Source organism: Parambassis ranga, chromosome 22 (assembly GCF_900634625.1).
Source record: "Parambassis ranga chromosome 22, fParRan2.1, whole genome shotgun sequence".
Classification (NCBI taxonomy): domain Eukaryota; kingdom Metazoa; phylum Chordata; class Actinopteri; family Ambassidae; genus Parambassis; species Parambassis ranga.
The window spans coordinates 18378967-18523145 of NC_041042.1; the positions used below are offsets into that span (position 1 = coordinate 18378967).

General features: G+C 41.4%; 8 protein-coding genes across 8 annotated transcripts; 4 read left to right on the forward strand and 4 right to left on the reverse strand.

The window, feature by feature from the left end:
- Positions 1-17440: 17440 nt before the first annotated feature.
- Positions 17441-18767, reverse strand: LOC114427566 (cystatin-B-like). The gene is made up of 3 exons (XM_028395707.1): positions 18602-18767; positions 18427-18528; positions 17441-17748 (listed from the first exon to the last, which is right to left on the reverse strand). Exons 1-3 carry the CDS (start codon positions 18668-18670, stop codon positions 17620-17622), a joined length of 300 nt encoding a protein of 99 aa, XP_028251508.1. The 5' UTR covers positions 18671-18767; the 3' UTR covers positions 17441-17619.
- A 10207-nt stretch (positions 18768-28974) lies between these two features.
- LOC114427651 (cystatin-B-like) lies at positions 28975-29994 on the reverse strand. The gene is made up of 3 exons (XM_028395824.1): positions 29839-29994; positions 29658-29759; positions 28975-29282 (listed from the first exon to the last, which is right to left on the reverse strand). Exons 1-3 carry the CDS (start codon positions 29905-29907, stop codon positions 29154-29156), a joined length of 300 nt encoding a protein of 99 aa, XP_028251625.1. The 5' UTR covers positions 29908-29994; the 3' UTR covers positions 28975-29153.
- A 9869-nt stretch (positions 29995-39863) lies between these two features.
- Positions 39864-58673, forward strand: apoba (apolipoprotein Ba). The gene is made up of 29 exons (XM_028395372.1): positions 39864-40014; positions 40837-40872; positions 41340-41452; positions 41540-41685; positions 42107-42254; positions 42393-42545; positions 42722-42846; positions 42920-42996; positions 43092-43548; positions 43681-43825; positions 43909-44055; positions 44295-44506; positions 44749-44953; positions 45031-45198; positions 45284-45487; positions 45605-45769; positions 45849-46054; positions 46151-46333; positions 46494-46624; positions 46720-46930; positions 47023-47195; positions 47278-47453; positions 47913-48022; positions 48105-48478; positions 48569-56131; positions 56232-56343; positions 56847-56876; positions 56977-57163; positions 57272-58673. The coding sequence occupies exons 1-29, from the start codon at positions 39960-39962 to the stop codon at positions 58454-58456; spliced, it is 13197 nt and encodes a 4398-aa protein (XP_028251173.1). The 5' UTR covers positions 39864-39959; the 3' UTR covers positions 58457-58673.
- Positions 58674-59737: 1064 nt separating this feature from the next.
- Positions 59738-62937, forward strand: ldah (lipid droplet associated hydrolase). Its single transcript, XM_028395646.1, has 7 exons — positions 59738-59822; positions 60306-60454; positions 60588-60722; positions 60866-61032; positions 61112-61352; positions 61607-61689; positions 61793-62937. Exons 2-7 carry the CDS (start codon positions 60316-60318, stop codon positions 61979-61981), a joined length of 954 nt encoding a protein of 317 aa, XP_028251447.1. The 5' UTR covers positions 59738-59822; positions 60306-60315; the 3' UTR covers positions 61982-62937.
- Positions 62938-63652: 715 nt separating this feature from the next.
- On the reverse strand, positions 63653-67719 carry katnal2 (katanin p60 subunit A-like 2). Its single transcript, XM_028395818.1, has 16 exons — positions 67588-67719; positions 67141-67211; positions 66291-66457; positions 66183-66213; positions 66012-66108; positions 65839-65935; positions 65716-65759; positions 65550-65627; positions 65186-65284; positions 65047-65110; positions 64856-64974; positions 64684-64775; positions 64498-64608; positions 64205-64367; positions 64007-64109; positions 63653-63920 (listed from the first exon to the last, which is right to left on the reverse strand). Exons 1-16 carry the CDS (start codon positions 67717-67719, stop codon positions 63781-63783), a joined length of 1608 nt encoding a protein of 535 aa, XP_028251619.1. The 3' UTR covers positions 63653-63780.
- Positions 67720-69469: 1750 nt separating this feature from the next.
- On the reverse strand, positions 69470-71315 carry alkbh1 (alkB homolog 1, histone H2A dioxygenase). Its single transcript, XM_028395860.1, has 6 exons — positions 71172-71315; positions 70871-70979; positions 70625-70787; positions 70446-70533; positions 70045-70238; positions 69470-69959 (listed from the first exon to the last, which is right to left on the reverse strand). Exons 1-6 carry the CDS (start codon positions 71307-71309, stop codon positions 69509-69511), a joined length of 1143 nt encoding a protein of 380 aa, XP_028251661.1. The 5' UTR covers positions 71310-71315; the 3' UTR covers positions 69470-69508.
- A 212-nt stretch (positions 71316-71527) lies between these two features.
- On the forward strand, positions 71528-73308 carry slirp (SRA stem-loop interacting RNA binding protein). The gene is made up of 4 exons (XM_028395825.1): positions 71528-71616; positions 72341-72399; positions 72640-72747; positions 72920-73308. Exons 1-4 carry the CDS (start codon positions 71550-71552, stop codon positions 72986-72988), a joined length of 303 nt encoding a protein of 100 aa, XP_028251626.1. The 5' UTR covers positions 71528-71549; the 3' UTR covers positions 72989-73308.
- Positions 73309-75161: 1853 nt separating this feature from the next.
- On the forward strand, positions 75162-120569 carry adck1 (aarF domain containing kinase 1). The gene is made up of 11 exons (XM_028395405.1): positions 75162-75269; positions 76619-76758; positions 77597-77680; positions 94085-94288; positions 101745-101903; positions 102697-102855; positions 103817-103933; positions 109279-109428; positions 110761-110958; positions 116801-116994; positions 119607-120569. The coding sequence occupies exons 2-11, from the start codon at positions 76627-76629 to the stop codon at positions 119764-119766; spliced, it is 1557 nt and encodes a 518-aa protein (XP_028251206.1). The 5' UTR covers positions 75162-75269; positions 76619-76626; the 3' UTR covers positions 119767-120569.
- Positions 120570-144179: the final 23610 nt, after the last annotated feature.

Genomic DNA, 144179 nt, shown 5'->3' on the forward strand with positions numbered 1-144179 from the left:
ATACTCCGCGAGACAAACAGCGGAGAACGCGCTCCACGGGTGGTAAGAGATACAAAAAAAAGGTCTTTTCCGCACTGAGGTACCATACTCCGCGAGCCCACTAAACTATAAGGAAAGACTTTACTGAGTTTTTTAACACACCACAAGGACTTGTGCCATGGCAAGAGGGCATTACACAGAGAGGGTGCCTGCAACAGCGTGAGATGTCCGGCGATGAGTTGTGAAAATGCGACATTAAAAGTAACAATAGCAAAGATTCAGTGTTTGTGCCTTTATGACCACATTTGCACATCTACTGTGTTCCAATGTGCCTGCGATACTTCAAACTGTCCGGTGATGAGCTGTGAAGATGCGACATTAAAAGTAACAATAGCAAAGATATACAGACATTGTTAACGAGCCTATTATGCCCGGGTATGTAGGAGTATATAGAATGGTAATAACAGTCACCATCTGGTATGTGTGAACGGCTGTCTGGAGTTATTGGTGACAAATCACCCTGACTTGCCTTTCTTTCTTTCTTTTATTGCTCATCATGCAAAACCAGTATGGTCTTATCTAAATCTGTTGAATCAGTGCTGTTTACACACCTACCTATATACCTGGAGAGGCTCTTGCGCTTCTCCACTTTCATCACGCCCACAATAAATTCCGACCAATCACAGCATGGTTGCCGCACAGCCTTGAAAGACAAAGTTCGGCCCGGACCCTGTGCACAGGAGTGCGGATCAGCGGGCGGTCAGAGACAAAAAATGACGTCATTTTGTGGGCGTAACGTCTGCAGGGGGGGAAAATGTCTTTGTCTCGCGGAGTATGGATCCAGCTTGAGGCAGGAGGGGGCCACAGAGAGGGCAGATAAATCATGCACAGTGGCGGTTCTATTTCGTATAGGCTTCGCCCTTTAAGGCTATCGCTAGTGGGTTTCATCCCTTCGCGCGCATGCGCAGCACTGAAAGATTTAATCACCGCCCACCTATTACGTGGGCCTCACCTCGGTCTCACCTCGAGTATAAATTGGACTGAGACCGGACAATCGGCTCCCATTTTTCTTCAGCGTAAGCTGCAGCACTAAGAGCAAGCTAAGAGCGAGCTAAGAGCTAGCAATGACGAGCAATAGCGAGCAAGAACGAGCAAGAGAGTCCGCTAAGTCCTCGGATGGCATCAGGATCTGCCCGGTGTGCCAGATCGGCTTCATCATGAGCTTTGATCTGCATGCCCGTTGCGAATCCTGCCTTGGCCCGGAGCACGCCGGCCTGGCGCTAACTCCACTGGCAGCGTGCCCCTATTGCAAGCTCCTTCCCGAGGACGAGAGGCGGCGGAGAGCAGATGCTTTCACCGCTGCAGCGGACGCAACTTTTCCCGTGGCAGATGACTACCCGTTAGAGGACGCTATTGCTCTTTTTGCAGAAGGGTCGGAGTCGGACGACTCTGCCCCACCTTCACCACATTCTCCTCAGGTCGATCCCCCTCTCCGGATGGAGGGGCTGGATGATGATGATAAGGAGATGCCTGGGGTTCACTCGGGAGTCCCCGAGGTCCCCGCTTTAATCCTTTCTCCCTTGCCGGCAATAGGCGCTCTCGTCAGGGATCTTCCTCAAATGATTCAGCGTGCGGCAGCGCTCAGGAACCTGACGGTGCCGTCGGCCGAGGAAGTAATTCCTCGGGACGAGATGGGAGGGCGTTATGCTTCAGTACACGCGGCTAGACGGGACCCTGTCTGGCCACGTTTTCCTGCTATTGTGCCGTATCTGTCGGGGGCAGCGGCAGAACCTGGGAAAATAAAGGCGCCGGTCTCTACCTATTCTCCCATCACCAAGGTAGATGGGCTCACCGCCTCTGGTTTTCCTCCCGTCCCTCCCCTCGACCCCAGCCTCACATCTCTGTTTGGAGTCAGGGCCAACGTGCTGAGCGGACGCCGGCCAGCCCTGCCCTCCGGCAGAGATCAGCTGATCGCACGTTTCACTGACCGTTCTCATCAGTGTGCTTTTCAGATTAAAGCGGCAGCCAACAACATTTCTCTCCTGGCGTTTGCTATCACTAAGCTGACGGAGGATTCCGATCACCTTTCTGAGCAAGCCTTGGAGCTCGGCAACCTTGCCAGCGCCATCCTGAATCTGTGTGCATCAACTGCTGTCTGCGCGGCCCGGATCGCAGTGTGGCAACAGCTGATTCAGAGGAATATGTGGCTGCACCTGTCATCCTCCATTCCCGATGCTGTGAAGAAGGAGTTATTGGAGTGTCCCATCAGCTCGGACGGGCTGTTCGGTCCTCACCTCCAAGTGTTGGTGGATCACATGCAGAAAGCTTCTGAGGACGCAGAGAAAATTAAGAAGCATGTTGCTCGAGCCCAGCGCTCCTCTGGTCACTGGCGGGACCGCCGGGACCCGCGCCCCAGGCAGAGACGCCCCCCAGTACCTATGACGGCTGCGTCTCAGCCACAGCAACCACTACCTGCTTCTTTCAGTGCTCCACCGCCGTCTCACCCGGTGCCCGCGGCGGCACCCCGAGGCAACAGACAGCGGCGGCCGGCATGCACTTGGTCTAACCCTCCTCTGCAGCCTCCCAGGAAGCAGCCCAAGAAACAGTGACGGTGCGGGGGGGATATGTGTGATATTGTTTGTAAGGATGTTGGGAGTGTTTCTCCCCGTTTTGAAATAAAACACGTACATCCTGTTGAGAGCAATCCTACAGCTCAGGCTGTCGCACACATGTCTCCCACACAGTGTGAGCCTGCAGTCTCTAACCTTTCGGTTACGATACAGCAGGAGCTCATATCACACAAGCAGCACGTCTCTCTGTCTTCACCTGTGCCTCTCTCTGATGAGCCGTCACACACACAGACGCTCTCAGCTTTGCACAGTCTCTCTCCTCCTCACTTACCAGTGAGCGGGGATGAGTCTCCCTCTCTGTGTCATAAGCCCTGTCTGTCAGCACAGCGGCACATAAATGACTTTTCTGACGCCGCTCCACATCTCTCGGGGATGGCAGCGTGCGCTGCGTCTATCCCACAGACACATGACTTGCCCTTTCGATCGGAGCCCCCCATGGGTTGCCATGGCAACGGCGGCAGGGGCTCAGACAAGGGGCGTCTCCGTAGTAGCGGCGGAGTGTCAGACAGGTGTACGCCCGCTTTCAGAGCGTTACTCAGAGTGGCGGCGCGTATGTTCCCTGGACAGATGGATGGACAGGCTGATCAGCAGAGGTTACACTCTACAGTTCGCCACAACACCTCCGCCCTTCAACGGCATTCTGGAGACAGTTCTCTCCTCCCCAGGCCAGCGTCAGGCTCTCCAGGCGGAACTGGAAGAGCTGCTGGTGAAGCGGGCGATTTCCAGGGTTCCGCGGGGACAGGAAAATCAGGGGTTTTACTCCCGTTATTTCCTGGTTCCGAAGAAGACAGGGGGAATGAGGCCCATTCTCGATCTGTCTTACTTCAACCAATCAATAATGAAAAGACCGTGCTGCTGGCTCGGTCCAGAGAGGAAGCTGCGTCACACACAGAGCGGCTAGTGAGCCACCTGTCGAACCTGGGGTTTATGATAAACTGGGAAAAGAGTTCCCCAGTCCCTGCTCAGACGGTGATTTATCTGGGGGTGGAGCTGAACACAGCCGTGATGAGAGCGCGGCTCTCACAGCAGAGAGCGGAGGCGCTGACGGCGCTTCTCCATCGTGTGTCACCTGGCAGCGTTGTGACAGCGCTCTCCATCATGCAGCTGTTGGGCATGATGTCAGCGGGTCATGCCGTAGTTCCTCTGGGACTGCTTCATATGAGACGACTGCAGAGATGGTTCATCCGTTTGCGCATCGATCCCGTACATCAACGGAGACGCATGGTGTCGGTGCCTCCCTCCGTAAGTCCCGATCTTTCTTATTGGAGGAATCGACAGGTCCTGTCGGAAGGTGTGCCTCTGGGAAGGGCAGTGTCACACATCTCAGTGTTCACAGACGCATCTCTGTCAGGATGGGGAGGAACGTGTCTGTCTCAGGTGGTGGGAGGACGGTGGCCGGCGCGCCCGTCACTCCACATAAACGCGCTGGAGCTTCTCACCGTGTGGAAAGTGATCCAGCATTTCGCCCATGTACTGCAGAATCAGCATGTTCTGATTCACACAGACAACAGAGCAGCAGCGGCATACATAAATCGACAGGGAGGAGTGCGCTCCGCCCAGTTGTTAAACATAGCCAGACGGCTGCTGCGCTGGGCGCACACACACCTTCTCTCTATCAGAGCGGTGTACGTCCCAGGTGTACTGAACAAAGGAGCGGATGTGATGTCGAGGGGAGGTCCTCGTTCCGGGGATTGGAGTCTCCATCCCGATCTGGCCGGGCAGATCTGGAGCAGGTTCGGAAGAGCGCAAGTGGATCTGTTTTCCAGACGCGAGAATGCGCTGTGCGCTCTGTGGTTTTCTCTGAGCGCACGGGACAATCCTCCACTGGGAGGTGCTTTTGCGCATCGACCGTGGCCCAGGATGCTTCTATATGCGTTTCCTCCAGTCACACTTATCCCTCAGTTTCTGGACAGAGTGAGAGTGGAGCAGCTGTCGGCCATTTTAGTGGCGCCAGTGCGCACGAATGCGTCGTGGTTTCCCTGCCTACAGCAGATGTTATCAGGCAGTCCGTGGGAACTACCCTGGCGCGGGGACGCGCTCTCACAGGCAGGAGGAGCGATCAGGAGCTATCCCATAATAGGCCAGCGGCTGTGGGTCTGGCCGCTGAACGGGAGCGCCTAGAGAGACTGGGTCTCTCCCGCGAGGTTGTGGGGACTATCCAGGGTGCTAGAGCTGAGTCTACCAGAGCCTCTTACTCTGCAAAATGGTCTGCTTTCCAGCAGTGGTGCATTGACAGGAGTGTGGATCCCACCAGCTGCCCCCTGCCTCTTGTGTTGTCTTTTCTCCAGCGGTTGCTGGACAGAGGCTTGGCTTTTAGTACAATTAAAGCCTACGCGGCTGCGGTGTCTGCCTGTCATGAGGGTTTTGGTGACAGAACAGTTTTTAGCCATCCTTTAACAAAGCGTTTTTTGAAGGGAGTGCGGAGACACAGGCCTGTGTCCCGCTCCTTTGCTCCCCAGTGGGATTTGGCGTTAGTTTTACGCGCACTAACCAGGGCGCCCTTTGAGCCCCTGGATACAGTTTCACTGAAGTTTGTGTCTCTTAAAGCTGCTTTGTTGTTGGCTTTAACATCTGCAAAGAGAGTCAGTGATTTATCTGCCCTCTCTGTGGCCCCCTCCTGCCTCAGGATTCAGGGGGATGGCAGTTCAGCTGTATTGCGTCCTAATCCGACTTTTATACCTAAGAGCATCACTAGCTCTTTCAGATCCAGGGTGATAACGTTGGATGGTTTTTTCCCTCCTCCTCACAGTTCTGATGAGGAGAGGACATCTCATCTTCTCTGTCCGGTGCGCGCGTTGTCCTGTTATGTGGCGCGCACAGCTGCTGTGCGCCGCACGCAGCGTCTGTTTGTGCATTACAGAGTTCAGTCTTTGGGTCTTCCTTTGTCTGCTCAGCGCCTGTCACACTGGCTGTGTGAGGCGATCTCACAGGCATATCTGTCATCTGATGCTGTCCCTCCAGACAGGATCAGGGCACACTCCACCAGGGGGATCTCATCCTCTGCGGCTTTGCACAGAGGGATGACAGTGGCTGATATCTGCTCTGCAGCATCCTGGTCCTCCCCCTGTTCATTTGTGCGTTTTTATCTGCGGGATGTTTCTGGGTTATCCATGACCCGCGCTGTTCTGGGTTTTTTGTCAGAATGAGCTGTGCTGTGTTCCTCCTCCCGGCCTGTTGGCGGGTGAGGCACGTCTCTCTCCCTGTGCTTCCTTCCTCTGTTTTTTCGGCACATGGTGATTGTGTGACTACACTGCTGTGTTATTGTTTCAGTGTAGTGATCTGGCAGGTGTGTGGTTATGCTTGTGGTACCGTACGGACCCAGTGAGGCATGGACTACATCCTGCTTCGCCTTTAACCCACTAGCGATAGCCTTAAAGGGCGAAGCCTATACGAAATAGAACGTTGGTTACGTATTGTAACCCCAGATTCTATGAGTATAGGCGCAGCCCTTTAAGCTGTGGGCCTCACTGGTTCCTATTTTTGGCTGAAGAAAAAGCCGTTTTTTATTTGGGAGCCGATTGTCCGGTCTCAGTCCAATTTATACTCGAGGTGAGACCGAGGTGAGGCCCACGTAATAGGTGGGCGGTGATTAAATCTTTCAGTGCTGCGCATGCGCGCGAAGGGATGAAACCCACTAGCGATAGCCTTAAAGGGCTGCGCCTATACTCATAGAATCTGGGGTTACAATACGTAACCAACGTTTTGGGCACGAACAAACCGGGCGGCTTTCTATATTACGGATCTCTGTGTGGAGAATTGGCAAATTAGCGCCCTCTGCAGCTGCAGGCGCCCCTGATGCTGAGAAGCTGTGAGAGGAGGGGAGGGGGCGCAGGGGACAGCTCACCTCTGGGTCTCCAAACGGAACGGACAGGGAGTGAAGGAGAGAGATCTCACTCTGTCCTGATAGTGTGCGTCACTGCGTGTTTGTGTATAGCAGCGTGAATGATGCGAAGGAGTGAGAGGTCTTACCATTAAGATCGTTAAACAACACGGAAGTTTTTGTTGGCCAAACCAGACAGACAGCAGAGCTGCAGGCAGAGAGACAGAGGACTGTAGCCTGATGCTGGACTGAGAGTCTGATGCTGCACGTCCATCCATGATGCAGTGCTCTGGCTCGTCGGTTAGCGAACAGGGTAGCTACAGTCTGCTAACATAAGTCCGTCCATCAATGACAGGCTGATTAACGGCAAACTAAAGTAAGAGTACTGCTCACTGTCAGCTGGTTTATCAGTTAAATACAGGGTAAAATGTGGGGAATAAATATTTTTCATCCATATTTTTCATCCATTCAGCCTCTCTTCACTTGATGCCCACAGTCTGGACCATCACACAGGTACACAATTACAACCCTTTATGCTGCTTATTAAAATCTGAAAGCACTATCATTACTAACAAAGAATTATATTTATGTATAAAATGCAGTCCTATTGTAGTACAGTGAAATATTTTTGTTTTGTCCGAATAAGCAAGGACATATGTTTGAGCCAGTACAATTGTAGTGCTCTAGTTTACATGCCTTATGTTAGTTTAATTTAACGGGGGTCTCTCAATGTAGAACCACCACTGATCACAGACTCTCTTTGCAGATGTTAAAGCCAACAACAAAGCAGTTTTAATAGACGCAAATTCCAGTGAAACTGCTCCGGTTAGTGCGCGTAAAACTAACGCCAAATCCCACTGAGGAGTAAAGGAGCGGGGCACAGGCCTGTGTCTCCTTTCAAAATCGCTTTGTTAAAGAATGGCTAAAAACTGTTCTGTCACCAAAACCCTCATGACAGGCAGACACCGCAGCCGCGTAATTGTACTAAAGGCCAAACCTCTGTCCAGCAACGGCTGGAGAAAAGACAACACAAGAGGAAGAGGGCAGCTGGTGGGATCCACACTCCTGTCAAAGCACCACTGCTGGAAAGCAGACCATTTAGCAGAGTAAGAGGCTCTGGTAGACTCAGCTCTAGCACCCTGGATAGTTCCCACAACCTCGCGGGAGAGACCCAGTCTCTCTAGGCGCTCCCGTTCAGCGGCCAGACCCACAGCCGCTGGCCTATTATGGGATAGCTCCTGATCGCTCCTCCTGCCTGTGAGAGCGCGTCCCCGCTCCACGGCAGTTCCCACGGGTTGCCTGACAACATCTTGCTGTAGGCATGGAAACCACGATGCATTCGTGCGCACTGGCGGACTGGCCGACAGCTGCTGCACTGAGAAGCTCCAAGATAAGATAAAAGATAAAACTTTATTAATCCCGAAGGAAATTCTTGCGCCAGAGGTATCAAGTTACATTAAATGCAGTTAAGTACAGAGTATAAGTGTCACTATAATCCAAATCAGAGTGATGCTTGTTTCTTCTGAAAGGTGAATGTTAATAAGTAAGATGTTTAAGCATATGAAAGTATTAATCTGCTTAAGGTCGTTGTTATTTTTCATTACCTTTTCCTTGTTCCGTTTCAAATCCTTCAAAGATGAGCATTAGTACATTATACAGTATGTGTAACAGATCAGAAATGAACCCAGGCCTTTCACACAATTTAAGAGGAATATTAAAGGATTCAATTCATTCGGAATAACACAACATTCATCACTGTGCCCGTGAGCTGTTAGTATATTAGAATGGTATGATGGTATCATCTTTTTTGTGGTCTTGTACATCTGTCACCTCACACACTCCATCAAGGTGCTGGTAGACTTTCAGGTATAGGTAACTGAATCCTCCAACGTAAACCTGTCAGGAACAGAGAGGACAGTTACACATCTACACAACTTTTCAGTCATGTAGACTGAAGACAATCTGTTTAACAACCTTACTAGATGTCATATGTAAGTCCAAATTTTGTACACTGACATGATGAACATCACACTGTAAATTACCTTGATGATGTAGTTTGCTCCTTTAAAATCATCTACAACAGGGGTTCTCAAAGTTTTCATAGCTGAGGGCCAATTTATGAACCCGACACTGGACTAAAGGCCGCCAATGAAAAAAAATGAAAAAAATAAAAAAAAAACTTACACGTGTAATCATTTTAATGACCCAGTTGCATCTCTACACTTTACATTTATTGGTCTGTATCCAGTAATGTGCAATAAAATTTTAAATTGGAAACCTTTATTAGTCCCACAATGGGGAAATTGCTCAAGGCATACATATGGTGCTGAACCTGAGAAACATTGTTATGCACAAAAAAATCCCCGGGGATTAGAGCTGGACGGTTTGACCAAAATTCTAGATCATGGTATTTTTATATTATTATAACTAGGGATGTCCCGATCAGGTTTTTTTGCCTTTGAGTCTGAGTCCGAGTCATTTGATTTTGAGTATCTGCCGATACCGAGTCCCGATCCGATACTTTCAAGATTCTCTATAAAGGCAGTAAATAGGATTTCAGACACGCAGCAGCTCATCGAGACCTCGCACCAAAAGCAACTGTCATAGGCCTGTCATGATAACAGATTTTGCTGGGTGATTAATTGCCAAGAGAAATTATTGTGATAATCGATGATATTGTCGTTTTGAGACCATGTTCAACTAATATAATGATAATGACATAATGCAAGTACACCCTTTCAAAGATTAATAAACTTTAATTTCTAAAGAATATTTAACACTGGAAAGGCCCCCAATCATCAACATTATTATTGTTATTATTAATGATATTAATTATGTTGGTATTATTATTATTATTATGAGTATGTCAAACCAACCAGCACGTCATGAGCAACAGAGAGCCAAACAACACGCACTCTCTGGGAGTGGGCTCACCTGTATGCACATGTGCTTGTGTGCGCATGCGTTTGTGTTTGCATGTGTGTATGCGCATCAGGCCGCTGCAGACAGCTGCAGTGAATTTTACAAACGCCACCATGTAGACAGAAACACATAGAAACTGATAGCAGAGATGGCACAAGAGGACTGGGCAAGAGAACTAGAAAGTGCCGCCAGTGAGAAGACAGAGAACTTCACTGGTACAACGCGGACTCTCTCTGATAGCAGGTTCTATACATGAGCATGTTTAGTGTCGTGGTGAATTGTGGCAAAGTGTTGAAACGGTGTTGAGCAGCTTCACAGCTCTCTGTGTTGCTGTAACGTCCAAGCCCTGCAGCGCTGTGACGCACCGTGGCGACACAGACAGCGAGCTGACCGTGGTCTGCTCAGAACATCACGTAAACGTTACACAATGAGTTAAAAAAACTAAGAACTACCTGTTGATTTGACACATTTTAAAAGCCGCGGGCCATATAAAGTCCGACAGCCTTTATACGCTACGACGCACCGGAGTGACGCCTTTTGTCATCCAGTCTCTTTGGCAGCGAGAGGGAGAGAGAGAGAGAGGAAAGAAGCCCATTTAATTTATCGTGCAATTAATTGATTTATTGTTTAATCGTGACAGGCCTAGTTATACCCCTACACTACAGGACACAGAGCCACCCTGCACAGAAGGCGTTAACTTTGAGAGCCCTAATAAATATACATCCGAGTCCTGATCGGGAGGTAACATCCGATTCCGATCGAGTCTGAAATCACGTAATCGGGCCCGATTTCCGATCACGTGATCGGATCGGGACATCCCTAATTATAACGGTTTCCGGTATTTGACGGGTTTTTCCCGCTCATACATGACGTGTTAACTGCATTGATTGTGTGAATTACTGCAGAGTGGTTACCCTGTTCCACAGTCATCAGAACTGTACAAAAAAAATCCACATTATTATATGTAATACAGCAGGGCTGTGGGTTATTATTTAATATCCAGTAGTATCGTGAGTACTTGAGGCTTTTTCCTCAATTACGATTAAAGAACGATCATTTTTATTGTTTAAAAAATAATTACAAATAATTTTTGTTTTTTTTTTGGGGGGGGGGGTAAATTACACTCAACAACGCAGACCAGATGAAGGAGGCGGAGTGACGTGACATTAGCTTGTTAAATACTCCACGAGGACAGAGAAATCTGTTCGTGCTCCTGAGGTGGCAGAAATAAGAGCAAGATCCGTTTGGACCGGACTTTTCATACTTCATGAGAAACAGTGTGCAGTACTGCTCATATGGAGCGCACGCAGCGCCACGCACACATACAGGTTTTGCCAGGATTTTGCTGATAATAATCGGCAGAAGCAGCAGTTCAGGTGAACTGTGAAGCGGAGATATTTGGGAAAACAGGCAAAGTCGTGAAATACCAAACAGTAGCAGCATCTCCAAAAGTCTCCAAAACCTGTGTGTGTGTGTGTGTGTGTGACCGCGAAGTGCGCTGAGAGCCGTGTGAAGAGTTTTACACACACTCACCAACAACTCTGATCCATGCGTGAGCACGGTGCGCAATGAAAATCGTCCCCCGTGAAACAATTTACTACTGCGCTGAGTTCCGGATATTTTAGGTCATTGGCCGGTGGGCCACACATTGAGAACCTATGATCTACAATCACCCCGAAATTCCTAGCATGAGTTTGTATGTATATATGTATATATGCTAGTGGGCCAAGGGAGCTGGCAAGGACCTGGACTAGGTCGGGGCGACCAAACAAGACAACCTTTTCGTTTAATTATAGAAAGTTTAGGTCCATCCATTTCTTGATATCACTCATGCAGTTTAGCAGTAATTGGAGGGAATCATTGGCAGAAACTCTAAGCAGCAAATAGACCTGCACATTGTCATCAAAACAATGGAAAGGGATGCTGTGCTTCCTGAAGATGGACCCCAGGGGTAGCATGTAGAGAGAGAACAAAAGCGAGCCCAAAACCGACCCCTGTGGCACCCCGCAGGGGCCACTGAAGAAGAAAACTGCCCCATCTGAACCGAGAAAGATCTGTCCGTAAGATACGATTCAAACCACTTTAGGGCAGTGCCTTTTATGCCAACATAGTGCTCTAAGCGAGCCAAGAGAATCCTATGGTCTTGTAAATAACCCCATTTATATTTTGCCTTCTTACGAAGATAGCCCTGTTAATTATTATTCTGTTATCTTTACAGCATGTTTGCATCTTGGTTTTCGCTTATATTGTCTTATATTTTATTTTAAATACGAGTATTAAAAACGAAATGTTTCATGTATTAGCAACCCTCCGAAGAGGCACAAGGTTCATATTTGTTGGTATTGTCTGTGTCTTAAGTTAAATTTGAACTTTATTAACTTTCTTACTGATTGTTTAGTTAAGTTAACATTCGCTAAATATGAGCTGTGGTTAAGCTATGTATATGCAGTAAGACTGTGAGGAAAGTAGCTAACATACTATATATTGTTCTTTTGTGTGTGTAACCAGCTCTTACGTTGGTTTTGGGATTTTCATTAAACCCTGATATCATCAGTTCATGTGTGAGACCATCTTTCGGTGGGATATGCTACAGTAAGAACTTCACCTTCACCTGCTATATCTCACTGCTCAAGGAATCCATTTTAAGATGACAGCACGGCACGAAGCAGCGATTGACAGCAACTAGTGTGATGGTCAAAAGACGCAAAAAGGAATACAACTACGGATAAAATGGATGGCTTAAAAGAAGCAGACAGTGAAAGCATGTCAAAGCAGAAATTAAAGGAGACAATGGAATGCAAAGAAAATCAGCTAAGTGAGTTCCAACTGCAAATAAATGACGCTGATGAGCTAACCTTACCTCGCCGCACAGAAAAGTGTAGTGTGCCTACAGAGAAAATGCTTGCTTACCAGCAAGAAGAACTGACTAAAAGAGAGAAAAGGCTGCTTAGTCTCTATGAACAATGGAAAACTCAAATCAGAGCATCCAAAGAAAACTTAAAGAAAGACATGTCAGAGATTGAACTGGCTGAAATGGCAGACATTATTGAAAAGAGAATGAATGACATAATGAAAGCTTCAGGAAGACTTCAGGAAGCACCAGACACCAGACACCAGACACTCCCAAACCCGGTCAGCATCAAGGGTACCAACGTGGACATTGTGGACAGCTACAAATACCTGGGTGTCCACATTGACCACAAACTGGACTGGTCCACAAACGCAGAGGCAATATACAGGAAGGGACAGAGTCGCCTGTATCTACTGAGGAGACTCAGGTCCTTTAATGTCTGCCAGACCATGCTGCAGATGTTTTACCACTCGGTGGTCTCCAGCGTCATCTTCTACGCTGTAGTGTGCTGGGGCAGCAGGATGAAGACGGCCGACACCAACAGACTCAACAAGCTTATTAGGAAGGCTGGCTCGGTATTGGGAGTGGAGCTGGAGTCTGTGGTGGAGGTGACAGAGAGGAGGATACTGAGGAAACTCCTCAGTATTCGTAACAACACGTCTCACCGCCTGCACGACACACTGCTGTCCTACAGGAGCACATTCAGCGGTAGACTGAGACTACCGAGGAGCAGCACAGAACGCCACAGGAGGTCCTTCCTGCCAGTGGCCATCAGACTGTATAACTCCTCCCCTTTCTGTAGGGAGAAGCGCTAGATAATCATGTCAGGCATCACTGTCATTCCCTCCACTGGTCTATGTTTATGTTTACTTAGCACCTTACATCTCCATATTTGTATCCATGTATCATATATTGTGCTCATACTGCGTACTGTACTCTTTTTTGGATTATAGTGACACTTATACTCTTATACTCTGTACTTAACTGCATTTAATGTAACTTGATACCTCTGGCACAAGAATTTCCTTCGGGATTAATAAAGTTTTATCTTATCTTATCTTATCTTATCTTACTATGAAATGAGAGAGCGAGCAACGCCATACACTGAACTGAGGCGCAAAATGGGTGCATGTGAGGCTGTAAGTAAAGACATTATGAAAGTAATATTTGAACACCTATCAGCGATAGCTGGTGAATTTGATGCAGAGTGTACAAAGATCCGTCTGCATCAGTTACAAGCCCATGATTATGCTCACTCCATATATGGCACTGCTTCTCAGTCAAGTGCAAGCCAGTGCTCTGAAGCATCTAGCATAGCGGTAAAAAGGGCTGAAGCAGCTGCAGAGCTCGCAGCAAAGGAGGCTCAATACAAAATAATGCAAGAAGAAACAAAGCAAAAGGAAAAAATAAGAAAGATTGAAGAACAGTATAAAAGTGAATTAGACATCCAAAAGTCTGAATTAGAGCGTTTACAAGCGGAAAAGAGACATGGAGGCTGCTCGTGCCAGGCTGGCAACCTATAACAGAGAACTCAAACAGGAAACTGATAGACAACTCTTACAGCAAAACGACAGCCCTCCGGTAAACCTCCAAAGCTCTCGCGTTGCTACAGTAGCACCTCCTTCCGATGTATCTCAGCTAGCCCAGGCCATCCAAGACAGCATAGCCATCAATAGGCTTCCAGTCCCAATGCCCACAGTGTTTAGCGGAGACCCAATTCTTTACATCGAATGGAAGGCTTCATTCATGTCACTTGTTGACAGAAAGGGCATTTCTTCAGCTGATAAGCTTCATTACTTAAAGAAACATGTCACTGGCCCTGCTCACAAATGTCTTGAAGGCACCTTTTATCATACTGATGATGAAGCATATAGAGACACATGGAATAAGCTTGACCAACGCTCAGCCTTTTGTGAGCCAAAGAGCTTTCAGGGACAGACTGTCAAAATGGCCAAAAATACAGAGCAAGGATAGTGAAGGGTTAAGGACATTCTCGGATTTCCTAAATGCCTGTCTGCAAGCCATGCCTCATGTGAAGGGTTTATAAATATTATGTGACTGCTAAGAAAACCAAAAACTGATTCAGAAAGTGCCTGATTGGCTAGCTTCCCGTTGGAATCGTCAAGTCACAGTAACCCTTATGGAAGGTCAAGAATTTCCCTCCTTTAAGGACTTCACTAACTTTGTGTCAATGGAAGCAGAGATAGCATGCAACCCAATCACTTCACTGAACGCTCTCTACTCATCTAACTCATCACATGAAAAAAGAAGCATGAAAGAAATAAAGGGAAGCAAGGAAAATGTCTTTAGCACTCAAACAACCATAAACAGTGATAAGTTAAGATCATTCGATAGCAAGCCAAGGCCCCTTTGCATGTGGTGCAAAGAAGACAAGCATCAGCTCCCCAAGTGTGCAGATTTCATGGGAAAATCTCTTGAGGATTGACGAGCATATGTGAAGGATAATAAACTGTGTTATGGATGCATGAAACTAGGTCACAACGCCAAGGAATGTCGCCACTGCCACATATGTGATCTATGTAAGAGAAGGCATCCTACCTGTCTACATGATGAGAACTTCAGAACACAGACAGGTAGAGAAGGGCCTGCGTGCATTGTGAACTCAGCCCCAAACACTGAAAATGAACCCACGGCAGTCACAGCACGTAACGTCGTTCAAAGAGGTCCATCATGCAGCACTTCCATGATCGTCCCTGTGTGGGTGTCCACAGTTAACAACCCATCCAAACTGCTTTTAAAAGAGCAGTTTCAGTGCTGTGGAGAGGCCTAAAACCAGATTGAAACGGTTCACAGACATTGGCTGTTTTTAAAAATTCTTGGATTTGTGTAAGAACAACTTTCTCTAAAACTTTTGAGACAAAAGGAAGCATGGAGATTGGTCTAAAATTGGTTAAAACCAAGGGGTCTAGGCACCATGGCATGTTTAAAAGAGGATGGAACAGATCCAGAGCTCAGACACAGATTTATAAATTGTAAGCTAAAAGACTCGACTGTGCAGAAGACCTCTTTAAACAGATGTGATGGGATGCTAAGTTGTCAAAGACAGCAGAGCTGGGAGAAAGAGCTGAGGGGTCCTGGGCAGACTGAGAGAGCGGGTGTCTAATTGCTAAAATCTTTCCAATAAAAAATTGCTCAAAAGCCTCGCACAGAGTAGGAGAGGGCTCAATACAGACAGCATTATCAGAATCAGAATCAGAAATACTTTATTGATCCCAGGGGGAAATTGCTTTTATTCCAGGTGCTCCATGTATACTCCAAAAAGACATGTTAGAAATATAAAATAAGGTAAAGTAGTAAGGGTAAAATAAAAATAAAACCTAATAAATTCTAAACATTAATAACATTCAAGTCAAATCCTGGCAAGTGAAGACTGAAGTCATATATAATACAACTTGTACCGTGTGCATTAAAATCTCGTCTAAATAAATACAATATGTATATGATTACAAGAGTGTGTTAGATCTGATCTCAGGGGGAGGAGTTGTACAGTTTGATGGCCACAGGAAGGAATGACCTCCTGTGGAGCTAAGTGGTGCATTTAGGAGGTTCAGTCTGGCACTGAAAGTACTCCTGCACCTCAGCAGCACGTGGTGGAGAGGATGGAAGCTGTTCTCCAGGATCCCCTGCAGCTTAGACAGCATCCTTCTGTCTGACACTGCTGTCAGGGAATCCAGCTCCACCTCCACAACATCACCGGCCCTTCTGATCAGTTTATTGAGTCTGTTTGTGTCTGCTGCTTTCAGTCTGCTGCCCCAGCACACAACAGCAAACAACAAAATGGCACTGGCAACCACAGACTCATAAAAATATAGAGGCGGCTCTGGCCCTTCTTGTAGAGGGCTTCAGTATTTTTAGTCCAGTCCAGTTTATTGTCCAACACCACTCCCAGGTACTTGTAATCCTCAACAATGTCCACACTCTGCCCACCAATGGAAACTGGAGCCGCCTGTGTCTTGGTCTTCCTCAGGTCCACAACCAGCTCCCTTGTCTTTGTCACATTGAGGAGCAGATGGTTCTGCTCCCACCATGTAACAAAGCTGTCAACCACAGTCCTGTACTCAGACTCTCCACCTTTGCTGATACATCCCACTATGGCAGAGTCATCAGAAAACTTCTGAAGATGACATGACTCTGTCTGGTAGCTGAAGTCAGAGGTGTAGAGCATGAAGAGGAAGGGAGAGGAAGGGAGAGAGGACTGTCCCTTGTGGGGCCCCGGTGCTGCTGACCACTGTATCAGACTGTCCATTACATGGATTCAACAGAGAATCAAACACATTAAAAAGAACCTGAGGCTTATGATCATTTGCAGAAACAAGTGAGGAGAAATATTCTGTCTTTGCAGCTTTAACAGCTTGCTGGTATGATGTGAGACAGTTTTGAAGGAGAGCCCACCTAATTTTAAGTTTGTCCTTTTTCCATCTCCTCTCTGCCTGCCTACATGCGCGTCTGAGCGCACGAGTGGACTTGTTGAGCTAAGGCTCTTTCTGCTCTTTCTTACAGGCTTGAGAGTCATGGGCGCGATTGAATCCAAAATGCACATTAAACTGCACATTAAAATCACAAACGATCAAAAAGTGATCATATTTAAAAGTGACACCCGACACCCGAAAGTCCGTTGTGTCCGTTTAGACTTAGTGAAAGACTCCTGCTGTATTTAAGGTGTGGTGGGCTCCACAGTTCAGTCTTCCCATGCTTAGTAAGTGCATGAACATATTTTTGTACATGTTTAAATATGGTTAAACCAAAACTGTGTGACTCACTCACATAGGGTGTCTCTTCAAACACACTGGAACTCCCTGTTCATCCATCACCATATAATGTGATGGCTTAAGGGTGAGGTGTCTTATAGGTGTGGTGTCAGTGTGGTTAGCAGCTTACAGAGGTTGTTATGCAGAACATGTTATATATATTATGCAGTTGATGTCATTGTACTTTAGTTGTTTGTTGGATGTAATATGAATACACAGCTTGGAAAATGGTGCTTTAAGTATAAAGAATGGAAGTGAGGGTGTTGGCTCACTTTCAATAAGTGTTCCAGTGTGACATCAATCTGTGACAAGTGAGAGCATGCAAAACCTGACATTGTTCAGAAATTACCAGTTTTGGATTTTGCTGAATGGTACATACACATACATTAGGTTTTGTGGGATTGGACGCAGCTTCAGGCCTTTGTAATCCTCATATCCATAAATCAATCGAGAGTCAACAAAAACAGGATCAGAACAAATCTGCTTTTATTCATACAGCCTTGTATAAAATAGTTCACTTATTGTTTTTTACATGTCAGAATGTTTTTTTTAGATCTAAGCAATGCATAATAACAACATATTACATGATGGTCCAGGACACACAGTGACTATAATGAGCTGGAGTTTATAGGCACTGGTGTGGTGGTATTAGAAGAAGTTAATGGGGTCATTGTGGGTCTTGCTGGGCTGCACACTGCTTAGTTCAAGTTCTCCTCCATTGCATGGGAGCTTTTTGCAAACACGCAGGTGAATATGGTCATCTCCTCCCACATGGACCTATGAGGAAGCACAAGACAATGTAAAAAGCTAACTAAACTAAATGATTATATTCACTAAACAGCCTCTAACTTATCTGTCTGGTGCCTGATAGAGAATAGAATGTAGGTAGATAAGAGAGAGGATGAAAGACAAAGAGGACAGGGACATGCAGCTTATGGCATACATTTCAGAGGACAAACATGACAGCTTATTATTATTATTGGACAAGCTGTAAAACTGAACATATTTCTAATAATTGACAGGTTAGATAACCATGAATGTGCAGTTCAACTGATCCTTCTTTTTTTTACGGAGTATAAAAAACTGAATGTATGAGCTGAGCTTTGGTTGTAACCAGATAAAAAGTGTGTGTGGAGACAAAAGAAATGTTGGAAATTAAGTTAACAACTTTTTCAAGGAAATATTTACAACTTGTGCAACCACAGCTAGAAAATGTAGCTTGGGACACACCTTTAAGCTGCGAGCTGGAAAACCACAAACAACCAGAACTGCTCTGGGCTCATCACTGCAAATTATTAGGAAGGCAGTTTGTTTACATAAGTTGCCAACAGTGATGTGTAGATCTGTTCTATGGAGGCCTGTAGGGCCACTAAAGATCATAAAAATCATGCGCACAACATTCAAATTGCAAATCAACAATCTGGAGGGGGTTCGCCGTCTAAAAGCAATAATTACCTTGATGAAGTAGTTGGTGCCGGCTACGACCTGTGATTTGTAACTCTTGGCAGTAAACACACTGTAGTACCGTCCCATTTTTTGCTCTGCGTAAGGCCTCACCTAATAAAAAAAACCATCACAATAAACAACAGGCCCAGACTGATGACCAGAAAGGTAGGACTGTTCTACTGACCTGATTGCAGATGAATTGGATTTCAGCATTGGCAGCCTGCGCCTCGTTCAGTCCTCCGCACATTGACATCTTATGGAACCAGTTTTTGTTTTAAACAACGAAGAAATGAATAAAACTCTGACTGTGACTGCTTAGGTTGAGTCTGTGCATTATATGATTCCGCGTTTTGGACCATACCATCAGCGTAGGGGCGGGATGTTTTTTCAACGATGCAACAAACAAATTTAAATAACAAAAACACACATTTTAATGTAAATATTTTCTGTAAAATATTACATTTCTACATAGTAAAATGGTTTACTTAAAAGAGAAGAAGACAAAAACATGCATATATTTTCTGTCATTTCTCTTTTTTTCATCCCCGTTGCAGCCATGTGGTTTGTTCCAAGGCGTGCCTGTATTACAGCTGACCGCACACTGCTGGAATGTAACTGGCAGAGGGACTGGTCAAACTAGAGAAACGAGATGTGACCATCAAGTATATAGTGATTTAAACATTAGTCATAGCGTTTCCTCTTAGCAGCAAGAGGATTTACCCAAAACAGAGAGAGGGGACAGCTGCAGGATGAACATCCTGACAGGAGTCTGGACATTCACCTCCACCTCAAAGAGAAAGGACACTCCTTTGAGGACAACAATGTTCACATTTTAGACAGATAGGAAATGGTTTGAAAGAGGAGTCAGAGGTGGTGGCCTCAGACATCATCTTTCTACCACTTAGAATGCAGTGATTCCATCCATTCCCAGGAAGTTTGCACATACTCACAGCAAGAACCAGTCCCCCAGCTGTCAACCAGTCCCCCTCCGGCAGTTTCATAGTCGTTAGCCAGTCGTTAGACACACTTGGCCCAGTCAGCCAGATCATCAAGTTTTACCCAGACCCACCCAATGAGGTCTGCAACCACAGGTCATCTACACCAAACAGAATGATGAAGAATGAAGAAGAATGATTAGAACTGATGAAGCTGCTTTGATGAGCAGCGAAACTTTTCAAGAAAACTCTACAAGTCCAGACGCCTTGCTTCAATCTGCTCTACGTCCTGACAGGTTCTTTCAAATCCTCCTCCAGTTTCACGTTCCAGGTTCTACTCAATAAATGAGAAATGGTTCATACCCTTAACTTTCACAATTTGCACTAATGAAAGATAAATAATGTACTTATTTAGGGGCTTAAGTATATACTTAATGACCACCAAAGAAACAAAAACAACACACAAAGACCACAACAGGACAGAAAGTAACACCAAAACTTAAAAAAAACGAAACAAAAGATGCACAAAATACCTGCAAAACTCCCACAAAGAGACACAGAACTGACTTAAGGATGATCAAATAGAAGAACTACTACACAGACTAAACTTTAATAACTCCAGCCGGACATATTTGGCATCTTTTAGTGTTAGCATTAAACGACACCCATTTTGTTTGGAAGACAAAAAACTAAAATGTTCAGTTGCACCAAGGAAGGTTAAGTTATGTGACCTGAGATTTTGACCTGAGAACATGTTCAACAAGTCACTATGTCAAGAGCTACCACCAACCAGTTTAAGCATTTTCTTCCCTCTGGCGGTGGTGGGTGGTCACAGGAGAGCTGTGTCCTCTAACAATTATAGAGAAGATGTCCTTATAGGTCAGATGTGTAACATTCACTACCTCATTTCTTACAAAGGCGAGCCCCTCTGCAAGCTTTGTTACAGGAAAATATGTGAAGTATGCACCCTCATGCTCTCATCACCACCTCTGCACCACTTGTTAGAAGGATCAATAGTACTTATTGATGTTGGCTATCTCGATTGGTTTTTGAACTGGAAGTGGTTTAACAATCAAGTCATTTTATAACATTAGTGTGCAATGGGCCGACATTTAGATTTCATACAGAATTCAGCTTCTTCGGCACTTCACAGCAAATCCTTCAGCATGCAGCCATCAAACACATTTTGTTTCAAAAAGGCTTTTTCTAGTTTGCCATATCATTCAGACACTAGGGATGTCCCGATCCGATCACGTGATCGGAAATCGGGCCCGATTACGTGATTTCACCTCCCGATCAGGACTCGGATATATATTTAATAGGGCTCTCAAAGTTAATGCCTTCTGTGCAGGGTGGCTCTGTGTCCTGTAGTGTAGGGGTATGACTAGGCCTGTCGCGATAGACAATAAATCAATTAATTGCACGATAAATTAAATAGGCTCGATAAGTTTTTCTTATTTTTTTTAACTCATTGTGTAACGTTTACGGGATGTTCTGAGCAGACCACGGTCAGCTCGCTGTCTGCGTCGCCATGGTGCGTCACAGCGCTGCAGGGCTTGGACGTTACAGCAACACAGAGGGCTGTGAAGCTGCTCAACACCGTTTCAACACTTTGCCACAATTCACCATGACACTAAACATGCTCATGTATAGAACCTGCTCTCAGAGAGAGTCCGCGTTGTACGAGTGAAGTTCTCTGCCTTCTCACTGGCGGCACTCGCTGCAGCGCCACCCAGTCTAGTTCTCTTGCCCAGTCCTCTGGTGCAATCTCTGCTATGTGTTTCTGTCTACATGGTGGCGTTTGTAAAATTCACTGCAGCTGTCTGCAGCGGCCTGATGCGCATACACACATGCAAACGCGTGCGCACACAAGCACATGTGCGTACAGGTGAGCCCACTCCCAGAGAGTGCGTGCTGTTTGGCTATGTTGCTCATGACGTGCTAGTTGGTTTGACTTAACTCCATTGACTATGCTCAGATAAGCTATGGTAATAGGCCTACCACTACTCATAATAACAATATCAACATGAATATTAATATCATTAATAATAACAATAATAATAATAATGATAGCGTTGATGATTGGGGGCCTTTCCAGTGTTAAATGTTCTTTAGAAATTAAAGTTTATTAAACTTTGAAAGGGTGTACTTGCATTATATGTCGTTATCATTTATTAGTTGAACATGGTCTCAAAACGACAATATTATCGATTATCGCAATAATTTCTCTTGGCAATTAATCACCCAGCAAAATCTGTTATCATGACAGGCCTAGGTATGACAGTTGCTTTTGGTGCGAGGTCTCGATGAGCTGCTGCGTGTCTGAAATCCTATTTACCGCCTTTATAGATAATCTTGAAAGTATCGGATCAGGACTCGGCAGTATCGGCAGATACTCAAAATCAAATGACTCGGACTCAAAGGCAAAAAAACCTGATCGGGACATCCCTATTTTATTCAATTGTAAGACTTGATACAGGGTCTGTTTGTAATTTTAATACTTTAAATTAAATAGCTAAATGTGTAAGAACCCTGCAAATAACCCTGAAACCACTGCTTTAATGTGTCATTAAGCATCAGGTCTGTCACTACACCAGAGAATTACTGCTGGGTGGAGGAGAGTGGGGCTCCCTGGCAGGACCAGCTGTCTGTCCTGGAGGAGGTGTACTGACCATCATCACCTTTGGAGGGTGAGGATACATATTTTATAGCTTTTCATATTTTAAGCTGCTTTGGAAACCGCTCTGTGGAAGTTATTATTTTTATTTTTGCCCTTTTTAAAAACATCTTTAGTAACATGGCAGCCGCCGATCGTCAGCTCTGCAAACCCTGATGGACGATGTGGTGGACAGAGGAGACAGACACCCCCCTCCCCCAGATGATGTCCCACTCACAGCCAGAGGACTCCAAGGTCTTCACCGTGGCATCATCCAGTCCAGCAGCACCAAGGACTCCTGCTCAGCCAAACATTTATATATATGTTCTTTGTGAATAGTATTTTCTGCTGATCTTTTATAAATAATAAACTGTACATTTTCATAATGCCCACTGGTAAATAGTTAGAAATGTTCAAACTGTGTCTTTGTAAATATTGTACATAACAGAACAATAAATGATTTACTGTTGTCACTGAGAAGTTGTTCAAAAGTTTACTTCAATTATAAATAGGTAATGAAACACATAATGTAACAAGGTTAGAAGAGTTTAAGAACACAAAGACAAGAACAATTTAATACACAATTTAATAAGTAACCATTTAAATAACACAGAACATAAAATCACTGCTGTCCAACATCCTCTCAATGAGCTGAGGTCTGTCCGTTCTTTCTCTGCTCTCCCTCCCTCTCTCTCCCTCTCTCCTCTCCCTCCCTCTCCAGCCTCACGTCCTCCGTTATCATTTGTCAGGTTTCTTCTGTTTCCCTCTGCTCCTCCTACAACAAAACGACAACAGGCAGAATGACCGTTTGATATAATAACGACAATATTGCTCCTCACGTGAACTATACTTTAACAGTCCAGAAACAACATTCAATCAAAGCGTTTAGTTTACAGCGCCTCGTATCAACAGGACGTCATGTTTGTAAATATAAAACTCATTTTTTTAATGCCGCTATCACTACTAGCATTTTAAAACTCTCGAACTACTGCTCTTTACTTACATTTAAATGTGAATTCGGCACTCCTGCCGGTGCCGCTGCCGCTCGCTTGGTCCGTCATTGTACTATTGGACAAAAAGTAGGCCCGCAAAGCATTGTGGGATATTTAAGGCCATGAAGGATGGTAGCGATGCGTCCTCCAAATTCAGGCAAATGGAGGATGCATTTGAAGGACCCTTCGACTTTTGGCGAATTGAGACAGCCTTCGCGCAGCTTTGTGACGTAAGCGGCCTTAAAATGCGCACTCCGAAGGGTGCAGACCCTGAAATGAGACACAGCTCACGCGTGAGCATGGTGCGCAATGAAAATCGTGAAAAAATTTACTACTGCGCTGAGTTCCGGATATTTTAGGTCATTGGCCGGCGGGCCACACATTGAGAACCTATGATCTACAATCACCCCGAAATTCCTAGCATGAGTTTGTATGTATATATGTATATATGCTAGTGGGCCAAGGGAGCTGGCAAGGACCTGGACTAGGTCGGGGCGACCAAACAAGACAACCTTTTCGTTTAATTATAGAAAGTTTAGGTCCATCCATTTCTTGATATCACTCATGCAGTTTAGCAGTAATTGGAGGGAATCATTGGCAGAAACTCTAAGCGGCAAATAGACCTGCACGTTGTCATCAAAACAATGGAAAGGGATGCTGTGCTTCCTGAAGATGGACCCCAGGGGTAGCATGTAGAGAGAGAACAAAAGCGAGCCCAAAACCGACCCCTGTGGCACCCCGCAGGGGCCACTGAAGAAGAAAACTGCCCCATCTGAACCGAGAAAGATCTGTCCGTAAGATACGATTCAAACCACTTTAGGGCAGTGCCTTTTATGCCAACATAGTGCTCTAAGCGAGCCAAGAGAATCCTATGGTCTTGTAAATAACCCCATTTATATTTTGCCTTCTTACGAAGATAGCCCTGTTAATTATTATTCTGTTATCTTTACAGCATGTTTGCATCTTGGTTTTCGCTTATATTGTCTTATATTTTATTTTAAATACGAGTATTAAAAACGGAATGTTTCATGTATTAGCAACTCTCCGAAGAGGCACAAGGTTCATATTTGTTGGTATTGTCTGTGTCTTAAGTTAAATTTGAACTTTATTAACTTTCTTACTGATTGTTTAATTAAGTTAACATTCGCTAAATATGAGCTGTGGTTAAGCTATGTATATGCAGTAAGACTGTGAGGAAAGTAGCTAACGTACTATATATTGTTCTTTTGTGTTTGTAACCAGCTCTTACGTTGGTTTTGGGATTTTCATTAAACCCTGATATCATCAGTTCATGTGTGAGACCATCTTTCGGTGGGATATGCTACAGTAAGAACTTCACCTTCACCTGCTACATCTCACTGCTCAAGGAATCCATTTTAAGATGACGGCACGGCACGAAGCAGCGAGTGACAGCAACTAGTGTGATGGTCAAAAGAGGCAAAAAGGAATACAACTACGGATAAAATGGATGGCTTAAAAGAAGCAGACAGTGAAAGCATGTCAAAGCAGAAATTAAAGGAGACAACGGAATGCAAAGAAAATCAGCTAAGTGAGTTCCAACTGCAAATAAATGACGCTGATGAGCTAACCTTACCTCGCCGCACAGAAAAGTGTAGTGTGCCTACAGAGAAAATGCTTGCTTACCAGCAAGAAGAACTGACTAAAAGAGAGAAAAGGCTGCTTAGTCTCTATGAACAATGGAAAACTCAAATCAGAGCATCCAAAGAAAACTTAAAGAAAGACATGTCAGAGATTGAACTGGCTGAAATGGCAGACATTATTGAAAAGAGAATGAATGACATAATGAAAGCTTACTATGAAATGAGAGAGCGAGCAACGCCATACACTGAACTGAGGCGCAAAATGGGTGCATGTGAGGCTGTAAGTAAAGACATTATGAAAGTAATATTTGAATGCCTATCAGCAATAGCTGGTGAATTTGATGCAGAGTGTACAAAGATCCGTCTGCATCAGTTACAAGCCCATGATTATGCTCACTCCATATATGGCACTGCTTCTCAGTCAAGTGCAAGCCAGTGCTCTGAAGCATCTAGCATAGCGGTAAAAAGGGCTGAAGCAGCTGCAGAGCTCGCAGCAAAGGAGGCTCAATACAAAATAATGCAAGAAGAAACAAAGCAAAAGGAAAAAATAACAGTAAACAGAAAACAGAAAAAAAAACAGTATAAAAGTGAATTAGACATCCAAAAGTCTGAATTAGAGCGTTTACAAGCGGAAAGAGACATGGAGGCTGCTCGTGCCAGGCTGGCAACCTGTAACAGAGAACTCAAACAGGAAACTGACTACTCATACAGCAAAAAGACAGCCCTCCGGTAAACCTCCAGAGCTCTCGCGTTGCTACAGTAGCACCTCCTTCCGATGTATCTCAGCTAGCCCAGGCCATCCAAGACAGCATAGCCATCAATAGGCTTCCAGTCCCAATGCCCACGGTGTTTAGCGGAGACCCAATTCTTTACATCGAATGGAAGGCTTCATTCATGTCACTTGTTGACAGAAAGGGCATTTCTTCAGCTGATAAGCTTCATTACTTAAAGAAACATGTCACTGGCCCTGCTCACAAATGTCTTGAAGGCACCTTTTATCATACTGATGATGAAGCATATAGAGACGCATGGAATAAGCTTGACCAATGCTCAGCCTTTTGTGAGCCAAAGAGCTTTCAGGGACAGACTGTCAAAATGGCCAAAAATACAGAGCAAGGATAGTGAAGGGTTAAGGACATTCTCGGATTTCCTAAATGCCTGTCTGCAAGCCATGCCTCATGTGAAGGGTTTATAAATATTATGTGACTGCTAAGAAAACCAAAAACTGATTCAGAAAGTGCCTGATTGGCTAGCTTCCCGTTGGAATCATCAAGTCACAGTAACCCTTATGGAAGGTCAAGAATTTCCCTCCTTTAAGGACTTCACTAACTTTGTGTCAATGGAAGCAGAGATAGCATGCAACCCAATCACTTCACTGAACGCTCTCTACTCATCTAACTCATCACATGAAAAAAGAAGCATGAAAGAAATAAAGGGAAGCAAGGAAAATGTCTTTAGCACTCAAACAACCATAAACAGTGATAAGTTAAGATCATTCGATAGCAAGCCAAGGCCCCTTTGCATGTGGTGCAAAGAAGACAAGCATCAGCTCCCCAAGTGTGCAGATTTCATGGGAAAATCTCTTGAGGATTGACGAGCATATGTGAAGGATAATAAACTGTGTTATGGATGCATGAAACTAGGTCACAACGCCAAGGAATGTCGCCACTGCCACATATGTGATCTATGTAAGAGAAGGCATCCTACCTGTCTACATGATGAGAACTTCAGAACACAGACAGGTAGAGAAGGGCCTGCGTGCATTGTGAACTCAGCCCCAAACACTGAAAATGAACCCACGGCAGTCACAGCACGTAACGTCGTTCAAAGAGGTCCATCATGCAGCACTTCCATGATCGTCCCTGTGTGGGTGTCCACAGTTAACAACCCATCCAAACTGCTTTTAAAAGAGCAGTTTCAGTGCTGTGGAGAGGCCTAAAACCAGATTGAAACGGTTCACAGACATTGGCTGTTTTTAAAAATTCTTGGATTTGTGTAAGAACAACTTTCTCTAAAACTTTTGAGACAAAAGGAAGCATGGAGATTGGTCTAAAATTGGTTAAAACCAAGGGGTCTAGGCACCATGGCATGTTTAAAAGAGGATGGAACAGATCCAGAGCTCAGACACAGATTTATAAATTGTAAGCTAAAAGACTCGACTGTGCAGAAGACCTCTTTAAACAGATGTGATGGGATGCTAAGTTGTCAAAGACAGCAGAGCTGGGAGAAAGAGCTGAGGGGTCCTGGGCAGACTGAGAGAGCGGGTGTCTAATTGCTAAAATCTTTCCAATAAAAAATTGCTCAAAAGCCTCGCACAGAGTAGGAGAGGGCTCAATACAGACAGCATTATCAGAATCAGAATCAGAAATACTTTATTGATCCCAGGGGGAAATTGCTTTTATTCCAGGTGCTCCATGTATACTCCAAAAAGACATGTTAGAAATATAAAATAAGGTAAAGTAGTAAGGGTAAAATAAAAATAAAACCTAATAAATTCTAAACATTAATAACATTCAAGTCAAATCCTGGCAAGTGAAGACTGAAGTCATATATAATACAACTTGTACCATGTGCATTAAAATCTCGTCTAAATAAATACAATATGTATATGATTACAAGAGTGTGTTAGATCTGATCTCAGGGGGAGGAGTTGTACAGTTTGATGGCCACAGGAAGGAAGGACCTCCTGTGGATCTAAGTGGTGCATTTAGGAGGATCAGTCTGGCACTGAAAGTACTCCTGCACCTCAGCAGCACGTGGTGGAGAGGATGGAAGCTGTTCTCCAGGATCCCCTGCAGCTTAGACAACATCCTTCTGTCTGACACTGCTGTCAGGGAATCCAGCTCCACCTCCACAACATCACCGGCCCTTCTGATCAGTTTATTGAGTCTGTTTGTGTCTGCTGCTTTCAGTCTGCTGCCCCAGCACACAACAGCAAACAACAAAATGGCACTGGCAACCACAGACTCATAAAAATATAGAGGCGGCTCTGGCCCTTCTTGTAGAGGGCTTCAGTATTTTTAGTCCAGTCCAGTTTATTGTCCAACACCACTCCCAGGTACTTGTAATCCTCAACAATGTCCACACTCTGCCCACCGATGGAAACTGGAGCCGCCTGTGTCTTGGTCTTCCTCAGGTCCACAACCAGCTCCCTTGTCTTTGTCACATTGAGGAGCAGATGGTTCTGCTCGCACCATGTAACAAAGCTGTCAACCACAGTCCTGTACTCAGACTCTCCACCTTTGCTGATACATCCCACTATGGCAGAGTCATCAGAAAACTTCTGAAGATGACATGACTCTGTCTGGTAGCTGAAGTCAGAGGTGTAGAGCGTGAAGAGGAAGGGAGAGAGGACTGTCCCTTGTGGGGCCCCGGTGCTGCTGACCACTGTATCAGACTGTCCATTACATGGATTCAACAGAGAATCAAACACATTAAAAAGAACCTGAGGCTTATGATCATTTGCAGAAACAAGTGAGGAGAAATATTCTGTCTTTGCAGCTTTAACAGCCTGCTGGTATGATGTGAGACAGTTTTGAAGGAGAGCCCACCTCATTTTAAGTTTGTCCTTTTTCCATCTCCTCTCTGCCTGCCTACATGCGCATCTGAGCGCACGAGTGGACTCGTTGAGCTAAGGCTCTTTTTGCTCTTTCTTACAGGCTTGAGAGTCATGGGCGCGATTGAATCCAAAATGCACATTAAACTGCACATTAAAATCACCAACGATCAAAAAATGATCATATTTAAAAGTGACACCCGACACAAAGTCCGTTGTGTCCGTTTAGACTTAGTGAAAGACTCCTGCTGTATTTAAGGTGTGGTGGGCTCCACAGTTCAGTCTTCCCATGCTTAGTAAGTGCATGAACATATTTTTGTACATGTTTAAATATGGTTAAACCAAAACTGTGTGACTCACTCACATAGGGTGTCTCTTCAAACACACTGGAACTCCCTGTTCATCCATCACCATATAATGTGATGGCTTAAGGGTGAGGTGTCTTATAGGTGTGGTGTCAGTGTGGTTAGCAGCTTACAGAGGTTGTTATACAGAACATGTTATATATATTATGCAGTTGATGTCATTGTACTTTAGTTGTTTGTTGGATGTAATATGAATACACAGCTTGGAAAATGGTGCTTTAAGTATAAAGAATGGAAGTGAGGGTGTTGGCTCACTTTCAATAAGTGTTCCAGTGTGACATCAATCTGTGACAAGTGAGAGCATGCAAAACCTGACATTGTTCAGAAATTACCAGTTTTGGATTTTGCTGAATGGTACATACACATACATTAGGTTTTGTGGGATTGGACGCAGCTTCAGGCCTTTGTAATCCTCATATCCATAAATCAATCGAGAGTCAACAAAAACAGGATCAGAACAAATCTGCTTTTATTCATACAGCCTTGTATAAAATAGTTCACTTATTGTTTTTTACATGTCAGAATGTTTTTTTTAGATCTAAGCAATGCATAATAACAACATATTACATGATGGTCCAGGACACACAGTGACTATAATGAGCTGGAGTTTATAGGCACTGGTGTGGTGGTATTAGAAGAAGTTAATGGGGTCATTGTGGGTCTTGCTGGGCTGCACACTGCTTAGTTCAAGTTCTCCTCCATTGCATGGGAGCTTTTTGCAAACACGCAGGTGAATATGGTCATCTCCTCCCACATGGACCTATGAGGAAGCACAAGACAATGTAAAAAGCTAACTAAACTAAATGATTATATTCACTAAAACGCCTCTAACTTATCTGTCTGGTGCCTGATTCAAGGAAATATTTACAACTTGTGCAACCACAGCTAGAAAATGTAGCTTGGGACACACCTTTAAGCTGCGAGCTGGAAAACCACAAACAACCAGAACTGCTCTGGGCTCATCACTGCAAATTATTAGGAAGGCAGTTTGTTTACATAAGTTGCCAACAGTGATGTGTAGATCTGTTCTATGGAGGCCTGTAGGGCCACTAAAGATCATAAAAATCATGCGCACAACATTCAAATTGCAAATCAACAATCTGGAGGGGGTTCGCCGTCTAAAAGCAATAATTACCTTGATGAAGTAGTTGGTGCCGGCTACGACCTGTGATTTGTAACTCTTGGCAGTAAACACACTGTAGTACCGTCCCATTTTTTGCTCTGCGTAAGGCCTCACCTAATAAAAAAAACCATCACAATAAACAACAGGCCCAGACTGATGACCAGAAAGGTAGAAACAGGACTGTTCTACTGACCTGATTGCAGATGAATTGGATTTCAGCATTGGCAGCCTGCGCCTCGTTCAGTCCTCCGCACATCGACATCTTATGGAACCAGTTTTTGTTTTAAACAACGAAGAAATGAATAAAACTCTGACTGTGACTGCTTAGGTTGAGTCTGTGCATTATATGATTCCGCGTTTTGGACCATACCATCAGCGTAGGGGCGGGATGTTTTTTCAACTATGCAACAAACAAATTGAAATAACAAAAACACACATTTTAATGTAAATATTTTCTGTAAAATATTACATTTCTACATAGTAAAATGGTTTACTTAAAAGAGAAGAAGACAAAAACATGCATATATTTTCTGTCATTTCTCTTTTTTTCATCCCCGTTGCAGCCATGTGGTTTGTTCCAAGGCGTGCCTGTATTACAGCTGACCGCACACTGCTGGAATGTAACTGGCAGAGGGACTGGTCAAACTAGAGAAACGAGATGTGACCATCAAGTATATAGTGATTTAAACATTAGTCATAGCGTTTCCTCTTAGCAGCAAGAGGATTTACCCAAAACAGAGAGAGGGGACAGCTGCAGGATGAACATCCTGACAGGAGTCTGGACATTCACCTCCACCTCAAAGAGAAAGGACACTCCTTTGAGGACAACAATGTTCACATTTTAGACAGATAGGAAATGGTTTGAAAGAGGAGTCAGAGGTGGTGGCCTCAGACATCATCTTTCTACCACTTAGAATGCAGTGATTCCATCCATTCCCAGGAAGTTTGCACATACTCACAGCAAGAACCAGTCCCCCAGCTGTCAACCAGTCCCCCTCCGGCAGTTTCATAGTCGTTAGCCAGTCGTTAGACACACTTGGCCCAGTCAGCCAGATCATCAAGTTTTACCCAGACCCACCCAATGAGGTCTGCAACCACAGGTCATCTACACCAAACAGAATGATGAAGAATGAAGAAGAATGATTAGAACTGATGAAGCTGCTTTGATGAGCAGCGAAACTTTTCAAGAAAACTCTACAAGTCCAGACGCCTTGCTTCAATCTGCTCTACGTCCTGACAGGTTCTTTCAAATCCTCCTCCAGTTTCACGTTCCAGGTTCTACTCAATAAATGAGAAATGGTTCATACCCTTTACTTTCACAATTTGCACTAATGAAAGATAAATAATGTACTTATTTAGGGGCTTAAGTATATACTTAATGACCACCAAAGAAACAAAAACAACACACAAAGACCACAACAGGACAGAAAGTAACACCAAAACTTAAAAAAAACGAAACAAAAGATGCACAAAATACCTGCAAAACTCCCACAAAGAGACACAGAACTGACTTAAGGATGATCAAATAGAAGAACTACTACACAGACTAAACTTTAATAACTCCAGCCGGACATATTTGGCATCTTTTAGTGTTAGCATTAAACGACACCCATTTTGTTTGGAAGTCAAAAAACTAAAATGTTCAGTTGCACCAAGGAAGGTTAAGTTATGTGACCTGAGATTTTGACCTGAGAACATGTTCAACAAGTCACTATGTCAAGAGCTACCACCAACCAGTTTAAGCATTTTCTTCCCTCTGGCGGTGGTGGGTGGTCACAGGAGAGCTGTGTCCTCTAACAATTATAGAGAAGATGTCCTTATAGGTCAGATGTGTAACATTCACTACCTCATTTCTTACAAAGGCGAGCCCCTCTGCAAGCTTTGTTACAGGAAAATATGTGAAGTATGCACCCTCATGCTCTCATCACCACCTCTGCACCACTTGTTAGAAGGATCAATAGTACTTATTGATGTTGGCTATCTCGATTGGTTTTTGAACTGGAAGTGGTTTAACAATCAAGTCATTTTATAACATTAGTGTGCAATGGGCCGACATTTAGATTTCATACAGAATTCAGCTTCTTCGGCACTTCACAGCAAATCCTTCAGCATGCAGCCATCAAACACATTTTGTTTCAAAAAGGCTTTTTCTAGTTTGCCATATCATTCAGACACTAGGGATGTCCCGATCCGATCACGTGATCGGAAATCGGGCCCGATTACGTGATTTCACCTCCCGATCAGGACTCGGATATATATTTAATAGGGCTCTCAAAGTTAATGCCTTCTGTGCAGGGTGGCTCTGTGTCCTGTAGTGTAGGGGTATGACTAGGCCTGTCGCGATAGACAATAAATCAATTAATTGCACGATAAATTAAATAGGCTCGATAAGTTTTTCGGCCACGATAAATTTCATTTGCATGCTGGTTTGTTTTCCTCTCTTTCTCTCTCTCTCCCTCTCGCTGCCAAAGAGACTGGATGACAAAAGGCGTCACTCCGGTGCGTCGTAGCGTATAAAGGCCGTCGGACTTTATATGGCCCGCGGCTTCTGTCTTAAAATGTGTCAAATCAACAGGTAGTTCTTATTTTTTTAACTCATTGTGTAACGTTTACGGGATGTTCTGAGCAGACCACGGTCAGCTCGCTGTCTGTGTCGCCACGGTGCGTCACAGCGCTGCAGGGCTTGGACGTTACAGCAACACAGAGGGCTGTGAAGCTGCTCAACACCGTTTCAACACTTTGCCACAATTCACCATGACACTAAACATGCTCATGTATAGAACCTGCTCTCAGAGAGAGTCCGCGTTGTACGAGTGAAGTTCTCTGCCTTCTCACTGGCGGCACTCGCTGCAGCGCCACCCAGTCTAGTTCTCTTGCCCAGTCCTCTGGTGCCATCTCTGCTATGTGTTTCTGTCTACATGGTGGCGTTTGTAAAATTCACTGCAGCTGTCTGCAGCGGCCTGATGCGCATACACACATGCAAACGCAAACGCGTGCGCACACAATCAGTGTGCGTACAGGTGAGCCCACTCCCAGAGAGTGCGTGCTGTTTGGCTCTGTTGCTCATGACGTGCTAGTTGGTTTGACTTAACTCCATTGACTATGCTCAGATAAGCTATGGTAATAGGCCTACCACTACTCATAATAACAATATCAACATGAATATTAATATCATTAATAATAACAATAATAATAATAATGATTGTGTTGATGATTGGGGCCTTTCCAGTGTTAAATGTTCTTTAGAAATTAAAGTTTATTAAACTTTGAAAAGGTGTACTTGCATTATATGTCGTTATCATTTATTAGTTGAACATGGTCTCAAAACGACAATATTATCGATTATCGCAATAATTTCTCTTGGCAATTAATCACCCAGCAAAATCTGTTATCATGACAGGCCTAGGTATGACAGTTGCTTTTGGTGCGAGGTCTCGATGAGCTGCTGCGTGTCTGAAATCCTATTTACCGCCTTTATAGATAATCTTGAAAGTATCGGATCGGGACTCGGTATTGGCAGATACTCAAAATCAAATGACTCGGACTCGGACTCAAAGGCAAAAAAACCTGATCGGGACATCCCTAGTACAGACACATTATTTCCAGTGTAAGGAGACTTGCTTTTTTATTACAGCGAAAGGTCTAGAAATTACATAAAAGATTCCACCAAGATGTAACTAAAAAGAATGAAAACATATTAAAAGATTTACACAACACAAAGGCTGGTGCAGGCCTGTCTCTGAGTCTTTAAGTACCACAAACAAGTTGTTAAAGTTATATGTTGGAAAGAAAATCTGACTGTCAGAAGACAAAACCTGCTGCCAAACCACAGACAGATGAGGAATGCTGTAATTCACAACCTATGAGTCACAACTGTCAGCCCACTCCAGCCCATGTTAAACTTTAGGGCTGGGGTTCCTTTACTTAACAACTTTAGGTGCTTTAGGGTTAAATATTTGATTTGATTTGATTTGATTTGATTTGATTTGATTTGAACAGGAACATCAGATCACAAGATGTAGCCAACATATGTGTGACTAACAGTGAAGTCTTTGGAAAACAATGGGGGCGCTGTTGTGACCTAATCTGGTCACCCCGGATTCCCAGACTCCGTCCCCGAAGCACAGAACATTGAATGAAAACCAGTACTGATCAGTTTCAGTTTCGCCTTTATAAAGGGAGAATGCACAGCTCAATACAGACCCCTCGATCTGCTCCTGCAGCTGACCATTTGCATTCTGTCCGTCCCATGCATTAGGCTCGTTTTATTAATCTGACAACAAGGTGTGGTTACATTTACATAGAAAGGCATAAAAGGTAATGTTTTTCAGTGAAACATGCATATTCAATAATCACAAGGTGGAGGGCGTATACGAAACTAAAAGACATTGAAGTTCTCCCACTCACATCTCAGATGTGAGGGTGTGTGTGTATTCTCACAGATCCTCCTGTTACGGCCTTGAGTATATCTTGTCTCTTTGGTTACATCTCTGGGTCAACTAGGGGTTTGCAGTTCGAATATCTAAACACATCATTAAACATCAGAATGCTTTATGACCTCAGCCAGAGGTCTGGATCTATGCACAACCATACACTTTTACCATATATGCAGACAAACATATATTTTGACCAAGTTTGACCATATATTTCCACAATTCCCCCTTTTGGACTCTACTAAGAGTCCAACACAAAATAAGCAAAAGAAACAACAAACGGTCACATCAGCAAATAGAAAACACTGTGTGTAATCAAACAAAACTATGGGTAAAAGTGACATCTACATATAACAACACTGTGAGTAAATGTCCAAACACCCGGTGTGTGTGTATGCGTGTCAAAACCATTAATGAAGGTGCAAAAAGAAAAAAGACTCTGTGAAAAATGTAATGTATTAAAAACATATCATGTGAGTGTATAAAACGAAACGTGATGGCAAAGTTTAAATCCCTGCATCGAAAATCAGATCGTCCTCCAAGTTCTCTGCCAACAATGGGATAATATAAGAATAATATAAGTAACAAGTAGAACAGTATAAAGATTAATATAAAAATAAATATGTAGTATTACACCTCTGTCCAGGGAACTCGCAGTGTAACCAATAGATCAAAAAAAATTATGAACAACCCTAATATGGTTATCCTAACAAGAAAACAAATACATGTTATACATCATAGTATGTGGGGGTATTTTAATCGGTCGGTCTTTCACCGTTCCCGCCCCCAGATACTCCTAACAGCTCAAATATAATGACAATTGTCAGTTAGAATGTACAAAATTGTGTTTTATCAGTTCATGTGTGTGTTCCTGTCCGTCTGCCTCGTCCATCCAGCCCCCGTCAGGTTCTCTGGTCCTCTCGTCCTCTCGTCCTCAGGATGTGTCTTCTTTCTTCGGATCCCTGGGGTTAGACTACCCGGGATCCTTGATCTCTGTCAGGGGATTATTCTGCCCCTTTTGTGACAGGATCTGTGTCTGAATCAGCCGATTCAGACTTCTGCGCCCTCAGATCAGTTTGGACGTCCTGTAGAGAGCGTTGAGGCTCCTCTGCGCCTGCGCACTGGCTCCAGTGATACCAGGTGTCCCCCTTTCCTCTCAGCCGAACCGCGTGAGAGGTGCGTTCCGTCACTTGGTAGGGACCGGTCCACCTTGGTTCCGACCACTTCCGTTTGATGACCCTCAGAAGCACCCAGTCAGCCTCAGGCGGAGCCCCGCTGGCAGCTGCTGGATGTCGGTCCTGTACCTGCTTGGAAAAGTTGGTCACCAAACCCTGCAGTTCGTGGAAATAAGCTTTAGAAGTTAACATCTGATCATCATGTTGCATCAAAGGAAGTTTAGAATGTGGTCCTGGAAAAGCTCTTCCTGTCTGCAATTCATGTGGTGTCAGTCCTGTAGAGTGATTTACTGAACTTCTGATAGACATTAGGGCTAAAGGTAATGCATCCAGCCAATTCATGCTTGTCTGCGCACAGATTTTGGCCAATTTTTGTTTGATAGATTGATTCATTCTCTCAACTTTGCCTTGAGACTGTGGGTGGTAAACTGTACCAAAAGCATGTTTAAGTCCCAGCATTGCCTCCACCTGCTGGAGGTCTTTATTTTTGAAGTGTGTGCCATTGTCAGATCTGATCTTCTCAGGGAAACCATGTCTGGGAATGTAGGTGTTAATCAGGAACTTAATGACTGTTTTACTGTCCTCTCTTTTTGCAGGACAGGCTTCTGGCCATCCTGAGTATGCATCAACACACATCAAAATGTATCTGTATCCTCTCACAGAGTCAACCATGTCAGTGTAGTCAATGATTATTTCTCTACCTGTCTTGGTCTCTAGAGGATATTTTCCAATTTCTGGTTTGATAGTCGGTCTGGGGTTGTATTTACAACATTGGTCACATGTTCTGATCAAATACTGAGCCATGTCTTTCATGTAGGGGTGCCACCAGTGCTCAAGATTTTTCATCATCTGTGCCACTCCCACATGGCCTACCCCATGCGCCTCCTCCATGGCAGTCTGTCTCAGTCCAGGTGGCAGTATGGGGCGTCCGTCAGGCCCTCTCCATACTCCTCCTGTGTCAGTCGCCCCTCTAGCTTTCCACAGTGTTTTTTCCTGTGGAGAGGCTTTGTTTTGCAATTCCATCAAATCAGTCCAATCAACAGGGGGAGGCAAGTCTGTTTCTGAACACATAAAAAGCATTCGCTCAACATAGCCTGCTGCCTGTTTTGCTGCCTGATCTGCTGCGTTGTTTCCTCTTGTGACCTTGTCAGTTCCTGCTCCATGACCTTTGCACTTAATCACAGCCACTTTGCTAGGCAACAACAGAGCTTCAGCAAGCTCTCTCATTTCAGCCTCATGCCGTATAGGTTTGTAAGTTGCAGTGAGAAAACCTGCTCTCAGCCATTGCCCTAATTCCACATGCACTGCTCCTGCCGCATATGCTGAGTCAGTAAAAACATTGATGTCCTGTCCTCGACCTATCTTTAGTGCCTCAATCACTGCCCTCACCTCGGCTCTCTGCGCTGACTGCTGTCCCTCTAATCTTTCTGCTTTCAGTGTTCTCATTTCTTCCCCTGTGTCTTCAACAACTGCGTATGCTGCTCTGAGTCCTTCTGTGTCATGTCTAAAACAGCACCCATCTGTGAACAGATTTCTGGCCTCTGTTAGTGGTGTGGCCTGTAAATCCATTCTGACTTTTTCTTCTCTGGTTACCCTCTCTACACATGTGTGTGGCTCTCAGCTCCTATCTGCTCTGCCATGTTGATGCCCTCATGTGTGAAGGTGATGTTTGGTGCTTCTAAAATCTTGCTCAACCTCCTCTGTCTCAATGAGGTGAGTGTGAATGTATCTGAGTTCACGTATGCCACTACACTATGTGTTGTCAGTACATACAGCTGGTGTCCCATGACCATGTGTGCGGTTTTTTGAATTAGCTTAGCTATTCCTGCTGCGTGTTGTGTGCACTGAGGGTGTCTTTTCTCCATGTTGTCCAGGGGGACACTGATGTACATCAGTATTAGTCTTTCTCCCCCTTTTCTCTGGAATAGGATGCCATTGATGCAGGCATCCGTTCCAGAGACATCCAAATAGAAAGGTAAAGTGTAGTCAGGTGAGGCTAGTTCTGCTGCAGTGGCCAAAGATTGTTTAAGAGCAATGAATGCTTGTTCCGCGGCCTGCGTCCAATTCAGGCGAGCTGACACATTACGCATGCCATGTTCTTTGACAAGATCTCTGAGAGGTTGTGTGAGGCCTGTGTAGTTAGCAACAAAGTTTCTACTGTAGCCAGTCAGACCGAGAAATGAGAGCATGTCCTTCACTTTATCAGGACGCGGATGATGCAAAATGGTAGATTTGTGCGAAGGCGATATGCTGACCCCCTTTTGTGAAACGATGCGTCCTAAGAAAGCAACTTGTTTCCTGACTAATTGGAGTTTAGATTTGCTGACCTTAAAACCAGCTTTGGCCAGATGTTGCAAAACAGCCTGCGTGGCATCCAGGCAGATTGCTGCCGTTGGAGCTGCGATAAGAAGGTCATCAACGTACTGAATGAGTGTAGTGTTTTCTGGGAGGGTGCAGTGACTGAGTATCTGTTTCAAAACCTGATTAAAAATACCGGGGGAGAGCGCAAAACCTTGAGGTAGCCTGGTGTAGCGATACTGTGTTCCCTGATATGTGAATGAGAAAATGTCTCTGCATTCAGGTGCCAGAGGGAGACAAAAGAAAGCATTAGCTAAATCTATGCAGGTGAACCAGCTCTGTGAAGGATCCAGTTGGGCCAATGCCACGTATGGATTCGGAACTGGTACCGTGGGGGTTGACAGTACAGCGTTAATGTCCCTCAGATCATGTGCCATGCGATATTTACCTGTCCCTTTCTTTTCTACAGGTAGGATGGGAGTATTCCAGTCTGAGTGAGAGAGTTCCAGCACGCCATTTTCAAAAAGTCCATGAATAGTATCTGCAATGCCAGCTCCGGCTGCTGGCTTGTGTGGATACTGTGGTATCCACAAAGGGCCTGGTGTGTTAATCTGAAACGTCACAGGTTCACAGTCCACCAGACCCACCTCAGTGGGGCCGTCTGCCCATAAATGTGTTGGCAAGCTGTCAATCACAGCCTGTGCCAGAGGATGATCAGTTTTCTCTCTACCATGATGTCTAGCAAGCAGTTCATGTGCCAGAGTGACAGTGTTCATAGTTGAAACAGTTATTTTGTATGCTTTAGCAGATGGAGAATACATGATTTGAGGTAAAGGTGTGGGTTGCCAGTCTGATTGCCCCATGGCACGTAAGGTAGGCATAGTTCTCATGGTGGTCTGAGATTCCTCGTGACCCTGTTGGTATATGTCATCCAGTGCTTAAAGCACCACCTCTGGCGGTCAGGAAGGATGAAATAGAACGAAAGTTACTGGCGTAACTATGGTTCTATGAATCCTGGATGACTGCCAGAGCATCAGGTCCCTCGGAATCCTCGTGTCTCGCAAGAAGTTTAAGGGACTGAGCATGACTATATGGACTCACAGGAGGTCACAGGTGACTTTGTTGTCATTTGTACTCGACCTGCGCATGCGCCATGATGGTCATCCAGTGCTTAAAGCACCGCCTCTGGCGGTCATCCATGATTCATAGAACCGCAGAACACCAGTAACTTTAGTTTTTTGACCCAATATTCCTGTTTCCAGACTAACAGTTCCAAACTTCCATTTATCAAATAATTGTTGCAGTTTTAATGTGTGAAATGATTTACATTATAACTTGTTGTGTTTGTCAGCTTCCTGTTTCAACATTGTACCAAAACTCAAAGAATTGTATTATATTTTCTCTGCATGCTTTCCACACAAGTACACAGTCAGTCAGGAACACTAATAAATCAGGAATATGCTGCAGTTTAAAGCGGAGATTGAATGTTTCCTCTGCTGCAGGAGAGGGGACAGGCATTTATGGCATTTGGCTGCTGTTGTGCTGTACTTGTTCAAGTGTAGCGAATGCTATAATTGGCAGCAGTACAATGTCTTAAAAGCTGGTCTGAGCATTCAGGCTCATTCAGATCTCATATTGCAAGGTTTCAAAAGTTTTTTTACAAACTGAATGTGGTGGAAGAACAATGCCAAATTTGAAACTCTGAAAATGTATTTTTGAAAAACAGTAAGGGTGCAACGAGAGGTTAAAATTTCTGCAGATGTTATGATGAAACTTTGTAATAAGCATGTTGCATTTGTGAAAAATAAAAATTAAAATACAAAATCACATTTGCAAAGATTAAAAACTTTTTTTCAGCCTTTCAAAATATTATTGAAGGTTTCAAAACTTATTTTCAGACTTGCAACATTTTTTTCAGGCTTTGAATTTTCAAACATTGAATTTCAAGGTTTCAAAACCTTTTTTTCTGGTTCAGATTATGGCAGGATTCTAATCCCATACCCAACCAGTTATTAGGTTTAGGGGACAATCACTTTTTCACACAGGGCCATGTACATTTGGATTTTTTTCCCTTAATAATAAACACCTTACTTTAGAAACTGCATTTTGTGTTATCTTTGTGTAATATTTACATTTGTTTGATATGAAACATTTAAGTGTGACAAGCATACAAAGAAAATAAGAAATCACGAAGGGGGCAGACACTTTGCACACAACCGTATACCTAACCACCTTTGGTGCTAGTCAGAGTTTGAACTTTGATAGAACCTCCCTGGCTTTGCACAGTCTGATGTCACCGGCACTCAGAGGAGAGGAACCTTATAAAAGATCTGAGCAAAGCCGTTGCTGTATTAGTTCAGACTGAGAGTCCTGGGAAACAGAGAGTAAACCCTTTTCTTTAGCCCATCATGGGTTACAGCAAGCTGTGTCTATTACTGCTGCTGAGCAGCTGCACGTTGGCACGTAAGTGGAAATATATTTTGATTTATAACAACTGGAATCTGAGTTTTATTAGTGGTATTTTATAATATAGCTGCAATGTATAGGCAGTGATTTTGTGTCATTAGTTACATTAGTGCCAGTGAACCAGGATGTCAAATCTTGAAAGTGAAAGAGGAATTTTCTTTTTATTTGAACGTGCATTTGTACGATGTGTTTTGGGAATAAGAAAGGTGTGCTGCTATTTTGCATGTTAAACCATTTTAACACACTGAGAAAAATATGTTTATAAAGGTGCTTTTTTAGGCAAATGCAATACACTGTCATTTATGTTAATATAAGTCATTGTTAAACAGTCTGGTTTGTAATGTATAGATATTTAACCAAATTTGTGCTCATTGACCAGCCTGGTAGAGAACAATTTTAATGTGTTGTTGCTTATTGTTATTAATTTTGCTGTTGCTCAATGTAACAGGAAAACAGCAAAATAAAAAATGGCATTGGCGTGAAATTTTGCTGTATAGTTTTTACTCATATTTGTAGGGTATGTATGAAACTGAAATTTTAAAAGGTGTAACATTACAGTATGTTTTTTTTGTTAGTTTTTTTGCCATGTATATAATTAAGGATGACCTAATTAGAGTAGCTTGTTTGATTAAGCATTTTCTTGCACATGTTAACAGCAATTGTAGCAAAATGTATGAATCTTAAACCGAAAATATACTTTTAACCAGGCAATTAAACCATTTACTTCACTTCACTACCCACTATAGTTTAGAATTATTGTATTAATTTCTGATTATTATGAGTAATGTGTATCCTTTACTCTTTGTTTTTGTTTTCCAGAGGAAAGCAATAATGATCAGACTTCAGAATGTGTGTGTAAGTAATGATTTCCACACCGGTTACATTCCTATTAAAACTATATATTATTTCGTTGGTCTTCTGATGCAAAAACAAGCCTTTCAACTTTAAAACCCTAGATAGGAGGTATGGCGTTGCAAACAGACACATTGACCTGCTAACAGATCAATGGAGGCTGCTAAACTGATAAACACATGACCTGGTTTCTAGAGGGGCTGGTGGACTTTTGTTCTTTGCTGTTTATGATGTAGTACAATAGCTGCTGCTGACTGCTAGGAACACTTACCTGCCATGGTGCAAAGGTCTGCTGCTAAGTGATGATGTGGAACTCCAACTGTGGACCTATGATACAGCAGGGAAGGAACAATTGTTAAGATAGCTAGAATATATATAGGACATAATCTTATCTTATGATGTAATTAGCACACAGGAACAAAGCTCGTAGACAGTCAATTTAACCATATAATATGATTATATTAACACAGTGGCATCCAGATTTAAGACCTACACAAAATATGTGTACCAGTACACTGCAGAGAGTCGGAACGGTGTGGTGGGCACCGCCCACCTGAGAAACGGCCCCAAAGTCTCCTGTCAGGTATGTGACCGTGACTGCGTCCCACTTTACTACATAAACTGTTCTTATCAGAGCTCCTTCATTGATTCTGCTGTCACATATCTGCAGGTAGAGATCGAAGTTCCCCAGAGGTGCAGGTTCATCATGCACACCAAGGACTGTGCTCTCAGTGAGGTGTCCGTCATGGATCCCCAGGGCCAGCCGGTGTACAAGCAGGCACCCGGCTCGGACGCCTTTCAGGCTGCCATGGCAAAGTTAGTACAACACAATCTGACTCGCATGCAGAAGATGGGATTGGGCATATATGAGACAGTTAACAGCTGGGATGTTAAAGAGCAGAGAATTCTCAAAGTGATTTGGGAAAAAAAAACTTTGATTCTAGACTTTTTATGAAGTACTCATTTAAACAAAACTTCAGGACTTTCTATAAAGAATTTTGACTCTATCTGGGAAAACAAATAATAATAAAGTGATTGAGAATTCTGAGATTAAAGTTAGAATCTGAAAAAGGCATAACTATTTGTATTGATGGAAGAAAAAACAGCAGTTGATTAAATGTTCAATGCAGAAATGGTAACATTAGACCTCGCAAATATTTACATACGCAGAACTAGTCTGTTCAGGATGCTTCAGACAAATATTAGTGGATCTTAACATCAACGATTCTTAATCCAGGAACCCTTTGAAGTTCACTGTGGAGGAAGACAAACATGTCCATCTTTACCCAGAGACCGATGAGCCTGTCAACATCCTCAATATTAAGAGAGGCATCATTTCTGCTCTCATGGTACCAGTCATAGAGGATGACCAGACTAGTGTCATGGTTAGTATCTTTTCACAGTTTAATGTGGCCTCTCTGATAATAATGATCAGATTATTGGGTTGTAGCTGGGTTGGGCACATCAAATACACACAGTTCAGATATAAATGTAGCACAAATGTTGTTTCCATTTGTTCCTAGAGCACAGTGCATGGCCAGTGTTTAACAGAGTACATGGTGAACACAAGGAAGGACACCGCCACAGACGTGACACTATCCAGAGATCTGTCCCAGTGTGACCAGTTCTACAGCAGGCAACTAACCAACAGCCCCCTGGCCCTGTTTCAAAAGCTGGTTAGTGTTGTAGTTTCAGTTGTGGAAATTAACCTTATTTCCTGACCTACACCTACAACACGCTCTGCATACAAGTTTAGACACACTTGCCTAAAATATAACTCATGAACTGCCATGTGTCACAGTATGCACAAAGGTTAAATGGTTTGTCCATTTTTTTGTATTTCTTTCTCCAGCACAGTCCTATGTCCAAGATGATTTCAAGCACTCAGCAATGCCAATACCAGTTTGATAACAAGGGGAAGTACATCACCACTGCAACATGCACAGAAAAACACATCTATCTGCCCTTCTCCCATGAGTAAGTCATATTCTGAGCAAATATTTCTGTGTATAAAGTGCATTCTTATGCACGCCGTTCCTGCTGCTTGCAGGGACAATGGAATGTCATCTGTGGTGACCCAGGAGCTCAGTTTTCAAAACTCAGAGAGGATCAGCAACAGAGTATTTGGTAAGTGTTCTCAACTGGCGCTGTGTTCTCCCTTATCTGTCTGTAAAATGTAAAAAAAATAATAAAAAATAATGTGAAAATATGTATGCACACAGATATGAATCATGATCAGCGCAAGCCATTTCACTTTGACGACCCTGACGATAAAACACCAGTGCAGACTAAGGATGCCGTTCTCAACACCTTGCGGGACCTTGCAGCTTTGGCAGGCACAGACCAGGGCCAACAGAGGACCAGCCTTTTCCATAAGCTGGTGTCCAGCTTGCGTGTCCTGAGGAATGAGACCCTGAGCCAGACAGTCACTGAGATGAGAGATGTGTCAGGTTGGCTCACCTGGCAGGCTTTGTTCCAGTGTGGAACCCCTGAGTGCAACAGTGCCATATTGCAGATTATCAGGACAATTGATGGGGTGTCACTGGAGGTGGATGCTTTGGTCTATGGGCTGAGTCTACAGGCTGACCCCAATGCTGCCTTCATCCGAGATATGCTCAGCATGGCTCAGTACAAACAGAGCAAGGCAATAATGTATGCTTTGGTCAACACAGTCAATAAGTGAGTAACAGACTTTATATAGCAGCATTAAACACTACACACTAATCTTTTATTCCTTGTTTTCAAACACTGTAACTGATTGAGGTGACCATAGAGGATATCATTTTATTATTCTCTGTCTCATGTCCATAGGTTCCATACAGGAGAAATCACTCCAGTGGTCACAGATGTGTCAGAGTTCATGAAGACACTCCTAAATGACTGCTCAAAAGAAATCCAGTACGATGACTCTGATTTACCTCCTGACCCTACAGAGGTGTCCTTCCTAGTACTGAAGGTACTGATAGTCAAACCCATACTTTTGGATTCACATAAATTTTGTGTCATTGCTGCAGATTAATGTTATTTTGTGATTTTTAGGCTGTTGGTAACATGGGTGCAGCCATGCAAGATGTCAACCCCAGCCTGATCTCCTCCATTTTGCACTGTGTCAAAAAAACAGATATTCCATTGTCAAACCAAAAGGCAGCCATACAGGCCTTTAGAAAAATGGCCATCACTGATGAGGTACAATCACACAAACATATCTTCTACATTTAATTACATACTTGAACCAAACAGTCAACTAGTGTGTAAGTTATTTGTTTATTTATTTTTAAATTAACACATTTTTATATATATATATATATATATATATATATATATATATATATATATATTGATTTTATTGCATTTCTATCTGTCTGTCTCTGTTTTTAATGGTGTTATATAAAATAAAACGAAGTTGTTTTTCTGGTCACCCACAGATCAGAGCAGCTCTCATGGAAGTGTACCAGGACACTCTGAGTCCAGTTGAAAAACGAGCAGCAGCTTACCTGACCCTGATGAATCAACCAAGCGAAACCCTAATTAAAGACATTATTAAAAGTTTGGACAGTGAAAGTGATGAGCAACTCAAGAGCTTTGTGGTCTCCCACCTGAACAACATCCGCAACTCAGACAAGCCACCGATGGATCAGTAAGTGCTTATGACGAACACCAGTTTATTAGCTGAAGGAATGTTGCTTATTTCTTCTGACCTTTTACCATAGCAAACTGAATTAAATGTCATTGTTATGTTTTTTGTTTCTGAAACAAAGACATTTAATGTTCCAGATTTTAAGGCACAGATTGTATAAACAGGGACTCTGGCTTTTTTGATTTAGGACAGTAAAAAGTACCATGTGTTTAACCTAACAAATTGTTCTTTATTCCCCTCAGACTTAAGGAGTACATTGAGGTGGCCTTAAAAGAGCATCTATCACCAACAAACATCTTTGACAGGGTGTCACGTCATTACAAAATAGACTCCACCTTGGGCTCAGTACAAGGCAACATCATCTTCAATAACATGGACACATTACCTAAAGACCTAACGTTGGGGAGCTCCATGAAGCTTTTTGATGACTACGTTGACATTTTTGAGGTACGGTTTCAACTTATAGTATGTAACAACAATGCCATTTATGAAGAATTTCAAACAATCCAAATCTCTTCTTCAAGGTTGGGGTTGAAGGAAATGGATTTGAACCAACAATCAAAGCCCTTTTTGGGGAGAAGGGTTTCTTCCCCGAGTCCATCTCCAAACTCATGCTCTTGGCAGGTGACAAAGCCCCCATGCTCAGAGAGGTTTTGGAAAAGATTGCTCCAAAAGACAGAATGAAGAGACAGGTGAAAAGCTCTTTCAGACACATCTGAGAATGTTTACTCATGGTAAGAGGGCATAACTAAAACATGCAACTAATACATCTTTCAGACCTCAGAAAATCATCTTAAAGATATCACAGAGAGTTTCCAGAAGCTCATGAATGATGTGCGTTTCTCTGAGGCCCCTGAGGCCACTGCATATCTGCGACTTCTGGGAAATGAGATAGGATACCTAAAGACCACTGAACTAAGAAAACTGGTTGAGACTCTCTTCATGTACAACAACCTTTTCATCAGGATACTGCCTGCCAAGGTCAGATTTATACATCACATTTATATATATATATATATATATGTGATCATTTAAATTGTATCACATTTAATTATGACCTCCACTTATATTCATTTTAATCTGTGTTCTTCCCAAAAGGCCTTCTTTGCACTGACATCTGGGACTGATAATGAAATATTTGCTCACTACATCTTCATGGACAATGTGTTCTCTCTACCCACTGCCTCTGGCTTTCCTCTGAAATTTTCACTGGCTGGTGTGTTTGCCCCCGGTGCCAAAGGGGGCCTGAATCCCTCAGCAACAGTAAGTCCACTTATGTAAAATATAGCATTTATATTGACTTTGAATTGTTGTCTCTAGCTGTCCTGTTGTATCCTTTCAGACTAGCTTGTCCTTCATGCCTTCAGTTGGGGTTGAATTCATCACCCAAATGGGTGTACACATTCCCGACTATGTGGATGCAGGCATCGAGATGCACACTAACCTGTACCATGAGAGTCCCCTCAATGCTAAAGTCATCGTGAGCAGAAACCAGATAAGACTGTCTGTCCCTGCTCCTCAGTCAAATACTCAGCTGCTTAGCATCAGGTCAGTGGCGCTTATCAAATGATTTAACACTCCTTCCGTGGTCGCTGTTATGTTACTGTTTTATGTTAACCATTCTGCTGCCTCTTTAAAACACAGCAACAAGTTGCTGTCAATGTCGTCTGGTCAAACAAAGATCGTGCCATCCCTGGTGGAGGATCGGTCCGACTCAACTGACTGCCAGCCCCTATTCAGTGGACTGAGATTGTGCACAATAGTGCGTTACTCCAATGCTACTTCCATTGACCAGGCTCCATATTACCCCCTGACTGGAGAAACCAGGTGGCTGCATTTAAAAATTTGACATTAGAAATGCTATTTTCCAAAACTGTGCATTGTATGGAACGTCAAAATATGATACAAGACATGGTCTCATGACTGTAACCAAACAGCTAATAGAAGAACAGAGCAAGAATAAATCACACTTTTGTTACTTTTTCAGGTTTGCCCTGGAAATCCAACCTACAGGGACAATTTCAGAGTATACTGCCACCATGACTGACGAAACACTCAGGGAGGGTAAAAAGGGTCGTCATAAGGTAGAATCTCTGAAACTGACCCTGAGGGCAGAAGGTATTAGCACACACTATGATGGTCCACAATGGATAAATGAATGATCTTGGAGCTGCTAATACTAAAAGTGACTAATTTGTTTCTGCTCTTACTAGGTGATGAATCATCAGAGGCCACGGTGGCACTAAAATACAACCGCAATAAAAACACTTTCACCGCTGAGGTTCTCGTTCCTGACTATGATGTGGAAGCAGGCATCAAGCTGGCTGTAACTGACAACGGTGCTGATGAAATCAAGATGCGAGGTATCACTGTTGATGTCACCAATAAGAACATTCCACAGCTGACTCTTGTTGGACGCACAAGGTACAGATAACATTAATGCTTTGAATGTGCTGAAAATTTATTAGCAAATTAAGCTTCATTCTTATGAATCTAATTCCTTCTTTTGAATGCAGACTTCAAGAGATGAGAGAAGCCATGCTACAAATCCAGCTGCTCATTCCCTCTCTGAAAACGGATGCATCTGTAACTGCAAACCTGAAGAAGGCTGAAGATATTCACATGGATGTAGAGACAATCGTCAAACTTGCTGAGACATCATACCATCAAAAAACCTCTCTAAAATATGGTAAATGTCACTCTTCATGTATACACTGATTATTTAGAACCTTCACTGTATTTTAGGGTGTGCTTGGAATTTTTTTGCACAGACGATGACAAGATGGAGGTGGAGTTGAAATCGGGCATGAATTCAGATATCCAGAAATTGATACCAACTATAGAGGAACATCACAGGCAGCTCCAACAGCTCATTGATGATGTCCTGGACAAGAAGGTGGCAAAGACTGACATGAAACTGCGTCACATTGTCTACAAAGCAATTGAGGTACAGTTTTGGACACTGCATTTACAATATTAACTATAAGATGTTTTCAGTCTGTGCAGTGTTAGGTATCAGTAATACTTTATAAAAATGATGATCAAACACAAGCCCATCAGCAAAGGATGTGCCATTATGTGCAACTAATCCATGTAGCATGGCATTCATAGTTATATCACACATATTTCTTATCCTTATAAAGGTCTGCCTACATTTCCCATAGTGCAACTATTATACTGTTGTATACATGTTGACATAATGCCTCCAAGTTTGTGACAGATTGTATTGATGTCATTCTGATTCATTCTTCCAACTTAGTAATAATAATAAGAAAATGCAACATATTTGATAGTAGAGTAGTAAGTCAGTTTCTTAAGAAACAACACAATATTAGTAGATCTTAGCATCTTTTTTCAGTGTTTCTGTTTGACGTGAATTGTCATTTTTCTTTATGTAACTCTAAAGGCAGCTAACATATGGCTGGACAAACTGTCAGCACAAATTCCCTATCTCGCTAAGAGGAGCATCTCAGACCACAATTTGCCAACCCTGCCTGAGAAACTATTTCTGCAGTCGTAAGTGTTTATAATAGAACTATATTTGATTTCAAATTAAATTTATCGTCATCCTATGTATTTTATTTTCACTCGCCTACAGTGACAGCTTATTCAGATACCAGTTCAACAAGGATAGGATGGCCATCTCAATACCTCTTCCATTTGGCGGCAAAAAATCAGAAGAGTTGAACATCCCAAAGGCTCTATTTGTGCCCGTCATAGATGTACCACAGATAGGCCTGCATATCCCACCTAATAGCTATCCACTGCCATCATTCACTGTACCACCATCTTTGGATTTTACTGTCCCCCTTCTTGGTCTGGCTGAGGCATCCACTAAGATCAACAGCAACTTCTACAGCTGGGAAGGCTCCATCTCTGGAGGCAACAACACTCTTGATGTCCCTAGCTATGTTGCACAGTACAAGGCTGTGGCTCAGTCACCTTTCAATCTGTTGTCATACAAACTTGAAGGTACAAGATGTTGATCAAAGAGGTTTGTTATATTTTAGAAAACAAATGGTATGGATATTAGACTCATTTCTTTTTTCTTCATTTTTTTAGGAACTGGGATGATGTCAGGAAGAGCAGATGACAGCCTCAAGTATCTTCTTAACAGTTCCTTCAGCCACAGCCTCATTGACACAAGTTTCAGTGTTTTAGAAACTGTAAGAGTGACGGACCAACTGAATGCAAGAGCTAATTATAAGATTGAAGCCTCTAGTCCACTGGGCGTGCAGGCCTCCCTCTACTACTCTGCTCAGTCAACTTCCACCCGTGACTCAGACCAAGTCTCAGGAGATGGTACTGTGGATGGATCACTCAAAATGGGTTCATTCTACACCAACACTTCCTACACTAACAGCTACAACCTACGTCCACGAGATTTAGAAGGAAGAGGCGAATCCACCCTGCACTTTGACTCACCATTCATTCAAATTCACAACATGATCCAAGGAGTCTATGCCAATTCCGAGCTGAACATTGTGTCTAAAACCAGCACCCAGAAGGACATGCTTAAGCATGTAGCAGAGCTTAAGTACAAAAATGCACAATTGACCCTTAAGTGCAATGCTCTTGCCAAAGCCCTGGGTAAATCATTAAATAACAAAGTGGAGCTTGGTCTTTCCAGCCAGATGGGCATTCTCAGAATTGAGTCACAGGCAGACGATGACAAAAACAGGGCATACTCACTCATAACAGGGTCCCTGGATTCCAGTGGCCTTGAGGTAAACTCTGAGGGTTCCCTCACCTTTGATGCAGGTCGAGGACTGCATAAGGCTTCAGTAAGAGTCTCAAGAAATGGTCTGACCACAAGTGGAACAAACAGCATTCAGTGTAGCCCTGTGACAGTGGAGAACATCTTCAATGGTGCCATAGACAGGAATGGAGCATCCCTGTCCTGCACAACCAAGGCAATGGCTGAAGAGGGCAGAGGAGAGCTGAACTTCGAGGGTAAAATCACTACTGCTGAGGCCTCTCTGCATGGTGAACTCAAGGGCCATGCATACGATGCAACCACAACCAACAACATGAACATTGTCTTGAACAGAAGGGCTCTGACGTTTACTGGAAACTCAAAGGGAATGCTGAAGCAGATGAAAACGGAAAATAGCCACACACTGACCGTCACTCTGTGGACACTCAAAATGCGCTCCAAGACCGACAGCATGATCTGTGAAGATATAACTTACAAACATGACACCAAGGTAGATATGAAGCCATTTCTTATGGCATTTGATATGACTAATGACCTCAGGTATTATGATGTCAGTTTGAACAACAAAGGCCATGTGAAGCTCGAACCAATCAAGGTTGATCTCAGTGGAAGCATTAAGGGAGCATATGGAGAAAATCACAACATAAAACATACATACGAACTCACCTATAATGACATGGCTGGTACGATGAAATACAGTACATCTGGAATTGCATTAAATGCCCAGCTTAGCCACAACTGTGAACTTGAATTTGCTGGACTATCATCCAAGTCAAACTGTGAAGCACGAATCAATTCTCGACCTCTGCGTTTTGACAGCACCGTCCGCACCATGGCCCTGCCTTTTAGCATTACTGTTGACGCTGTTGTGAACAGCGATGGAGATATCGACCTTCACGGGAAGCACAGTGGACAGCTGTACAGCAAGTTGCTGCTCAAAGCTGAGCCTCTTGCTTTTGCATACTCTCATGACAGCCGGGTGTCCACCACACATATGCTTCCAAATGGGGAGTCTTCCACTAATTTAGAGAACAAGTTTGATGGTGTCCTGACGCCAAGTGACCAACTTCTCACGTGGAAATTAAAAACTAAGCTGAACGAACATGTCTATGACCAGGACATCAGTACTTACAATAACCCTGAGAAGATTGGATTGGAGTTTTCAGGGGTAATGTCAACAGACATTTTCAGCAAATACAAAAGATCAACACCAGAAAGACAAGAATTAAGCATGGTTGGTTTCCTCAAGTATGACAAGAACACTGACTGTCATATCATCGAGATTCCATTTATTGAGAGCTTCCCTGTTGCTTTTCAGCAGCTGAAGACCACACTTGTGCAAGCCCTGGAATCTTTGCAACGCTTTGTTCTCAGTTTAGATGTGAACCAGCTCATCACTGATTTTAGAGCCATGTTAGATCAGCTACCAGTGAAAGTGAGAGATTTAATGCAAGAAATAGACTTGGAGAACAAAGTAAAACAAGTGAAAGAAAAACTTGATTATATGGTCAATGAGTTTGCTGTAACAATGGAGGACCTAGAGGTTTCAGTGACCAATTTGCGAAAGAATCTGGAAAATACTGTATTGGACGTAGCCACCAAAATTCAAGAGCTCATCCTGGCAGTCAAAGATCATATTGAGAATGGACATCTGGCAGACAAGGTGACAAATCTACTCTCACATATTGGAGATCAGCTTCAGGCCTTTGATGAGAAATACAAAATAAAGCAGTCATTCATCAAAGTTCTTAATGTCATGGAGGATATTGTCAGGCAGATTGATTTACAGAAGCTCAGTGAAAGCAGTGCTGCCTTCCTGCGTGAGCTTGATTCCAAATATGGAATCATGGAGATGATCAAAAACAAACTGTCTGAAGTAAAATGGGCCGTTGAAAATTTTGACATCAGCGTCTTTATGCAAGATATAAAGGATTATCTTCTTTCCATTGACTTGTCTGCACATCTTGAGCAGCTGTCATATAACATCCCATACTCAGACATTGCTAAAGTGATGGAATCAATGAATGATGTTATTGTCAACTGGATTGATGAATACGAAATCCCCAACAAGCTCAATGCAGTCTATACTTACGTGAAGGATCTCCTTTTAAAATATGGTCTTGATGATATATTTAAGGAGCTGATGGACCAGGTTGTGATTCTTGTCAAGGAATTCAAAATTGAAGAAACAGTCCGGTCAGTGGTTGAAGCTCTGAAACCCATCAAGTTTGAATTTGTTTATGATAAAATGATGGAGTTCCTGAACACAGTGACAGACCAGCTCAGAGCAATCGACCTCCATAGAAGCATCAACGACCTGAATAAATATATCACTTCAATGCTTCAGTCAATGAAGGAATTTGATTACAGCACATTTGTTGATGAGACCAACAAGAAGATTGATGAACTAAGAAGTTATATCAATGAGCAGGTTAAAACATATGAGATTGTGCAAAAAATAGAAGCTGTTCGGGACTTTTTTAGAGAGATCGAAAATTCCATCTTTACATACTTAGAAGAACTCAAAAACACAAAGGTAGCTGATGCTCTAAAGAAACTGAAAAATGTGATTGACACTGCATTTTACAATGATATCAAACTGAAGGTGCAGGATATACTGGAGGACATCAGGCAAAGAATCCTTGACATGGATATTAGAGATGAAATGTATGTTTACCTCCAAAGAGCAAGTGAATCTTACACAAACATGGTTGCCTTTATTTCTACGCACGTCAACCAACTGATGGAGAAGATCATAAAAGTGGCAAAGGACAATGAGATCCTTAACAAGATGAAACAAGGTCTCAATGAAGTTCTAGACAAACTGAAAACAGCAGAGATTGAAGTTCCCACTTTTACTGTGCCTCTTACTGATCTTGTAATTCAGTCATTTACAGTCAACCTGAACAAACTGCAGGAGATCAGCATTCCAGCTCAAATTTCACTCCCTGAGTTTACCATTCTTAATAAATACACTATCCCTGCCTTTACCATAGACTTTGATGAAATCAAGGCTAAAATCGTTGCAATCATAGATGACGTCAGAAAATTCGAGCTCCAGACACCTGACCCAGAGGACATCTTTGGTGACCTAAAGGTTCTCTACCTATCTGAGCTACCAGATCTCACACTTCCAGAAATAACTCTATCAGAAATAAAGTTCCCTTCTATCACCATTCCTAAATTAAATCTGGATGACTTTGAAATCACAATGCTACCAATCCCACAGATCAACGTTCCTGAAATTTCCAGTGACATTTGCATTCCAGTTTTTGGTAAACTTCATGGAGACTTCCGCTTGAATTCTCCACAGTACACTCTAGTAACCACATGGACAATTGAGAACTCAACAACCACAGTAAAAAACCCACAGTTTACAGCCACCCTTAACTCTTATGCCAAATCACCCATTGAGTCACTGCAATACACCTTTGAAGCAATTGCGCGATTGGAGGCTCCCAGAATGAAGAAGTTACTATTCACAGAAACACTTAAAGCTACACACATGGCCTTCTCCATCGATCATGAAGGATCCCTAACATTTACTGGCTCCTCTGCAGAAGCTTCTGCCAAGACTACCACCAAGGCCACAACCCAAATGTACACAGCAGACTTGATCAATAGCATGGCACTTACATTAAGAAGTGGAATCTATGCAACCATAGATACAACCTACAACCACAACTTGGACATCCCATCACTTGAAACTTCCAGTCAGGTGTCACTGACACAGAACACAGCAGTTACAGTGGATTCCGGAAAAGTGACTGTTACTGGTGAAACTACTGGCAATGGAAAGTGGTCCATTCAGGACTACTCAGATGAAGGGACACACAAAAGCAATGTGGACTTCAATGTCAATTTTAGCACTGCTAAATTAACTTTTGTAGGAGATACAGACTTCAAGGCCTTAAAAGCAAAGCAATCACTGACTGCTGTGTCAGTAATCCTGAGCCATATCACTGTCGAAGCAAGATGTGAAACTGAGCTTCCATCTCTCAAGAAGAGTATCATGGAGTTAAATGGAGAAATTGACCTTGGGGACTTAAAGGTTGCACTAACAGCATCACATAATGCTGAATTCATTGGACATGTGGTTGGAACCATGTCTAACTCATTAGAATTTATGACCCATCCTTTTGAGATTTCTCTGGATGTCAAGAATAAAGTCAACTCAAAGATCTTCTTTCCCCTGAAACTCACCGGCAAGGTGGATCTCCAGCAAGATTACCGTGTTGTGCTAAATTCTCAGAAACAGCAGGCGAGTTGGTTTGCTTTGGCAAGATTCAATCAGTACAAGTACAATCACAATTTTGCAGCAGAAAACAATGACATGGACATCTTCTTCCACTATTCAGCCAATGGAGAGGCTAATTTGGACTTTTTGACCATTCCTCTCTCTATCCCTGAGATGACCATTCCTTATCTTCAAATTAAAACACCTGAGGTCAGAGACTTTTCTGTATGGGAAAATGCTGGACTCCAAACCTTACTAACCACTCCTCAACAGTCATTTGATATGAACCTGAAGCTTCAATATTCCAAAAACCCTGATGTGCACAGCTTTGACCTGTACCTTGAACCATTTTACACTGCCATCAGTGACAATGCCAACATCCTCCGGAGTCAGTTTGAAGAAGGTAGAGACACAGCAGTTACACTTCTGAAGGATTCCTACAACCAAGCAAAGGCTCAGTACATCAAACACAAAATTGACACTGCTAGCCTGCCTCCGAGAATCTTTAGAGTCCCTGGATACACAATACCAATCCTTAATATTCAAGTGTCTTCTTTCAGGGCCGAGATGCCAGCATTTAGCTACTTTGTTCCCAAGGAAGTCAGTACACCAAGCTTCAAAGTTCCAGCGCTGGGTTTCTCCGTGCCATCCTATATCCTTGTGCTTCCATCACTCAAGTTTCCTGTCATCCATGTTCCAGAAACCTTTAGTGAAATAACACTTCCTGCCTTCACACTACCAGACATTCAGAACAACATAGTGATCCCAGCTATGGGTAACATAACGTGTGACTTCTCCTTCAAGTCCACAGTGGTCACCTTAAGTGCTAATGCAGGCCTTTTCAATCAATCGGATATTGTTGCTCGATTTGGCGCTTACTCAACATCTGTGTTTGACATTTTGAATGGAAAAATTGATGGCACCACCAGTGTGACGAGAAAGAGAGGAATAAAACTGGCCACCACTGTGTCGCTGGAGCATAACAATGTGGAAGCAAACCATGAATGTGCACTTAGTCTGACCAAAAGGAGCATGGAAGCTTCTGTGACCAATAACGCAAAAATCAATCTGCCCTTCCTCAATGTAGAACTGAACCAGGAACTCACCGGAAATACCAAGACCAAGCCAAATGTCTCTTCCAAGAAAAAACTGAAGTACATTTTTAACATTCCTCTGATCAAATCTGTAGGCAAAGGAAACCTTGATGTAACCTGGGAGCTGGAAGCTCTCTCTTCTTATCTGTCATTGGAGAGCTCCACCCAAGCAAAATCAGATATAACAATAATGGACAGTTTGAACTTTGCTGGCGATGTAGAAAATAAAGGTAGTTTCTATCTCAATGCAAATGGCCTGCGGTCAACTGTCAGTACCATATTAAACTCAAACATTAACAAGCAGGAGAAACAGAAACGAAGCTCAGACAACATTTTCCTCTTTGACCTGATAAATAACTTGGCTCTTGAGGTTTCCTTGCGCCGTGTGTTTGCAACAGTTGATCACACAAGCAATAACAATGTGGATTTTGGCTTTTTCAGCACAAATGGGAAACACATTGTGAAAGGACAGCTGGACTTTGTACCTTTAACAACTTTAAAAACAACACTGAACATCGATGTTAGTCAGCCAAGTAACTTGGGCAACGCTGGACTCATTGAGAACATAGACGTCACCATCAGCTCAGAGAAACAGTCCTTCTCCTGGAGTGCTAAGGAACAGATGGCATCTTTCATCCATGCTAATGACTTCCTCCTGTCCAATGATGAATCCGAGGTGCGCATAGACATGACTGGATCAGTGGAAGGTCACCTGGCATTCTTGAAGTCAGCCAAGCTTCCTGTTTATCAGAAGACCATCTGGGATGTGCTCAAATTTGACCAGGTCACAAATATGAACAACGCGCAGTTCCTTAACATTTCTTCTAGTATTGTGTACACAAAGAGCATGGATGGCTATACTTACGAAATACCTACTAAACAGTTTGAAAATGGCATCACATTTAGCATCCCTAAGATTAACATTGCAGTGCCCTCTTGGGTAAAAGAAATTCCACAGTCCATCAGGAACATAGACATGCGCTTTGAAAATGCAGACGTACCCGACCACCTAACTCTTCCCCCTGCAATCTCACTTCCAGGCTTTGACGTGCCATTTACTAACCTGCACGTGGAACCCTTTACAATTAATCTTAAAGACCTCAACGTGCCCAAAGTGATTACTACCACGGCCTTTGACATCATGCTCCCTGGCATGCCGCTGATGTCAGTACCCAGTTATAATATTAACACGGAGTATCTGCAGGGTAAAATGTCATTCCTTTCATTCAAGATGCCACAATATGAAGTCATCGTCTCATCTTTTACACTGCCAAAATCATTTACCATTGGAGGACGCACCATCAACCTGAATGAAATCACCAGCCAGATTTCCAACTTTGAACTTCCAACCATTGAAATTCCAGATCAGAAGGTTGAAATCCCTGAAATTGCTCTACACCTGCCTTCAAGTGTCTTTATCCCAGTGTTTGGTGGCTTCAGTGCCACACTGAAGCTCTCCTCCCCTATTTACAACGTTTCAACAACCGCTGGCCTGGAGAAGAAGGACTCAGATCTTGTAACATCACTGAATTCCATCTGTACTTCTACCATGATCTTCTTGGAATATGACCTCTCTGGTAAGGCCTGCTCACACTGCACATTTATGTAAATGAATACATCTAAGACTCTGTGATTTATTTATGTGATTTATTATCATGTTTGCTCACATTTCTATAGCAAGTGTAACCATTGGATATGATAATGGGGTCATGAATCTAAATGGGAAGTGCAACCTGATTCACAGTGATGTCAGTGTCAACTGGCAACATGTTCTGGCGCAAAACCTCAGGTGAGCATGAAAAGACTATTTTTTTAGACTGAATCTATTTGATTATTGATTTTACAAAAAATGAAATAAACTGTATGTACCACAGGTTATGTACCTATAGGTGGAAAACAAAATTGGGAGCTTCACATGCTAAAGATATTACAGCCTCTACAAATTCGTTTTTCACTGTATTCCTACAGCAAGCCTACAGATCAGCCAAAAACTCAAAGGGATTTAATCATGTCTTCCAATAAAAAAAAAAACAATGCAGTTTTTGTACCAGGCTGTGAACATTATTCACATATTTAAAAGAAGACATTTTAACACAGAGGTCTATGTGAAGTGGCTCACTTTTAGAGCCAGCCTCAAGAAATTGCAGTATTGGCACTTTTTGCTGCTCTCAGAACTACTCTGGTGAAGAAATAACCAATAATAACATCACCTGAATGTACCATGTATGTTGATTTATTGATTGATAATATACAAACACCTCTTAAATAACTTTTTTTTGTTTTACATTTTAGAATGAAACGCCAGACATCGTCTGAATTAGTGTAAGTATTCTAAAGTCTGATATTTCGGACATTTCCTACAAATATTGACCAAATACACATGTAAAATACCTCTTCTAACAACAGCATCTCTCTTTCACAGGGAGTCTCGTCATACACTCAATGTTGACATAACAAGCCAAACGTTTGTGGATATGAACTTCCGTTTCTCCTCACGCAAAGATGGCTTTACTGCATCTGTGTCTTCTCCCTCATCTGGTTTTCTTGGATTGCATTTTCAGCGGCGTTCTCCATCACAGCTGTACGGGAAACTGTTCAGTCGCTACCTGGTACTGCACCCTCTGATGTCTTTTATTTACATTTTGTTGTCAAATGAATTTTCATCTTGAGTAGAACAATTGGCGCTGATTTTTTTTTTCACTTTCTTCTCTCGACAGTCCTCTGCTGAGAAGGATACAGATGTTGTTGTTGCAAAAGCCTCACTGAGAAACCCAGAGAAGCTGGTCTTAATGCTGTCATGGAACTGGGACTTCCTCCACGATGTGATCAAGGGCACCAAGGACAGAGTTCCTGCTATGACAGAGGCTGTGCTCAAATTCATAAACAAGTATCACACTGCACACTTTGGCTTTGATTTGAACCGTGGCAGCATGAAGCTGAAAAACACACTCTCTAATGCTGTGGAAAGAGCCTATCACGAATCTCCGGTATCTTTTGGGTTACTGCACAACACAGTTGAAAAATTTGCCGGTCACGGAAGACAGATGTACAGGCAGGCGTCTGACAGTTTCACGTCCATTAGTGCACAGGATCTTATAGAAAGTCTGCCTCATATAGCTAGACGAGCCATAGAGCTTGGTAAATATAGGTTTAATCTCCTGGTAGATGCAGTCACACAGTTTTTGAGAGACACAAAGTTCACAGTGCCTGGATCAGAAAGGAAGATCTCCGCCCTGGAAGCACTGCAGCAAGCTGGTCAGTCTGTGTCGAGAGCTGCTGACAGGGCACGCCAAAGGTTTGCTAGCCTCATGGACAAGATTTCTGATGACATCAGAAACATCGAGTTCACTATACCGGGAACTGAAGTTGTCATTCGCGGAAATGAGATAATGGATCGGCTGCAGTCCTCTGTAACCTCTGCATATGATCTGCTCAGAGAGGGCACCATCAGATTCATCAATGTGATATACTCAACACTCATTGATCATTCCCAGGTCATAGCTGAAAAAGCTGATAACCTCCTCAGCAACCTAAAAGATAAAAACCTGGAAATGTCTCCTGAGGTTGAATCTGTGTTTACAGAAATTCAACATTTTTCAAGACAAAGCACAAATGAGGCAACAAGGCATGTGGCTGAGGCCAAAGACCACATCAAACTGAAGATCCAAGAGGCTTACAATGCTTTAACAATGGATGAGGTGAATGGTGACCTAGTGGCGGTAATAAATATTTTTGAGTCTCATCTCTATGGAGGACTAAATGAATTTGTAGCTCAAATGCAACAGGCATCTGAAAACACAGCACCATATGTTAGAGTGAGCAATGCATCCACAGACATTGAAATTCCTTTACCATTCCATTGGAAGTCTTTCAGTCATTGGCCGACACAGTACAGACAGTGAACCATGCCTGTCCTGATGAAGTGATTTCGTTATGGCTAAAAATGAAATGTGATATTTTTGTTTGAAATGTAGTTTAAAAGTAATGTAAGTAGATAGAATGTAAGGAGAACATGTAAAAGTTAATGTCATGTAAGATTACTTGATGTGTTCAAATTTGGAACAATTAGAACCAGCCATTTTTTTGTTGATGGGGGGGTCATTAAAATCGTTGGATACACCTGTTTTTCCTATAGTGTCTTTCTTCCGTAAGTCAACACACTTAGCTTTTATCCCATAATGTTTTTAAAGCATCTTTTGGTATTTCACATTTTCATGAGCAAACACAATATTTTATTTTTTATAGTAGAAATATGGTTAAAACTAGATCAAAGAGTGCAACAAGCTAAAGGTGAATTTAACTCACTTTTAAGGGTGAAGTTGGTGCATATCCAGTTCTCTACATATGTAACCAAGATCATTAAATAAATGATGGAACATAGTTTTTATACGAATTTGGGAACTTTTAAAGAGAACTGCAGACAAGAAGGATCCTTGGCTGGCACCTGCTCCAGGAACATAATTAAAAATACTTTCCACCCTGGAAAAAAACAACTTTGCGCTCTAAAAGGTGTTGTTGAAGCATAAAAAGTGCATCAAATAGACTGACAATAGCCTCTTCCCCTGGGCAAAAATTATCGGTTTAATAACATTGCTTTATAGTCCTTTATGTTTTTATAAGTGTGTGTGTGTGAATGTATTATATATGAATAAACGTTTTAGGATGTGCACGTTTTATTTCTGTGTAATGACAATAAAGACGTTAATACATTTATTTGTTCTTAATATTTGTCCTACATGTTGATTTTTTTGTCTTTCTTCTTTTGTCATTCACTTTAATGTGAATGACACTGGTTGTTTCCCCTGCAGACATCCTATTACTCCAAAGGTCATGACTTTTTTAAAAAAATCTTTGACTAATTTCAGGTGAGCATCTATTTATTTATTTAGTTATTCTGCTGCTTTTGATCTGTCCTACATCGTCACTACAACTTGAATGTTGCTTTTTAAAAAATATATATGTTTATCACCATTTAAATCTTTAGTAAAACTTTTTGTGTGCAAAAACAAAACATTTTATTTGCAAGAAAAACGTCACCGTACTGAGTGAAGTTTATTTTCCTTTATCACCTTCTCTGATGTTTAGGCCCATTACACTCCTGAACGACAGGGGGCAGTAATACGGCTTTAAATTCGATGGTAGCCGCCTTTTAACAAAAACAAGAAAACTGACCAATCAGAAGACAGCCACACTCACTGAGGAAGCTGAAGGTAGCAATCAATGGAGAGGACATCAGATTCTTTTCAACATTACTAAATATAACTGAAGGTACAGGATTTATTTATGGGCGCGTTTTATCTAAAACCAGCTCATATAATTCATGGTAACGCCATGTCATGTTAACTAACTAACGCTCTTGTGTTTGCTAGTGTTGCTCTCTCAAAGTACAGCAGAGCACGAACATGCTAATACTTTACGCTTTTTATCATTTAACAACGACAGTTGTCTGTGAAAGTAACATGTCTAGGAGCTCTTTCTCTCAGTTCAAATGTGCATTGGTTACACTGATGGAAACTGGCATGACTCCATTCTGTCTATAAGCAGCAGCTGTTCTTTAAATATGTGACAAGTGAACCTTTGTTCTAATGACGTGCATCACCTTTGGACTATTTCTGATAAACTAGTAGAGCCTGCTGGAAGGCATCGTTATTGTACAGTGTATATACTTTTGCAGAGGATCTGTTTAGGATATAACTAAATTGATTAAAGGTGCTGAGGAGTGCATGATGTGATTTGTTTTCCCCCTCTCAGAGCTGATGAGATGGACAGCATGAAGGCAGACATGAGAGATGAACCACAGACTGACTTCATCTACTGTTCTGCAGCTGTCACAGAGGTCCTTAAGTTTGGCCCCTGTAAATTACACTCAGGACATAAGGTGCTCTTTCTCATTATTCCAGGTGAGTCAGACAGTGTTCTATGTTTAGAAATGTTCACCTTTAAAGTGGTTTCAAAAATAAAAATAGCTCTTCACTGGGATTTCAATGCACAGTGGTTGTGTAATATGCTGTTTCCCTGTTGTCTTCCATGCAGGTAACCCAGGTGTGGTGGGCTTCTATAGAACCTTCATGCAGACACTTCACAGTATGTATGAATACCAGTACCCAGTGTGGGCTGTCAGTCATGCCGGCCACTGTGCACCACCAGCCACCATGGACATGGTAGAAGGTATGGATATGGTTCTTCTTCTTCACAACTCCCACACTGACAGTGATCATTATTCAGACAATAACATTCTTCAGATATTAAGGCTAGTTGGATAAAGTTTCAGACAGGCATGATTGTTCAGTTTTGTTTTTTTTTTTTTGCAGATGCCTCAGCAGCAGAGGCTGACGTGTTTGGGCTGAATGGGCAGATTGAACACAAGCTGGCCTTCATCAGGAAACATGTTCCCAGAGAAACCAGCCTGGTTCTGGTTGGACACTCCATCGGCTGCTACATCATTCTGGAGATGATGAAGAGAAATCCAGAGCTCAAGGTTAGACTATAATAGAATAACATAATCAGCATGAATCTTTGACTTCCTTTATTGTCTTTTTCTTGTTTTTTTACCACAGACTCTGAAGGCTGTCATGCTGTTTCCAACCATTGAGCGCATGTCTCAGAGTCCTCAAGGAAAAGTCATGACCCCTGTGCTGTGTCACATGCGCTATATAGCCTACTTGCCCCTCTTCTTGCTCTCTCTGCTGCCTGAGACCCTCAAAGCTGGTCTGATCAAACTAGCCTTTGGTGGCATTAACTCTCTGGACCACACCGTAATCCAGCCTACCGTGGGTCTGCTCAGTGGGGACTGTGCAGGTTGGTTTGTGACGCTTATCGTACCTAATAACCTCGGTTAAGGCTAGTTTGCATCAGCACAAGGTATACGTTTACAGACAGTGTGCAGTAGAAACAATAATCCTGACATTCTGATTGCAGTGATCAAAACTAAAAGGTCATCATCTTGCCTACTATTGTAAAAAAGGTCACTTTTATGCCTTAAAAAAACGACCATTTTGTCCAGCCTGAAAGGGCAGTGAATAAACCAATGTCACTTTTGTCTCTACTTGTAGCCAATGCCATGTACATGGGCGGTCAGGAAATGAGGAAGGTTCTGGAAAGAGACAACATAACTATCAAGAATAATCTTGAAAAGGTAAGCGAAGGCCTTTACCTATTTATACAATCAGCCTATCATATTATAAACTTTTTCTTTTAGCTGCTTATTAACTCCTCTATGTGTCTTCTCATGTTTTCAGTTAATATTTTATTACGGAGCCACAGACCACTGGTGCCCTGTACAGTATTATCATGACATCAGGCAGGACTTCCCACAGGGAGATTTCAGACTGTGTGAAAACGGTTTCCGCCACGCCTTTGTCCTGGATGCAGGGCGACAAGTTGCCAAAATGGTGGTAGAATGGATACGAGGAGCTTTGAGGACATGACCGCAGTCTTCACTCTGCTTCACTGTCATCTGTTCCTCTGCCTGAACACTGATGACCTCAACACTTGATGGCCAAACCTACTTGTGTGGATCATTGATTGGATTAAAAAAAGGTATAGTGTTTGGAAAGATATTAATTTTAAATATACACTGAATATTTTATTTATTGATTTATTATCTATTGCTTTGGAATTACAACGTAAACTAAAATCATAACAGCTTTATTAAAAAAGTTCATACCACGTCCTCAGTGGAACTACTGCAGCACTTTTTACCTTAATATGTAATAAGTCAGAAAGGTGCTTTAACTGAACATCAGCACAATTAGCTTTGCATTCCTTAAACATACATGTGTAATGATAAATAAAATAATGTAATATTACTTGTATGACCCGAGAAGCTAATTTGCCTTTACTTTTAGCATCAACTTATTGACAGTTCAGTGGGGATGAGGCACCAATCAGCCATAATGTTATGACCTGATATTATCTTAGACACCTCTCTGGTGTCTGCACAAAGACATCAGCAGCAGATCCTTCAAGTCCTGGAAGTTTTCAGGTGGATCCTTCACAGATCAGACAAGTATGATTGGATTGATGTGTAGGACATTTGGTCAGCACCTTGAACTGCTGTGTTCCTCAAACTAACCACACAGACAGGTGCCATGGTAACCAGATAATCCGTGTTATTCACTTCACCTGTCAGTGCTCACAATGTTATGGCTGATTTGGGTGCATGAAGGGCAAAAAAAGTAGATCATGTCCAGGACCATAAAATATCTTTTATTGTGTCAAGATTTTACATCAGTTTTAACCAATTTCCATTCTGAACTGGACACATATGGGTTCATCCTTGGTGATGCACTCAACTGGAAATACTGACTTTGTATGTCCTTTTCATGTATTATAGAACAAACCAGTTGAGGTGAAGAATTTTAATAAAGAAAGAAAATATGGATTTTGTGGTCTTCTTGAGTATGACTGATAATAAATGCAATAAAATAATTCCACTTAGTTGGCTAAATACTCTTAAAGGGCCAGTACAATGTTTTTCAAAAAACTCACAATCTGACTGTGCGGTAATCTATAGCCCAAACAAGTCCTTCTTATGGCTCTTTACTTGAGCATCAACATCAGTATGAAGTCTGAAATCAGATCAGATGAGCCTGAAATCATAATAATTCAGGATGAGCTTCTTCATGTACTGGGCACATGGTGTTGCTGGGTAATTTTGACCATGCCATGTGGTATAGATATTGCCATTTAAAACACACAACAACATAAATCCACAGTTTCGCTCTGCCACTTTTTTTTATAAACATGTTTTTTCAGTAAGTTCTGCCAGTTTTTCATGATTCTTTTAATTGCACATCACTGTGTGTATTCAATAACTGTACAGACAACATTTCTATATTTAGTTTGTCTTTAAACCAGTGTGTAAAAAATCTTTTTTACAGCAATATGTGACAAACATAGCTGCAGTAGGTGTCCAACATAAGAACAAGTGATTATTAGTTTGATTGCCTAGCAGCAATCAAATTGTTCTTCACCCTCTTTCTTTCTTTTGTACGTTTTTTGGCGCAGCGTATCTTCAGCATAAATTGACCAAAACGTTCACCTCACAGAGGACATTCCGGGTCAACTTCAAGTTTTTTTCAAAAAATTATATAATATAATATAATATAAAAGCAACGCTTCAGCTGCAGCAATCAAACTTGCATTTTGTTCAGGAAATGCCCTTTTCTAGTCTCAGTATGTTGTGGTGTTAAAGTCTTTTTCCCCTCCTATGTGTAAACGAGTGTCAGACAGACTCATACTCTCTCTCCCAGGCAGTGTATCGGTCCATTAGGTGTCGGGCTGAGGGTTTGGTGTGCGCCATCGCCTCCAGGAAATCGGCTGTTGTTACAGTTTCCAGCTGGATGGTGGGCAGGTCAGAGTCAGCTGTGGGAGAGAGTCACAGTGAGGCTGCAGCATTATTACACACAGAGATACGGGGCATGTCCATGTGTCTATGTGTGTTGTCATACTGTCTTGATGTGACTCTAGAACATCAAAGATCTTGCGCACTGGCCTCATGGCTGCCTCCTTACACACTAATCTGATATCAGAACCAGAGTAGCCCTCCATCTCCTGAAAGACACACATAATGGATGCAGTGAAGACTATTGTTTGTTCTGTCCTTGACAATTTGGACGGTTATATAAGTGCTGAAAAAATGAACACACCTCTGCCAGCCTTTTATAGTCCAAATCAGTTCGTAGCTCCACCCCTCCTGTGGAGCTGACAGGAGGCAGCCAATGAGCGATGATGGCCTGACGAGCTTGTAAGGACGGGAGACTGACGAGAATCCTCTTCTCTAACCTTCTCAGCATGGCATGGTCCAGCTCCCTGAGATTGATTCCAGATACTGTATAACTCTCATTTTGACTTTAGAAATCTTAATTTCTAAAGGAATAAGGGGGACGCAGTATTGTCATTATATAAAAAAAACAAATACATGTGTGAGTTCATGATTTACCAGGGCAGGTTGGAGGCAGCGAGTACAAACACCAGGTCATCTGATCTCGCCAGTCCGTCCATCTGGACCAGCAGCTCTGTCTTCATCCTGCGGCTCCCCTCGTGCTCTCCTCTGAAAAAACACACCAACTTTCAATCATACACTCATCCACAGAGTAACACTGTTCTCTCTTTAGTTAAAGCTCACCCTATGCTGGTCCCTCTCTGGCCCATCACTGACTCCAGCTCATCCAGGAAGATAGTGGATGGGGCGTGGTACCTGGCCAGCTCAAACAGGACCTGCACACATGTATCCATTTATGAGTTCACAGCATCAATACAGTGATGTAAACTCGTTTTTGTTGATGTTTTCTACATACCCTGACCAGTTTCTCAGAGTCTCCTCTCCACTTGCTGACAATGCTGGAGGCTGAGATGTTGAAGAAGGTTGTCTTACACTCTGTAGCCACGGCCTTGGCCAACAGCGTCTTACCTGTACCTGTGTGTGAGTCAGGTGGTCATGAAGAGTGCATGTGAGGTAGGTCTTTACTGATGATCATGATGATCTTACCTGGAGGGCCGTACAGTAGCAAGCCCTTCCATGGCGAGAGGATACCTGTGCACAGCTTGGGGTACTGCAGAGTGAACATGCTGATGTTAGAAACGTTAGAAAAAGACGAACAAAAGGCAGAGTGTCTTTGTGAGTGCACCTTAATGGGATAAACCACAGCCTCTTTGACTAATCGCTTAGCGTCCTCCAGACCGATAATGTCCTCCCACCGCACGTTTGGGCTCTGCATATAGATGTCCTATAGAGGAGAACACAGACAGATGGATGCATCCAGATTAGACATGTTTAGACATGTAAAACTTAGATAAAGTGCATCAAAATACGCTTTGAAAATTAGGTCATAAACCTAAAAAGGCACATATTGCTCATAATAACACTGGCGAGCAAGCAACTTTAAGCAGGACCCAGCTCATAAGGGGGGAGCCTCCTTTCTCTGAGTGGACACAGGGCATTTTTTCCACCCTGTGTTATCTATGTGTGTATCATCTGTGTGTGTCTGGTACCCTGCTTATGATTGCAGCCAGTTCCTTCATCTCGCTGCTCATCCCAGAAAATCCACTGAGGGGCTTCAGAAGCCGTTCCTGCAAGATAACATCACTATCATTGGTAGCAGTTACAAGTGAAGTAGCTCTGCTGTTCTTTGTTCTTCAGAGGTTCCACCATGATTACCATGCAGTCTGTATCTCCAGCTCCTTTTCCTTCTGTAATCTGACAGACAACAGGGTTAGGGTTTTACATGTCACACTGAGGGCAGGGTGAAGATACTGATGTGTGTGATTGGACTTTATGAGACCTTCCTGTTCATAGATGCCTTTCCACCGACTCCATTTCTGAGGGAGGAAATGTTGAGCCCAAACTCGGACAACTCTGGAGCCATGGTGGTACTCTCCTGAGAAATGAAACACATAAGTGAGTAACTACTTCGCTTTGATCATGTTTTGTATTGTATCCAATGTCGTCTGTACATTTGACTGTACGCTGGTCCTCTTGGCTCCCTTTCCAGACTGGGATGTTGGAGGTGGGCTTATTTTAGGAAGAGGTTTCACAGCTGGACAGGAACTCCTGCAGACACAAAACAAAACATTTTGTATTATACTTTCAAGCAACTCTGACTCACTCTACAGTCAGTGACTCACCTCTTTACACTCCGCGCACATCTGTTTTCACCTTAACAGAAAGAAAACAGTTGATTTAGACTGAATTGGTCCCGAATCATGACTTTAGTCCCGCTCAGTGTCACTTACTTAGCTCTGCAGTTCTTCTGATGAGTTTGGGATATTTTTGGAACTTGACATAGTGATAGCTCTCATACTCCATCAGCACCATCTCTAGATCCACGTTATCACAAACCTCAAACCTGCTCGCACCTCCCTTTGTCTCCTGGTCCAAAGCCAATGCTGCTGTTATATAGCTGGAGATGCAAATGCAAAGTAGAAAAAAAGAAAGCAAAAGCACATAGAAAAATCACAAAAACAGATAAAAGAAATGTAAATAAAGCCATGGTAAATGGTAGGTACTATGTTCCACGTGTGAGCAGTACAGCAGTGAAGAAAATCTGTGTTATGTTTTGATTTCCATCGTTCAAGAGATTAGATATCTTGGATCATAGTCTTAGCAGTCATATTATGGATGTAATCCAAGCTATATTCTGAGTTTTATTTGGTTCTTGTTATAACCATAGCAACAGCATTATGGACCAGATCGAGGTGTGTGATGGCAGTATTAAGGTGTTTAATGTGTTTTTTTATTCCCAAAGCTCCCAAAATTATATAATTTAATAATTTTAAATCATAAATTTAATTAAAAGATACAGAAAGTCATGACCTGACTAGACAGCTCTTACAATGTATCTGTTGTGACAAAAAGTCACATTTGCTTGTCAGTCTGTTGAAAAATGTACTTACTCATCTGATTATTTGTCACATTAGCATAATGTGTTGTCTAATCAACTGATTTGTCATGATTGTGACAAAGCTTGTTTTTGTTCTGTAGACTTCAAGCATGCATTAAAACATCCCACAGTAACAAATTCATTTTGTCATTCTAGAGGAATTAAATTTAAGCAGATGTGCTGTGACATATCTTAAAACTAACCCTTGCTCCATCAGGTGGTGGTAGATGAGGATGAGGAGGTTCTTCTTCCTCATCTCAGTCCTCAGTTCATCCTGTTAGATGACAACACAGAACACACTCAGCTTCTGTCACACAGCAGCAGCAGCTGCTCAAACATTTATATAACGATAGATACAACCAAGCTGCCAGCAGAGGGCGACAGGTTACCACAGAAAGACAACCACCTGACGGCGTTTCTAGGTAACCAATGGACGCTGAGTGTGTGTGTATTAGGAGCTTATTGACTCATACTACACGTTAAAACAGAACTACCTCACTTCTGGACAGGCACAAATACCGTGCTACATGCCATTTTGGACAGTTATAAGCAGGAGTTCATGCAGATTAGCTTGTTTTAAGTTCTTAGCTAACGAGCAGTAGTTCGTCACATCTGCCAAAAAACAAACACAAAGAGCGGGTTTCACTCACCGCTTCCCGGGCTTGATGGGCCACTTTTATAGCCTGATAAGAAAGCTCCATTGTGGTTCTGTTCTGTTGTTTTGGCTGCAGTCCGTTGCCAGTTGTTTCTGTGTGGGGTCTCACTAACGTGATATCGTTCATACAAACGTTTTGGAAAGGAACGATGATTGGATAATCTGTCTGTCAGTCACCGGATGTCATGGGTTAGTTTAAACCAATTAGATCGCTTCTACACTAAAATCCGCCCACATACCAAAATGTTTTTTCCAAAACTATAACTGCATATTTCTAGGTAGGTAATCACCCTTTACAATGTAGCGAATAAGAAATACAGAAAAGAAAGTTTTTGTGTGTTGTTTATTATCAACAATACAATAATGTATGAACATGATTTAAATTATCTGAACTTACTATCAAAAAATCAGTAGTTAATTATTAATAATTAAATCATTAAAAGGTGAAAAACTGTACCAGTGAAAGGGAATTTAAAAATAAATTGATTGTTTTGTTTTATTAATTATTTATTTATTTATTAAATTTGGCTTCTATGTCTTGGGTAACGAATATAATCAGTTATGGTAGCGCCACTGTCATTCCATGTGCACAATATAATAAAAAAAACTCCTCTCCCGACTCAAGTTTCACTGGAAGACAGAACTGTATCATCCATCACGGTACCTGCGAGCCAGCAAATAGCTACTCATTTAGCCATTTTCTATGAGGACATGAGTACTGATTATATATATATATATATATATATATATATATATATATATATATATATATATATATATATATATATATTGCATTTTTAAAAATTACTAAAGAGTACTGCTATTTATGACCAATATTAGTCCACTGTCACAGCTTCCCTCGGTCTTAGTAACATTACTTGATAGTAGTAGATAGGAAAGAACATTTATTGTGCAGGTGGTACATGAAGAGAAACTGATTGGACAATGAGCAGCAGCTGTGCCAATTTACACACTGTTCCACAGCTGTTCCTGCAGCTGAGACAAAACCACACCCACTGTCTCAGGTGGCTTCATTATACTCAACATTTCTAAGAGTTTCACACATATAGTGCACTGTGGACACATTCCACACATCGCCAGGTCGTTACTGTCTGATTCAGTTATACTGGACATTAACGGCTCTGTGTTTATTGGCATGGCTGCTGCTAATTGTCTAAGGAGCTGTGTGTCTATTTTTGTAATACCTTGTGTTAATGGAAAATCAGAAGTGATCACCACCACCATGTTGCTTAGTTTGAAACTGATAGAACAGTGGCAAATTATGAATCAGCATCTATTGCTTGATCCACCTCGGCATGTCCAGCTGTATTCTACATTACTGGAAAAGAATGGCTTCTTATTTACAGGTAGGGTAGGAGATTCCACATCATTCTGATGCACTTTTTGTTAAATTAGTGTAACTTCTCTTTATAATCCGATAGCAACCGATTAGTTCGGCAGTTTCCCATTAAAACGTAGAATATGAATCATCTGTGGAAGCTATAAAACACTAAAAACATCAGCCAATCCTCCGGGTGGACCCTGCGCGGAGTATTGACTGGTTGTCACTCTCTTCCTGCTCTGCGCACACCAGAGAGGTACGTGCACGATGGCCGAAGTCACATCGCAGCTCGTCTTCAGGTGATGCGCGTCCATGTGATTGGGAGGCGTGGCTTCGGAGTGAGCTCCGAGAGAAAGGGGCGTGTTTTTACTTTCAGAATCTGGCTGACTCTCACAAACACTCACACAGTTTTCAAAATCTCCTCCCCTACCTTTAAGTCTAGGAGGGGACGATAACGTTTCAGTTTAGAACAGAAATCAAATCAGCAACTGTACTTCTTCAATATGAATACAATTAATTTCTGATTTAAACTCACTTTTAATACTCAATAATTTAATAGATCTCATGTGTATCATCATGTCTGTACAGTATCAGCAGAGTCACTATTACTCCTCTTCCTCTTCCCACTGTCTCTGTCTGCAGCTTCTTCATGGTACCCGGTTGCCTGGTCTGCATCAGTCCTTTGCAGAGAGGAGGGTGCTTCTGGGAAGCTCTGCCCTTGCCGCAGCACCTGTCTGACAGTCACATTCACTCTGGAGCTCTGGATGTACCTGGAGCACAGGGTCCAGTCTTCCTCAGACACCAGCTCCACCACAGCACCATCCTGCATGGATGAGGCCAGGCCGCAGCCTTCTGTCTCCAAGGCTGTGGGTCCCTGAGGTGGTGGAAGGATGCGCGGGACAGCGTGGTAAAGGAGGCGGCTCTGTCCCGACATCACCATCACATCCCCGCTGTTCATGTACATGGCAGTGGGGGGGTCTTGTCTGCAGGTGCCTCCCAGGAGGAAGATGGCTGACTGCCCAAAACTAAACAAAACAAAAAAAACACAATGAAGAACCGCCTGTTTGCTCTCCTGTATTCTAGGAGCCCAAAATGTTTCTCCGCTCTCACCTGAGGGACAGCAGTGGTTGAGTGTGATCTAGTTCTGATTCGTCCACATGGATACCCAGAGAGGAATCCGACCGATAGTAATTGAGGATTCCAGCCTCTGAGATGAACCCTGGAAACCCACAGGCGGCTGCTAAGTGGACAGACAGGAGGTGGAGATCTGCAGGGAAAGGAGTGTAGTTGCTGGCAGAGTAAGTCTATAAAGGAAAAAAAACAAAGTCTCAACATTTACAGTGACCTTTGACAACCAAAATCTAATCAGTTCATCCATGGGTCCTAGTGGAAGTTCCTCAAGGCCTTCTTGATCCACCTCATTATTGAGAATTTGACATTTTTTGTATATTTACATACAAAGGAAGTATGAATCCAACCTCCAGCATCCCTAACAGAGCAGTGTGGCTTACCTTAGTGTCCCAGTTATAATGATATCCCAGTGTGACCCAACGCAGCCTCTCTAATAAAGTTTTCGGTTCTCTCTTTCTAGGAGACATACTGTGGAGGAGATTCAACAAAGACCACATAGGTAAATGTGAATTTTATGTGAATTTAATTGTGGCTGTACAACTATTTTTTAAGATCTCACCTGAGTCCATGTACACTATTTCCCCAAATGTCCTGGGTGTCAGATGGAGACATGTGCATGTCCAGATTGCAGATGTTTGGTTTCTGAGGGTAGGTCTTCAGACACTGTCTGACCCAGAAGCGCTGGGAGCCCCGCAGGAACGGATTGGAGATAAAGATAAATCCTGAACAGCAGGAAAAAAAACCTTTTAGTCTTAGAATGTGTCAAGTTCCTCTCACTCTGCCCTTTTCTATGTGTCATATTTACCTGGGTACCCCTGCAGGCCAAAGGCTTTCCAGTCTCTGACAGGCTGTAATCCAACCCTGGCAGCCTCCACGTCACTCACTGCTGTTGTGTCCAGTTTAGCTGGCACTATCTAAAAATTTCACATGACACATGCATTATTATTATTATAACTGATGATACCAGATACTTTAAATGTAACTGAACTTGTTTTTGCTAACATTTGGTGCTCTAATACGGTGCACTACTTCTGGTGAAGTTAAGTAGTCTACAGTTAAACAATGTGCCGTCTGTCCTTTTCTTTGTCTGTTTGGACATTTCTCACCTTTTCACACGGAATAGCTTTGGTGAAGTCAATGACGTCACTGAAATCTGGTGGAGGATTTCTTCTCTTGTAAAACTTGAATATTTTCCGAAATGCATCTTCCCCACTCTCTATCATGGAGGCTGCCATCTTAGCCATGACGTAATTGACTTTTCTCCTCTACCGGAAGCGCAGGACCGGAAGCGTGGACCGTCAGAGGACAAATTATTTAAAGAAAGATTTAAATAATAGCACGAATATAATTAGGAAACATACTAAGTTATAGGCAAAGTTCACACGAAAGTAATTAAAAAAAAATTATGTTTCGTTATACACGTGGTCTGTGTTCGTCACGTGATATCATGTCATAGGTCAGAGGGGCATTATCGAGGACGAAACATGGCGGCGGCGTCTAGGAAAGTGTTCGAGATCTTCGTGTCAAAAGTACCATGGACTGTAGCCAGAGGTAGGTCAAGTTACCACTTCATATTATTATTCGTTTTTGATATCAGTAGCAGAATAGGAGTCTGTAAGCAGATATTCTTATAATCATTATTTAGAGCCGGCACGTTGCATCAGTCCTTGCGTAAAGCGTGATGGACAGGAGGATGTTTGAAAAACTAGCTAAAGTCAGAATGTTCAGGTTGTGCTCACATGTCTTTATCCATAAACTAAGTCTTGAAGTGTGTTGGATTATATTGTACATATGTGGCACCACAAACCACAGCCTCCTGTGGTCTGCTAGCATTCGCACAGGGACAGAAAAAGCTACTTGTTTCCTTAATTTATCCTTTGCCCTTGACCAGTCATAGCAGCATCTGTAGCTGTATTCCTTTCGAATACAGACAAACAAGTGCTGTTGTTCAGTCATATCATACTGTGTATTATTTATCTAATGTCAGAGTAACAGTACCCCTTTCATTATGATTTGTAATGTTTCACATAACATGACAGCCAAGCTATCACTTTTCTTATTTAATAGTAAAAGCTCAACTGTATTTACATGGCTTATTGTTTTTATGGAATGTATAATGAATATCCAGATAATTGGGGTGTACATTTTATATATAGTCTGTACTTTATATACGGCACATAAGTACTTGTGTAGCACTGCTGCTAATTCACTTATTCACAAGACATTTGTTTGAGTTTGTGCTTGAGTACATGAAATGTCTCTGTGTGTTTTTCAGGGGAGATGAAGGAATACTTTTCACAGTTTGGGCAAGTGAAAAGGTGTCTTTTACCATTTGTAAGTTGACACAGTATTAGGGCGACTGAATAACTCGCCCCACTCTAAGACAAATTTAGTCATTGTGTGCAAATCTGAATGTATATGTTATGCAGGTATTTAGTTTTTGCAATGGCATTAAGGTGTATTTAATTGTCTTCACAAATTTCTTTTTTTGTTTTGTTCGGTTTTTCCTTTAATATATAAATCAGCATTCCTATAAGTTGCTTGAGTTGACTGTGTGCTGTGTGTTTATACTAGGATAAAGAAAGTGGCTTCCATAAGGGCTTCTGTTGGGTGGGATTTTCAACAGAGGAGGGACTGAATAATGCACTTCAGAAAGACCCCCATGTCCTAGAGGGAACAAAGGTAAAGTAGTCTATTAATAAAGGCTTAAACACACTCAAGTAAATAAAACGCACCTTTGAAAATTAGCACTGCAAAGACTTACAAGATATTTTTTTAACAATTTCTGATAAAAGGTTTCCATTTTTATTTTGTACATGTTATGGATTAATTGATTGTTGGGTTTTGCTTTCAGCTCCAGGTTCAAAGGAACAGACATCCGTTTGCTGCAGAGAAGTCCTTCAAAGATAGCGATGATGACTGATGCTGTGTGGACGAGACAAAGATTTGTTCATGTTATTCTTCAACACATCAAGACTGTGATTTTATGCAACTTGATATGTGAAATGTTTGCAGTCCTGTTCAGGCTCCTAAGGAAAACTGAGATGAGTAAGGCAAGGTTCCTCTAATGTGATTACTTTCATTGAAGCTGGGCCAGAACGTCACTGTTGTTGTTTTATGGCATGTCCCAACTTTATTTATTGTCTTTTGTCTGTAACTGCTAAGTTGTAAGATTTTTGAAACCTACTTCGCCATTTCCATTACTTAGCAATAAAGACCGCATGTAATTCTGATCTTTGAGTATAATCTAATGTTTTGTCTTTTATTTTAGCAAAAGATATTTCTCCACCCCTGTATGTGGACACTGTCAATAGCATGCATTGTAGCTGGTTTAAGCAGATTGAAACCTTGTGCAGCAAAGTCTTTTAAGTTACCAATAGAAGTTTCCTGACAAACTGAATCAAGATATTTTTTAACTGTAGTGTTTAGAGCTTTGAGGAGCACAAGCAGAGTATGATCTACTGTTAAAATGTATTGTAAAGAAGACTGAAATATGACCCTCTTCATCTCAACTACACTGCTCAAAAAAAATAAAGGGAACATTTAAAGAACACAATGTAACTAAAGTCAGTCACACCTCTGTGAGATCAGCCTGTCCAGTTAGGATCAACACTGATTGTGAATCAGTTTCAGCTGCTGTTGTGCAAATGGAACAGACAACAGGTGGAAATGAGGCAGTTATCAAGACAGCCCTATAAAGGAGAGGTTCTGCAGGTTCCTTCTGATGTGGCTGAAGTGTGTCAGCAGTTTCTGCATCATTAAGGTATTGATGCTATGGACTGGCCTGCTGTTCCCCAGACCTGAATCCAATCGAGCACATCTGGGACATCATGTCTCGTTCCATCCACCAACCACAGATTGTCCAGGAGTTGACTGATGCTGTAATCCAGGTCTGGGAGGAGATCCCTCAGGACAACATCCACCGCCTCATCAGGAGCATGCCCAGGTGTTGTAGGGAGGTCATACAGGCACGTGGAGGCCACACACACTACTGAGCCTCATTCTGACTTGTCTTGAGGAACGTCCACTAAAGTTGGATCAGCCTGTGATGTGATTTTCCACTTTTATTTAGAGTATGGTTCCAAATCCAGACCTCCATGGGTTAATAATTTTGATTTATATTGATAATTTTTATGGTATTTTGTTCTCAACGCATTTCACTATGTGATGTATGTGTATGTGATGAAGATTTTCAACAGGAATATTTCATTCATTAAGATCTAGGAGGTGTTATTTTAGTGTTCCCTTTATTTTTTGAGCACTGTATAAACTGTATGAATGTAGTAAGGCAAGTTTGTCAACTGTGTTCTCCTTAATCAAGCTGTAATGATAAATCTTGCTGCCTAAGACTTCTAAGGATTCTCGTCCTCTGCAAGGCCGTAACTTTATGGCAGTGTTACATTTCTGACAGTATTTTCTGACAGTATGGCTTTGTGGGTAGTTACTTTGTTTGCTCCATAATGTCTGGTATTTTGTGGGTGTAATTATGCTTTGCTGACAATCTCTCTGTCTCTGTCTCCTCCTTTAGTCTAGATGACATCATATCAAAGTGCTCTTATTTATTCTGCCAACAGTATCCATTGTTAACATCAGTAACCCATTTCCTGGTTCGTCTCTCCTAAAATGTATTATTTTATTAACATTGTATTACAGGAATTTTCAGTATTTACCTGTACACACATTCCTTCTGAAAATATAACCATCCTTCTACAGAGATACATTTGCTTAATTTTATTTATTTCTATAAATCGGTTGTATTTCTATAATTTAATTCTAAAATAATTTTATGTATTATTTTTAGTATTTGTTGTCCTTACATATCGGATTTGTTGTAGTCATTACATGTGTTCAGTGTTTTGTGATCTTTCCCTTTAAAATCGTTTAACAGCTGCGACGCGTGTTTTAAAATACGTCATCATTAAACGTCTTTGCAGGAAGTGTAGTTTTAAGCTATCATAAACAACAGCAATGATTGCATACGTCCTTATTTCAGTAAGTCAAACATCAAGTTAACAGATAGACATTAAACTTTCGCTGTCTAACTGCGAGTCCCCCCCAGGATCCGTAGCACACGTACACATAGCGACCTTCTCTCTTACGCAATACTACATTAACCAGAGTTCTTTGCGTTCACGCCAAAAACTCGCGAAGAGGTCATAACAGAACCGGTGTGTGGTAGCTAGACAGCGAGCGTGCAGAGTCCGGTAAGGCACCAATTTAAAGTTTTGTTTTTACATTACACTGCGGTGTGTGTGTGTGTGTCAGTCTGACAGCGGTGTGTTATGAGGACATGCTTGTTACAAAACGTTATTGCATAACAAACACAAGTGGTGGGTCACAGCCGCCATATACTGTACGTTGTAGTGGTTATTTGTCGATAAGTCTGAATGTTAGGCACCTCTCCTTTGAACGCGTCTTCTCCGCCACCTACAGCAACACAGCCGTGTGAGGACGGAAGCAGTGGAGGTGTAATTCACATGTGAACCTGCCTCTACCTGTCAGTGCCCAAGTAAACAAAGGATCCAGCGATGTGTGCAAAATTAGGAAGATGTTACATTGACAGTCTCAATGCAACATGGTGAATTGATTTCCTGAGCTGAGCTTGATCGACTACATCTTCAGGATGTATGACCAGATAATAATTTTAAAAACTGTCGGTATTGTGTAGTAAGTTTTAGCCTCAGTGTCGTTCTTCTTCCTGCTGCTGTCCTTACACTCCCATTACTGCCACAGATCTCTGGACCCATCAGTAAATGGGACTTCTACCTCTGTGACATACATAGCTGCAGATATGACTATGTACAAGGTCAAAAGTCACTTTGCAGCCAGAAACATTTCATGCATTCTGATGTCCACGTTTCTATTTTTTACCTTTAGTAGACAGCTCAAAGGCACAAACTGCTGCTGAGCCCCACATAAATTAAAATGGCTCTAAGATAGGTAATGCTGCATTTAGTGGTTTTCAGATGTCTCAGAATTACCTGTTGGTACTTTATGTTATTTAATATGTTCATACCTGTTGTCTTAGTAATACAATCTGTCTTCCTCTGTGAAGAGCATTGTGGGTAAGAACAGCCTGAACTGTGAAGTCCATGCTACAAAATGCAGACGACAACATTCGGGTACTTTTTACTGCCACTGATGTACCATGTACTGGGACACACTTGTTCTTCTTCTGGCATACTAAATAAGGGATAATTTGGACATTTGAACACAGCCCTAAGTTGTAAGGTCTACATGTGACCACAAAATATTGGTACCGTCTAGATACAGAGGTCAAAGGTCATGGTTCCTGTGACCTCATGTTTGTGAATGCAGTATAAAGTTTGCATACAAGTACTTTTCAGTGTTTCACTCCTGTAATGGTTTAGGGTATTTCTGACAATAAGCCTAATGGCAGGTAGCTCTTGTTGAAGACTCAATGATGTGTTCTTGTTATATGATTAGGTTCCACCTTTCTCTGTCAAAGTGAATTTGTACCCATTCTTAATTGCTTCGGTGTGTTTTGATCTCTCTGTAAACTCACTGTGCTCTCGTCCTCTTACATCTTCAGTGCCTCTGATGGCTGGTCGGCTCCTCAAAGTCTCCTCTCTGGCCACAGCAGTGTTTGCCTCCTCTGGGTTTTACCTGTACAACAGACAAGTGGACATCAATGACCTGAGCATCATCCGCTTTGGACGTGCTGCAGCCACCGTGAGTGAACACAACACATGTGGGTTTTGATGCACATGCAGAAATGAGTTATGGTTAGATGGTTCAGAATTTAGCAGTTTGAATAAAGCATGTATTTAATACCTGCTAGTGGATTTTAGCGTTCAGAGAGTTAAAGCTAGGGTAGGAGATTTTGAAAACTCCGTGAGAGTCAGCCAGATTTTGAAAGTAAACACACGGCCCTTTCTCTCGGAGCTCACCCTGAAGCCACGCCTCCCAACCAGTCTGTGACTTCGGCCATCATGCACGTACCTCTCTGCTGCACGCAGAGCAGGAAGAGAGTGACAACCAGCCAATACTCTGCGCAGGGGCGCCTCGCAGGATTGGCTGATGTTTTTAGTGTTTTATAGCTTCAGATGATTCATATTCTTCGTTTTAAAGCGAAACTGCCGAACTAATTGGACTGTAAAGAGAAGTTACACTAATTTAACAAACATGCATCAGAATGAAACCTCCTACCCGACCTTTAACTCAAGCTTTCAGCTCAAACTAGATCACCATAGTAGGAAGATCTTCGGGAGTGGATGTTAGTCCATCAAATCTGATTTGGAGCAGGTTAACTGATCAGACTTCACATTAACCAATTAGATCCCTTGAAAAATTGACTTATTTCTCCAAGGTTCTGAAAGGTTGTAACAAATCAAATGTAGAATGATGAGTTGATCAGGGCCACACTGTACAGTATTTATGTATTATATTATTTCTTAAATATTGTTATACTTTATGACAGAAAATGTGTTCCACTTTGTTCAATTTATTATAGAGAAATGTTTTAAAGGAAATTCTTGTAGCTGACTAATCAGTTTACTGTTGTGTGCAGACGGTGGTCATCAGCTACGACTACCTGACAGCCTTCAGACACGTGGAGTATGGCACAGAGGAGTACTGGGCCCTCAAGTCCAAGGTAGGTAAAAACTCACTGATCTGCAATGAGTTTCCACAGCAGAGAGGCAGTAAACACATCCAATGTCAGCCAGGTTTGTACCCATAATATTTCAACAGTACCAGCACAAAGATTGTTTCTCCTAACGTGACTTAAATATATAAAAGAAGGCATTCTTCCTGGCTACCTTTTTCAGTCTAATCATATTAATGGAACTTTCTATTATTAATAGCAAATAACTTCAAGCTGTGACTATACTTTAAAAAACAATGAAGACACGTCCTATGGTTCTGTAGTCTTTTTGAGCCTGTGTGTGAGACACTGACTCGTTCTGTCTAAACTCCAGCTTTATCAAAAACAAGGCAGAAAGGTAGAGCATGAGACATAGGGTGTATAGGCAGCTACAGAAGCAGGATGCTTTTGTTGTGAAATTTGAACTTTAAACATAAATAAAGGCATTTGCAATAGAATAAATCCCCCCAGTACATGTCATAAAAAGAAAGACAAAAGCACATTTTTGTAGAAGGTGTTTCTGGTTTAAAGTTGGATGTTTTAACATGCAGATCTGCAGGGATTGACTTATTTTTGGAGCTAGGTTTTTCCCTCAGATGTCACCACATGGTTGAGACATACAAAGTTTCTCTTACATATACTGCTTGTACTGTTTTTTCATGTTGTCAGGTTAAAGGGAGAACAGTCACAGAGATAAGTTAAAACACAGTCTTTCAATATCAGATTGTATTGTTATTCACTTAAGTCTGGATCATATTTGTAGGTGGTGCTTGTGGTGGGGTTTTCCATTAGTAGGATAAAGGCAGTACCGGTAAATGTCAGCTGATATGCACTGAGTGATTTGTGCCGGTGTTTGTTAAAAGGCCACAGCTCAGTCAGGTTCACTCAGGAGACTGCTGTTGGAAAGGTCAGAGACCACCTGCTCTGACAAAAAGTGCACAGAGAACTCTGCTGCAGCAAGAGGGCTGCACTGAACCTTGAAGAGCATGGTTCAGCATGGGCGGCCTCATGTGTGTAACACACACACACAGAGTTGGTACAGCCCCCCGGGCCCCGCTGGTCAAGCCTGGCTTCACATGCTGATTAGAATTAATGCATGGTGCTGATTTAATACAGAGAGGAGGATTGGCTCCTAATTATTATGAAGTCATAGAGGTGAGGCGACCGATCAGCGGCTCCACACTTGTTTAGTGTCTTTATGCAGCTGATTTATTCTGCGGTGTAATTTTCCTGTCAGACAGGATAGCAGACATCACAGGTCAGACCGGGAGGACACAACAGGGACGTGCATACTGTATGATGGATGCAGTGATAAGGAGTTTATGTTCATAAACTATTTCATATGTGACCAATGTTTAAGTAGTTATTATCCGTGTTAGGTAATGTTAACAGCTGAAACAACATTGGGCAGTAATGCTTGCTTACTGCCTTACTGGGAGCTATGTGGCTCTAATCTGATGTGAAAAAAAAATGGATTTAACCGAATCCCTATAACATATTATCTGTCAAATATCATTGAGATTTATAAATTCTAAGGTTGCCAACTTTTAATCTGAGAAAAAGTCAAAGATAAAGATAATCAACCTTTAACTGATTTCAGTGTAGAACCTCAGCAGGGAGGGATCTACGAATACAAACATGTTTTTTTTTTATTGTTTCATTTGTTTCGCACAGCTGTTGAATATTATAAGCTTGGAAAGTAGAAAATATATTAGTAGTTTGGTCAAAAGCTTAGATGTGAGCCAAATACCACATTATATATACTAAAATAATGGGAACTGTATAAGCAACATGCATTCATTTCTTTCTGGCCAAAACAAATAATGTAAATCTGAAATGCGCACCATATATCTATTATTTGATTAGAAACCTTCCAAACTGCAGCTTAGGAATAAATGCAGGAAAAAAATCTTTGTCCCAAGCATCATAGATCAGCAGACTTTAGAAAGATCCCGATCCTCTGTGTCATCATGTCGGCGTCCTCTGACCTCCTAACTGCATGTTTGTGTCTTGTTGCGAGGGGCACGTTTGACTGCACAGTTAATGAGCTCTTGTTTTGCATCTCATCTTCTCCTCATCGTCCTGTTAGTGTGTCACCCTGTGTTCCGCTCTCAGCAGAGCAGCCGTGCGGCTTTCAGCCTCTCGTGAAGAGCTTCACTCAAAAGCCACTTAAGCAGCCAGTCTTCCAGGCTCATCAAAGGGTTCCCTGAGTGAACCGAGGGGCCATTCACTGCCAATTAGAGTGTATCACAGAACAAGCATGGGAGCTCTCTCAAGTCTGCCAAATGAGAGGTGGAACATGCCCTGCAATGAGAGAACAGATGGACTGCTTTTTGTCCTCAGCAATACAAGCTTCAAGTCAATTTCTTTCAACCCAAGTAAAAGCTGTGGCATGACACCACTGTGTTAGATATGTGAGATCATTTAACATCACTAAACTAAAATCAGCAGAGGGCTGTGTTCGTTGCTGCCTGTCAGTTGTACAGTATTGCTTTGCTGTATTATTTGAACATTCAGGTAAACCTTAGAAAAGGTCTGAATATCACACGGTCAAAATACAAAAACAGGTACATGATGTCTAGATGCTTTCAAGTTCTGTGTGAGCGTTTGTGCACCATTTTTTCCCATATTTAGCATGCTAATAGGGCAAACACTGGGCCAATTCTATTGAACATTGACGTTTCATAAACACTCTCTAACGTGTATTATCTCACTCTAAAAGTTGAGCTCCACAATTACAGTACGATTTACTACCACATATCTTTACACATACACCCCACTGTAGCATTTGGTGGCTGATTCTGTGTATTATCTAGCAAGACTTGTATATCTGTTACAGGCTAAACATGACCAATAATCCCACGAAGGAAAGCTCACAGTCTGCTTAAAAACCTGAGAAATGGATTTTATTTACATAAAATAGTCGACTTTAATGTGGGAACTTGCTTAACTCTGACAATAGATCGATCCATGTTGCTGCTCTACACCTCCAGCAGCCACTCAGCCGAAGCAAAAAAAATGACTGTTGGTCAGCATTTGCCTATTTGTATTTCTGAGGCTGCCTTTCTGGTTGAACTGATGATGTGGCTACATTGTTCTCTCTTGTTGACTTGTTGTTTTCATCATAGCCCCATTTTTGTATACATGGACTCGGAATGATTTGTACAACATCCGGGTCATATTCTGTCCAAGAGTTTAAATCGAGGCAACTGGACTCAAGGTTTTTTTGAAAGATGTTTCGCCGCTCCCCCTAGTTCTTCAGTTCAGGCGAGTTTAAATGCACATAAAAATGTTTCTGTTGGGCCAATAAAAATGATTTTACTACTGTAATATTTATGTTTCCATGAGGTATAACATATGTTAAAATGAAGTTGCTGCTTCAAAAGCTCAGCAAGTCACTAACTGATGCAGAGATTTTCCTAAAGGGTGCCCAAATGTTTGCATGCCACTGTATATCTAGAGACTCTGTTTTGCTAATGCCTCGGTCCAGGCTACTTTGTGCTGGTCGTTTTGAGATAAATGCTGCAGACATTCAGTATCAGAGTGAAATAATTCATAGCAACCTTACAGCTACCTGCAGTGGGGCTATTTGGTGGTTATTTGCTAAGTCTATTAAAATAATATCCTTCATCTGATGTCACATTATGCTTCTAGCTTACACTTAACAACATACTATTGACAGCCTCATCCTTTGTTGCTCCTCCTCATGCAGATAAGACTGATTAAAAGGCAAACCAATTAATGAAATCAAAACGCACATCAGTAGAAAGAAAAAAGGACCAAAAACAGGAATGCATTCTGGGTGATGGAGATCTGTGGATTTATTATGCAACCCTAAACATTGCTTCTTTCACTCTCTCTGTTTCACTCCCTCCTTCTCTCCCCCTCTCTGGGAGTTCAGGCCTCTATTAGCATCTCATTACAAGCCATGCCAACAGATGATTGGGAAATTAAATGTAGCTTACTTAACTCACATAAATAATGCATGACTGACTGAGGCCTATGGGCAAGGTTGGGAGGGGTCATTGGTTGAGGGGTTGGATGCCTCAGATACTGAGATTGAAAATTGATTTAGATGTGTCATTAAACGTGTAGAAATTTAAATCAAAATGTCCAAACTAAAGATGTAGTGTAAGTACCCACATTTCACGATGCTGTTTCTGTCAGACAAAACCCATCTTATTGCATACAAAGCAGCAATATTTGTTACGGCCTCCATAAGTAGCTCATCTGTTTATTCAGTTCAGAGATAAAGACCCATCTCCATCACCCAGCGCTCGCTCATGTTCCTGCTGTTCCTATAGCCTGTATGCTGTCAGAGAGATAAGATGATATGAATTGAATTTGGGGCAAACAAACTCTATGGGTTGCAATAGAATGTTAATGTGGCATTTTCTAGTGGTATCAGTGCTCAGAGATGCCAGTCTGTTCCCTAACATTTTATAACCAGCCTTCATTTGAGCTGTGATGTCACTGCTTAAAAACATCTTGGCAGCATTTATTTCTTGATTTATGTAAAAGGGCTGCTTTGAAATACTTTTATTGTATTTCCTCTGTTGTAGTAGCTAGATCGACATGAAGTTTTGGCTAATTATCGCTACAAACCTGCTCCACAGACTGTACGTTTGGCATCTGAGCACAGTATTGTCCCTGCTGTTGGCTTGTAACATCCTCTGTTGCAGGAAGGAGTCTAAAAAATGTGTATGTAGCATTTTAGCAGTTGGTTCGTTATTTCAATGCTTGTTTTTGTTAATGTTTGAAATGGGATAAGTAATATTATTGACAGGTTTACGTGTCTTAAAAAAGACAGTTGCTAAGAGACTAAATTTTAGTCAAGCAGCATATTTTCTGCCATAATTCAGTAGAGATCACATCAATTCCAAATGCCTTTTGTCAAGATAACCCATGAGATGCTCTGTCCCTCTTCAACCAACAGACAGACACACACTTAGTTCAAAGATAAGTCAGTCATATCACTCAGATGTCCTTGTTTGGTTGCTGCATCCCTTTCAACCTCACTTTCTTTTAGGCTGGGACAGAAAGCGAAACTCTGTGCTTAAACTTCGTAAAGATAAATGTAGTTACAAGGGTAACGCTGTAACCGCACTACCTGGCAGTAAACATCGTATTAGTGTTTGTAAAAAGATTAACATGTGGCCTACAGAGATACAGATTTAAGTATTTGATTGTCAGACAAACTCTACACAAACACCATGAGGAGAGGAGAGAGTACTACTATATTAGGGGAGAGAGTGAAAAGAGCAGGGAGGCCATGATAAACTGGTGACAGCGAGGACAAACAGATACTGATGTCTAATGATCCCCTTGCTTCTTCAGCTGCATGAGGGGGAAAAGGCAGGAGCGTAAAGCTGATTCGGGGGAAGCAGCCATTTTGAAGGTGGCTTTTCACAGCTGAGATGAAAGGGGGGGAACAAAACGCTGATTCACTCAGCACATCTGCATAGTATCATGCAAATTCTCTTTCAACACCACCCTAAGGTTAAAGATAAAGAGTTGTCTCTTACCCCTATTACAGTGAATGTGTCTGAGGGTGTCACAGTAATATGAAGGCACCGCGGGGGAAGGAAATCAATGGCTCTGCTGATGGTGATTAGTGAGTCTTCACTGGAGGAAAAATCTTCCCCTGCATCAGCTACTGTGGAAATGAGTGCTACTATATTTCCTTTTCACAAACCCATCACTTAGATAACTCACTTACCCACAGAGTGTGTGAACTATTTAAATAGTCTTTGGCTTTTTGGAGACAGTGAAACAGCAAGTTCAGACCACAGCTTTCAGTTCTGATTTAAATTAAACAAAAAACAAAGAACATGTGTAACACAATAAAACCCACTGTTGCCACTAAGGTTTCTTCTTTTTGGTCTAGTGTAAGTGGAATTTTTGCTTTATAGCATTGTGATGTGTATGTTATTTAGGAATTCATGCACTAATTATGACAGTTATCAGCGGCCGGCTGAAGCTCATGTGGTAGAGCAGTTGGTCTCCTAACCATTAGGTTGGCAGTTCAATCACCTGGGCCCTGGCTGCATGCCAATGCGTCCCTGGGCAAAACACTTAACAATAAGTTGCTCTAGGGTACAAGCGCTTTGAGTACCTTTTAGTAGGCAGAAAAAGCACTATATAAATATACAGCTTTTATCCTTTAATTATCACATAATGAATATGATGCTGTGTTACATCCAAAAGGTCACAGGTTAACTTCGCTGTGAAAGTAACAGCGATGAAGCTTCACAAAGCACCAAAACAGAACTAATGGGGGCAAACATCATCTTTATTTTAACAACAACATGCTGCAAATAACAAGTAAAAAACTCACAACACAATGAAAAATGTCTAAAGGCCCGTGATGGAACGGTGATGGACTTGGATGGGACATACTATCAATTAGCTAAAAGCTAATAAGAAATGCACCTAGGATTCTATCATGACTAATGAGTATCAGCCTTCAATAAAGTTAGCATTTCCCAATAGGTCCATCACACTTTAAGATCTGAAAATACTTTTTGTGTTAGCATTTGTGTCATATTCCTTTTTTTGGCTTGTATAGATCAAAATAGAAAAAAACATAGTAGTCAATGTATATGTTGCACCTACAATAAGCATGCAAACATTTTTCTGTACTTTAGAATGCAGTGCCTCAATTTAAATAGTTTCCTGTTTACATGTTAAAAGACTACCAACAAGATACAGAAAAAAGCTTGTGGAGATACATAAAACATAAAACACAAGAAACGACCGCAATGACCCAAAACGGCACTGGACAGGGGTTTTTGTTTGTCAACCTGCAGTGGATTTTTTTCTTTACAAATTACAGTCATGGCAGATGCCCTCAGGATTAAGATCATAGATGACCTCAACAATTGTTTCAAATTTTGTGAGGTCTCCAAAAAATACCAGTCCCATACAAATTCAGCTAAAACTTAAGCATCGTTGACCAGCACCATTGACAAAACTATACACCTGTCAGCAGGCGAAGGGACATTGGTTTTCTTCTATTGTGGGGATTATTAATAGTCAGAAAGTGTGTCCTGACTGATCTGTTTTGCATTGCAGTGTTAACTTTTTCATAATATTTCCATGTTATTATATATATATATATATATATATATATATTCAGTAATAGAAGAATAGGTGAATGATGTCAGAGAAATGATTCAGTTTAGAGTGCATAGTAACCAAGGCTGTTAACAGCATTAATTCCATTATTATAATAATATTTCCGTTTTTTTAAAGCTATCATATATATATATATATATATATATATATGTATATATATATATATCATTCATATATATATATATATGTATATTATATATATTCATATATATATCATTCAGCTTAAAAAAAACATTATAAAAACATTATTAATTCCATTATTATCCTCTTCTATTACTGAAGATTGCACTTTACGTTTCCACCAGCAGATGGCAGCATTGACCACAGCCTCCAGAATTTCAGCACCTTGTTTTCTCTTGGGGAAAAAGGGAGGGTGCTCATCTCTGATAAGTGCCCAACACAACCACAACCACCACCGCTCCACGAGCCCTGGCTCTTGTGAGGGACACACTATGTAAATACTGGGGTGGGGCTAGATAACTGCCGACCTTGACGAGCTCGTGGCAGCAGCTTATCAGCCAAACAAGTCTGAGGCGGGAAAATCCTTGAGGGATACGGAGGGGAGGGAACGTTTAACATTTGCTTCCCAGCTGCCTGCTGTAGTTAGATCATCGCTGACAAACTGATCTCCAGCAGCAGCAGCAGCATAAATACTCCATTTCCCTGTCACTGCTGTTTTCTACGTGCCACCCAGGGCTAAGGAGTCAAAGAGCAGCTGGCACAGCACTTCAGAGAAAAAGATTTCAGCTTGGTGTTTTTAAAGGAGTGGCCTCACTACAACACTTTATTTTATTATTGATCCAAACGTATTCATTACTATTATTGGTTGCAACTTCTATTGAGTTTTTGAGGGTATTGAGTTGAGTTTTTCACACATTAACAAAATCAGTTGTCACCAGAAGGGAATATCAATCAGATTAAAATGGTTTTTCTTATCAGAAAACATGTAAACATGTTTATTTCTGCTGTTCTGCCTCTCAGTTTTTGTCTAATTACAATCTACTTTACAGTATATACAGAAAAAAACATGACTTTTAGTTAATTTTCTGCAAAAATACATGAGTCCTTGCTAAGTGGGAAATTTGCTTCAATTTAGTTATCTAACGTTTCTGTTTTGAATTATGCATATGTTTTTTATTGCTCATCTTTTTCTCTCTCTCTGCTCTCCTCTCACCCCAACCGGCTGAGGCAGATGGCCGCCCACCCGGAGTCTGGTTCTGTCCAAGGGTTCTTCCTGTTAAAAGGATTTTTTCTTCTCGTGTTGCCAAGTGTTAGCTGCTGATCTACTACTACTACAATAACAACAATAACAATAATAAAAATAATGTCCCGCTTTATTTGAAGTGATACAGTTTTAGGAAAAGGCACGGATTGTGAACCCACACAGACACACACAGCACAGACACACACAGCACAGCAGTTTTTCCCTGTAGGCAGTGTAAGTTGTGGACGAAACGAAGGAAACAGCAATGAAGATGGCATTCTGTGCAGTTTTACTGCAGAGAAACATTAGACTACAATAGTAATGCTTTCAGGAAGGACGTGGCTTGGACACTTTTGTTGTCATGGTGACTTAATAATTCACTGAAGTTGACCATCAGTTATGTGTTAGATAGTGTTTTCTGTATTTGGGGCTCATTTGTTTTTTCTGGCACTTTACTTTTGATCCATCACCCGGCCCAGAGAGGAATAACTGCACTGCCCCATCAGTTCTTACGTTATCAGACAAATGTGATTAATGAAGTCAAGCAATGCTGATCCCCAAACATCTTTCACAGGGAAAATAAATTTGCCAAGTTGTCTGATATTATCAGCTCAGTAATGTGTTAGCATGTGTCAAAATGTGCACCATCTCCAACATGTACAGTAAGTAGCAGGCAAACACTCTTACACGTAAATTTTCATCGACCTCTGTCCATAATTTACCATTTATCTGATGTTTTTGACTCCTGAAAGTCTGCAGTAGTGGTCTGTTGTAAAAACAGTGAAGCACAGCAGTTGATCTTCCCACATTACAGTGGTTAGTCTCAGATTGGCGTTTTGGTAGAGAATCAAAAGGTTTACAGATCATTCCAAATGTGTGACAAAACAAGCCTCTGGCAGCTCTTCCAATTTCAAAGGTTAGTGGAAGCATCACATTTACATTTGTCAAGCCTTGTTATAGTAAAAAGTAGGCCAATTTATCTACTGTAGAGCAAATACAAAGCACAGAAATCCTGTCTAAATATGGGATACAAAGCGTCATAGATGCATCTATGGTAGGCAATTATGAACTAATGGTATTATTAATTAAGCATTAGTGAAGTCCTGTGCACTGCTTGGACACCTGTTGGAGGTGGACTGTGTCATACGATGTCTTGAATAAGGGGTGGTCTCTCTGGGTGAGGTGGAGAATATCACTGTAGTTGCACTGTAGGGTGGGTGCAGTTTTTACAGTGGTGCAGAACCTGGACCACTCCAGGGACCTGGGCCATATAGGCCAAGCTCCTCTACCCACACCTTTGACCTTGAAATGTGTGCAATGGTTCAAACAACAAGCTGCAGACTGAGTTTCTAGTACTATAGCAAAGAGCACCTTGCTATCTTCAAGTGCAGGGATGGAGTATATTCTGGATTCTGGGACAGCTTGAAAGACACAGCATCCAGGATTTCTTAAAGGGGTTTCATCTTGTGATTAGCAAGACCATGGGACAGCTTTCTTTTTCATCACAGTTCATCTTAACTGGAGAATGCAGGAAGCATGTCTTTGCATGTTCATTGTTGTGTGTTCTTAGTGATTTCCACATCGGTGTTTGTGATGCTGTATAAGGTCACATCCATTCAATATTGGTTTTCATCCCAGAGATTCCTCTGGATTATCTAGATCTTTTTTAAATGATATTATGAAATATAGATGATGACATCCCCCAGATCTGTGCAATTTTGAGTTGAAGAATATTATATATTACATAAGTATAGCAAAGAAGTGCTTTACACAGACAAAATCAAATTCATAACAAAAGTATCAAAAGGGACCCTGATAGTAAATGCTCTGTTAGCTTTGCTTTCAAATCTAAATTTGGATGCCATCCGGAGAGCAGCATTTAAGAACCTTGGGGCCTGTGAAGTCAGAAATGTAAGCTGGGGCCAACCTAACTTATAGCATTCTAAATCTTGCAGGTAGCCAGTGCTGTGGTTTAACACTGGGTCAAATGTGTTCTGGTGGCTGCATTCTGGATCAAGTCAAGGCATAATAAATATTGTTGTGCTGCAGATGAACAAAAAAAGAGTTGCAGTAGGATATATGACCATTTCAAGGTGTTTGCAGAAAAGGTAATTTTGCAGTGATTAAAGAAGCTCCACTTCCTGACTTTAAAAGGCTCCTCAGGGCGATGAAGATGGTGTGTGAGGTGTTTGTTGGAAGAATCTGAACCAATCAGGCGAAATTAGTTGCAAAGCTAAAGTAAGTTTAAGCACTGTGAGAAAGTAGAAGTGGAGAAATTTCCTTGGGAGTTTGGGATTGCGACTGAGTTCGAACTGTGTGTCTGTGTAATAGCCTTGCATGTGCTCTGAGCACTGAACCCTTTGGATGCCCATACAGCCTTGAGGTGGTAAAACTTACCTCTGAAGCAACCGCACTGAAAGTTCTGGCTGTAATGTAACATATAGTTGGCAACAAGTAATCCTCATTAGTTCCCAGATTCTGCTCTTGCTTTGCGTGTGTACCTGTAGAGCACTCTTGATTCCCACTGATCCTCAGCAGCCAGTGGTTTGTGGCAAAGAGTGTTTCTGACGTTCTTGTGGCACAAACACTCAAGCATGACAATAAAATGCAAGGCATGAAATTAACTGTAGCTCTCCCCATCACCCCTCTCTTCTCTTGTCCCTTCAGCCCCCCCCCCCCCCATTTGACACCGAGTCCCACATTTTTACTGTTCTTCTCATATCACAGTAAAGGAAAAACGGCTCCATCACAGCAGCACAGCGTCTCGGCTGTGGGAGATAACAAATAGCTTGTATTTTCCACACCTTGTTGTACTGCTGTTGGGCTGTGTTCAAATAAATGACATTTTCAATACATATAGCAGCACAGAGGTATGAACTGAGCCCCGGTCTATTTAGATACCATACGTTTTTTGGATCAATGTATTAAATGTTGGAGGATTTCTTGTGAATGGCTCTGCTGACTCCTTGGGCTTTGCTGCTATAATGCATGTAGAGACAAGGCCTATCGACTACACAGGCTTAAATCTAAGCACAAACACAATTCCATATGCAGTTCCCCCTCTCCCCTCCCCATGACAGCGGCTAGATGAGCCCCAGTGAACTGAGTAACGAGCTAATCATGAGCATCCCAGTAATAAATAGGTCTTGTTCATAGTCCACTAATCCCAGTCATTTAGCCCTGGTGTGGCAGCAGAAATCAATTACTGCAGCTGGGCTCCCAGTATAGGACCCTGATGTCTGCTGTCCAGCTGCATGCGACGCATTCATACCTTTGACTCTCCCCACACAATAAACGTAATTAATTATGTGTTACTTTCTGAGCACCCTAATACAATCTAAACGTATCTGTTTTTATTGATGCTTCTTCTAAGGCTCTGTAGGAGCTTTGTCAGTCTCTAACTTATTTGATTAAATATTTCACAAATTTTTAAAGTGAATTGTAATCATGACTGAACTTCTTTCTAAAAAGAATAATGTGCTTAGGTCACAGAAATATTTAAAAACGTACATTGTAAATGCTTTAATTCATGCACAGGTAGAAAAATTATACTTACCTGTCAGAAACCAATTTATTATGTGATGGGTGAAAAACATTTAGCTCAAAGTACAAAGATATACCTATGAAACTTGATGATGATCTAACATGTGACTCCTGTAAAATGAGTGATTAAGATGAACTTTATTAATCCACGAAGGGAAACTGGATTGTTATAGCAGCAACAAATTCAGTAAAAATAAACATTTTTGCTTAAAAATGTTTTTGAAAAACTTTGCTATTATGCCAAAAAAACTCATTCAGTTGGCGAGATGTCTATAAAAGTGAGCATGCTAGCCAGCAAACTGCAGGCTTCAAACTACTCCGCTGCAATACCACTTTGCATCACAAGGTGGGCTAGAGAGTCAGTATAGTGCCTAGTCTGTCCTCAGTCCAACAGGCAATAGAGCAAGTGGGATCAGTGGTGTGAGAGAAAGCAGACGCTCGGCAGTGCCTGGCTCCTTAAGAGGATCTTACTTTGGCTAAAAACATTATTAAATACTCTTACGTTTAGCTTTATCACCATTCTTGAGTCTTACAGATGTGTCATAATAGCAACATATTTTCATCATGCTAACTCTCTGTGTCTTTACCACAACTGTGAAGTCTGTGATGCAGACTGATTGCAAGCTTATTATACAATTAAACAATATTGAACATAAAAATAATAATAAAATACTACTCTGCAGTTTGGCTGAGGTTGTTGAAGCTGTCTGTCTATACTGAGAGTCTGTGAGGAATTGATTTAACCATTGTGTGTAATCTTCTGGCTTCACAGGGCCGCTTCATCCTGCAACACTTGCACACAATCAGAGAGCACAAAGGGAGGGGAGGATTTATTCCTAGAAAACAATTTGCCATCTGTGCTTAATGGCATCCGAGGGCTGTCCGCCGACCTGCACTACAGGAAACTGGCCCTGAGGCCCCTGCTTTAATTGCATACATAGAAAGAGACAAGTTAAATGGAGCCTTTTAAGAAAAAAGAAGCTGTGTTTATATTATTATTGTCACGTTAGTATGGTAAAGGACCTACATCTTTACCTTTCCTCCTCTATCTTACACACTCTTCTGTTCAGTCTTCCACCTTTCAAGTGATGAGATATTGTTTTTCACATCATTTTTCTAAACTACTAATTAACAGGTGTGAGCTGAACAAGTTGTTGAAGGGGCAGTAGATACATGAAGGTGCTCTGGTGCCCAGCCAACACAAAGACAGTGCAACTATTTGAGCAGTCAGCTGGTTCTGTTGTCAGCTGCTAAAGGCTAATTCATTGGCCTGTAAACATGGTTATTTCTTCTGTAAATGTGCTCATTTTACACATGGAGGTCTATGGGCACTGACTGAGCTGCACTCTAGTGGCCACATGTTGAACTGCAGTTTTAGACATTTCTTCATTAGCTTTATTTCCAGGCAGCTTTCACTTTTCTGGTCACATCTCTGGGGACAACACCTCTGGTAAACAGACCACTATCTGATCCGCTATTCTGATTATTCTCTTTAAAGAATGTCAATAAAATTATATGGTTAATATTGACCAGGGCTGTAATATCCTCTGCTCATGAAATGATATGATACATGATATTGGGCTTACGAGAGTGAGACGATTATCAGAATCAGAATCAGAATGTAGGTTGTAGTAGTAGTACTATTTACATTTTAACCTGTAACTGGTACTGCTACTGGAATTTGATCCTAGTACCTAACAATACCATTTTTCAGTATGACCAGAATAACCACAATGTCCAGAATGTGTTGGACTGACACACACTAAAATGATTTGCCAAAAGTATAATTTGCTAATTAATACCAACAGCTTGCATGAGTGAATAACTTTAATTTAAATTTTCTGATGTTTAACATTTGCTCCCTGTATTCAGGAAAACAGGAAAGCTGATGTTTTGGACTGACCCGTGTGCATTGGTGTAGACCGCATTCCTCTTCTCAATATGGACATAACATATAAATGCCATATCCAACAAAGACTTTAAAGTAACATACACTAAACTGAATAACCAAACAGGACAAGTGTGTTATCTGTTAGTTGCATTGAGCTAACCACTGTGTGATTAAGCTAAGAAAGCAAAGGGTGGCTATAGCATCCAGAGTATCCTACAATCAGTCATGTGCTAATTGAGGCAGCCATTGCTTTTTTTATGTGCTAGTGTTAATCAGCCCTCTGGACTTTATTGAAACCTCGATTGATGGTAAATAGTAGTTAGCAAATATTTAGCATCAGTTTAGCTTCTTCTATCTAATCATTTGTATTTGCCAGGTAAGAGTGTGATGTGGATGTATGCACTGCAGCAGCTGGATCACTCTAGGTTAATGAATGTGAAGACAGACCTTTTGTCCTTTTCTTTTTGTCCTGTAACAAGGATCTCTCTTACTGTTTACATAAATGCAGCATTCACTCATTTATCAACCATCCCTCATTGTGGGGGGCTTATTGGTGCTGCTGTTGTTCAAATGTTGCTTTCTTTAGTTTATGATATGAACAGCAATTCAAGGCTCCTTCTTTCCTCCTTTCACTTGTTACCTCCCATTTCCCCGCTCCTTCCTTTATCCACCTTCCCCTGCCTTGCATCCTCTCACCCTCTCATCCATTACACACCACCTTCCAAAGACACACTCTCCCCCAGTCTCTTATTTTCTAGCATTGCCAACAGTGTGAAGAAGATGAGTGTAGAGATACCCAGAGGCTTTCTGCACTGTGCTCTTGTGTCTCTGCGTTGTACCACAAATTAACCCGTGTCTCTAATTTGCTAACGGCCCATTTGATTGGATTGCGCATGTGTGGAGATGGTGGGTGGTGGCTAGCGTCAGCCTATCCCAGAGCTGCTTTCCCCCTCAGGCTGTCAGCGAGAGCAGCATTGCCATGGTGATGTCATCCTAAAGCTATGAGTCCGCCTCCATCCAACAAAGCATACTGATTACTAGAAAAGAGGGAGAGGAGCAATGATCGATCTGATGAAGAGGCCACAGGCCTCTGGCAAAGTGATGCCACATTTTTATTCTGATACACCAATGTCTCCAGACACATTCTTCCAACAAGAGCTTCAGCTGTTTGAAAGCAGATGATCACACATAATGATATAATCTGCTGCATGTCAACATAACATGTGCCACCATAACCTTTAATTTTAGAGTTCAGCTCAGTTTATATTGTATTCTGTGAAGGCAGTAGAGCAGATTGTAATAATACTGTTCTGTGTTTTTCACTTTATAATGTACAATAATTCACAGAGTTAATAATGATGAGGGTAAATGGGCCTTTTGACTTAATATGGTAATCAAAGCTATGGTACACAAAGTTACATTAAAGCACTTGCACTTCAGTGTAGTGAACTGTGTCCCTCTGTGAAACAGTACTTGTAAGAGGCTGCTAAAAAAGCTTTAAAAGGTTTTTTTGTTTTTTTTGTTTTTTTTCTTTATTACTCTTTCCTCTGTTATATGCCAATGAACACAAAGATCAGTGCCAAAATGACAGTTTACAATTAAGAAAATTGTAATTATAAAATAATTGTACATTTTTATTCAGGCACAATGTATTTCATTATGTCTTTTTATTTTGTTTTCCTATTTTTTTTTTTTTTTTTAGTTTTATGCTGTGAAAATTTAGTCTTAATATAATCAAATCATCTCAACTATTACTATTAAAATAGTAATTTAGCTCTCTTTAAACAGTGATTCCATTGATGTGTGAGTAAAAGATGTAACGGGTCAGACAGGAGTAGGTGGTGCTGGTGTTTTGACGGTTGTTGTAGAAAGGCTTCCTTGTGCTTCTCCAAGCAGAGAGGCTCATCTGGTAATCTCTGGTGACTTGTTTCTGTCATTGCTTTGTCATCATCGCCCAGATGACACTCATGTCAAACGGCCCTATGGGAGCATGCTGTGTGTGTGTTTTTGTGTGTGTGTGTGCGCACTGCAGTGTATTTGTGTGTGTGTGTACTGGGGGTTGTAGAGGTTAAGGAGAGCTAATTTCACGCCTTTTTATTTGCACTGGTCTCAGGAGAGGAGCTCTCTATAAGCATCATCCCTTCCAGCTGGTTCGAATGGGACAGACGGGGCAGGGGGACCACTGACACACACACACACACACACACACACACACACACATACACACACACACACACACACACACACACACACACACACACACACACACACGGTCATCTATATGTATGCTAATGTTTACATTTTGTTGTTTTTTTCTGTTTGTTTCCCTCTGTCCTAATAAAGATCAGTTGCAAAGCTCCATCTTTTAATAACGTTTAAATCAATAGTGTTGATAGTTTGAATGGTGTTCTTCCTTTGTGTTGTCCCTATCGATCAAAAACAGATACATAAAAAATGTTTTATTTTCTGTTTACAAAGAGGCTGGAGATGAACTGAGAAATAGCTGCAAGAGCCTGTCATTCATGCAAATGTCATGTCAAAAGGCCATGACATTTGCTCGGTGATTTTAATGAACTTTCCAAGCACCCTTGAAACTTTTTATTCAAAGTTTTATTTTGATCTGCTCAATCACCTGCAGGTGCATCGGCGATCAGCAGAGCGTCTTCGAGACCTGTGCTGTGCCAATAGGGGAACTTTCATCAAAGTGGGCCAGCACCTTGGTGCTCTAGACTACCTGTTGCCCGAGGAGTACACGTCCACACTGAAGGTGCTGCATAGCCGAGCTCCTCAGAGCAGCATGGAAGAGATCAGGCAGGTTATCAGAGAGGACCTCAGGAAGGAGGTAAGTCTGAGTTGCACTTATATTCTATACTTATCTGTCTGTACTTATCTAGTGCTTTTCTACCTACTCGGGTACTCAAAGCGCTTCACGCTACTTTACATTTACCCCTTTTGCGCACACAAGCACACACTCATTCACGCACCAGTGGTGCAACCACTGGGAGCAACTTGGGGTTAAGTGTCTTGCCCAAGGACACATTGGCCTGCAACCAGGGCAGGGGATCGAACCACCGACCTTCCAGTTGGTGGACAACCACGCTATATCTTGAAAAGGATATAGTTAAAATGTGTTCATTTGACTCTGTAAGAAATGTTCCGAAAAAAATAATAATGTGGATAAAAATGACAAACTTAAAACACACAAGCATCACATTAACGTATCTGTTCCTTCATAGCTGACCTGGCTGACCTGTGATCTGCAAACACATATTTTACTCTCGGCCTGCTGCTTAGTTCTCTCTCAGCAATTTGCTATAACCATTGTGAAGAAAATCATTTAGTATGGCTGATGGTGACATTCTTCCATTTTCTGACATGGCCATAGTCAGTTGGAAATCAAGTCAATGTCACTCACATAGTAACATTATTTAGATTTTTGTATTATTGGTTTCATGTGTTTAATGCAGGCTTCTCCTCTAATGCACTAATAATATTCGATTTCTTTTTATTTCTTATACTTGTAGGCCATCTCTTATGGCTGTTTTTGTGTATGAAATTAGTGATTTTAATGTGCATGTGTTGAAGTGTTCCATTAACGTTTTTGCAGGGGCACCAGCACATTTTGCAACAGTTCTGTTCTCTGATTTATCTAATTTAAAAAAAAAACACACACACAGAAAATTGTTGGAAAAACATAATTTGAATGTGCTGCTTCAAACTTATGTTTTTGACGTGGCCTTTCCTGAATATTTCAATAATGCATTGTTTTGTCTGCATTTTAACTATCACTGTTTAAGTCATTATTTACTCCTGCATGTTAATCTAGTTTGCTTAATTATCATCATGCTCTGCAGTATTTCTGAAACCATTTACAGCAGGATACTCTGCAAACATTATTTTATTTCACTAATGTACTGTAGACTATTACAATTTGCTTCCAAAAACTGAGATCTCCTCATAACAAGCAAATCATCTAGTCATTCCGTAGCACAAATTTTCAATATAACTTCAGAATTTGTTGTCGTTGAGATGTGAGTCTAGTATTCAGAGGCAGTTCTTCCATACCTGAGGTGCAAAGCATGTTTAATCTTTTCTTTTATTCCTTTTGAGCCTTTAATTTTATTTTCCTTTTGAGTCTGCTCAGCTCAGATTTTGCCGCCTCCCTCCTAACTCTCTTGAAGGTGAGTGTGTGCTTGTCCCAGCGTGTGCACTTTGTAGAAAGCATTAAAAAGGGCAAATAAAGTGGATATGTCTGACATTCTGTCCTTGTTTCATTTCATAACCAATCCATACTCCTGAAGAAGCCGTTAATGCAGCTGTTAGTAGAGAGCGCAGCGTTTGCTCTCAAACTACTTGTTATGACAGCCTTTTAGAGCCTGCGGGAGGCAAGGCAATTATTCTGTTATTCTCAGATACAGTACATTGGTCCTCTCCTTCTGCCACACACTGCACACTTTTGTGTGTAAAGAATGGCTTTGCTATATGTTAGTTTAGTCAGCAAATCCAGGAACAGTGAACATGTTGTTCCTTACACAAAAACTGTCTGAGCCAATCAATAAATAGATAGTCAAGATATTGTACCACGATTGTACCATGCTGCTTTGTGGCAATATTTAGTTTTTATAGGATGGATACATAAAATGATGTTTGTTTTTTTTTTAAATAATGATAATAAACACTACCCAGATAGCATGCTAACATTGATCCAGTGTTGAAATTGCACCAGCATCATCATTTGGACTTACATTTAATATTGATTTTCACCAGGCTTGCACTAATAATGATGTCATTCTGACAATGAGAAATAGATCAGGATGGACAGGTTGATGATTTGTTGCTTTGTTTTTCATAGTCTTGTTGATGCATTAACATTAATTCAGTGTTGGTGTACTGCATGGAAAGTGATCAGACGTTCAGAACAGAAAAAGTCCTTCCTGTTCTAAGTTCTTCTTGAACGCATGTTTGATGCATCATCAATGTCAGACATATGTTGGAATTTGTTGTGAGAGATCAAAATCCACTGGGATTTGGAGGAGTGCAGGAGTCTAGGGTTTTAATCTTATTTACATTTTTGTTTTCTCATGCATTTAACTTTTTTTAAAAAGGACTCACTGTCTGTTTTGTTGGCCTAAGGCATAGACTTCTATCCATGAAATACATGTTAACGTTCATATATCCCGGTTAATTAGTAATTCTTGCTACAACCTTCTACTGAAGTACTGAACATTTGTGCCGAATATATGTCTTCTTCATATATTTGACACTTCAATAACCCTGACAATTCATCTGTACGTGACAGAGTGGGTGAGAACATCGTGTTCTGTGAACTCCTATCAACTGTGGGTATATAGAACTCAAGGTGGAATTCAAATTAGATTAATGGGGATTTGCACCGTGTATGTTAGCTCAATTGGGGGCTATAAATTGGCTGTAGGTGTGGTTGTTTGGTTGTTTGTCTCTCTATGTTAGCCCTGTGATAGACTGGAGTCCTGTCCAGGGTGTACCTCTGCCTATTGATGGCTGTAATAGGCTCCAGACCTTCCCTGACCCCGGTGTACAGGACAAAGCAGGTTAGGAAAATGGATGGATGGCAATGGGCACATGCCCATGATGTCCACAGCTGACTCATGGATGTAGATGAGGACGTTATAAAGATATTTATGTGACTATTTTAACATTAAACTGGTTAACAGGATTTCACACTACACAGATTGAACCATTTTTAGTACCAAACATTTCTTTTTACGTCGCTATAGAGGAACGTTTTCCTCTTATACTGTAATAATAAGCTGTTATTTTATTGTAATATGTACAACGTTTAGTGCCATAGTCTTTGATATGAGAAACAGGTAGGGGTTGACTGCTGCATCACTCTGTCACGTCAGTGTCGTTTGGTTCAGTTCAGTGTGCACTGTAAATGTGCAGTCACAGCTTTGGAAGTCTTGAGTGTTGAATGCTTAACAGTCAACCAGCAGTCACTCTCAGTGTATCAGATTGCACATCATTTTATTATTAAGGGCATACTATATATATATATATGTATATATCATTAGTCTTATTCAAAGACCTTACTATATAGGACTATTCTAGATGTTTCTCCTCTCTTGTTCCTGCTTTTTTTAATTAAGGTGCTCATTCAGTTTGATTTCTTCCGGTATCTGTGTGGGGTGTCATTATCCCTGAAAAGACGGTAATATAACTCTTCTATCTACAAAGAAGGGCAGCAGAATGAATCAGCCCTCCTCCTTTTTTGGAGTGGCTAGAAAAGAAGTGACACTGATGAGCTGCTGTACCAGGCAGCTCTGGAGTCAGGCGCTCACTTTCAGCATCATTTCCGTTTGACTACACACGGTCCTTTTTTAACACGTGCACGCATCCTCGTATCTGCTGGATGTTCTCACATACGTGCAGAGAGCAGTGCTCGGTGCCGTGCTGCTTTCAGCACCATTTGTGGTGACATATGCATTCCCACTGTGAGTAGTTTTGGAGAGCCTTGCCTTGGTTCTGGCTGTTATTCCCCCCTCTACAGTCAAAACTGCTGAAAGGCCAGAGAGTGCAATATGTTGTTTTACCAAACAGAATCTGTTTCCAGGATGAATATTACACTTAGCTGGCAATGAGGCGTGACAACATACCCAAAAAAATAAAAAGAGTGCATCATGGGTACTTGGGGTCTTGTCAAAGTAGGGTGGCACAAGTGCAGAGACATCTGTGGACATGGAGATTCAGGAAGTGGCCGTAGGCTCTTGTAACCAAACAGTGATCCATAATGAGCCAAAATATAAAACATGACATGGAAGCTTTCAGCGGATGGTTCTATATTATGTAACCACATTGGTAGAGTGAATCACCAAACTTAACACATTAGTCTTCTTCTATTCACAATGCCTGTTAATGTTGACATATGCTTAGTCCAGTCAACAAAAGGAGCAGCTGAAAGCATCTGTCCTCTGAGAAATAACTAATGTGCCATTGTGCCACTGTCAAGTTGTTCCTAGACATAAACAGAACGTGCTGTCCATTATTAATCGTCAACTTTATATACAGTAGAGGGCTTTGGGAGACACTCGGGGAGATAGGTAAGTTTGTTAGCTCTTATACCTTTAATTGTCATCTGACAATATATGTTGTACTACCTTGGTAGACTGTATTCAAACTGCATTTGGCCTCTGCTGTCATTGATTGTCTTGTGTTTAGCATCACTGCCCAGCTGTAAGGGTTCAGATTTGTCTGACATAGCCTCCATTTGTAGTGCTTGCTGAATAATTGTTGCCTATTTACAGTTATATCTACATCCCATAGGAGAAGAAGTGTGCTGGAAATCAGCAATTCAAGTAACTTCCTGAAATAGGAAGAAGAAGAATGGTTGACAAGTGCCTCATCAATGATTTGATTAGCTAGGATTAGCCTTGACTGAAGTCACTGCAATTTGAAATGTGCCTGGTTTTTATGTAACCTTTAGAACACTTACATCTTGTTGTGTCACACTATTTAAACATCATTCAGATTGCACTATAATTTAACATGCCAAGTCCACACTAAGTAGCTATTTGAAGACAGTTTTGAAAAAAAAACCTTGCTTAATTTATTCCAACATGTTGAAAAAAATCACAACATGAACTAGTAACTGTTTTTATTCCTCCTGGTTATATTCTGCACATTTCATTTTTGGTTGATTTGTGGAGCACTGTAAGAAACCAGTGTGCTGCTGCATGCTTCTCAACATACAGACAAGGCACCCCCTAGTTTGATCAAAACTAGGGGGAAAAACACACAACCTGGTTACTGATCTGCATGTAAACAGTCAGTGTGTGGTGAAGACAGGTTTAATAGTGCAAATACTCTGAAAGTCTGTGGGTTAAAGTGTCCAAAAATAATAATATTAGCACAAGAGGATGGTTTATGAGCAATGTGAGCATTGTTGCAGCATAGCAGATGTTATATGTGGTGAAAACATCCAAGTTTTCCTAGACAACAGCTTGAGACATCTGCCCAGTGTTTCTTGAGAGCAAACCTTAGGGGTTTAGCAATGAGTAGAACACGGTAATGTGTTATAATGCAGATGTGAAACAGAACAGGTATAGAAGCAAACGATGACTATAGAGACCCTATATGTTAAATATATATTCCTCCTTTACCAGACCTTATATTAAGACAGACAGTTGTGTGTGTGTGTTAGGGTTTTCAGAGTTTAGACTTTGATTTCCTCTTCTTAGTTAAGTAATCTCTTTTATTTCCTCTCTCCTGCGCCGTAATGATTTATGTGTCTTCTCCCAGCTGGGGCTGTGGCTGGCCGCCAGCAGCCAAAATGGCCACCTTACCACAGTGACACAGACACCGATGTGTTGCCATCCAACTGTGAGGCCTCGGGGGCCATTTTATTTGTGCCATAACTCATTTCGGGGAACGTATGTCACTGCAGGTCTGCCCTGTGGGAGCGGGGCCCACACGCATACATTACCATGTTTATTAACTCCACAGCTGAGATTAACATAAGCAGGGACAGGGTGGCATGAACCAGAGGCTACAGTGGTGGCACAACTATAACCACAAACACTAAAAACAGAATAAGAAGTTAGGATGTTACCACTCTTATTTTTTTTCTTTTTTCTTTTTTTCAAATGTAAAATTATTTCAATTTAAATGTCAAATCCAAGTTTAAATTTCACTGGGATTTCTCCGATTTCTCTCAGCTGCTTGAAGTGATGGCCTCATCTGACGAATTACATGTTCCCTTAACCCATGAAAACACTTTTTGCATGTCAGATCCCATTGGATACTCACCGTCACTGGTGGGTGCAGACAATTTCATTCCATTTAGCATATTTGCATAATGAATAACTCAGCTGTTCCCACACAGGATCTGGTGCTGCTTGTATAATTTATCATTCCATGGCATCTTCTACAGGGGCTTATGTTCAGTCTGTACCTGATGGGCCAACATGGTGTTCAAATTAGCCTCTTTTCATGTTTCACTACAGGGGAATTTTTTCTTCCCCCTAGTGACTCAGGTAGAAGTATGAATATGAAAGAATATGTCCAGTCTAATGCCGCTGAAGCCTACACAGTAAAAAGGCCTAAATCTTTGCTTCCCACTACCTGCTCTGAAGGAACGGACACTGACAAAACTTACTAAATACTTACAAAAATGCTTGCAGTTGAAGTTCACATTTGTTTTTTTCCTATAGATGTATGTATAAGTAGATGTGACCTGATGTCTACAAACAAACTGTGTAGACTGACACTTTTTGCAAACCTACTCAGTTTGAACTCAGAAAGTGAACAGTGCTCACAAAGTCGTGAAGAAAAATAGAATGTGGGATTGTTTTTGATATACTGTACAAGCAAACCGTAACGGACCAGCAGCTATGGTCACAGATAGAGGTGAGATACCTGAACAGCATAACAAAGATAACTAGTTTTTCAGATGCTTATGCAACAGTAATATCTGATGGGATGCTTTACTGTATCTGGAACTGGATCAGAGTTTAAGAAATCATTAAAATAGAAAACTACCTGAATAACTTTATACTCTTTATGTTCTGATATGTGTCACATTCAAAGGAACTCGGAGGTTTGGGACTACTGAGTCAAAAGGGGGCTGTCTCCAACTGCAGGTTAAATTTGTGTGATCTGTTTCTTATGTCTTCTCTTCAACAAGCAACAAAAACAAGAACTGTTCACAGTGCATAAACATGTCCATTACCATTACTTTGAGTACATATTTGATTCAGTATGTCAAGGAATAGCTAATGTCTTCAGGCTACGTGCTGCCTTTTGCCATGTTCTCTTAACAGATTTGTATCCATGAGGCAGGGCAGCCTGAGGGCGATGTGGGGGCTCCAAAGCATACAATAAGTCTGTTCTAATAACTCCAGGTCCCTGGGGAAGCCTCTTTAACCTTCAAACCCACACACTAATTAATGTGTGTGTGCTCTGTGAGTCCACTGAGATGAGGGGAAGCTAATGAGGGACTACCTCTGCTCAAAGGGCACGCTGGGTGCTAAATGCTTAGTGCTGTGATAGAGATATGTGGGTGGGCAAAGTAACTAGACCGACATCTTTACATTCACTGCATCAAAAATAAGTACAATATTACTCCTTCAGTTTCTTGGTTGTAGGGACTCTGTATCTACAGTACAGTGTCTTATACTGTGATAACTTGTAAATTGAGCTGTTTAGATTGATGATCACAATCCAAAAGTCCACGCCCACTTTCCCTCCTGTCTTCTTTATCATTATCTATTCCTCATTTACCCTCTGCTCTCTCTGTCTCCTTCCCTATCTCTCTCCTGCAGTTGTCAGAGTTATTTGTCTCCTTTGATGAGAAGCCTCAGGGTGCAGCCTCCTTAGCCCAGGTCCACAGGGCAGTGCTGCATGACGGGAGGACAGTAGCTGTCAAGGTCCAACACCCCAAAGTCCAGAAACAAAGCTCCAAGGACATACTAGTGATGGAGGTAAGTTGGTTGAATAACAGAATTGTAAAATATATATTGCATTACTCCTGTGATGGACTGGCAACCTGTCCAGGGTACACCCTGCCTCTTGGTCGTACATGGCTGGGATAGCCCCATGACCCTGTACTACAGAAGAAAGCGGGATGGATGGATGGATGGATGGAGTCATCCTCATCATAGGAAGAGCACTCTTCCACCTCCACCACTGGGTGTTTCATAACCATGTTGGAAAAAACAGCACCTTTCTCTTGCCCCTGAATTCTCATGCATGTGCAAGGGGTTTACAAGGCAGTATTGTACTATTGTGCTTTACAGTATGCTTACACACAGTGGCTATTCAGCTGCTCAGTATTTAACAAATTACAATTTTGTACTATACTGTTTATATTACAACACTCTTGCAACGTTATTATTGATAATCATGATTATCAATAATAATGTTGCAAGAGTGTTTATTATTGATAATCATGATTATCAATAATAATGTTGCAAGAGTGTTTATTATTGATAATCATGATTAATATAATCATGATTATCAATAATAATGTTGCAAGAGTGTTGTAATATAAACAGTATTATTGATAATAATAAATATAATTATTTGCACTCACTACTCACTTAAACGTTATCAGTCTGTGATGTATATATTGATACTACATTGAGCCACTGCATACACAGGTTGAATGGTGTATGGTGGAGTGTGGTGTACCCTGACTAGTTGTTTCTTTATATATGAAAGACAAACACAAGAAAAAACACATGTACATGCTTTCTTTATGGTCCTTATTTGAAGGTGTTATTGAAGGCAGTCCACTGGCTGTTCCCCGATTTCGCCTTTATGTGGTTGGTGGAGGAGGCCAAGAAAAACATGCCGCTAGAGCTGGACTTCCTGAATGAGGGACACAATGCTGAGAAGGTTGCCAACATGCTGGCCCACTTCCCCTTTCTCAAGGTACATAAAATATTGTTATGTTCCTAACTATTTGTGTACATAATTGTTTATTGTAACAAAGTTGAGGAGGTCATGTGGTTTATTTTTGTCCATACCATACCTGTGTATAGTAGATAGAATCTATGATACTATTTCATTTCCAGGTTCTGGTATTTAATATATTACTCAGTGCAGTTAATAGAGGTCAGACTTTCCCCACAGTGTATGAGAGCCTTCATTGTGCAGCCTCTATATTCTAACAGCAAAACCCTGCAAATCATATTTCCTTTACTAGACAGTGTGGACTTCATGTTCATTATCATTTAATTTCCTTGTGTCCTTTTGCTTAATACACCTGTTTGAGATTTTTTTTATTAGCCTGGCTGAATATGAATTAGACTTCCTTGTTCAGCTGACTTTCTTTGTTCAGTGTTTAAATCCAGACAACTGAAGCATCTTTTGTTTTGTCTTCTTCTATTCTGCCCTTATTCTGTACATTTTAATTGTATAAGATTGCATTTGATGGAGACATAAATGGCAGAATAAAAGATAATTTTGTGCAGAATACAGTCAGTAAAACTATGGCTGCATGGAAAGGAATCTGAAAGTCTATTCAGTCACTGTAGTCGCTTGATTGCTGTAGATTAGAAATGGTTAAGACTGGGATTCCATGTAGATGTCTGCTCTTTACTATGTAAAGGTTTTTATACAGTAGTAAATATGTTCTTCTTTAGATACAACTCAGGGATTTAAATGCTATCTAGGTATTTAGATATTTATTATATATTTCAATTTCATACTTCAATACATCTTTTATTTCTATTTGTCTGTAACAAAAAAGGATTTCCCCTCGGGGATAAATAAAGTAATTCTGATTCTGATTCTGATTCAAACACGCATGCATAGAAGAATACCTCATTTTGCTTCTCTCTCTCTCTCTCTCTCTCTCTCTCTCTCTCTCTCCCTCCCTCCCTCTCCACAGGTTCCCATGATCCACTGGGATCTGTCCACAAAGCGAATCCTGACCATGGACTTTGCAGAGGGGGGGCAGGTCAACGACAGGGACTACATGAAGGAACACAGCATCAATGTCAATGAGGTACTGCCTGCCGAGCTGCCTGCTCTCTGTGATGAAGTGTGTTTGTATTAATAGTTTATTGACTGATAATCCAGTCACACACAGTGCACACACATTAACACCATGTAGCTTTGGCCACCCATCTGTGTCTATACATGATGCCTTCAGGGATAGTATTGAGTGAAGTATCACCTCAGGCACTGTAATTATATGTATATAGAACAAATTCCGACTGGAAAGCTGAAGACAAAGTGTATCCTTTAGACCTGTGGACACACAGCTGATCCTTTGATCCTTTTTTATTTATGGTCAATGTTCTGATAGACCACAGGCTTCATATAACCCAAAAGGATTCATGAGTGTTGCATCTACTTGATTGGAATGGTTTACTATCTAAAACAACTGTGCTTGTGGGAAAAGGAGATTTCATCCCTATAGCTGCCCTGGAGCTAGCTGGGAATCCCCCAGGTGAAAGATGCCAGAGGCTGGGATGTCCGTTATTGGGACAATGACCCTGATGTAAAACGTGGTTTGGACAATGGATGGATGGATAATTTTATTTAAAATAATTTATTGAAAAAAATCTTTTTTTATCTTGACTACATGGGTTTTGACGATCATCTAAAATAGATAGATTAATTGTCAGTGCCTTGTGAACACAACGCTCCCGTGCGTATGTGTAACAAGCAAAGCGGAACATACACTTCCACACACTGTCACAGAGAGGGTTACGTGACACACATGCATACGAGCATCAGGCAGTGATGACAAGTATTACACACAAGCTGATAAGACAGAGGAAAGAACAAACACACACGGAGGCGCACACAATGCAGTCACACACCCCAAGGCAGCAGTTACACGCACACAGGATGGATAGAATTATTTGTTGGCAGTGGTGCATGCTGGACCCTGCGTCAGTGTGTGTGCAGCCACAAGATGGATGAGGGCCTAAATAGACTTTCTAGTGAATTCGCCCCCTTCGTGTGACCAGTATGAGGCAAGAGACTTGGTGTTCATTAGTGTGATGATACAGACATAACTGTATGCACTGAAGGGATATTATTCATAATGTGTGGAGCCATTTGAAATGTCTGCAAACTTTTCCGTTCGTGTTTACAAAATGGAGTCTGATTTTTTTTTTTTTTTAAATTTAGTAAAATATTTAGTTATTATTTTGTGATAATATAAAACATCTAAATGCTACACATGACATATTACATAATGTCATATTTAAGTCATGATGTCACATAGACTGGGACTACACAAAAACACAGATGACTTCGAAACGCCCGGAGCTATCACAAGTTTTTCACATTGTTTGCAAATCAGATGTTAAGCACATGCAGAATGCATATTCAAACTGAGTGAAAGACACAGCCTCAAACAGCACCTAAAGCCCCCTGCCCTCTTTCACCTCTGCAGCCTCAGACTGTATGGCTCTGTCTGATTTTATTTGGAATGTTTGGAAACTCAAAATCTCTGCTCACAGGGATTGTGCGTCACTCCCAAACTCAGTCTTCACACAGCTATTCCCATCTCAAAATTTAACACCAGACTGCAGACTTTGGATTTCAAAATAATTTTGAAGTGACGCCACATTGTATGTTGTGAAGAAAAGAGCCTTTGGAACAATGTGTAACCTGACTAAGAGGCTATTGCAGGTCAAATCGTGAAGTTAGTAGCTGTGCATCTCATCTGTGTTTGTGGTAAAATCATGTGTAATATTATTGTGTGTGTGTGTGTGAGTGTGTCTGTGAGTGCGTGTGTTCTCTTACTCTCCAGTGACAATCTGAGAAGCGCTAATTAATGACCATTAGTGTCTGCCTGTTCCTCTCTGAGATAATTTCTTGGCTCTCTGCTGTCTTGCTAAATAAATGTGTGTTCGGGGGCTCGTATTGTCGTTTTGTGAGGACCCATGTCAGTGTGAAGACACTAGGCTTTGTGAGGACATATTGACCTCTTCAAATGACTGTTTGAAATATGTTGTTGATGTTAGGTCAAACTGACATTTTCCAGAGCTCACTACGGTGGTTTGGAATATTGATGAGTCACTGATCACCCCACTGGGAGGACAGTTGCAAGTCTAATAAGCTGCCTTCTCTAACTCTGATTCTGCAAATTCTCCTATGTTGTGATCAACTCAATGTCATTGTTGTCTATACTTTTCCTGAACTCACTGAAGAGATTTAAAGAGATGCTTCAGAATTTTACTGTACATGATTTATGCAAACACTGAGAAACATTGACAAAAAAGATGTTTAGATGTTGTCAAGGAAATGCTTTCGTTTGTTGCTCTTTGTTAGCTCCAAATACTCTATAATTTGCTTGGTACTATGAAGTAAATGTGTAGAGGAAGAAAGGGCCATGACCCGTAAAGCCTGTGAGTGGACTAATTACTATTTCACTGTCACATGGTGCCCATGTGACAGTGAAATAGCTACAATTCTGGGGAGCCATGTCAAAGCTAGGCTAATTTGTTGAAACTATGCAGTTCTTGTTACAGTGGAATGTGGGAGGGGAATTCTAGTGTCCTTTGAAATGAGTGAATCCAAGCTTAGGTTGTGTTGGGATGGGGACAGATTAGATGATTGTAAATATTACAACCATAGAGCAAACGGGCAATTCCTTGAGTCTGGAGGTTGCCTTAATGTCCATGAGTTCTCTAAAACACTCTCCTTCTCACACTAATCACATCTGAACTGGATTCTCTTCTCTTCCACACACACCCAGGTGAAAACAGTTGACATATATCTTCCTCTCCTTATGCTTGGCCACACCAACTCCTCCTGCACCTAAGCAGATCCTTGTTAGATCAAGGCAGTCTGCCCTTTTTGGCGGTGGTCAGCAACAATTTCTGCACATTATGGTGACGACTGCCTTCATAAATAAAGCTTTAGGCTACCTATGTATGCACATGCAGGCTAGTTGAGGTGTCCTGTCTCTGCCTTAGGCTTACATACACAGTAAAGTAAGTAGGAGCTTTATTTGGTGATTCAATACACACACATAAACCATGATAAACTCCTACAATCCCCCTTTAGTTATGTTTTGTATGCACTTTTTTACACAGTAAAGCCACATTTATTCTTCTTCAGCATAAAACTAAGCTCTGTAATCTCTGTAATCCATGTCTGTCTTGTATAAACATTTAAGGCCCTGTCTTTGATCTTGCTTTATACTCATCAGATGACACATAGAATAGCTCTTATTCACAATTAGATGGAACAGTAGTTGGACCGGCCAACGTGTTTACCGCAAGTGTGTGGCGGAGACCCCAAAGCATAGTCCTCCAAATTGTCATTTTAGGTTCAGCTTTGAATAATATTATGTTAATTTTGGGAGATAGGCGTTGTTCGAGTTATGACATTGGAAAACACATAATGAGACTCCATACACAGTAAAAAAACAAATCTTAGGTTGTGTGTGCATGCATGTGTGCGAGAATTTGCTTTGACATCCTGTGCCCCATTTCCCTCGTCTGGTGGCATCCACAAGCATGAACCCTCTGACTAACCATGAATCACATCTGCACAGTTTAAATGCTCCAGTTAAATCCAGAAAATTAAATTAGCATGTACACAAGAGGAAAATATGCAGCTTAGCGGAAGTTTAATTAGAAAGACCACTTTGACATTTCTTCTCCTCCACTTCTTCATTCAGCCAATGCTTTTGGCTGCTGTATTTCAAGTAATACGCAGTTTTAGTCAGGTAAAGATGGGTCAGTAGTACACGACTTAAAGCAAAGAACAACACTGTTTCATTTCACTTTGTGACATGTACTAATGCAGTTTAAATATGATTTGTTTAGTTGTGATAGTATTTAATACTTTTTTATGTCAGTGCACCCAGTGAAGAGTAAAGGAGTTAAATAAACACTTTAATTTCTGTTTCTGGTTGTTTTTAAAAGCCTCTCTCTAATTCCACTTGTAAACTGAAATTATTACAACTTTACTTCTGATGATTTCTTGCTTACATGGTTTGGTGTCAATTCTTATATTCAAATATTCAGCATTTGAACAATTATATCTGCCATTCTGAAGTATCGGCGTCCAGATCAATCCAGATGTGTTTTTTTCCGAGTGTGAACACCTCCAATCCGGCTGAATCCAGTTTGATTTCAAGGTTTGATTTCGGCTTGGCTCAAATGTGGCTCAGGTGTGCACGCAAATGTGGCTAGCGAATCCGGCTAGCCACATTATTAGCCATATTACGAGGCGCCACCTAGTGGTTTGGAGAACAGCAAACACGCTGGATGAAGCCGGATTGAGTGCGGACACAACTGTGTGCTAGCCAGATTTGAAAATAGGTCTGAACGCATCCAGCTTAAAGGCTGTCTGGGCTCAATCCTACTCTAGCTGGAATGACTTTCTCCAGTGTGAACGGGGCCTTATTTGCACGCTTCCTAATCATGTCAGCAGCCATACTATGCATTCTGGTAGCATTGCACTGCATTTCATTAAATATGCACAATATGTTTCCAAGATACCTTTTTACACTAATCAAATGAAATTGTTCATACTGAAAGTAATTGTCAGTTAGAATCAAGCAGCAACGTCAGGGTCTAAAAAATGAAACCAGTGTGTAGGTGTTAGAAATTGCAGTTTATCCTGCTGTGCCAACATGGAGACGGTTGGAGCCTCCCAGAGGGACTCAAAAACAGTGCTTCAGAACCCTGTGGGTGATGTCACAGAAGCTTTGTCCATAGATGTGTACTGTCAATGGTTAGAATGTTTGATGTGTGGCTTGTGAAAAATGGGTTCAATATTTTATTCAGGAAATGACTGCTGATTTTTCTAACGCCTTTAATTGCATCTAACAAGATGGCTACTGTTTTATTTGCATGACCTTTAGGACTTGATTGATGGCCTGAATGTTTTCAGAAACACATTTCTCTTCAGTGTTTTCCAGATGTAAGAACATGTTTCTATAAAAGCCTCCAGGATAGTGTTCACATATTGAAGTGTGCATCCAATCAAATTCAACCAGGAAGTGTTTGCATACCCTTGATGAATACCCATCAAGCATGCAGTACATTGGGCTTCCATGGTGCAGTGTTGTGACACAGAAGTTGACAAGAGGAAGGTGGACACTGAAAAAGTGTTAGCTTTCACTTTCCACCATCCTTGCAGTGTGACTCTCCCATTAGCTGCTAGCTCTGCCTTTAGTGGTCTATAGCTGTAAGGCAGGGTGTTCTTCATGTCCAGTTCTCCTGCTGCCACACTCCTATTTTTGGTTATCCGCCATCGTTTCTTATTGTTCTGTCTGCCAGATCACCCAACACACATTCTCAGACTCGGTAGTACCTAAAGGTGCTGATGATGTTGAGGATTTAATTTCACATTTGTCCTTTATTTTTCGAACAGATCTCAGAGAACTTGGGAAAGATGTACAGCGAAATGATCTTCGTCCATGGCTTTGTTCACTGCGATCCACACCCAGGCAACGTGTTGGTCCGAAAGTGCCCTCAGAGCAAGAAGACCGAGATCGTCCTCCTTGATCATGGCCTGTATCAGGTGGGAAAATCTCCAGGCTGCTTGGACATAAAGAAAATGCCATTTGTTCTAATATTGCAGTTCATTTTTCATGCTGCCTGTTGCGGCCTTGAGTAAATAAGCGGAGCAGCAAACACACAGATGCACACATGCGCATAAACAACATGGACATCACACACACACACTCTTTCACAGACAGACACACACTTTTATTAGTGCTACAGCAGGATAAAAGCTTTTTGATAAACAGCTCATTTGATGTTGTTCTTAGCAGAGTGCAGTCTGCCGTGTTTGAATGCACCACAACCTTAATCACACAGGCGCATACGTGCACTCTCATGTTACACACACACACACAAGCTCTTTAACTGTTAACACACTTCCTTTTAAAAACGCCCACAGGCTGGTACAGACATCCACGGGTCTCACACGAGTTTATTTACTGCTTGTTCCTGTATTCATGGAGCGATTTTAGTAATAAATATGCAACTCCATCATCTTTGACATGCAGTGCACACACACTCACACACAGACTTCCCTTGGACCATAATAGCACCAATCTATTCCTAATGACTTGTGATTTCAGCTGTCATTTTGGAGAAGAATATTAATCCAGTCATCATATACACACTGCACACCAGGAGCACTTGGTTGTGTGTTTAAAGTGGTGTAGTTAGTCTGGAATTGGCGGAGGGGTTTTAGCTAGAGGATTTGATTATGATGAAAATAAGAAATGTATTAAGTAATATATTCTTTCCCTGTTGTGTAAGTTATCCGCCCATGTTAACGCATACATATGAAAAAAGAAATAAAATACATGCACTTAGGAAAATAATATAAAACATATTCTACACAAAGTGTGTGATTACTGTACAGTAGTGTGCCCTCTCTTATTTAAAACTAGTATGCTTTAAAGAAGCAATAATGTATTGTAATTTGTGTGAGAGCCATAAAATGCACTGTATGTGAACACCTGGGGCCACCCTTTATGTATTGTGTTGCAGGGAGATCTATCTGTGGCTTGTAATGTACTGTTTAGTCTCCTCTCAGTTCAACAAGGAAGAAACAAGTTGCCTCAGAGTTACTAGGGTTAGTGTTGAGTGTCGGAACCTCCCCAGAACAACCTGTATGGATGGATAAGCTACAAGTTCTCAGCATACTGTGAGGACCAGGCTTCCATCTTCTCTTCAAAAACTATGTACTTTGTGTACACCAACTCTGTTAAGGTTTCTTGTTACATCTCAGCCCTGTTTGGAGTAGTGGATTCACTCTGTTTCTTTATTTTTGGCCTCCTTAGCGCAGGAGCTTGTATTAAAATGACAACAAAATAGCCATTGTCTCCTCCCCTCACAGGTCCTGCAGCCTGACTTCAGGATGGACTATTGTCGGCTGTGGCAGGCTCTGATTAAAGGCGACATGTCTGGAGTGGAGAGTTACAGCCGCAGACTGGGAGCTGGAGATCTCTACCCCCTCTTCGCCTGCGTGCTGACGGCGCGGTCCTGGACGGCTGTGAACGCCGGCATCAGTTCTGTACCTGTCACACGCGCAGAGGTATATGGCCCGGCAAGCTCATAACTGCATAATGCAGGTCCACAGTTCCATTTAGGCTGGTGAATTCTACAGTCACATGACATTCCTAGGAGTTGTGATAAATGCACTTTAGTGTGTGTCACGCTGTCCTGTAGAAGCTCTTTGCATTGGCACAAATTGAGCAACTCTCATTAGGATAAATCAAGCATCTCCTGAATCCGTTTATACCTTTTTACAGGAATGCTATTGGCCTGTTTACAATGTGTTTTTTCCAGCCCAAACAGGCCTGAATAATGAGACTATTCAGTAATACTATTGCTTATTATTTTCTTTAAAATAATGCTAGGACCTACCAGTGTAAGCCTGCTTTGCGTATCCTTTTACCCACAGGTGTTCTGCAATGCCATCTGTGCTTATAGGAGTGAGTTTATTTATACTCTCTTATACAACATTTTGAAGCTGGCAAAAGTGCTACACAACAGTCTGCTTGAGTGTGCCACCCCCTCACATGTGACGGGCAACACAAGGCTGAATTTGGCACAGGGCAATACATGAATAACTCCCAGTGTCTTTTTATAGTATTCCAGAAAATAAAATGTATTTTTTGAGAAATCAGTTAACGTTATATTTGTGGACAAAAGCACTTATAAACCAGGGCTTATAATGTAAGTCCTGGTTTGGGGACAACAGTGGCGCAGTGGTATAGCAGGGTTGTCTAGTAACCGGAAGGTTGGTGGTTCAATCCCAACTCCTCCGTAGTCACTGTTGTGTGTTCTTGGGCAAGACACTTCACCCTAGCCTGTGGTGCGCCTTGCTAGTCATTGTATGACACTGCTTGGCAGCAGCCGTAAAGAATTTCCCTCTGGGATTAATACAGTATCTAAAATAAAAAAAAAAAAAGTAATAGTAGTATATGGTGAAGCTCAGCATTTGATTTACAACTGGATCCACACTCTAGACTTTGTAGTTTCTTTGCTTTAATTACTGTTCGCACACTGTCCTGCTCCTCACAAGAGTGCCATCAGTGTGGGACACACAACGCAAAAAAATAGGTCCAACTTTTGTACACATAGTACAATATTTATAAAGCATCAAACTATATCATCTTATAGCTAACTAACTTGACAAACTGCTTTTATAAGGCAAAAATAAGCATGATGTTTTTTGACAGTATTTGCATTCATTCATATTATTGAGTCGTGTTAAGCTTGTTGTGTGTGTGTGTGTGGGGGGGTTTTTCATAATTCCTTTGTAAGGATGAGTTTAAGCTAGGTGTATTTTTATCCCCTCCTATTCCTCCCACTTAAGCTGAAATGGAACCACTCTCACTAGTCCCGGCCCTTTGTCCACACAGGCCACACACTCCATTACTGCGGACTCTTCTGTAGAGCCTCCCACTTAAACACATGTTTATTTAGCAGTGTGTTGAGACTTTTCTCTGGCCACTCTTTACCCCATCTTTTTCTTTTTATTTCCTCCTAACATCTCCTCTCTTTTGTCTGCTGTTGCTCCCTTTTTACTGCTTTTTTTTTAACCACTCTCATTTAAAATCCTGCTTCTAACAAGTGATGATGCATTCCATTAGTGTTAATGCAATCAAATGCACACGGCAAATGTTGAGTGCTTTTAGAGCCGTGGCTTTTTGTAGCCTTTCTTTCACATGCAGGAATGTTTTATCTTTTTAATGAAGTAGGTATATTCATGATACAAACATCCACTCGGGTTTATTTTTTCGGTGTTGGAATTGTGGTTGTAAAATTTGTTCCCTTTATTAGTCACCTAAACAAACAGTGCTCGGTAAAATTCTCCAAAGTATTTTTGGTGTAGTCTGAATTTTAAATGTGGGCGAAAAGTGTAGAAAACCCATTCTGGTAGCCTGGCGTCAGGACAAGGCTGAAATTAGACCGCATGTGGTTTCTGTCATCTGCAAGCTGCCTCACACTCTTTCTTTTTTTTTATTTTATATCCTAGCCTACCTCGAGGCTGTGTTCAGTAAAGTGAGTGACAGAATGTCTGAAGGTCCAAGTTGTATAATACTGGGCAAAATTGTTGGATATTTTTTCTTAGTGTTCCCAGATGCTGTTTTGTCTGTGCATACAGCCCTTCACTGAACATGTGGTGCGGTTGACACAACATACACACCACTATGAGAGGTTAGCGCAGTGGCTTTATGAAGCATGAATAAAGACTGTAGATGAAGATGGACCAACTGTCTGTAGCCGCCCATATTTATTCTTCTCGTCTGACTTCTTGTCAGTATAGTTAAAAGGCATTTTCACATTAGCTCTCATTTCTGATTAGCACTTAACAAATGCATTAGTTTGTACAACTATTTTACTGTGGACAACGTGCTGCTGCATTTGACATGCTGCTGAGTAAAAATGGCTGTTCCCTCTCTCCTCTTTCTCTCTCCCTCCTATCTCCCACCGTCTGCTGTGGCTGCTTTCTGAAATCAGCTGGCCACCTCTAATACACTAGGGTAAAAGAAAAATCATCAGGACAGATTCCACCCCCCTTTCCTCAAATGAATTCCCTTTGCCTTTTGCACGGCCTATTATCGCAGCACTTGCAATACAATATGTCCTTATTGAAGCTTTCAGATGCAAATGAGAGCGCTGTCACCTTCTCTGTGTCCTGCTGACAGCTGTGAGGCCTGCAACCCAACCTCCTATAATTGCTACTAATTGTTATTCCCCAAGCAGGACTCAGCAGAGCACTTCAGAACACCCAATTCCCTGTCATTTGCACTTGGGGGGATATGATGGTGTCTTACACATTTATGTCCTTAGCCTGGTAACTTTTGGTTTGAATTTTTTTTAAGTAAATAACAAAGACATTAAGAGGTAAAATAACCAAGGATCGGCTGCTGCTCCTTCTGGACCTGTGCTAGGCTAGGATCTTCCAGTTTTATCATCACATATCAGAACGTTTCCTTACGTTGTCGGCTAACAGTGGCTCCTGGCTATGTATTGTTTTTTTTACTGTGTTTGTGAAACACTGACTAACTGTGTATGCTTGTGCTGTCATATGCCTTACTGGGATAAGCTGAATGAGTCACCATTAGTGAAAAAGGCCTGTAAGAGGCTTTAGGTACCATAGGAAATATGGGTTGTTTCAGGTCTGTTACTGGCAGTCATGATATTCATGAGGAAGACTGAGCTTGTGCCAAACATTGATGAAAGCCTGATCTGACATAGTCAGCAGGGAGACATCATTCTGTCACCTCCTATTCACTCTGTATTTTCATACTGTATTTTGTCACTGTATATAATCCTAACATGGAAATAATGATTTGCTCAGTGCCTCAAGAACAGTTGTAGCCATATTTTATATATATATATATATATATATATATATATTCAACACTATATATTCAACACTATATATTCAACGCTGGCACGGTTCTTAGAAATGGGCAAATTATTAGTAAAACAAAAATGCTTTTGTTCCAGGCTGTGCCTGAACACTTTCACATGGATGTCTATGGGAATTGACTCATTGTTGTAGCCAGCCTCAAATGGCCATTTGTGGAACTGCAGTTTACAATATGTTTTTTTTTACAAATAACTCAGACCCAAGTCTATCATATACATTTCAGGGCAATTACAGAGTCTATGGGACACATAATTGAAAATTATGATGGTAGTGCTGATGTTGTGATATAGTGCTGCTCTTTTCAAGTGTGGGTTCAGTTTTTGACAAGAAAAGATGAGCATGCCTTCCTCCAAGCAGCGTTGTTTTTTGAATATTTGATACTTATATACAGTATATAGTGTGTGATTTGTCTGTTGACTCTGGTTTTCTCTAAAGTCCAAAATATTTCAAAATATTTCCTATCTGTTCCAGGCCTGGGAATAAATAGGCCCCGTATTATCTTTTTGTTGCCTGCATCCCATTATTTGGCTAATGCAATCAGGCTCTGTGACATCAAAAATATTGTTTTTTTTATGTATGTAGTTAAGACATATGTAGTTTTCACTTGGCATTGATACTCTTGTAGTGTTTATCATATCATATATGTAATCCTCAAGTCATTTTAAAGAAGAGTAACGGAGCTTTAATACACTTCCTCTCAGCTGTAAAGTTCAAACAGAGTGACTCATTGTACTGTATCTTATTAATACGTAATAAGGCTGTGTGTCATGTAATAGATATTCCTTGTCTGTCTGTCATCAACGCACAATACAGGCCGTCGGTCGTGTTAGTGTGTAGGTGGGAGATAATGTAGCAGAATGAGATGCCGCTTGTTTTGCTGCATTGTTGTTGTTTGTTCACATCACTTCCTGTGGGCATTAGACAGAGAGCAGAGACAGAGTTTATCTGTGTCAGAATGTTGAGTAGCTGTCTGTCTCTCCCTATGCCTGTCAAATCTCTGTTTATCTGGACTGACAGCTCTGACAATGCTGCTGTCTTACACACATGCACACACACACACACAGCTAGGGAAATACATACAGAGCAGTGAAACAATTGGACTCTAAAGTTTATTATTCACACAATTTGTGGGGTTAAGTTTAAATTTGTCACTTGTGATGTTATGTGGCATCAGGTTCGCCATCAGAGGGTGAGCTTCTGCACAGACATGCACCTGTCCAGCCAGTGCAAGAGCAGCAGCTGTGCATGAACCAGAAAACCAAAACAACTCTGAAGGTTGATTGTCATCATGTTGTCATGTGTTGTTGTCACATGGTCCACCTTACCTTTAAACACTGGCTGTTTGTGTGGAGAGAGATGGTCTCTGGTGTTTGACGGGAACGTTCTCTTTCATCTTTTGACAACTCGATTGTTCCAGGTTGATGTGGATAATTAAGGTTCACACATTTTGGTTAGGTTAGTTATTATAAAAAAACTGCTAGGTTAGGTTTGAGGAAATGTCTAATCTGATGTCACAAATAGATGCTGGAAGCTAGTTTCAAAAATGAGTCTCATTGTCAACACATTTTATAGCAGTGTGTAACTGTCATTGTCATGTTTCTGTTGTGAACATCTGTGTGTGTGTTGTATTAGATTTTAATGACTTTTTTAAATTTAGCAGGTCGCGGTTTAAACAACATAAAAAAAAAATCAGAAAGCCATGAGTCCCATTAATGCCATATTCATGCTTCAATTTATAGTTTCAGAGAATAGTATTTCTCCATTATGTTTCCAATTAGTTGATAATTACACAGTCCTATAATGTCCTGTGCTCATACAGACTGATTTGACTTTCTGTCCAAAAGACCACTATAAGGTACTCCGGGTTTGTAAGCCTGCAGTCCACGTTGTTCCATAACTAATAATGTAATTTAGGCCTGTTGATGTGCAGCAGGGAGAGCCCTTTGAAGTGGAGCAGAAGCAAGACCCTAACGCTCACATGGCAGCTCAAGCAGGCATCTTCAACATCAAAGAGAACAAATAGTCGCCACAGAGGAACCTGTCATTCCTCTGTCTTATCATTTCTTCTTTTCCCCATGCTGTGTTATTTACAGTATGTTCTTATTTGAGGTAAAACCTCTTGTTTTATATCACTTATCCTCCTCTTTTTGTTCACTTCTGTCCCCCCGTTATCCCTGTCTCGTCTCCAGCCTCATCATTTTTCCCTGTTTTTGCTCCTCTTCTTCCTTACTTGCATGCATTCACCATATCCTCCTCCAGCCTGTTTTTATGGTGGTTGGAATGAGGCCAGTGTCATCACTCTTACAATCTTTGAAATGTACCAGATTGATGTTCTCCATGTGGGGGAAAAATATATATATTTTAATATATGGTAACATGGATTAAATTGATTGCAATAACCTGCTTTTTCTGCCAAACATTTCTGTCACTTTCTACCTTGAAGTTTACCTATATTCTGTTAAGTCTCACTGTTTGTGTCCTTCCACAGGACGTGGAGATACGGACCAACGCAGCCCGTTACCTGCCCCAGATCAGTGATCTGTTGAACAGAGTGCCCCGGCAGATGCTGCTGCTGCTGAAGACCAACGACCTGCTGAGAGGCATCGAGACCACACTGCAGACCAGAGCCTCCTCCTCATCTTTCATCAACATGTCCCGCTGCTGCATACGAGCTGTAGCCAGGTCAGAAACACTGAACTCTTCTCTCGTTTAGGTTTTATTATATTTTATCATTCAGAATGACTGGATGTTGCTGGTTTGATATCTACACATAATTAAAGATGTGCTTCAAGGTGTGCTTTAGTCCATCATTTTAACTATTGAAATTATAATAGGAGTTATACTCCGAATATCAAAACACAAGAACTCACTATGACAGCTCACATAAATCAAAAACACTGTGAATCATAGCACAAGATGCTTGATCCATTCATCAAGCACAACAGTGTGAAATATTTGAAACTGAAAAACAGGTCCCCTACAGAAAATAGACCCCAAAAACTAACCCCTTTTTCAATGGACAATATCAGCATTCTGTGTTTCCAAAGAGAACCCCTCTGCTATGCAGAACTGACTGTATACATCTATGACTGCTGTTCGGACCAGTGGGGGAGATTTTTTAAAAGCAAGTTTCTGCCATCTTTCCCACGTGATCCCTTTCATATTGACCTCTTATTAGCAGTATAACATCAAAAGGTCATTTTGGATAGTTAAACTTTCTCGTTTTATTAATTGTTGATCAGATAATGGCAACAGCTGGATGAATTCAGACTTTGACTCCTCCTAACTCGCTGGCCAACTAAGATACTAGCTGCATCCCAACTCAGCACTCACATCCTTCAAGGCATGCCTTTGTACATCATCATCACCATTTGGATCCTTCATATGCATCCTTCGATCCCTTGGTAACAAAGGATGCATTGGGCGGATGTTGCAGCCTAACATATCCCAGGATTCATTGCGCGGTAGTGACGGTTGGGTTCTTTTTGCACAAACTGATAAACTTGGAAAACAACTAATGACACCACACTCACTACAACCTAATCAGTGGTAGACACCAGATTTAAGGTTTGTTGATGTTTGAACATCTAGATCTCAACATTGAAGTGCCAAACGTATGATCATAGTGTAAAATAAAACAACAAGCTCCTCTTTTTTTTCTAGTTAGCATATTTCCGAATGGGCATTATGTGGAAGCAGGTGAGCAGGAAAGTGCCGTGTCATGTTTAGTTCTGCATGGTCAGCATAATCTATAGAATTACACTCTATTGTTATTTGAGTGGTAATTCTACAGCCATTCTATTATCTGCTAATAATATCGTTCAGTATCTGAGAGGTGTGCAGTGGTGAGACAGGAAACATGACGGAACTGAAAACTAACTCATCTGACAGGTCGCTGGCTTTGGAAGAGAAACTGGATTCTGCTCTTATAGATTGGGAGAGGAGGGATGTGGCCTGTCACTTCAGCTCTCTGCTGATGACTGAAGGACCAGATTCCACACACACGCACACACACACACGTCTCTGCCTCATCTGGTGCAGTACTCCTGACAGTGGTAGAACTCACCTGTATAAGCACATCTTATAAAATATTAACCAACATGCTGTAATACAGGCACCAGGGGATCCTGCCACCTCACTCACATCTCAGCTCAAGTATTCCATTCTCATGGCTGCTGCTGGAGAACAGCTACAACTCACACTGTCTTTGTGTGCCAAAAGCAACCGCATCACTGTATTTGACCTTTAAATGTTCTAACATGTGTGAATGAAACTCTATTAAAAAATGTATATAGATTTATGAAACTATGAGATTTCACTGGCGGATTTCAACAAGGAATGTCACAAAGAGGAGGTATAACAGTATAGAACTTGGTAGATGTTTGTCATAATATGGTGGTACAGGATAAATCTGGAGATAAATCTAGTAAATTTGTCAGTTTTTTTTCTTGTTAATGTATTTTTTTCACAGTAAATTTGTTATTATGTTAGTTGAGTTATGACTTACGCAGTGATTTTTTATTTTAAGATAAAAAGGTTTTCTACCTTTATTTACACTTCTATCTTTATTAGGGCTATATATATTAGCAAGACATCATTTTATGCAGGTATTGGCTTACAATAAAATGTCAGCCATTGGCAAGATTTGCGTGTTTTAATGGGTGACAGCAATAATGCATAGTAGTGTCTAAAATGTATTTTTTATTTTCCAGATGTGCTCACATTGGTGATCAACCAAAAGGAGATGAACAGTATATTGTTCATCCCTAGTTTATATAGCACATTTACTGACTGGTTAACAGTACGGTTGAGTAGCTTGAAGTCAGAACCAGATGTTTTAAGAGTAAAGTCAGAAAATCAAACAGGGAGGAAGAGGAGGAAAGCCAAAGAAGGTGTGATGTAATGTCATCTGCTAAAATCATATGGCCATAATACAGCCCTGTAAAATGAATATGAAGTAGATGAAGAAGATTATCTGCTGACCAGGAGGGGCTCTTTGTTCGTGCTGAAAAGACATGTGCAGAGTATTGAAACTCAATCTGTATCAATCAGATGGCCATTATGTGGGTTTTGTGTGCTGTCCTGAGCCTCTCTGATTCTAACCAAACCCAATGGCTGCCTGTTTTACTGATTAGCACACCTGCAGCTCCAGAAGAGGAGCTAATCAGTAAAGTGTTCAGCTGTAATAAAACCCAGCAGTTCATGATAAGTCATTGGAAAACCAGACACCTCCAATTCATGCCTGACCCTTAACCCCTTCTTTCTTCTTCTTCTTCTTCTTCTTTGTCTGACAGGCACAAAAGGAGTAAAGCTCAGACGAGGACGAGGCATCTGCAGATCACGCTGTCCGAGTCTGTCAGCCTGTGGAAGCTCTCTGTGTATGAACTGTTTCTGTGGGTGAAGGGCTCCACGGTGGTACACTGGCTCACTGCTCTGCTGGCATTTCTTCACTGATCTCAGGCTGGAACTTCAGGAGGTTTTTAAAATGTAACTAAGCACGCACACACAGATGAGTTCCACTTACAGGGTTTATCATACAATGTTAAAGTCTGTGGACGTCAGGAACAGTCGTGGCCTCCACAATTGTCCACACAGCAGTGTTCAGATGCATTATTTTTCATGACCATCAATAATAAGTAAATGCATTTTTTTGGGTAGATCTTAAAATGTTGGACTACTGGTTCATTCCCACTCCTCAACAACATACCTCAGCATGACCTTTGCATCAGTGTTTGGTGCAAAATGCACTGATTTCTTAATAAATAGGTTGAATCATAAATATGTCAGTGTCGCATCATGTTTACTACATCCATAGTACTGTTGCTTTTAGGTCGAATACGCAACTGAACATGACATGTGATTCTTCACGTTGCCTTTTATTTATTTATTTGTCCAGAAAGTGGCTTAATGCTTCCTAATTATTTTAGTTTTCCCTGCTGTTTTCCATTTGGTGCAGAGTACGGTGCTGCAGATGTACTACACAGCATCATTTTAGAACCACTTTGTTAATGCCAATCAATAAACCAGCCACATTAGAGATATGTTTATTTAATATATGATTTTATTTTGACTCAAAACTGTCTTCTGAATGTATACAACTGTTGCTGCTAAAATATGGAGTTTGTATTGTGTGAGCACAGGAGTATACAAGTATCCTGATCATTGATCAGGATACAGATCCAACTTGTTTGGAATGAATTCAGTATTTTATTTACATTTTATTTACTGTACAGCTCTGGTTATTCTGACCTTTTTGTTAAACTGGATATATATTAAAGTTTTTAGTGTTTGTCAAACTAAAATGGTTGAATGTTCCAATTTATTGCACAGCTATACTGCTGCTCATCTGCAGACATGAAGATTATTGCTATGATTATCAATATGTTAAGTGTAGCCCACCTCTGTAAGGTAGTCATTAACTACCATGTTCATTTGTGATGATTTTTATAATGAAAATTGTCACTTATTGATTTGAAATAATGAGATTAATGCAGTGCGAAAAAAATCTGATCCAGTGACAACAAATTTATGTCACTGGATCAGTGAAGATGGCTAGCAGGCTAATTGAAGTGGTGAAAGGTCGTCCCAGCCCAGACATGCTGCTTGACTTCCATTCACTCGGTAGCGAACACAATCCAGCGAAGGCCATGCAGCTGGTCTCCCAGTTAGCTTCTGCTAGCCCGGCCCCGGCCAATAGCTCACTGTGGCTTAGCATGTGCTAGTTCTCGGCTAGACCTCGATGTAGTGCTGGGCGATATGACCAAAATTCTATATCATGGTATTTTTATATTATTACAGCGGTTTCCGGTATTTGACGGTCCCCCTCCCCCTCATGCATGATGTTTTAACCGCATTGATTGTGAGAAGAATTACTGCAGTAGAGTGGTTACCCTATTCCACGGCCATTAGAATTGTACCTACATTGTACAAAAAAACAAAAAACTAGGTTTTGCTGATACACGTGCTGAGTGTTGACATGTATGTGCAACAGCTGTGTGGTCTCACAAATATGATGATCTGTTGTTCCAAGTATCCATGTGCAAGTGTTTCAGAGGACAGTGACGTCCACACTGTAGTCAGATGCAAGTCTGACACACTTGTAATCATGACTGAGCCATCAAGATGTAAACGTAGCCGCAGTCACTGCTGCAGCTCTGATACAGCCGCATTCTTTGAAGCAGTGTTTCAAGCTGAAAGCTAATGCCAGCATGCATGTTAAGTGCATAATGACAATGTTTACCATGTTCTTGACTTGGTCAAAAACTCAAATATTCAATTAGTGATGGCAGAGAAAAGGAAAATCATGGTATCGCCAAAGCGTTGATTATGTTGTATTAACATGACTGTTCTGACTATTTCTCACACATATTGATTCAAGGCTGATATTTCAGTCTGAACCAAACAAACTGCTGTGCCGAGACATTCCTAACATTGGGTTAAGAACAAGCCAGTCTGGCTCAGGGCAACAGTTTATTTCACCCTTTGAACACTCTAAACACAGACAAGATGGAATAAATGGCTTTTAACTTGTTTCCTTTCATTTTTACCCCTGAAATTCTGCCCAGGCTCTGAATATCAGCTTCTCATTTCCCAGCCTCACATGCTCTAATCCCTGCAGCAAGCCAATCTCAGAGACACACTCACTAGTCAGACTGCTGATAATTTGCCTCTCTGTGCAGTTCATCCTGCCAAAGTGCATAATTGCAAAAATGTCCAAAAGGAGGGAAGTATTTCTCCAACCGCACGTTGGACATCCTACCCAGTGTAATAGGTATTTTAACAGGATAGTGCCTGTGCTTATTTGCAATGCCCCGTCAGGTGAATTGAAATTTGTTTCAGTTTAGTTGGCACATCCTCTACATGTCAGGGACACATTTTCTACAGCGGTGCTGTGAATGTCTGCATGTAGATTAGCCAAGGGTTGCACACACACACACACACACACTAAATACACAAAGTAGTAAAATCTTCCACCTGTTAGTGATAAACGACACATTATCACCACCATCAGCTTCCACTGTTTGCCAGGGTAGTGTTTTCCCATCATGGTGTGTGTATGATAGAGAGAGAGAAAGAGTGGCATTACTGTAGTAGATGGTGTGTGTTTGTGTGTGTGTGTTTGCCACAGGAGGACCATCCATCTCTATCACACAGAGCCACCCAGGCCTGCCATGGCTAATAGGAGCAGCTCTCTCTTTCCTTCTCTCCGAGAAAGAGAGAGAGAGGGAGTGAATAGTGACAGGCTCTCCCTCTGTGGACGTGAAGTATGAAAGGTCACATTTTACCATTTAAAGTGTCTACAAATTGAATCTTGTGCGCCAGATTTGACTTTAGAGTTAGTTGCTTCTCCGGCCACCTCAGCTTTGAGCAACTCAGGATTCATTGGGGTCTTCATTAGCTCTTTTTTGTCATGATTATTTTCTTTTTTCTCTGACTGTCATTGCTTTGGGTTCCTATACACTAAACACTGACAGCATGTATATGTTTTTTTTAAAATACCAATAAACCTGGCGATAGTCAGACTCTAGTTCAATATTTACTCTCAAGACTCGACATTAACGGGTGCCTGGGGCAAGTAAGCATGTGGAAGGTTTTGTAAAAAAATAAATGACTGCATTTCTGCTTCACTATAAATACAGGCTCGTAGTGTCACACTCCTAGAGTACTTTGTGGTGCATCTGCAGATGGTGGAAGAGGACAGACGTGCTTCCACCTGTGGAAGACATTTGCTCTTGCTAACTAGCTCTTCCACACTGACCTCTGCCATGTCTGCCAAGTTGTGTGTGTGAGCGAGGAAAGGTCTGTGTGCACTCGCAGGGGGCGGAGTTGAATGAGTAGAGAGAAAGAGAGAGAGAGAGACAGAGGGTTTTATATTAGAGCCTGTACATATAGATCAGAGGGAAGCAACCGACTGAAAAGCAAAACTGCCATAATGCAACTTTTAGACATGTCAGTATGAAGGTGTTGTTGCATTTTCATATCTCTTTCTAAAATATTCCAGTATAACACTCAGTACCGATGTACCGCCCAGCTCTATGACAAGTATCACCATTATAACAATTTCCCAGGCCTACCCAGGTGAAACTAATCCTGTGTGAGCAGGACTCGGTGTACCAGCCAGGTGCATTGGATGAGTTCTTGATTAAAAAGTTTAAAGAGTTTTTTTCCTTCCAACCTAATTATTGGTTTTAATGATTATCATAACTCATGTTATTATGGTCATTGCTTTCATCATAGTCACAATATCTTACTATAGTAGGAATGGTCCTCCCGCACCGCAAAGCAATCCCAGGGGGTCAGTCTCAGCTGCAGAGCAGGGGAAACAGCAGCAACACAATATAATTACTGATTCTTTGATATGTTAAATGTTGGATAATTATGTTGTATGCTGATCTATGGTATTTCTAGAGTGTTAATAAAGTAGAAAATACCTCAACAATGTAAACCGAACCGAAAACCATGACCTCAAAAACCGTGATACAAACCGAACCGTGGATTTTGTGAACTGTTCCACTCCTACTGTTTTTTAACTTCTACCATATGCCTGCTCCCTGTGTATATAGATCTGATATTTAGCTTGAACCTCTACTTAATTTTGTGAGGTACGGTGTGAGTAGTGACCCAGGCCCATGCGAAAGTGTTAAAAACTGTAGTTACCCCCTGTGGACTCTAGGGGTTGGCATCAAAAGTGAGTCAATGTTCCTGTGTCCAGTTCCCAGATGCTACAGTTAAATGAATGCATGTGAAGGATTACACTGTTGCTGAGATCCGATGACATCTTGTAGTATTGATAACGAATGTAGTGTTGTCAATGAATCTCATTCCATGATAAAGCACCTCAGTGTTTGGTGGTGTTCGTGCTTCTTTCTGGGAGTCAAACTAGTGAAGATGTTCTCGAGTTTGAGCTCTCGCCCTTTGAGCTCTTCAGGCCACCATACAAACAGTAGTACAGTGGTGCTCAGGTATAATAGTTGGGTAAATCTGGCTCTACCATGTGTGTTGCAATACATGCCGTCAGGCTGCACTGCAGCGTGGGCGGCCGCAATGTCATTGTACCTCTGTTCCAGTGCGTTGAGGGTAATAAATGAGGTGTCACAGTCGATTGGCCCACGCTGTTCACAACACCACACAGACCACACTCTGTCTCACTAGCCGCCGTGGTAAGTACAGGGTAAGTGTTTCTTTTCTTCCCTCCATCCCTCTTTCTGTCTCTCTCCCTGCTGCCTTTCTCCTTTTTATGCTCCTGACAGAAAGTTCACTCACTCAGGCCTTTTGGTAATGTGTTCTTAGTTACACTGAGTCTGATATTTTCTTCTTATTAAAAATCCAATATACCTTTCACTGTGGTCCGCCTACAGCATGATAGATGTGATGCATTTTGTTTGATTTGAAATTTATAGTAGAATTAATCAATGAGACTTTTCCTGTATATCACAGCTGAATTGATTCCGATGCCATACTTCAGCTCACTTACACTCTTCCATTTAGAAAAGCTTGCATCAATATTTGCTGTTCTTGCAGGAGGTCTTACGGGGGTTTGGATGTCTATCGTTTCTGTTGCCCTGTCCAGCACTTCACAGCAAGTGAAGTTCACTTAGAACTGCTGCAGTAAAGGTATGTTGTAGAGAACATTGTGTTTACTTACTGACTGACCTGTCCTCTGGCACCATCATTATCTGACACATTTCTCTTCACCTAGTCTTTCTATAAAAGCCAAATGGCTTGATTTTTTTCCACTCCTCAAAACTTATTCATCATTCATCATATCTTATGGCCAGCTGCTTCATTGTTCAGTTTTACATGTCATCATTAAAAACAACAGTCACTCATTGTGGCTCATTGTACTCATTTTTGTCATTATGGGTACCCAGACGCTCTTGACCATGGGGTGGGTTGCAGCCTGCAGTATTCTGTACCACAAAATGTGGCTGCTAGCATTAGCTCTGTGAATCAGCCTGTCATCATTCTCAGGGAGTTCATTAGTCTGCCATATAAAGTGTACTGCACGAGCATGGAAATCCAAAAACAAGACACAGTGTGTGTCCTTATCTAGTTTCAGAAAGCTGCAGATGCTCCAACCCATCCCAGCAGTTGTAGTTCATTTTCTAAAGTGAGGGAATTGAGGAGTGCATGTGAAATCTTCAGGTGTTAGTAGGATTCCTCTCAGCCTGACAGCTGAATTGTGGCATTGCCACATCCTAGCTTTCATAGATCCTCAGTTACTTCTTGTGTAATTCATTCATCTTATTGGTTGAACATAGTGCACGGTAGATGGTGGCTGACAGTTACCTGCTGGATATTACTTTGAAAGTCTTTTGCAGTTTCTTGGACAGTTGCACATAACAAACTATTTAGACAATCAGATCAGGACTTCTAGAGATTTCGGCGTTAGTTACATTTATAGATTTAACAGCACCCTGGTCCTTATTGTACTATTTTCTCTTGCTAAATATTTGCATACAGTCTGTTTTCTCTGTATTTTCAGTACCATTTTAATGAATTGTTGCCTAAACACACACTGTAGAAAGGACCATGTATCAGAGGCAATGCCTGCCCTAGTGTACATGAAGGTTTTAGTATCACCACCTGCTAGCCTCTATGCATGTGCAAGTAAGCTGAAACCCTGGCTACAAAAGAAAGTCCAGTGTGTTAAACAATATCACTGTTCATTAAGTATTAAAATCCAGGTGATCATTATCTCTGAATGTGTAGAAACAATGAGTATCTCTCTAGTGACATTTGGTCAGTACAAAACCAAATCCTGTTTGATTTTGAGCTGCTGTAACTCCTTTCGACTGCTTTTTACATCCTATGACCTGATTGTTGTGAGAGGTAAACCTGTAGAAAGTCTTTGGCAGACTATGTCAGCTGATGGCCCAGGGTGCCTGGGGCTGTGCAGCCAGAAGGTTAACAATGACTGGCACAGTGACTCTGCTCCTAGTGACTGAAAGCTGTCCAGATTTTAATTTCTAATAAATGTTAAAATAATCAGGGAAATGTGTACATGCATTAAGCATTCATTCTAAAGCAGAACTACTAATAAATCCATCTGCTGCTCAGAGATAGTCAATAAAAAGCATCCATGGTAATATGTGCCTGTTAGTGTGGGGACATACAATTAGCCTACTGATAATGCACCATCAGATAACATAAATATGCACATAGCAAGTACTAAAGTGCAGAACTAGATGATTTTTATGCATATCTGTTGATTTATTTATTTTTGTTTATAGTGAGTGGTGTCTGCTGTTTGTCAGTCACACCATTTACTAGAAGGAACACAAAGGGGGGATTTACACCAGGCCTGGATTTTATTTGAACCGTATCTTTATTTGTATTGTGCTGTCATATTTATTTAACTAATGACCACCTAAATGATTTAATTTACTGATAAAATGTGCAGTAATAGGATGGTGTTAATTGGGAACTGCAACTCTGTGCTCTCAGCAGTCCTACTTCCTGTCTTCCTTCATCATATGATTATGATTACACTAAAACCACATAATACAGTTCTAAAGAGCACCTCCTTTCCCATCCAGGTGCTGTGTATCTACGCTCACTGTACAGGTATTATTATAACCAAGTGGGCAAACAGGCCAGTTAGAGCCTGTATTATAGCAAAAATAAGCCGTGAGGAAATATTAAATTCTACTGTGTTTTGAAAGTCAGAGGACATTAAAACGATGCCTTTGCCAACTGTCTGTCAAGAGCAAGGTCAAAGAGCAAACTGTAAACTTATTGTGGCTTATAGATGCTCTTAGCCTGGACCAACATTTAGACTTTCATATGATGGAGTAAACAGACTTTTGAAATGCTGACTATCAAATCATGATCCGGGCAAAAGCGTAATCTATATTTTAAGACTAGTTTTTTTTTTTTTTTTTTTTTTTTTTTTTTTAAAGAAGATGTAATCCTGTCCGAGAGCATAAATTACAGAAAGGGCAGTATATACTTGTCTAAACTGGAGATTGGGTAGAGTTTTAAGCTCTGCTTATGGATTCAGCTGGGAGATGAAGGTTTGATGAAATTACAAACCATAAAGATTACAGAATAATCTGGAATGCAGAATGGTCAAAAAGCAATCACTCCCACTGATTTGAACAGGGGCAATTACTAGCCTAAATTGTCCGTAATATTGTTTATTTCTACTTTTCTACTACTATTATCAGAAAATCCCTTTCACATTGTGGATGAAACTGCTAACATCTGGCTTTTGTTATATTGACATCCTTCTGTAGTGACCAGTGACACCCAGAGGGGCCTCTAACATCTGAATGTCTTTATTTGTGTAATATTTCATGTTTGGCTCAGCACCTGTTGAAGAGTTCTGTGGATGTCCACACATCTTTTCTTCACATATTAAAGATATCTAAACATAATTACTTAACGATTTCTGTAGAACAATCGTTAGTCTCCTCTCCAGATTCCATTCTTCTGTTACAGTGTGTCTCACTGCATTTCCTGTTGGCTGTCACATCTGTGGCTGGTGCTTGATCGAATTTCACAGCTGACAGTTGGCAACCATACAAGCTCACATATAGTGGCAAGTGAAGTGTGTGTCTGTGTAGTGTGTGATGTTGTTGTGCTGCATTATGAATAGATCGGTCTACATGTAGAAGAATTCTGCATGGATTAAAGATATTTTATTTCAAAGGATGCAGGTTAGCATTTCCAATATCAAAGTTTTTTAATGGAAAATTTGTCACAGTTTATGTGCTTGTGCAGTCAGGGTTCATGGTGATTATTGTACTGTGCTCCAGAGGTAATTGTATGTATGAGGATGTTTGCATGATCGAAATGTCTGAATTAATGTTACTTGCTATCAAAAATGCCAAAAATATTTGATCCCTTTGGCGATGATTGGATATTAGAGATCATAGAGAAATCATAATTTTTAAAAATTATGATTAGCTCTGTGACCTGAAAAGTACATGACAGGCTCAGACCGAGGCATTAGCAGACCTTGGAGCAGCAGTCTGTCAGCCTTTTTATTAAATATGCACAAATACATACAATAATAGAGAAAAAAACAAGCATGATGGATTTATCCAAAAAATTGATGCATTATATCAGAATACTTTTCTCAATGTTTGTTTCATCATCACATCACATGTAAATTGCTACTTAAAGAAAATGAGTGTTTCATCTTCACAATCTGTAACTGTACAGCATCTTGACTGCCTCCATATTTGTGGGTGTATCCATTTTGAATCTAATGGAGTGTATCATCATGAATGTGCTGTACATTCAACAACATGTGCCTGCCTCTATAGATACACAATGTGTGTGTGCACAGCAGGAGGTGAAATGCCCTATTCCTTGTGAGCTGTATTCTTCACCACGTGACTGCTCTCAATCACCTCTTTGACGTTCGACAGAGATTGTTGATATTTTGACCGCTACCTCTCCTGCACAATGGATAGGGTTTGATCAATAAGCTGAGACAGAGTTTTCTGGCACAGGGACCGATGGAGATAGGACAAAGGAAAAACAATTTGCCATCGAACTTGAAACTCTATTGTCTCATCTTTTCTAAGTCCATCTCAGCTGGCAGTGAGACAAATTCCTATCAGAATATGCCTGGGGTCTTTCCAGCAGTGGCTTTAAATTTACAGTAACTTATTCTTTTAATTGGGCTGTTTCTACTGCTCAACAGAATAGATTCTTTCAATTACACAAGGTGGTTACTGGGGTTAATGTTCTGTCCAAAAATTAACAAAGTACACTGTTTGAGACATGCAGTCTGAAGTAAATTCCTTTCTGAAAAATACAAGAGAAACACAAGGAAATTATTTATATATAGATATTGAAGTATTCTTCAATATCTACTGTACTCTGCAAAAGGTAACCTAGGTTTGACACTTGTAGCGTATTAGGGTTGGGGAATAATTTGCCTGAAAGCAACTACCTCAGGCTCATAGCATCTAACTTTAGCATCCACTAAAGAACTGTGACAATTGTAGGCCTCTAAAGAACCTTTTTAGGTCTTTCTGGGAGGCTCCTACTATTGCCATGTTGTCAGCGTCATAGTCCGCTACCAGCCACACATGACCAGAAACACCTCAGATGCCATGCCATCAGGAAAAAAGTTTAACACTGAATTCTGAGCTGGGTTCTTTTTTCAATCTGATTTCACGGATCTGATTGATAGAACTCAGAGCCTTTGTGTGTGTGTTTTCCCAGGGTGACACTGTTAGTATAGGACTTACCGAAGTGAATTAACATTGCTGTGTAATCACTCTGCATTATGGACTAGTTCAATAACTTCACACTGCTTCTCATTGCATGTGAAGCTTCTTTTGTCAATACGTGCTTCACCCACCCACACAGACGTGCAACAAACACCCACCCTAACGCACGTAAACACACACACACACCAATACTCCCTGTGGGCGGCCATGACTTATATACTCTGAAGTGTGGGAGATAACGCAGTGATGTGATCAATAGCACTTTGGTGGCATCCACTCCCTGTCCCTGCGTCCTTAGGATATATACTGTTTGAGGGCAATAAAAAAACCCAATGGATTCACGCTTTCTCCTTCTTTTATCTTTATTTTGCCTTATCTTTATCACTATCGCTGTCCCTCAGAGCTCTATCCCCTGCTGTAAAATATCTGTCTTTCTAACAGCAAAGAAGACGTTTCCATCCTCCACAAAGATCCCCTCAGAGCTCTGGGTTTATGTAATGGCTCAGTTTGTAGCTATGGATGCATCAGCATGTATGTACAGCATGTGGCTGCATAATTGAAATGGTAAATAGAATGAGACAGAGAAACATCTTTATGAAAACATTTTCAGTTTAATAAATTGAATGAATTTTAACTTTTTTGAAGAGTGGCGGCAGTCTGAAGTCCTATCCATCATTCATCCAGTCTCACTTTGTATTCATGATTTATTTAAAGGGTGGGAAACAGCTTGCACAGGCTGTCAGTCTATCCGACACATTAACACATTAACGTTGTGTGTACTGTGTTGGTTGGAAGTAACATCACTTTGCTATTCTTGTTTTTTTCATTGAAAATTAGAAATCTTTGTTTTATTGTGGTCATTCAAGCCATAATCCTTAACTGTCCACCTATTCACCCACTTCAACCATTTATCAACATGTACGGTGGGGTGGCAGCAAGTCTAGATGTCCTTTTCTCAGTGACGCCCTTGAGCTCCTTCCCCCTGCCAGGATGGAGCTATTTCTTAAAGTTATCAATACTTTCTTTTGTAGGATGGATCCTCCTAAGCTGAACCCATAATGGAACACAGTCTCACAGTTCACACTGGTAAACCATTTTTCCCCCCTGATGACACCCCCTATTAGCTCCTAGCTGCTAGCTCTGATGTCAGTTTCCTAGCCTTCAAGCAAGTGCCACTATTTGAGATATTCAGAGACAGAGACAGAAATACAGTTGAAGGATAACATTGGGTTAATAACAAGGTATTCCTAGCCAGCTTGCTATAAGTTTGCTAAATTGTAATATTGGGATTTATAGCCATTATGTGACTATTAATTCAATTCAGTTAAATTTTATTTATACAATCAGAATAATCTCAAGGTACTTTACAGAAACCCAGAGCCTGAACCCCCTAAGAGCAACCGTGGCAAGGAGAAACTCCCTTTTCACAGTAAGACCCCTTGAGCAGGACCCGGCTCATAAGGGAGAACCTTGCTGCTGATAGCCAGCTGGGTAGAGGAGGAGGTAGACAGGATCTATTAACAAGGAAGGGTGTCTAGTTCATATGTTTAGTGAGTCTCACTCTACCACACATCCAACCATTACACACACTTTGGTGCCAAGATTGTAAAAATAGGATCAGATCTTAAGTGGAGGGCTGCATATAGGGCCAGTATATAATCATCTTTTGATTTTTGAACTGTAAACTAAGACCGATTTTATTGCTTCTGGGTCTGTGATGGAACATTAATGGGCTGAGTTTTACTGTTATGCATAGTGTTATGTGTCGTGGCAGTGTGTTGTACTACAGTCTGTCCTTTCACACCAGCCTCAGGGTGTCACACTGTAAGGAGGTCACAGAAAACCAGTCCATTTTTGCACATTGAAAACCTGCTCTCTATAGGTGTGAGGGAAAGCTATAAAGTCATGCAGCCAATGGATGCAAATGGCTCTTGAGATGCATGAAGAGTGTATGTGGATCATTGGGTTCTCTTTCCTCTGCAGCGAAGGAATAATCAGAGTAGTAGCCACTTAAATGGTGTCACAGAGCTCAGATACTGTACTAGTCTGATGTGTTTCTTGACTTTTACTGTAACTAAAGGCGGATAAACCTGTGTACCATAGGTTTCTGAAGAGCAGGTTTAAAGGTCAGTACAATGAATGATGTGTTTAGCCTCTGTTATCTTAAAGCAGTGTGTTGCCTTGTTGGGAGAGATTTCCACATCCTTGCAATCGATAGTGTTGTCCCTTCCGATGCGTGGTTTGGATTGGCAATAGCACCAATGGTAGACTCAGTGGCTTTGTGTAGAACTGTTTTTAAACTTTACACATTCATCACACAATATTTGTGTCGCAACCCTAGTTGATACAGGAGTTGTTTACATAAATTGAGTGCTTAAATGCATAATGCATTTATATGAAAATATTTATTTATTTTTAAATAACACTCATAATAAAGTAATGTGCACTTTCTGTGGTTTCTGAAGATGTCACAGTGCAGTTCAGTTACCATGGTAACTGACACAGAATCAATGTTAGCTCTCTCAGGAACTGAAAACCTGGACTTTTTGTTAAATTCTATAGGCTACTCATTCCACATGAAGAGCCTTTGTCGGCTGTATTAATGTGCATCGTTTTTTATATATTGATATATGCATTACAGGAGGAGTGTAATGTGGACTCAAGGAGGGAGATCCCGGTGCAGGTTAACAGTCTTTAATAAAGAAAAACAACCATGAAGGCAAAAACACCGAGTACAAAAACAAAACCACCACAAGGGCGTAAATGATCAGTTCAAATGCTTGGCTCCCACAGTATTTACAGCCAGAATACTTTGTACTCTGCACTTCAGTTGCTTGTCTCAGTAACACTCTCACTAAATGTGGAGTGGATTACACGAACACTCATTGAAGTGATCAACAGACAGAAACACAGAGAGTGCTACCTTTACTTAAATTGATGTAAACACTTGGATGGCACAAATTGACGTATTTAATAGTGCCATAGCCACTAGGGGGTGCAGAAAATGTAAAACCCTGGTTGTTTCGCTTGGCAAAACTAATGCCATGGTACCCTTACATTGTACTGATGGACTGTGGATATCACATAACAGAAATGCACAGAGTTCAGCTCCTGGTCAGTCAGGTCTTTGTTGCAAGTCATACCCCCCATCAGCATCCTGTAACATGAGACATGGTCTTATTCCTGTATGTTGTCATATGAATTAGGGCTAGCATTTTTTAGTGCTATTTTTAAATGTGTACTGGGATAAAGCAAATGAGATTACATGCCAAAGCATTAATAAATTATCCAATGAAAGAAGAGTGAGAAACCTGTAAGTGTTTGAGAAGCGATAAAGGCCATCAAGGCAGCGAGGAAGTGCCACAACAAGCTTATTAGCAGGCGTATCAGCTGGGAAGATAACAGGAGACAGTACTCACTTGGAGGCTGCTGTGTACTTGTGATGACAGAGCAAATAATGAGTTAATCACACCAGATATGAGATATATATATTGATGAGGTGCCAGAGGTGTGTGTGGCAGGAGGAGGACAAGCATTATTGGACAATCCAAGATGATACGCCTTTAGTACACAAAGATACATTTCAGTGATTTTAAAATTGCATGAAGGAACATATTGCATCACTTAACAATGGATCAAATGGCCCTTGTGTTTTAGTCTCTTTAATGCTGCTGAATTAGTATTTTAAATAAACAACTTACAAGCATTATTGTGCTGATTTATATCACATCTGTTCACTGTTGCGCTTGAGTAGCTAGTCTGTGTTACATACTCTCATCTCTGCATTCTCAGTCGATTACTTCTAAGATCAAACCATTGGTATGTAAAGCTATGGATGTGGTTCAGTTTTTTTAAATCAACAGTTTGTGAAAAGGATCAATTTCTTTGGTACATATCTGTGTAATAGGCAGGATTTTGTGTGCCTATATAACACAATTCACAAAACACCTTTAGGATGACAAAGACCCGTCCATGACCTGTTTGCTGCATATTTTCTGTTACTTACATCTATACAAAAATGTTGGCATATATAAAATATATGTGGCCAATATCATCTGCCCTTTTGTTATGACAAGTCAGTCCTACCAGTGCTAAAATATCACTTTAGAAAATATTTCCTTACATTGACTGCAATCATTGTGAAGTATTCTGTCTAATTCAGGAAGACTTTACTGTTTGTTTGTTTGTCACACATGTGGCTATTATTGCATGTCCTAAATTTGATCTGTTGACATTAACAATAACAGGATGAGGAATAAAAATACAAATTAATGTGGAACAAAAAAAAAATAATTTATGCCACATGAAAAGGTAAAAGGCATTTCAGCACCTTGGACAGCACCGCTGCCTCCTGTACACTGTAGGCCTATATAAATCCTTGTGTTAGGAGTGGTGACAGCGGTGCTTATTATTTCTATTGTCAAAAGGACAGAATGCCACTACATATGACATTTTGCCACATCATGCTTTCTTAGATCACCATATATCCAGAGTGGACCTCTCTGGATGTTTGGATGAGCCACGTGACCTGACACAAAACAAAATTACGCATGGAAATAGGGAGTTCATCAGTGAGATGATCTGAATAATAATAATCTGTCGTCCACACATCACAATACTTTGACATGACGCTGTTCTTCTGATAAATACCTGTAAACACCCTCAGCAAATTCCAGCTCACCCACTGTGATTAACTAACCCTCCCGACACAGAGCACGGCTGCTCCGTTTATTTATTCGGAGCCCAGAGCGCACTGAGGCATACGTGCAGGCGTGTGTGCGTGCGCCGGTCCCTCTCACTCGCCTGTACAGTATGCCTTTAAATGGCGTGTGCTGGTGCCGAGTAGAGGGCGGACCCGGGTGGCGCGTGTGTTAGAGTGTGTGCGCGCGTGCGTGCGTGTGTTTGTGCGCCTCTTGCCCGCCGCCGCTGCAAGTCGCACCGAGCGAACAGCGGCTTTTGTGCTTATGATGCACCGTAGTAGACGCACCTGTGAGGAACCATAAACCAAGCCCGGTACATCCCCGCGCCTTGGTGCTCTCCGCCCCGCCGCTCCGCATCAGCACGGTCACCGCCGGGAACACTGCTGCTGCTGACAGAATTCTGGATTTCTAAAAAGAAAAAAAAGAAAAACTACGGCTCTGTGGACTTTACGGCTGGATTTTAGCAGTTTGGTACACATGGTGGTCTGTTTAACTAAGGTCAGTGGCGTCTTCCTTTTTTTTGTTTTTATTTGTTTAGTCCAACCTGTTCATGTTACTTGCGCGCCTTTTAAACACAGCTTTGCATTTATAGTAATAGAGCAGAAACAGGAGCATAATCCAGGAGAAATGAGGCACAGGAGGCTCGAGTTTCCACTCCTGGTGGACAGGTATCACGAGACTTAACACTTTACAGGAGTGTTTTTTTAACAACAGTTTGTACACGGTGAATGTGTCCAGCTGGAGCAGCTGCGAGTCTCCTTGAAGGCACTGCAACGTTTATGGGATTTTAAAAGGAGAATTTCTGCCATGATGATGGCCTCTAAATTCACCCAGTGGAAGAGACACTGTGACCGCGGGTGTAGAATTACACAGTTCCCTCCGCTCTCCTTATGTTTTACTATATACATTTTATTTCTCATATTCTGCAGAGCGCGAGCGGGTAGCATTAAGAACATGAATTTGTATAAACAATGAAGGATGTTATCCATCAAAACAGACTTTAATTGCGAACATTTCCTTCACCTCGTTTTTAAGGCTGATGAATAATGAATAACATGAACTCCAGGTGTCCAGTATCCACGCATTGTTCTCGTTTGCAGCTTCATGTTAAAATGTCAAACAAACGCACCCTGACGGCGCACACACCCGTCTCCGCCCATCAAACATACTCTTTAAATATAGATGCATGTTTTTGCGCGCCATGCCGTTTGATATATGACCTTCTGAGCGATGGACAGCGCGCACCAGCAGGCTGCACACCTCTTCGCCATACAATAACCATCACATTCCTCCATTATCCCTCTTCTTCTTCTGTCTAAACATCCGGCCGCTGGCTTTGTCATTGAGGCGCTTTTGTGAAATAATTTAAACAAAAGACGTTTTTTATGCATTCTTTAAAATGAATTGACATAAAAAAAATACGCGTGAAAACGTTATTTATTATGTTAAATCCTTTGAAATATTGAGCAAATTAAATCGCGTTTTAATGAGTGACTATGATTGGGATGTAATGTCCTTTTTTTCTACAAAAGAATTATGATGATTTGGATTATTTTTGGTTCCCCTGTGGATCAAATGGCGTCCACAGGGACTGCAGGGAGGTTGTTGAAATGTGACTGCTTTGCTCCCAATACAAGCTGCATTTCACACGGCACGATCAACTTTATTTCCCCTTCCGAATCTACATTTAAAAATGGGCCTTTATTTTGCATCTTAAATAGACTGACAAGGCTTTTTATTTTTAAATGCACCGCTGCGACACTGCAGGATGTCCCACATATGTATAGCAAATTTGGCAGCATTTATATAGAAGGAAAAAAAATATGAGGCCTTATGCAATGCGCCATAGAAATCCACTACCTGCTGCAAAACAAGAATCAAGGCCTCAATCTGCCGTCGGTCTGTCTGTCTGTCTGTCTCATGCTCTAAAATAATCTGCAGCTCCAATTTGAACTGGTGGAGGGGGGGGGGAGTTTAATTTGCTGCGAGTGGATGAGGTTGACAATTCGGAATTTTTCCGTCGCTGCAGCACATATTTCGATGTGTCGGATTTGAAGAGTTAATAGGATTAGACGATTCTTGTGCATTTATGCAGGGGGAATTCCTAATCAGGATTTTTCCAAAACGGGCTTGAAAATGGGCGTGACCCAGCCAGAAGAGAATGCGTCTCTTTTCCCTCTGCAAAGGGCCCCAAAGGTGCTTTCATCACCTGCTCCTACAACTGCATGAGGCAATCACCCCCCCTCCCCCCCAGTATGAAGTTTCGAGAAAAAGTATTTTAAACATTTGTTTTGTAATTATTCCTGTAAATGCTTTATGGTTATTGACAGCTTCTGAATTGATTTAGGCGAATGTTTTTTTATTTAAAAATATGTGATATGTCTGGATGTAACGTCGTTAACGTGCACGGTGCGTATTTTTTGGAGAAGAAAGAAAAAAAACACTCAGTACAATTTTCTTTCTACCCCTGTGATCCGGTCGGGTTGGGGGTAGGATGGAGGCTGTTTTGGGTAATTTGGCTGTCCCCCTTTCCCCCCCCCCCTCCTGGTTGGCAGCCGATTAACTGCGCTGACAAATCAGGCGCAAAAAGCCAAGGGCTCTCAAGGTAACACTAATCCCTCTGGGCGGGGAGAGTAAAATATTACGCAGGATTTTGGAGAATGCTCTTTTCTTTCATTTTTGTGATTTTCTGCACTCAGACTGTATTTTCCTCTCCTTTTAGACCATTTGTAGGTGCATTAGTTATACTGCTAAATACTAGTATATATTCTCCATCTTTACATACATTCCTTAAAATAAATATAAATAAAATGTATGCTTTTTTATGAAACACTTTAATTTATCATGCTGAAAAATAGGAATGTAATGTTGAAGAAAGGGAAAAAGTGCTCAGAAAAAGTGGGAAAAATGGAAAAGGCAGTGCTATGTTATATAAGCTGTTGGTGGAGGAAAGTAGCTATTTGTGGGTGTGTTCACTGTGGAGTGTGTGTGTGTGTGTAGGCTCTTGCACCTCGTGCATGTGTAATATGTTTCTGCAATCATTGGATGTGTACAGTCATCTGTGAATCCTCCTATGGTGTAGGAAAATGTGTGTGTGTGTGTGTATGCTCATGTGCTCTGGCATGGCTGAGGTGTGTATGCAGAATATATATTGGTGTGCAGCACACGTCTTTGATTGTGTATTTGTTGCACGAGGAGGCTGCGCCGTGTGTTTGAGGTGTTTGTGGGGTGGTGGGTGCTCTCTAACTGGGTGATGTAATGCTGTGAAGGGTGCTGCAGCAGAACCACAGAGCCCAGAGAAGGCGTGTCCTGCCTGCTGAGTAGCTGGATAACAACACAGTGCCCACGCTGCACTGCCACCAAAGCCAATGCCAAAAAACACACACCCACTTTCCCTCACCCCTATTTATCTTATCATTCATTTTATTAGGGAGATTTAGACAGATAAGAGAATTGTCTGTGCAGGAGATTCTATTACTAATAAATATTTAAAAAATCATATTGAACAAGAAGAATTTTGTAGAGTTTTTAATAAAAAAATACATCTGTAGATGAGGTGGTTACAAAACTGTAAACATCTGTTTTACAGTTTTGTCCTTAAAAACCCCAGACTAATAGCTATATTTTTAATCAGCTGAGGCACCAACTGCCAATTTTTGATTTTTAAATGCATTTTATATATTGATTTTTTCTATAAAAGTGTGTTCGTATTTATCTGTAGATTTGACACACAGGCATTTTGCACAATGGAGCCAAAAACAATCATTCCTGTCTCTAAATAGTGTTTAATTTGATATATTGGCAGTTGCACACAGTCCTGACGGAGATTTCCATCACCCGCCCCTACCTGCCTTCGCTGAAGAACATAGATATCAGCATAAAATGGTGGGTCGATGCTGTTCTCTGTCTGGCTTACTTAAAGTGTGTGTTTGCAATGTGATGAAGAGAGTAGAGTAAGGGTATAGTGTCGGGGTGTTTCATGAGATGCATGAGTGGGAGTGGATGAGGTGGAACATCCCTCCCTCTCTCCCTCTCTCTCTCTCTCTCTCTCTGTTTCCACTCATCTTCCCTTCTGCTGCCTTTCCTCCTCCTCCCCTCCTCTCTCAAGATGCACGTCCTGGTCAAATGATTTCGGAGTGTACCACTGCAGCAGTGTAGACAGGCAAAGGGAAATGTCCCTTCTTTGACTCTGTGGTGAGGTGTAAATGGGCATTGCCTGTGTATGTATCTGGAGGCCTTAACCTGAGTGATACGAGCACATCAGAAAAATTGCCGCCTGTCCTTTGAGATGTTATCTGTCAGCTGTGGAGGACATTTTGTCACTGTGTCTGGACAGTGTTTTTGTGTGTGTATTTGTGTGTGTGTGTGTTTGTGCGATGAGGATGCGATCAGCGCACCTGCTGTAAAATTGCCGGCAAGTGGCATCCATTTAAACACAAGGGGCCTACCAGTGGGCTGCTTTTATTTGCATTTACACACACACTCTCACACACTCTCCCCCTCCATTCCAGTCCGTGTGGTTGTTAATAGGATCCAGAGTGCTGCTGCCTTTTGTCAGTGGGTGTATGTGGACTCGTCCCTATGGGGTTCGTCAAAGGAGCCTTTCACTGAGAACAATGATCCATGCCGTTTAGCCTTTTAACCCCTGACGCTCCCACAAAGGACACGCGTGCACACATTCACACACACACACACACACACACACACACACAGCGAGCCAAGCTGAAAATGATGCCAGAACAATTCTGCATTTGTAAACATGAGTGTATACAGTATTTATGTTCTTAAGTGTGAATGCATGAGTGTGTGTGTGTCTGTGTGTGCGTCTGTGTGCCAATCTGGTGGAAATCCATCTCTGATTAGCTGTGGCCAATCAGCAGCTTTAAAGGGAATAGTAATATTTTTGACTGATTATTTTACAACTTTTGATTTATTCTCCCTTGATGCAAACACATACACACACAGATACACTACACAATAAAATGGAAAATGTCCAAAATAATCACACTTTATTTAGAGAGTGGCAAAAAAGAAATGTGGACAAAAAAAAATTCCTCTAAAATGCTAATCAGCAGTACCTAATGATTTTATATGATTTAATACACCCTGAGCTATAGTGAAGGAGGGCCTTCTGTTATGTCAGACCTGGACAGCATTGATTGGCTGATATCTTTCATTTGGTAGACGGTTGATAAGCGGCTCAGTATGTATAGATCTAACCCCGAGGCCTGCAGATAAGGCTCTGCTGAGGTGAGATAATGCCCTAGAATAAAGAAAAATCAGTCACATGGTTGAAAATGTTTGTTGATGGAGGAAATGTGTAAATGTGCAATGGATGGAAAAAAATGATTTGCTTAGGTGAGGCCAATTTTCTTGATTTTTTTTCTTTAAACATTGAGAATAATTATTAGTGTGGCACAGATGATATTATAAATAATAAATCTATAATAGAGCAATTTTGTGAACATTAACATTTATTGCAGTAAATTGTTTTGATATATTTAAAACTTATCCATGAAGGCCTTTAAACCTTCTTTATTTTCACTATGCAACACATTTTTCCATGTATGAAGAATGCATGGTGAATAATCATGTGATGTTTTAATTATTAAGGAATTGAAGTGTTCATTTTATTAGAAAAATGGTCAGAGGCCCCAGCCAAACTGCTTGTGTGTACTTAAATGACATAATCATAACACGACTGTTACAAGTAAATGTCAAGCTAGGTTCAGGATGTCAGCGTTTAGTTGTGATGAGCTGTTGAAAAAGTTGTCAAATTATAAACAACTAATCTCTCACACAGGAATGCTATTTTTATTATGGGTTATTATGCTATTTTAGACCTACAGTTGCTTCCAGTTTACTGATGGCCTTTTCCCAATCCATCCATGGTAAGCTGTGTGGTGAGCAGGCACAGTAACTGTATGTTTTGGGGCAGACACTCTGTACATTGTGCAGGTTTGTGTTTTGCTACCATGCAGGACTACTTATAATCAGTCAATTTGTGCAATGAGTGTACATGCTAAAATGATTCAATTCCCCACAGTTCAGCTAGACCATTAAATCTACCAATGTTAGATGTTTGTGTTGAATTGATCTGTGTCCCAAAGGCCAAGGTGAACAAAATGACCCGTGTCACTGTTTGCCTATGGGCTAAGATCATTTTTGGGTGAAGTTTTGTTGTTGCCACTAAGCAGCCTCTATCGGGCTTCTCTTTAAAGGTATTTGGATGTTCTTTCTTGTTATGGAAGTGTATCAGTTTAGCATTTTGATCCACTTATATCCACTTATTGGTCTTATAGGTCCAATCGTATTCTGTTTTGACTATCTAGTTTCTACATCCTCACTAAATAAAACCCAGTCGCCACTTAATATCAGTCTAGTAGATAGTTTAATGTTTGTGCTTTTGTAGTGTATATACTGTTTGTAAGAAAAATAGCAAACATGAAGTTTTTATTGTTCACACACCTTATATTTTGTCTTAAAATGTCTGAATAAAAAAGTCAACCCTCAGGGGTGCTGGCGGAAATCCCTTGACAGCATGTAGATTATTACCTTTCAGAACACATACTGCATTTCCACAGGTTCTAGAATCAGCTGAGCTGTGGTATGCTGTCACCACCAATACATCTCACAGTCAAGTAGTATTTCATTAAAATTACATCCAATTGAAGTGAGGTTATTTTTAGGTATTAAAGGCATTTATTTTTCTAATCTCCTCCAGGCAATAATTTGTAGGACAAAAGCCTTGGACTTTATGGCTAACATGTGTTACACTAACTTGTCATCCTCAGTGTTTTAGGTGTATCTACTTCTAAAAATACTGTGCTTAGTTCTGTCTATATGCCTCTACGACAGTTAAAGTCAAATTCTGTTCAAGTTCTGTTTAACAGAGCAAAAAAAAAAAAAAAAAACTAGAAAAGGGCATTTCCTGAAGAAAAGTTTGCAAGTTTGGTTGCTGCAGCTGAAGCATTGCTTTGAACGCTGATGTGAAGGATTTCTCTGAATTGCTGGAGAATCAGAGCAATTCAGAGCTTTGTATGCCTCTGTGTGTCACCATGGTAACAGCAGAGGAGACCACTCCAACTTTGAGAGCCTGGCGTGCGGAAATGATTCGGAATTAGAAAATTCTGAATACAAGTTTGATAGAGCAGCATCTAATGAGCGTTTTAAGACTAAAATAGAGTCTGTAGCTTGAAATTTGTAGGAGGAGATACATTTGGCAGATGACACCGAAATTGACAACTATAATTTTTTGAAAATTTTCTGTGAGATGAACATTTTGATAGTTGAATGGCTGAAATCAGTCAATGTATGCTGAAGATACGCTGTGCCAAAAAACGAAGGAAGAAAGAGGGTGAATAACAAGAGTTTGATTGCCTAGCAATGGCAATCAAACTAAAAACTTGCTTGTCGTTCACACAAAGCTACCGCTCTGTAGATGGGTCAGTCTGGGCTGGACATCATCCCCCGTCCACCACAGAGATTAGAGTACCATTGCCAACTAGTGGTGCATCACAGTGTTGGGAAATGTTTTATTTTCATTTCAGTACAACAATTTTACATTTTAAAAAGCACAGAAATGTTATTAACAAACTATTATAGTATAGTATAAAAAGAACATTTATCTTAAGTCAGATTTAAATCTGATCACACAAGAGTTTTGAAGTGTTTAGAGGAAAATAGCAAAGCTGGACAATATATTGAAACTAGCTGCAGTGATGTCAGCACAACAATGAACGGGTTCTAACAGCGTCTTCATGTCCTCCTGATGGTGTCACTACATTTAACACAAATTACACATTTAACATCAAAGTTTCATCGAGAGGAGTTCCATTAGTACTGATGGTTACTTTTGAGCTTTGTCTCTTTCTTTTTATAAGAAAACAAAGTGAAACCAAACAGATGATAAGAACCCCTCCTACTGTCAGTCCGATGATGAGTCTTGTCCATCCTCCTGTGTCTGCTGATGGACTCAGAGCTGGTCTGTCAGTGTGTGTCTGAGCAGCAGCTGCTGTAAAGGACAAAAATGCGAGTTGAGACTTGTTGATGTTTAAATGAACATGTGGACTGTTTGAATTGAACCTGATGCTGTCTGTCTGTACAGAATATTATATGTTACAGTTAGAAGAACCGAAATCAGACAGTTCTCAGCAGACAGCAGCTTTAACTTACTCACCAGAGACTGTGAGCTCACAGCTGGAAGAACCAGAACCAGACGCTGTCAACACTGCACACACACACAGACCAGAGTCTTCAGTCCTGAGACTGGACAGATGAAGTCTGATTCGTCCTTCTCTGAGGGCGTCTGTGTCACTCTGGACTCTTCCTGAAAAACCTTCATCCACAGACTCTGAGAGCTCAACACCAGCATGGACCTGATACAGGACTGATACTTTCTGTTTGGTTATATGCTGACAGTAGACATGAATGTCCTCAGTCTTAGTCTCAGTGTCTGTGGGGAACGTCCACTCCAGTGTGATGTTGTGTTTCTCCTCTGCCTGATAGTTGCTCTGTGTCACATTCACTTCAAATGCTGCTGCTGAGCAGGTGAGGATGAGGAGCAGCAGGATCATCTTCTCTCTGTGAGAGGACACAGAGGTGAAGAGTCATCATCAAAATATCCTGCTGTGTCTATCTTTGAAACTGTTCTCCAAACAAACTGTTCTTTATTGTTCAGAGTCATACAACAATTAAAGTTCTGAGCTGCGACCTCAACATAACTTCATGTGTCAGCCTGTCACCATGGTAACAGCCCTGTCTGTATCTGTTGCAACATGAATGGTTATCAACTGCCCCTAACTGCAGCTCTCTCTGTCCCTCCCCTAATGCGTTTCCAATGTAAAAACACCTCTAAACAACTTCTGTTTCTGTCTAAACCGAAGCCTTCAGACAAAAAATATGGACACCGTCAGAATCATAAGATAAGAAGTGTTGCTCTACAACACAGTATAATTTTTATGTCTATGATTTTAAAAAAACCTGAAGTTGACCTGGAATTTCCTCTGTGGGATGAACATGTTGATAGTTGAATGGCTGAAATTGGTCAATGTATGCTGAAGATACGCTGCGCCAAAAAACGTACGGAAGAATAAGAATAAGAGGAAGAAAGAAGAGAAGAACAAGAGTTTGATTGTCTTACAGCAATCAAACTAATTAAAGCTGCAAGCAGCGATGGCGGGCCGTCGCACTCCTTGCGGTCCGTGGGACTCGCAGCCGCCCGCCTCCCCTATTGCCCTGCATCCTCTCTCCCCCGTTACCGGAATGAGCAGGGGTCTGAAGGGAAGAAGAGTACACCAGTAGGTGGTGCAGTGACTGTAGCATATCAGCATATCAATATGTGCAAAGTCAGAAGTTCAGCATGACTGTAAAGTTTCATCCACATAGAATGAAGTATATTTCATTGCGTCACCACAGCCAGACCATATGATGAAGTGCTGTGTTTTTTATAACTTTTGGTCCATAATGCTTTAAGAGTAACCAGAACAATTTTCAGGTGGATTGGACAAAATCCCCTAGGAGGAGTTTGTAAAAGTGCGGGGAGTAAGAAATGCAAAATGGAGTGGTTTTGTCAAAATGGCGGACTTCCTGTGCATTTTAGAGGATACTCCCAGAATACTTTTTTTCTTGTGTAGAGGCGATACATATGTGTACCAATTTTCATGTCTGTAGGTCAAACAGGGACGCAGATCTCATTCTAGGGGGCGCTGCTGAGCCATGTGGCCACACCCACATGTGACGATAAGGTGATATGAAAAGGTGCACAGGGGATGATGTCATGATAGAGTAAGAGGCAGGTACTAATAATAAATCAAGAAATACAGCAGCTTTCTCTATGGTAGCGAAGGGTCACCTTTGTGGCGATGCCCCGCCCACACGGTGTAACATCGAGCTACGTTTCTGATAACTTTTTCTCAGCCATGTCTTCAGAACCATGAGACAAAATCTTAGGTCTATCAGAGTATTTCCCTAGGAG

What these genes read in the sequence shown, in the direction of transcription:
- LOC114427566 (XM_028395707.1), bottom strand. Translation starts at nt 18,670, where the DNA reads ATGTCAATGTGCGGAGGACTGAACGAGGCGCAGGCTGCCAATGCTGAA. An exon ending in TCCAATTCATCTGCAATCAG is followed by an intron (nt 18,529 to 18,601) that starts GTCAGTAGAACA and finishes TTTTTTTATTAG; the next exon opens with GTGAGGCCTTACGCAGAGCA. An exon ending in GCACCAACTACTTCATCAAG is followed by an intron (nt 17,749 to 18,426) that starts GTAATTATTGCT and finishes GCTTCCTCATAG; the next exon opens with GTCCATGTGGGAGGAGATGA.
- LOC114427651 (XM_028395824.1), bottom strand. Translation starts at nt 29,907, where the DNA reads ATGTCGATGTGCGGAGGACTGAACGAGGCGCAGGCTGCCAATGCTGAA. An exon ending in TCCAATTCATCTGCAATCAG is followed by an intron (nt 29,760 to 29,838) that starts GTCAGTAGAACA and finishes TTTTTTTATTAG; the next exon opens with GTGAGGCCTTACGCAGAGCA. An exon ending in GCACCAACTACTTCATCAAG is followed by an intron (nt 29,283 to 29,657) that starts GTAATTATTGCT and finishes GCTTCCTCATAG; the next exon opens with GTCCATGTGGGAGGAGATGA.
- apoba (XM_028395372.1), top strand. Translation starts at nt 39,960, where the DNA reads ATGGGTTACAGCAAGCTGTGTCTATTACTGCTGCTGAGCAGCTGCACG. An exon ending in ACTACGTTGACATTTTTGAG is followed by an intron (nt 44,954 to 45,030) that starts GTACGGTTTCAA and finishes CTCTTCTTCAAG; the next exon opens with GTTGGGGTTGAAGGAAATGG. An exon ending in TTGTCTACAAAGCAATTGAG is followed by an intron (nt 47,454 to 47,912) that starts GTACAGTTTTGG and finishes GTAACTCTAAAG; the next exon opens with GCAGCTAACATATGGCTGGA.
- ldah (XM_028395646.1), top strand. Translation starts at nt 60,316, where the DNA reads ATGGACAGCATGAAGGCAGACATGAGAGATGAACCACAGACTGACTTC. An exon ending in CACCATGGACATGGTAGAAG is followed by an intron (nt 60,723 to 60,865) that starts GTATGGATATGG and finishes TTTTTTTTGCAG; the next exon opens with ATGCCTCAGCAGCAGAGGCT. An exon ending in GCTCAGTGGGGACTGTGCAG is followed by an intron (nt 61,353 to 61,606) that starts GTTGGTTTGTGA and finishes CTCTACTTGTAG; the next exon opens with CCAATGCCATGTACATGGGC.
- katnal2 (XM_028395818.1), bottom strand. Translation starts at nt 67,719, where the DNA reads ATGAACGATATCACGTTAGTGAGACCCCACACAGAAACAACTGGCAAC. An exon ending in GCTGCCTCCAACCTGCCCTG is followed by an intron (nt 64,368 to 64,497) that starts GTAAATCATGAA and finishes AATCAATCTCAG; the next exon opens with GGAGCTGGACCATGCCATGC. An exon ending in TCTAGAGTCACATCAAGACA is followed by an intron (nt 63,921 to 64,006) that starts GTATGACAACAC and finishes TCTCTCCCACAG; the next exon opens with CTGACTCTGACCTGCCCACC.
- alkbh1 (XM_028395860.1), bottom strand. Translation starts at nt 71,309, where the DNA reads ATGGCTAAGATGGCAGCCTCCATGATAGAGAGTGGGGAAGATGCATTT. An exon ending in AATAGTGTACATGGACTCAG is followed by an intron (nt 70,534 to 70,624) that starts GTGAGATCTTAA and finishes TCTCCTCCACAG; the next exon opens with TATGTCTCCTAGAAAGAGAG. An exon ending in CAACCACTGCTGTCCCTCAG is followed by an intron (nt 69,960 to 70,044) that starts GTGAGAGCGGAG and finishes TGTTTTGTTTAG; the next exon opens with TTTTGGGCAGTCAGCCATCT.
- slirp (XM_028395825.1), top strand. Translation starts at nt 71,550, where the DNA reads ATGGCGGCGGCGTCTAGGAAAGTGTTCGAGATCTTCGTGTCAAAAGTA. An exon ending in ACCATGGACTGTAGCCAGAG is followed by an intron (nt 71,617 to 72,340) that starts GTAGGTCAAGTT and finishes TGTGTTTTTCAG; the next exon opens with GGGAGATGAAGGAATACTTT. An exon ending in AAAGGTGTCTTTTACCATTT is followed by an intron (nt 72,400 to 72,639) that starts GTAAGTTGACAC and finishes TGTTTATACTAG; the next exon opens with GATAAAGAAAGTGGCTTCCA.
- adck1 (XM_028395405.1), top strand. Translation starts at nt 76,627, where the DNA reads ATGGCTGGTCGGCTCCTCAAAGTCTCCTCTCTGGCCACAGCAGTGTTT. An exon ending in ACTGGGCCCTCAAGTCCAAG is followed by an intron (nt 77,681 to 94,084) that starts GTAGGTAAAAAC and finishes AATCACCTGCAG; the next exon opens with GTGCATCGGCGATCAGCAGA. An exon ending in TGCATACGAGCTGTAGCCAG is followed by an intron (nt 116,995 to 119,606) that starts GTCAGAAACACT and finishes TTTGTCTGACAG; the next exon opens with GCACAAAAGGAGTAAAGCTC.